This window comes from Trifolium pratense, linkage group LG1 (genome assembly GCF_020283565.1).
Source record: "Trifolium pratense cultivar HEN17-A07 linkage group LG1, ARS_RC_1.1, whole genome shotgun sequence".
Lineage (NCBI taxonomy): Eukaryota > Viridiplantae > Streptophyta > Magnoliopsida > Fabales > Fabaceae > Trifolium > Trifolium pratense.
In genome coordinates, this window is record NC_060059.1 from 53,399,769 (window position 1) to 53,543,947 (window position 144,179).

General features: G+C 36.0%; 6 protein-coding genes and 2 non-coding genes across 8 annotated transcripts; 7 read left to right on the forward strand and 1 right to left on the reverse strand.

Annotated features, from left to right (window-relative positions):
* Positions 1–12,199: 12,199 nt before the first annotated feature.
* On the forward strand, positions 12,200–16,006 carry LOC123898966 (probable L-type lectin-domain containing receptor kinase S.5). Its single transcript, XM_045950019.1, has one exon. It carries the CDS (start codon positions 12,321–12,323, stop codon positions 14,328–14,330), a length of 2,010 nt encoding a protein of 669 aa, XP_045805975.1. The 5' UTR covers positions 12,200–12,320; the 3' UTR covers positions 14,331–16,006.
* Positions 16,007–17,482: 1,476 nt separating this feature from the next.
* LOC123902591 (probable L-type lectin-domain containing receptor kinase S.5) lies at positions 17,483–19,731 on the forward strand. Its single transcript, XM_045952358.1, has one exon. It carries the CDS (start codon positions 17,551–17,553, stop codon positions 19,537–19,539), a length of 1,989 nt encoding a protein of 662 aa, XP_045808314.1. The 5' UTR covers positions 17,483–17,550; the 3' UTR covers positions 19,540–19,731.
* A 5,982-nt stretch (positions 19,732–25,713) lies between these two features.
* On the forward strand, positions 25,714–27,446 carry LOC123899398. Its single transcript, XM_045950855.1, has 2 exons — positions 25,714–27,052; positions 27,331–27,446. Exons 1-2 carry the CDS (start codon positions 26,023–26,025, stop codon positions 27,366–27,368), a joined length of 1,068 nt encoding a protein of 355 aa, XP_045806811.1. The 5' UTR covers positions 25,714–26,022; the 3' UTR covers positions 27,369–27,446.
* A 19,190-nt stretch (positions 27,447–46,636) lies between these two features.
* On the forward strand, positions 46,637–48,801 carry LOC123884519 (probable L-type lectin-domain containing receptor kinase S.5). The gene has a single exon (XM_045933632.1). The coding sequence runs from the start codon at positions 46,871–46,873 to the stop codon at positions 48,656–48,658; it is 1,788 nt and encodes a 595-aa protein (XP_045789588.1). The 5' UTR covers positions 46,637–46,870; the 3' UTR covers positions 48,659–48,801.
* A 2,811-nt stretch (positions 48,802–51,612) lies between these two features.
* On the forward strand, positions 51,613–54,059 carry LOC123924119 (probable L-type lectin-domain containing receptor kinase S.5). The gene has a single exon (XM_045976895.1). It carries the CDS (start codon positions 51,641–51,643, stop codon positions 53,657–53,659), a length of 2,019 nt encoding a protein of 672 aa, XP_045832851.1. The 5' UTR covers positions 51,613–51,640; the 3' UTR covers positions 53,660–54,059.
* A 2,370-nt stretch (positions 54,060–56,429) lies between these two features.
* LOC123903399 lies at positions 56,430–56,513 on the forward strand. Its single transcript, XR_006807975.1, has one exon. It is a non-coding gene; the product is annotated as a small nucleolar RNA Z161/Z228 (small nucleolar RNA).
* An 805-nt stretch (positions 56,514–57,318) lies between these two features.
* Positions 57,319–57,400, forward strand: LOC123903400. The gene has a single exon (XR_006807976.1). It is a non-coding gene; the product is annotated as a small nucleolar RNA Z161/Z228 (small nucleolar RNA).
* An 8,975-nt stretch (positions 57,401–66,375) lies between these two features.
* LOC123901874 lies at positions 66,376–72,033 on the reverse strand. The gene is made up of 6 exons (XM_045951721.1): positions 71,624–72,033; positions 71,311–71,403; positions 67,634–67,763; positions 67,018–67,324; positions 66,860–66,914; positions 66,376–66,729 (listed from the first exon to the last, which is right to left on the reverse strand). The coding sequence occupies exons 1-6, from the start codon at positions 71,741–71,743 to the stop codon at positions 66,655–66,657; spliced, it is 780 nt and encodes a 259-aa protein (XP_045807677.1). The 5' UTR covers positions 71,744–72,033; the 3' UTR covers positions 66,376–66,654.
* Positions 72,034–144,179: the final 72,146 nt, after the last annotated feature.

The following is a 144,179-nucleotide window of genomic DNA, read 5'->3' on the forward strand; positions in this document are numbered from 1 at the left end:
ACGTTAGCTTTAAACTACCATAGCTGTGTTGAATATATAAATTGATTTTGGGTTTGTTAGTTTTGGGCCTTAGGAATTTTAAGCCCAAATTTAGTAATAAGTAGTAAGTCTAAAGAATGTTCTAGAGATATGTAGAAATAAGTAGAAGTCATGGTAGAAAATGTATGTAGTAGTAGAGAGAAGTTTGTAGAACTCTCTCTTAGAAGTATGTAGAAGAGTCTCTAGGAGTATGTAGAACTCTCCCTTGAAGACTATAAATAGGGGAGAGGTAGTAATTTGTAAACCAAGCCAAAAATTACAAACACTCAATAATATAAGTAGCATTCCCTTTCAACAAGTTTCATATCCTCTCTCAAATACTTAAACATTTTCTCCACCTATTAAAGCTTCCTTCCAACAAAGTGGTATCAAGAGCTTGAAGGTCCTCCTAAAGATGGCGAATAATGGTGTTCCTCTCCAAGTCCCGATGCTCACAAAGAGCAACTAAGACAATTGGAGTTTGAGAATGGTGGCTCTCCTTGGCGCACACGACGTGTGGGAGATAGTCGAGAAAGGCCTTGTAATCTTGGAGAATGAAGGTACTCTATCTCAAACTCAAAAGGATAGTTTGAGAGACTCGAGAAAGAGAGACAAGAAGGTTCTCTGTCTAATCTATCAAGGATTAGATGAAGACACGTTCGAGAAGGTCTCGGGAGCAACGACGGCTAAAGAAGCATGGGAGAAACTTCGAACCTCTTACAAGGGAGCCGATCAAGTGAAGAAGGTACGTCTTCAAACACTAAGAGGAGAGTTTGAAGCTTTGTATATGAAAGAAGGTGAACTTATCTCTGATTACTTCTCAAGAGTTTTGACGGTTACTAATAATCTAAAAAGAAACGGAGAGAAGTATGATGATGTAAGAATCATGGAGAAAGTTCTTAGATCGGTAGATCCAAAGTTTGAGCATATTGTCACCGTCATCAAAGAGACAAAAGATTTAGAGGACATGACAATGGAGCAACTTCTTGGGTCGTTGTAAGCTTATGAGGAAAAGAAAAGAAGAAGGAAGATATCGAGGAGCAAGTACTCAAGACACGACTCGATTCACCTAGAGAGGAACATGGTCGGAGCAACCAAAGACGAGGTGGCGCTCGAGAACGTGGACGTGGTCGTGGATATGGAGGCGGACGAGGTTGAAGGCCTAATGATGACAACAAACAAAGAGGAGAAATCTCATCAAGAGGTCGTGGGAGAGGATCTCCAAAACGAACGTACGATAAGTCACGGGTTAAATGCTATAATTGTGAGAAGTTTGGGCATTATGCTTTCGAATGTAGAGCTCCTGAAAATCATAGAGTTGAAGAGAAGGCCAACTATGTTGAAGAAATAAGCCAAGAAGATGGAACATTATTGTTGGCGCACAAAGATAATGAAAGAGGTGGAGATAATCAATGGTACCTTGATAGCGGTGCAAACAACCATATGTGTGGGCGAAGAAGCATGTTCGTAGAGTTAGAGGAATCAGTGAACGGGGACGTGGCTTTCGGAGATGAATCAAAAGTGGCAGTGAAAGGTAAAGGAAACGTTCTCATCCGTTTGAAAAATGGGGATCATCAATTTATTTCCAATGTTTACTATGTGCCAAACATGAAGAGCAACATCTTGAGTCTAGGACAACTCTTAGAGAAAGGTTTTGACATTCAATTGAAGAATAATAATCTTTCTATAAGAGATCACTCAAACAAGTTCATTGCTAAGGTGCTAATGTCAAGAAATAGAATGTTCGTGCTCAACATACAAAATGATGTTGCGCAATGTCTCAAAATGTGCTACAAAGAAGAGTCATGGTTTTGGCATCTTCGATTTGGGCATCTCAATTTTGGAGGATTAGAGTTGCTCTCTAAGAAGGAAATGGTCAGAGGATTGCCTTACATCAACCACCCCAATCAAGTATGTGAAGGATGTTTACTTGGAAAGCAGTTCAAAATGAGCTACCCTAAGGAGTCAAGCTCAAGAGCACAAAAGACGTTGGAGCTCATACATACAGATGTGTGTGGTCCGATCAAGCCGAGATCACTCGGTAAGAGTAACTACTTCCTTCTCTTTATTGATGATTTTTCAAGAAAAACATGGGTGTACTTTTTGAAGGAGAAATCAGAAGTGTTTGAAAACTTCAAAAAGTTTAAAGCCCTGGTTGAGAAGGAAAGTGGCCTCGTGATTAAAGCAATAAGATCCGCCCCAAGAGGAGAGTTTACTTCAAACGAGTTCCTTAAGTATTGTGAAGACAATGACATTCGACGACAACTGACGGTACCAAGATCCCCCCAACAAAATGGAGTAGCAGAGAGAAAGAACAGGACAATCCTTGAGATGGCAAGGAGCATGCTAAAAAGCAAGAGACTACCAAAGGAATTGTATGCAGAAGCTGTTGCGTGTGCGGTTTATCTATCAAACCGTTCTCCGACAAGAAGCGTGTTGTGAAAAACACCACAAGAAGCCTGGAGTGGAAGAAAGCCTGGAATTTCCCATCTAAGAGTCTTTGGAAGCATAGCTCACGCTCATATACCGGACGAGAAAAGAAGCAAACTGGATGACAAAAGTGAAAAGTACATCTTCATTGGTTATGACGCCAACTCCAAAGGCTATAAGCTCTATAATCCTGATACGGAGAAGACTATCATTAGTCGAAATGTCATTTTCGATGAAGAAGGAGAGTGGGATTGGAAAATGAGTAATAAGGACTACAACTTCTTTCCACAATTTGAAGAACATGATGTGGAACCAGAGGAATCAAGAGAAGATCTTGCTACTCCGTCAGCTTCACCAACTCCGAGTTCTGAAGAAGGAGAAAGCTCAAGGAAAAAGACTCCTCACTTTAGAAGTTTGCAAGAGATTTACGAGGTAACCGAAAATCAAGACAATCAAGAAAATTAAAAGCAGCAAAAATATATTTTTTTTAGACAATTATCTGACACATGTCATATGAGTGTCTTATATTTATTGGACAATAATCCAAAGAGTGTTCGTTGAGTAAAGAAAAAATATTATATTTTTTTGGGCCGCTTTATAAGCTATCTAACACATGGGCCATTCCAAAAGATCTTCAAAAATAGTGGGTCTCAAAATAAATTATGGGATGGTAGTAGTATTTGTAAATCGGGATATAAAATATAAGTTTTTTTATTTATTTAATTTGCTAATTGTTAATTATTTATAAATTTTATTTTTTAGTTCAACTTCAATAGTGTCAATTTAGTTCAATTTCAATGTTGCGGAGTTGATAAAAAAAATAAAAAAAATCAGGTTCTAATTTTTTTTTTTTGGTTTCATTTTTCCTCTGTGTCCTAAATTACCTCGCAAGAATATAAAGTTTAAATCTAGATATCTTAAACTAGATATGAGAAACATAAGAAAAATAAAATATTTGTTACATTAACTAGAAATATTAGAAAGAAGACTCTTTTTAAGTAGGTAGAAAGTTGTTAATGATTAACTTAAAAGGTTTATTTAAGGTTTTGGGTTAAAGTGTGGTGTCTAACTCACTTGTAGAGTTGTTCTTGAGCCCAATGTGGATGATCCCTCGGCTGCCCCCTCGTGATGACCCAACAGTGGTATCAAAGCCGATGGTTCGACGAAGCGTTGAACTGACTCTTTGTATCGAAAGTCTTCTTGACAAAGGTGGTTAGACAGCGAATCCAGTGGAGCAGTGTGGCTTACGGCGGTACAAATGTATGATGTAGAAAGCTTCCGCTTGAGGGGGGAGCATATCCTAGAGTGAATGGACTCACACTTGAGGGGGAGATTGTTGTGGCAAGTGTGAGTTAAGTCTCACATTGCTTAGAAAAGTGGAGGTTGAACACTTTATAAGTGAGAAGACCCATAAAACCTAACACCTTAAAATTTTGGGTAAGAGTGTGGTGTTCAACTCACTTGTGAAGTTGTTCTTGAGCCCAATGTGGATGATCCCTCGACTACCCCCTCGTTATGACCCAACAAAAATATATCTCTATCAGATGTTATTTACAATAATAGCTATTTGTAATGTGTTCTATGCTATTTTAGAATTTAAATAAAAACTGACTCTTCAAATTTTTTGTATTTTGTTTAATTAGAAACCATTTTTAATAAACATGACTACAAATAATCAAAACCGACTCTACATATTTGTGTCATACAATTATCATATGAATATCGGACACGGACACACATAAACTTCACGACACGCCTAATCAAGGTGCCTCTGCATCATTTGGAAACGATAAGTTTCAAACAGACCAATATCACAATCATCATCATATACTAATGTCAGCATTTTCTTAATTTTGTTTTTCTGACCACAAAAAATATCGGCATTTTTTTCCTTGACCTTAACTGCACGTGGAATATTCTCACACGGACTAACATGCTAAATTCCAAAAACAAGCTTTGCCTGATTGATCAATTTTACACATAAAATAGAAAAAACCAAAGTATAGTCTTTAAAATTGTAAAAATTGTTAAATACCCTTTAAAATTTTGAAATGTCAATTTTAGGAAGGTATTTGAAATTTTGAAAATTTCAATGAAGTATTTGACGGTTTTAGCAATTTTAAAGGTTATTTGGCCGAAAATGAAAAATGTCGAGATTCCACCTTGTTTTAGTCTCTCGTCTCAACTTCTTTCCTGTTTTATTTAGAAAAAATTGACATTTTCTATGCAATTTCTCTTGTCTATATTTATCTCGCGCCCCTTATTCCTTTGTTCCAATCACGGTGTAAATGTGAGAATACTTGACTTGGGCATGCAGCAACATTAAAACTCTTATGGAGAATTTAATGCTCGTATGGATCCAACAAACCTCGAGAAATTAGTCTTTATAGTTGGGCATGTTGTGGAATACCTTAATCAAAAGCGTACAAAATATACCTTGAATAAAATAACATTACTAATTTAGTTGGGAAAACGATCAGAAATTTCTTACTAAAAATAAACATAATCTCCACACACACAAATAAAAAAAAATTAAATAAAATTGACAAGCGGATATGCTTCCGCTTGAGGGGGGAGCATATCCTAGAGTGGATGGACTCACACTTGAGGGGGAGATTGTTGTGGCAAGTGTGAGTTAAGTCTCACATTGCTTAGAAAAGTGGAGGTTGAACACTTTATAAGTGAGAAGACCCATAAAACCTAACACCTTAAAATTTTGGGTAAGAGTGTGGTGTTCAACTCACTTGTGAAGTTGTTCTTGAGCCCAATGTGGATGATCCCTCGACTGCCCCCTCGTTATGACCCAACAAAAATATATCTCTATCAGATGTTATTTACAATAATAGCTATTTGTAATGTGTTCTATGCTATTTTAGAATTTAAATAAAAACTGACTCTTCAAATTTTTTGTATTTTGTTTAATTAGAAACCATTTTTAATAAACATGACTACAAATAATCAAAACCGACTCTACATATTTGTGTCATACAATTATCATATGAATATCGGACACGGACACACATAAACTTCACGACACGCCTAATCAAGGTGCCTCTGCATCATTTGGAAACGATAAGTTTCAAACAGACCAATATCACAATCATCATATACTAAAGTCAGGATTTTTTTTTTTTCACTTTTCCTTAACTTGCTATTGCTGTTATTACTTTAATAAAAAAATTCAACAGCATCTCACATTATACAAATTTATTTTAAATTGAAAGAAATCCATGATACACAAAGAATAATGCATTGAGAATAAAATTTATTTATCTCAAATGTTATACCGATGTAATTTGATCTTTCCACTTTGATAAATCCTTAATTTCAAAATTTCATAAACCAATTACGACACAACAAAAAGATATTAAAAAAGTCAGGTTTTATGGCATCAATTATGACATTAATCTTCCAAGAGCATGTACACCAATTGTATTACAGTTCTAGCAATGAATCTTTGAAGTGAAAATTAAGATCTATATAAAATTTAAGACAATCCATACATCTTGACAATCTTCAATCAAATAAACTTTTGACAGAACTTTTGACAATGCAAAATGAAATCAGTGTTACAATGAAATTAAAAACAATAAAATATAAAATAACTAAAATGAAAATTTGTTATTTACCAAATAGCTGGAACTAATATCACTTGAAGTCAATTTTTTTATTCGAGAATGGGTAAAATCAACCAAAAATGCGTCACAATAAGTTTACGTACCAAAATCATCAACAAATTGTTCGCCATCGACCAACATCGTATCATATACAAATAAAGATCAAACAAAAAGTTATTAGCATGGAGTATAAAAACGGACAAAAGGTTATACATGAAATAATGACAAAATAAAAATTTACATATAATTTATATCAAATACTCTATAATATAAAAGGTCATATACTTCTTATAAAATAAAAAAGGTCATATCCTTGATATAAATCTATTTTAGGAAATAAAAAAGTGATTGCAAAACACACAAAGGAGAACACAATTTTTTATTATTATTATTTTTTACCAAAAAAAAAAGTCAGCATTTTTTTCCTTGACCTTAACTGCACGTGGAATATTCTCACACGGACTAACATGCTAAATTCCAAAAACAAGCTTTGCCTGATCGATCAGTTTTACACATAAAATAGAAAAAACAAAAGTATAGTCTTTAAAATTGTAAAAATTGTTAAATACCCTTTAAAATTTTGAAATGTCAATTTTAGGATGGTATTTGAAATTTTGACGGTTTTAGCAATTTCAATGGTTATTTGGCTGAGAATGAAAAATGTCGAAATTCCACCTTGTTTTAGGGGGTATATTGGATTGAGATTTCAAAGGATTTTAAAAGATTTTTTTATGATAAAAAAATCTTGTGGTATTCAATCAAGATTTTTACAAAAGTTAAATAAATCTTGTGGTATTCAATTAAGACAACTAAGATTTTTTTTTAAGTTAACAAAATCTGTTGGGCACAAGTTAATATGCATAAGGTCAATCTTATGTACGGTGCATAAGTTAATCACAACCATCCGATCATAGACATTTTGATGACACATGTTATCATCTCAAAATCCCAAACTAAGTAAGTAAGTTTCGAATTAAAAGTCAAACTAAGTAAGTTTCGAATTGATTCATGTTCCAAATCATGTCCTCAAGCTTTTCCAATCGTTTATTTTGCTTATTTCTCTCAAATAAGTGTTTTCAATTTTTTTAGGTTTTAAAGATTGAATCGTTTTTTAAAATATATACCTCCACTTTGAAATCTAAGCATGGATTCATGATCAGCGTTAAATTTTGAGTAAAATGGTATACCTACTCGTAATTTTCGGTTGAGATTTAGTGTTGTTGTTGTTGTGGTCGTGAAGATTTTTTGAAGCTTTCATGGCTTCCCTTCATGTTCTTCATGAGGAAGAAGAAGGTGGAGGTTGAAGACGATGACGTGGCGACGCGTCATTGGCTCCCTCCAATTTTAAGTCATGACCGTTAGATTATTTTAAAACTATCCAAAGGCTCAGATCTATTTTGATTTGTTAAATCCTAGCCATCGGATGGATCAGAAGGCCGACATCTGAGATATGTATCACGCGCCATGGACTGGCGCCGCACTGAATCGTTTCTTCCTTTCTACTTTTTTTTTTTGAAAATGGACTAGGCTTGGCCCTGGACTTCTGTATTTGTTTTCTGCACCCCCCTGACTTACGTTCTGCACCTCCTCTACTTGCTTAATTTTTATGTTTTTATTTTTAGCTTAATCAAATAAGTGCTTACTTGAACAAATGCTTTTATAAGCACTTGAGTCGAGGGAAACATGGCAAGAAGCATCTCTTATTGCTGAAATTTAAGGATTCAAAAAATCTATTTTACCCTCATAGTCAATATTAATGAATTAACATATTGAAACCATTTAACAAGACTAATGGTTTCAGTATATAACATTAGTCAATATTAATGGGTTAACAAAACTGAAACCGTTTAACAATACTAATAATTTCAGTGTATAACTTATTGAAACCATTTAACAAGATTAATGGTTTCAGTGTATAACATTAGTCGATATTAATGGGTTAACAAAACTGAAACCATTTAACAAGGCTAATGGTTTCAGTGTATAACTTGTTGAAACAATTTAACAAGACTAATGGTTTCAGTGTATAACATTAGTCAATATTAATGGGTTAACAAAACTGAAACCGTTTAACAATATTAATGAGTTAACAAAACGGAAACCATTTAAAAGACTAATGGTTTCAGTGTATAACTTATTGAAACCATTTAACAAGATTAATGGTTTCAGTGTATAACATTAGTCAATATTAATGGGTTAACAAAACTGAAACCATTTAATAGGACTATTGGTTTCAGTGTATAACTTATTGAAACTATTTAACAAGACTAATGGTTTCAGTGTATAACATTAGTCAATATTAATGGGTTAACAAAACTGAAACCGTTTAACAATATTAATGGGTTAACAAAACGGAAACCATTTAAAAGACTAATGATTTCAGTGTATAACATATTGAAACCATTTAACAAGACTATTTTTTTTCACCATTTTTGTGAAAAATTGAAAGTCATTCAAACACGATAAACCTTTAATTTCTTTCATCCAAAAGCTTCCAAACACCTCCAGAAATCGAAATATACCAAGAAACACGAAGAAAAATCAATAGAAAAGCAAACCCAAAGTTCAAAAATAGTTAAGAGAAAACTTATTTGGTTAGCTCGATTTAAAGGCAAACTAAGTAAGTTTCGAATTGATTCATGTTCCAAATCATGTCCTGAAGCTTTTCCAACCGTTTATTTTGCTTATTTTGGTTATATACTGAAACCATTAGTCTTGTTAATTGGTTTCAAGATGTTATACACAAAAACCATCTGTCTAGTTAAATGGTTTCATACTGTTATACACTGAAACCATTAGTCTAGTTAAAAGGTTTCATAGCGTTATACACTGAAACCATTATTCTAGTTAAATGGTTTCATAGCGTTATACACTGAAACCATTAGTCTTGTTATTTGATTTCAAGATGTTATACACTGAAACCATTATTTTAATTAAATGGTTTCATATGGGCATTAGTGCCAAGATGTTATACACTGAAACCATTGTTATTAAGTAAAACATCACATAACCATTTTACAAAACCATGCTACATAAAGCAAAAAATCATATAAAGCAATTAGGGTTAGTTTAGTTGAGAACAATTTGGATAGTATGCATGAGATATTGGATTCGATCATTTGTTTATTGTAAAGAAAAAAATCCATATATATATATATATATATATATATATATATATATATATATATATATATATATATATGTAATTAATGTATGAGATTTTATTTATATTGTGATTATGATTGATAAAACTTAAAATTAAATTGTATGTTTGACAAGTATGCTTTATATATACATGAACCATTGGTTATTATTTTGGGCTTCGAGGGGGTGTATGACGAAAATTAATTAAAAATGGATTCTTATAATATATACTTCAAAGGAACAAAAGTTATTATTTAATTGGAAACGGGGGGCGCGCTAGAAATTTGGGGGGGTGCGCTAGAAGTTTGGAGGAGGGAAAAAAATTGGGGGCGCGCTAGAAATCTGGGGGAGGAAAAAAAAATTGGGGGGCTCACAAGAAATCTAGGAGAAAAAGGAAAAAAAAAACTGAGGGGTGCGCTAAGCAAATGGGGGGCGCGCAAGTAATGTTGTAGTATATGGGGGCGCGCGAGTAATGAATTGCCTAATTTTGGGCTTAGGCTGGCTTTTGGTGTAGGAAGCAAATATGCTGGGTGTAGGAAGCAAGTTTATGCATGGTGGATAAATTTTAGCTTATGCACCATAACCACACTCAATCTGTTGGTATTCAATTAAGATTTCTTAGTCTTTTTAAAATGTCTGTTAGTATTCAAAAGTCTATAGATTTTGATGGATCTTGAAAGACTTTTTAATTAAAAATACACATAAAACATCAATCCGACTCAAACCCTTCAAACTTTTTATAATTTTTCAAGAATTTTTTTTTCTTACCACTTACCGGTAGACTACTATCAAGTTCATCGATTTTTGTGCATACTTGTATCGTTGATTGTTTATGCTGCTATATATGGTTAAACCTTGAGGTTATTATATGTCCACAGTCCACACAAATAAAAACTACGGGAACATGATTCAATCACTGGATAGCATATGATTGAAACGTTAATCATCACATCAACACGATTTTTGTTGTTGATCCATTTGTTTCTTTATTCAAATCTCGATTACTTATGCACAAAAACATGATGTTTTTCTTTTTTTTTCTTATCGTAAAAAATAAATATGATGTTGATTTTTCTTCAATTTTTTTTTAAAACGTTAATTTTTTTTTTCTTTTTTGTGTTATTATTATTAGAACCATTTTTATTTTCTTTATTTAAACATTATAATTTATTTATCATTTTTTTATTCACTTTTATAATTTTATTTGTTTATATTATGTCATTGATGTATTTTAAGGAAAGATGGATTGATTAATTATATTTTTAGAAGAAATTTGTATTGAATTTATTAAGTCATTTAAATCTTAAAAATTCATAAAGTTCTTTGAAATCTCAAAAGTCTATGTTATAAAATCTCACAGATTCTTGTATTAAAAATCTTGATTGTAAAAAGTCTTTCAAAAAAGACTTTTAAAATCTTACAAAATCAATATAATTTCACAAAGTCTTTTAAAATCTTCAAGATTTTTTTTACCAAATTAGTTTTTCGAAATCTCAATCCAATACACCCCCCTTAGTCTCTCGTCTCAACTTCTTTCTTGTTTTATTTAGAAAAAATTGACACTTTCTATACAATTTCTCTTGTCTATATTTATCTCGCGCCCCTTATTCCTTTGTTCCAATCATGGTGTAAATGTGAGAATACTTGACTTGGGCATGCGGCAACATTAAAACTCTTATGGAGAATTTAATGCTCGTTTGGATCCAACAAACCTCGAGAAATTAATCTTTATAATTGGGCATGTTGTGGAATACCTTAATCAAAGGCGTACAACATTGCTTAGTTGGGAAAATAATCAAAGGCACACACAAAAAAAATGAATATATAATTTATTGGCTTAAATAATCAGAAAGAAAAATGAATAATCAAAGGCACACACAAAGAAAAATAAATATATAACTTAGTTGGGAAAATAATCAGCAATTTTTTACTAAAAATAAACATAATCGCCACATACAAAAATAAAAAAACTAAATAAAATCAATTCAAAATAATAATTTATTGGCTTAAATCCAATTTTGGTCCCCTCTATTTTCATTTTTTTTATGTTTTGGTCCCCCGTTATAAAATCTCACAGATTCTTGTATTAAAAATCTTTGATTGTAAAAAGTCTTTCAAAAAAGACTTTTAAAATCTTACAAAATCAATATAATTTCACAAAGTCTTTTAAAATCTTCAAGATTTTTTTTACCAAATTAGTTTTTCGAAATCTCAATCCAATACACCCCCCTTAGTCTCTCGTCTCAACTTCTTTCTTGTTTTATTTAGAAAAAATTGACATTTTCTATGCAATTTCTCTTGTCTATATTTATCTCGCGCCCTTATTCCTTTGTTCCAATCACGGTGTAAATGTGAGAATACTTGACTTGGGCATGCAGCAACATTAAAACTCTTATGGAGAATTTAATGCTCGTATGGATCCAACAAACCTCGAGAAATTAGTCTTTATAGTTGGGCATGTTGTGGAATACCTTAATCAAAAGCGTACAAAATATACCTTGAATAAAATAACATTACTTTAGTTGGGAAAACGATCAGAAATTTCTTACTAAAAATAAACATAATCTCCACACACACAAATAAAAAAAAATTAAATAAAATCAACCCAAAATAATAATTTATTGGCTTAAATCCAATTTTGGTCCCCAGCTATTTTCATTTTTTTTATGTTTTGGTCCCCCGTTTTAAACACAAACTTTTTGGTCCCCTATTTTAATTTCTTCGAAAAGAGAGGAACTTGGTAATCCATAATTTGACTACGGATAACTAAAGTCTAACAAAAATTATTATTCTCACCGGAAAAATTTCAATTAGAGAATAACATCCCTCATCAATGACATAATAACAGAAAATAACATACTCTAGAAGAAGGATTTTTTCTTTTCTTTTATTTCTCCGAAAGGCATAAGAAATTTCCAAGAAAAATGAAAATACTATGAATTCAAACATTTTAAACAGGTATATAAATCCCTATCAAAAATAAAATAACTATATATAAATAATCCCATCCCAACCTACAGTATACTTTATAGAAACCATATTTTTATAACCTTGGTTTCAATTAAAGCCATTGTTGTCCAATATTTAATTCACCAGCTAATACAAACAACCATGAGGTTCATGTCTTTGCTAATTAAATATCAATTATTAGCAATCATATTCACTATCATATACCTTACAAAAGTTAGTTGCTTTTATTTTAATTTCCCAACCTTCCACACAAATGATGAATCCAAATTGTCACTAAGCAAAAACTCAAAAATATACTTAGATGCTATCCAAGTAACCCCAGATATTCGTGGTGAAATAAAGGATTATTCTGGCCGAGCTTTTTACAAAAAGCCATACACACTTTGGAACAAAAACAAAATTGCTTCTTTCAACACAACTTTTGTTCTCAACATAAGTCCTCAAACTTCCCCTGGTGGAGAAGGAATAGCTTTTATCTTAACAGCAGATACAACTCTCCCTGAAAATAGTTCAGGACAATGGCTTGGTATTGTAAATGCTTCCACCAATGGAACTTCTCGAGCCGCAATTCTTGCAGTTGAGTTTGATACACGACAGAGTTCAATTGAAGACGGACCTGACAACCATGTTGGAATCAATATAAACAGCATATCCTCCTTGAAACAAGTATCATTATCAAACACTAAGGTTAATCTTTCATCTAGTTCAGATGTATTTATAAAAATTGAATATTCTAATGATGTAATATCTGTTTTTGGTTCAATGACTGCAAATTCAAATGATTCTAGGGAGACACTTTTGGTATCTCCATCTCTTAATCTCTCTTCCTATTTTAAACAAGAGGTTTATGTCGGTTTCTCGGCTTCAACAAGCAATTACACAGAGCTAAATTGTGTAAAAGCATGGGAATTCAATGGTGTAGATATTGGTAGTAACAAAAATTACTTGTGGATTTTTATTATAATTCCAATAGTATTATTGATTATAATCATAGGTGGATTAGTCTTTTTCTTCCTTTATTTTAAAAGGAAAAAAAACATGGAAACTGAAGAAGATACATATGGAGGGATAGAGGATCAAATTCAACACTCATCTATGGCTCCAAAGAAATATAAACTAAAGGAATTGATGATAGCAACAAGTGATTTCAGCCGTCGGAACAAACTTGGCGAAGGTGGATTTGGAACGGTTTATAAGGGTATTCTTGAAAACAACAAAGAGATAGCTGTGAAGAGAGTCTCGGAGAACTCGCGCCAAGGAAAGCAAGAATTTATAGCAGAAGTTACAACGATTGGAAGCCTTCACCACAAAAACTTAGTGAAACTCGTTGGTTGGTGCTACGAAAGCAAAGAGCTTCTCCTCGTTTACGAGTTCATGCCAAATGGAAGCTTAGACAAATACCTATTTAACCAATCAAGTGAATTGGAATTTCAATATTCGAAAGTACTTGATTGGAAAACGAGGTATTGTGTGATTCGTGATGTCGCCCAAGCGTTGGATTATCTTCACAATGGATGTGAGAAAAGAGTACTTCATAGAGACGTCAAATCCAGCAACATAATGTTGGATTTAGACTACATTGCAAAATTGGGTGATTTTGGATTGGCGCGTACAATTCAAAAGAGAAATGAAACTCATCATTCAACAAAGGAAATTGCGGGGACGCCAGGTTATATGGCACCCGAAACTTTTTTAACCGGAAGAGCAACGGTTGAAACAGATGTGTATGCATTTGGTGTTCTTGTTTTAGAAGTTGTGTGTGGAAAAACACCCGGAAATGTGTATGCACAAGATGCTTATAAAAATAGTATTGTGTATTGGGTTTGGGAACTTTATGGAAACGGCGAAATTGTTAGTGTTGTCGATAAAAGGATAGATTATGAAGAAAATGAAGTTGAGAGGGCAAAATGGGAAGAAGAAGTTAAAATTGTGCTTGTTCTTGGGTTGGCTTGTTGTCATCCAAATCCAAATGAAAGGCCATCAATGAAAACTGTTTTAATGGTTCTAAATGGAGAAGCTTCTCCTCCAATTGTTCCAAATGAAAGACCTTCTTTTGTTTGGCCTGCTATGCCTTCATCTTTCAAACAAGGTGAAGATAGTTCTCTTATCAATGGAACTCTCACTCCATTTTCTCAACTTAGTGGAAGATAGAAAATTTGATATTTCTTGTGTTCGCCAAAACTTAGAATTAATGTTTCTTTCATTTTTTTTATATTAATTTTCTATATCATTGTGCACATATGTAATATAATTTGATGTATAAATGTATAATAAAGGATTCTTTTGGGTCATTGTGTATATGTAATATAATTTTATGTATAAATGTACAATAAAGGATTCTTTTGGGGATTAGAACTTTAGATGGATCAAGCAGTATGCATAAACATTGCTTTGGTTTTATCTGGTCGAAGCTTAACCAAACAGCGATATACTCTAATAGGTGGGACGGAGAGCCTCATGGCTTAAGTATCACTGAGCACTTTGATATACTCGGTGTGAGACTCAACATAAACTCTAATGTTTGTTTCCATGTGTAGAAAGTACTTTTTGAAGCTCTAGAAATGCATTTTATATTCTGGAAAAGATTTCATGAAAACATCCTCTGGACTGGACCTACATCATTTGGATGGAGTTAAAGTGTCACAATGCACATCATCATATGAGAATTTGAAACAATACTTTGTACCATCATCTAGATCAAATCAAGCACCGTCATTTTGATGTTCCTCTATTCAATACTATGTCGTCATTTGGACAAGAAAATTATCTTTACCTCAAACGATCCAAATAGTGCCAGCTGTAATAGTACAAGTTCAGAGACAATTTTGGACAACGGCTAAAATAGTACAAGTAGCGACAACATTCTCTGAATCACGAGTACAACGCTACAATGACATTATTCCTCAAACAACAACAAATGCAATGGTATGAAATTCATCTCTATCTATCGACGAGCATTTCAGCGAAGAAATAATACAATAAGAACGAGTACACAACAACTTCGAAAAATAATTGACTTCAAGTTTGCTACTTTGTTTCCAACACTTACCAAAGATCAGAAAACAAACACAAGTGTCTCATTTCACATCCTTTCATTAGAAAGTTAAACACTTGTAATTTGAGCTATATTGTTTCCACCATCTTTTGAGAATTATGTAAACACTAAACACCAAAACTTTTGATAACAATGAGCCTGCTGTTTGGCTAGGTCCAATGTATTTGCTGAAGAAATTTCTGTTGCACTACGGTGGTGTGTGATGCTTCAGTTTTGGGGCAATAGGTAAAGGACATTCTAGTCTTCTGTGTTTATGTTCTTTTGGCGATAGCTAGTGTTTTGATACGTAATTTGGGTTGGGTCCAAGTGGAAACCGCGGCTGTATGCTGTCTCCATGACAGTAGCAGTTTCTTACTGCATCATAAAAATAGTTACTTATGCTTCAGGTTTAGGTGCCCTGTGCTGCTGTTACAAGTTCCTGGTGTTGCGGCTGTATTTTGGAGTTTTGATGTAAGATAGTGGGTTAGTCTTGCTCTCTCTTGTACTCTTCCTGCTAGTGCAGCCATGTTGTAATTTATTACTCTAATTTTGAGAAATTTTCTCTCATACAAATTTCATTTTGATATAACCGAGACATTCAGTTCAAGTGGTTAATGAGCTCCTTCTATGACAGATCCTTCGGGACGGGAGAATCCGAGTTCATTCCTGGTGGAAACAATTCTTGGAGAAACTTCATTTACTTCGCGACTGAACTCTGCATTACCGAGACTTCCTTCTGCTGGGAACTTAATACAAAAAATTATTCATTTCTGATTTGTTTCATTCTTATTATTAGAATTTGAGAGGCCTATACTCAACCACAAAAGCTAGCTTGAGAGTTGAGGTTTGCACTACACTTATAAAAGCTATCTTTAGCCTATCTCTAGCCAATGTGAGACTTCTAACACACCCCCTCACGTCCAGAACTGAACAAGCTGGAACGTGAAATCAACAACGGGTGGCCCAAATATGGGAGATCTCCACAACAAACAACAAATGGATTTAGGATAGGCCTCTCAAATTCTAATACTTATCATGTTCATTTCGATATGTTTCTCTAACAGCAGAGTTTCACAGCAAAAACACAGACAGCAGCTCACCACCAAACCTCGGAACCGCAACGAAATTAAACCACACCGTCTCGCATTATTTGATGTACTGCGTAACCGAATATGACCGGTTATTCAACCGTGATCCCATAAATAAATATTAGAAGAGAAGATAAAATAAAATAATAAGGTATTTACATTTGAATGAATCATGGTTGACTTTCTTAGTAATATAATAATATATAATATAAGTTAGAAAGAGTCGTGGTTGAATTTTTTTACCAATAAGTTTTTTTTCTTTTTTTTTATACAATGTTATAGGAACTGAGCTTTCAGTGTCTTTTGGCGACAACTAATCTTCGTCGAAAACTAAAGATCGTGACAACTTTGTTATGGGTCCAAGTCTTAACTTTAGATTAATTCATTGTTAGTAACCTACCTTAGATTGTGGCATCATCAAAAGTCGCCTTAAATTATATATTTTCTTTTTGGTGTAAATCGGATATTCTTTGCGCATAACTGCAGAAAGTAATCTTTCGAATCTTGTGGGACCCAAACAGGATATCTCGCATCTAGTTATGAATATTGATGATGGTAGGATCATGAAGGTAGTGATAGGGGAAATGGAAGGGAGGGGAATTCACGACAATGAAAATATCAATGTATTGAACAACTTTTTATGTTGGACATTAATTTACTCTACTTCGAGGGTAGAGAAGCCTTCTAAAAAAAATAAAAACTAAAAGACTAATTTCTCTTCTTTTTTTTTCTTCTTTTCTCACCATCAGTATTCAGTCCACTAAACCGTTTAATCTGATTCGGGATTCGGTCGTTAATCTAACCATTATCTAATCTAATGCAACTTGGGTCTACATTGATTGATTCCACTTCCACTTGACATGTTCCACTTGCTTTATTACTTGTTTTCCTACTATAGCTCTACTGTCATGCATGTCAACTGTTCATATGCATGACAGCGCCTTATGATGTCATCCCAAGGCCTGGTTGGTAGTATACTATCATTGACTAGACTAATGTTCTTTAGGTTTTTTTATATCAGAAAATAACATCCTCTAGAGGAAGGATATTTTCTTTTATTTCTCCGAAAGGCATAAGAAATTTCCAAGAAAATGAGAATACTAGGAATTCAAACATTTTAAACAAGTATATAATATAAATCTCTGTCAAAAATAAAATAAGTATATAAAAATAAAATAAAAAAAGTATATAAATATCTTATAGAAACCACATTTTTACAACCTTCAATTAGAGCCATTGTTGTCCAATCATGAGGTTCATATCTTTGCTACTCAAATATCAATTATTAACACTCATTGTCACTTTCATAGCCATTACCAAAGTTAGCTCCTTGAATTTCAGTTTCCCAACCTTCCAACAAAAAGATGAAGCCAAATTGATACGAAGCAACAACACATATATACAACAAAGTGCCATCCAAGTAACCCCAGATTATAGTACAGTTTCAATGTCCAATTTAGCAGGACGTGCTTTATACAAAGATCCATTCAAAATTGCTTCATTCAACACCACTTTTGTTCTCAATATAACTCCTAAAACTACCCCTGGTGGAGAAGGCATAGCTTTTATCTTAGCTTCAGATCCAACTCTCCCTGAAAACAGTTCAGGACAATGGCTTGGTATTGTAAATGCTTCCACCAATGGAACTTCTCGAGCCGCAATTCTTGCAGTTGAGTTTGATACACGAAAGAGTTCAACCGAAGACGGACCTGACAACCATGTTGGAATCAACATAAATAGTATATCCTCAATCATACAAGCATCATTATCAGACACTAAGGTGAATCTTACATCTAGTACAAATGTATTTATAAGAGTTGAATATTCTAAAGATGTGATATCTGTTTTTGGTTCAATGACTGAAAATTCAAGTGATTCTATGGAGACACTTTTGGTATCTCCACCTCTTAATCTCTCTTCCTATTTTAAACAAGAGGTTTTTGTCGGTTTCTCTGCTTCAACAAGCAATTCCACAGAGCTAAACTGTTTGAGAGCATGGGAATTCAATAGTATAGATATTGGTAGTAATAAAAAAAATTACTTGTGGATTTGGATTATAATTCCATTGATCATAATCATAGGTGGATTAGTCTTTTTCTTCCTTTATTTTCAAAGGAAAAAAAACATGGAGCTTCAAGAAGATACATATCAAGGGATAGAGGATCAAATTCAACACTCATCTATGGCGCCAAAGAAATATCGACTAAAGGAATTGATGAAAGCGACAGGTGGATTCAGCCCTCAGAATAAACTTGGAGAAGGTGGATTTGGAATGGTTTATAAGGGTAGTCTTGAAAACAACAAAGAGATAGCTGTGAAGAGAGTCTCGAAAAACTCGCGTCAAGGAAAGCAAGAATTTATGGCAGAAGTTACAACAATTGGAAGCCTACACCACAAAAACTTGGTGAAACTCGTTGGTTGGTGCTACGAAAGCAAAGAGCTTCTCCTCGTTTACGAGTTCATGCCAAATGGAAGCTTAGACAAATACCTATTTAACCAATCAAGTGAATTAGAATTACAATATTCAAAAGTACTTGATTGGAAAACAAGAAATAACGTGATTCGTGATGTCGCCCAAGCACTGGATTATCTTCACAATGGATGTGAAAAAAGAGTACTTCATAGAGACATTAAAGCAAGCAACATAATTTTGGATTTAGATTACATTGCAAAATTGGGTGATTTTGGATTGGCGCGTACAATTCAAACGAGAAATGAAACTCATCATTCAACAAAGGAAATTGCTGGAACACCGGGTTATATGGCACCAGAAATATTTTTAACCGGAAGAGCAACGGTTGAAACAGATGTGTATGCATTTGGTGTTCTTATTTTGGAAGTTGTGTGTGGAAGAAGACCAGGAAATGTGTATGCACAAGATGATTATAATACAAGTATTGTGTATTGGGTTTGGGAGCTTTATGGAAAAGGCGAAATTGTTAGTGTTGTAGATAAAAGGATAAGTTATGAAGAGAATGAAGTCGAGCGGGTAAACTGGGAAGAAGTTGAAACTGTGCTTGTTCTTGGTTTGGCTTGTTGTCATCCAAATCCAAATGAAAGGCCATCAATGAAAACTGTTTTGATGGTTATAAATGGAGAAGTTTCTCCTCCAAATGTTCCAATGGAAAGACCTGTTTTTGTTTGGCCTGCGGCTATGCCTTCATGTTTGAAAGTTGGTGAAGATAGCTCTCTTATCAGTGGAACTCTCACTCCAATTACTCAACTTAGTGGTAGATAGAAAATTTGATATCATTTAGAGGGGTGTTGTCTAAAGTATGTATGGGTATTGGCATGTCTTATACTTTGATTATTGCTTATTATAATTAATAATGTTTTTCACTTTGAAGCACAAGTACTTATAAATTGGTGATGTACTCGTTTGTATTTGGTATTCGTGGTAATCTCATTGATAGATATATTGAGAAGCTCATTGTTTTTTCCAATTTTATTCTGGTTAGATATATTGAGAAGCTCTTTGATAGAGCTCAAATTAGGCTTCACCTGCAAAACATTAGAAAACCAATGCCATAATGTTCCTGGAAAATTACACTGAAAGAAAATATGGTTAACAACATATTCATAATGCTTTCCACATAAGCAACAACAAGATCCCATAAACATACCTTTAATTTTTTCCTCAAAATATCATCAGTAGGAAAGCAAATAGATTTACCGCAAGGAACCCTATTGAAGGAGATTGATATGCTAGTGTAAGAATATTTTAAATCAATCTTTCCAGATATAGAGTGATCCCAAACACTAGTGTCAGGAATAAAACTAGTTGAGATAGTCATGTTCTCGACGTCATCACACATGTGAGGAATGTTTTGTTGCATAATAATAGTAATAATTGGAAAATGCCATTTTTCATATCTGATATAATCAACCAAAGTGGAGTTGAACCTTGAAACAATAGAACCTATCAAGAACAAAAACATCGGATATACGATTATGGAGCCATTTATCTGACGAGAAGTTGATAGTTGTGAGTTGTGACATTACAATTTTCCAAATACTATTCTCTTGGATTTCCAACATCATATCTTAAACTAGGCCAAATAGAGGATTTTATGTAACTAGAAACAGATTTCTTGTTGATGAAGAATCTACTTCTAAGAACATGAGCACTTTGATTGTTAGTGGTTAAATGTTTTTCCTGAAGAAATTTCATAAAAGATCGCGTGCCTTTTGTATGAATGGTTATTGATTCTTCAGGTCTGTGATTCTTCAGTTTTGGTGCAATAGGTACAGGACATTCTAGTCTTCTGTGTTTATGTTCTTTGGGTGATAGCTAGTGTTTGATACGAAATATATGGATTTGGTCCAGGTCGAAACTGCGGCTGTATACTGTCTCGATGACAGTAGCAGTTTTTGACTGCATAAAAATAGTTCCTTACGCTTCAGGGTTAGGTGCCCTGTGCTGCTGTTACAAGTGCCTAGTGTTGCGCTTGCGGCTATGTTTTGGTGTTTTGATGTAAGGATAGTGGGTTAGTCTTGCTCTTGTACTCTTCCTGCTGGTGCAGTGATGTTGTAATTTATTACTCTAATTTTGAGAAATTTTTCTCTTATACAAATTTCATTTTGATTTGTTTCATTCCGATACAAATTTCATTCTGATATGTTTCATTTCTTATCATGTTCATTTTGATATTTTTCTCTAACAGCAGAGTTTCATAGCGGATTATTTGATGTGCTGCTGCTGCTACACCGACCGAATATGATCGGTTATACAACCGTGAATCTCCTCTGCCCCGACAAAACATTCACCTATAAAGCCTAACATCGAAGCAAAACAGACAGAGTAAAGAGCATCACACAAGATAGCTGATTAAATAATTGGAGCAAAACCAATAACGATATCAGCCCCAGGATTTTAAAAACTTGAATCTAAAACAGTGTAAGAAAGGTCCCATAAGTCCTAGCTCAACTGGCAAAAAATGCCGAAATTGTTAGGTCAAACGTCATGATCCGGGTTCGAAGCCGGAATCTCACAATTATGTGAGTTTATTTTCAGTGAATTTACCACTTCATCTAAGACCGAAAAAGAAAAAGAGAAAAAAAAAACGGTGTAAGAAATTTTTGGTCACACATGTAATATTTAATGTGTTAGGGTGATTATATTAATTAGTTAAATCTAAGTGATCTATTTAGTAAAAAGTTTGCGACTAAGGATATAATTGTCATGAAAATTATTGTGGAGAAAGCATAAGTATTATTTCTAATTTTATGATAGTTAAAATTAGGAATGGGAGTGTGCTCCTCTTGAGGTCTGGGGTTCGATTCTCTCTGGCGTCAATTTGGGTGAGCTAATTTAGCTTCTAAAAAAAAACTAGTATAACTTACCCGTGCTATCGCCCGGGTTAATGTTCTATGAAAAATATAGATCATTTTTTTTCACACATGAAAAATATGGATTATTAAAATTTTAATATTGTGATTTTTTTTAATTATTTGTAAAATTAATTTTATATTTAATGTAATAGTTTATTTAAATATGATAAAAGATCCAAATTTTGGAGATTTTAAGGAGAAATGTCATAATGGAGAGTGATACTCCACTCCCCGTTCCCAACTCACATGTTCATATATTTGTTCTTTTATTTTCATAAAAAAAATGTCATTATGCAAAAACTAATCTAACGGTTAATATATTTGTTCTTAATCGTCATCTCTCTCCTTTAGACATTTGTTTTCTTCAGGAGTATTTTATCTCATGTCCCAGTGTGAAAAAATTTGTAGAATTGTTTGTCATTTGTTTGACACAAAAAAAATTATATAATTTTTTTAAGCATATCTCATTTGTTAATGTGCAAATTTTAAAAAATGTATCTATTTGTTTTTATTTTTTATTTGTTTATTTTACAGTGATGTATGGAGAATAAAAATAAAGTAATACATGATATTATTACTTTTAATTCTTTTTTTATATATATAAAATCATTGTTACTTTCCCTACTTTCAATTGATATCGTATTTTTTATATAATAAAATCTACAAATGTATGTCTCACCCCGTGTAAGTTATTTTTTGCTTAATACCTCCATGTAGGTTATTTTTTTTTATCAATACCCCCGTATTTTAATATTTTGTTTGGTACAAATCACTTGTATTTTTTTTATTAGAAAAACCCGTTAAGGTAAACCATAATTAATAGAATAATAAAATGAAATAGAAAAATAATCTATGAAGTCAATTACTTCATTCCTTTTATATTTCAGACAATGACACATTTTTCTGTACTTGATAAGTATGATGTTTAAGAATAATTTTTTTTAAGCATATCAATTTCTCAATTCCACATTTTTCCAATTCATTCTATAGTATAGTCATTCGAGGAGTTTCTATTATTTTATCAGTGTATTTGTTAAATATCACATGAAAAATTAGACAAATAAAAAAATAATGAGTAAAAAAATAGAGTACAACATTTATTTATAAATAATAGTAAAAAAACATTTATAAGCATGATTTAAATCCAATAAAAAATAATATGAACAACAATTCTTTTTTAATAAGTAAACATATGATTAAAAAAAATGACAATAAAATATAAAAAATATAAATAAATACTTAAAACTCTAACATCAATTGATAATACTTAATCCTAATTTGAATAACAAACAATGTTGTTCTTCCGTATATGGACCCGCTGCATAAATTATTTTCATATTTTTTGTGCATGTATATAATGTAAAAATAATTTGTTGTAGAACTACTCATTTATGTTAAAGGTAATTTAGACAAATGCACTCAAATAATAATCCAGTTTTTTTTTACTAATCAAATAATAGGTGCCACCTATTACATAGATTAAGGAGAGGTTGCCACTTAGGAGAAAGATCATGAAAGAGAAACTTATAAACATATAAATAATAGATAATAGATATTATAGATACTTTCTGCGTCCCAAAATATAAGCAAAAATTGATCAACTAAAGTGGATAAAAGTGAAATTAAACATTTGAAACATTTAAAAATTAGTCAAAATTTCTTAGAAAAATGACCAATTTATCTAGACGATATATTTCACCATTCCAAATTATAAATTTTTTTCTCAACTTATAAAGAAAAAACCATTTTTTTAGTTAATATCTAAAGAAGACAACTATTTGAAATTGTACAATTATTTTAATTTTAATTTTTTTTTTTGAAAAATTATTTTCCTTTAATTAGAATTAGAATTATTTGAATCGATTTTTTTTTATTGAATTATTTTTGTATTAGAATTATTTGAATTGAATATTTCCTTTTTAAATAGAAAAATTAATGTCATGTATTTTTTCTGACGCAACTATAATGTCATCTATTAGAATATTAAGAATAAAAAAATATTGTTGAACATTTTTTAAATGAAGCAAAAATCTAAACATTGAATACTGTTCAAAATAATTTATAAGAATACAATATTTCTATATATATTTATAATTTAGCATTGATTATTAAAGGAAACTCTTAAATCTATATAAAAAAATGTAAAAGTTCTAGTTAAATGACACGTAGGCTGTGAAAGCGTCATTGAATGACATGTAGGATGATTTTTTGAGGAGTTTTGAGAGACCGCCACATATGAATTTTATCATGAGAGAGAAACTCTCAAATATATAAATAATAGATTAGAAATAATAATCATGAGTCATGATTCTTCATGAAAGACATGTTACTCTTATAAATAAAGGTTATGGTCTCCTATTTTAGACACAATTACATTACAAATTACAATTCTCTTTATCCCAATGAAATTATAATTGGAAGTTAATTTCATAAATTCAGACGTCATCAGGATTTCAATGATTCTTCAGATATGCTTCTGCATTCATCATCTTGAATTGACATGGATTTGTAGTGATACTTTAGTTTGTTAAACATGTTTCTTGTTAATATTAATTTGGTTTATATATATAAGAATTAGAAACATGTTAATTGTGAACAATTAATTTGGTTTTCAATTATATTCCAACAAACAGATCAACTGATATCATACATAAATATTAGAAAAATAATAAGGTTTTATATTTGAAAAGCCATGGTTGACTTTCTTGGTAATATACTTCAATAAAATTAAGGTAGTAATAATATATGAAATAAATTTGAAAGAATCGTGATAATATATAAAATAAGTTAGAAAGAGTCCTGGTTGAATTTTATTTTTTTACCAATATAAGTTTTCTTTTTATACAATCTTTTTTGAACAAGTCTTATTATACAATGTTACTTATATGAATAAGAATTGATTTTTTTACCGTTTTTAGTGATGACTAATATTCATTAAAGAATTTGTCAAAAAAAAATATATTCATTAAAGAATAAAGGAACTAAAGATCGTGACTGTTTGGTTAAGGGTTTAAATCTCTTATACCACTTCGACTAATTTATTGTTGGTAACCAAGCTCTTACCCTATGGGGATGCAGGGTGAGCGATGGCATCAGACCTCAAAATTTTGGGAGCCTCATCTCAAAATTTTGAAGTCCTATAATAATAATAATAATAATAATAATATATCATTAGTGTTTATAATTAATATCCTACGTACTTAATAGATTAATTTGGAGTACTATAATAATAGATATATATTACCAATTATCATAAAATATCATATGTTTAGGAATTAGGGTTCTAACTACTGACAACTTATTCACAACTTTAAGGTGAAAATTCAAATGATTTTGTGGAGTTCCTTTTAGGTATATTTATTTTTTTTTAGAAATGAACTCCATAAGTTTCTTCAATTTATAAGAAAATTCGAAAACTCAAATAATTGACTTCGATCTTCGCATGTACGCGACATGTAGAACAGTTGTTGTTCGATAACCGTCTAAAGTTATTCCCTCTCATCTTCTTTTGCTGTTCGAAGGAGGCAAGCGCACTAAAAACAAGTTTTTCCACTAGAAATTCAAATTGTGATAAGATTTGTTTTGACGAAAAATTGTGATAAGATGTGTACCGGAATGTTCATCTAATAATAAATAACCTTATACCACACTAGTAGAAGCAATCCAAGGTGAAGGTTTTATTACTACGAAAGAACGTAAGAAATTTCCAAGTAATAGAGGATGATTAAAATACAAAGAATTCAAACACTCTATACAAGTATATAAATCATTCCATCTCTACTTCACTAGCAAATATCTTATAGAAATCAGATTTGTTATGATATAGGAGTATTGTGATTCTCTTATTATTAGACTTTATATTGTAATTATGTTAGGATCAATTATCTTTTATGTGTAATTACTTTCTTTGTCTCTTTGTCTCAAATCCTATAATATAAATAGGAGCACTTGCTTGTACTTAAACAAAACACAAAAATATATACAAATGTCTTTTTATATTTTCCTGAGTTTCTACATTGTATCAGAGCTTAGATTTTGTTTGGCTCTTACCTTTTGCCAGTTTTCCTGAGTATTTTTTTTTTTTACTGCCGCCACTTCTAATCGGTGCTTCACTGATTTATTAAAGCACCACAAATCCTATTTTCGGTGATTATTTCTTTTCACTCCATCTTAATCTCTTAAAGCACTAGCTTGATCCCTTTTGTTATTTTGCCAACCAATCACCATACATCAACCTGATATCATCAAAAACAGTAAGCTTTTCACCAATTAATCTCCTCCCCTTCAAATAGTAAACGTGTTCCTTCACATACTATTTGAGTGAGATCTAATTCTCTACGGTTACCGATACTGCTCTAACAGTATTAATTTCGTTGAAGCCATAGTAATAATGGAGAAATCCGAGGTCACGGTCCCTATTACGGTTACTCTCAACGGCTCTAATTATGATCAATGGACTGAAGCGATGTGTGGATTCTTGAAAGGTCGGCGGCTCTGGCGATATGTGACGGGTGATAAAACGTGTCCCACAATCGCTGCTAATGAACAGGCTGAAGCCTTTGCTGACAGATTAGAGGAATGGGATAGCAAGAATCACCAGATCATTACTTGGTTTCGCAATACCTCAACTCCAGGTATCCATATGCAATTTGGACGATTTGAGACAGCCAAAGAGGTATGGGATCATTTAAAACAACGTTATACTATTTCTGATTTATCTCATCAGTATCAATTGTTGAAAGATCTTGGTAATTTGAAACAACAATCTGGTCAGCCTGTTTATGAGTTTTTAGCACAAATGGAAGCAATATGGAATCAATTAGCCTCGTGTGAGCCTTCTCTGAAAGATGCAACCGACCTAAAAACATATGAGAAGCATCGTAATCGTATTCGGCTAATTCAATTTTTGATGGCTCTCACTGATGATTATGAACCGGTGAGAGCATCTCTGCTGCATCAAAACCCTTTACCTACACTAGAGAATGCTCTTCCTTGTCTTAAGTCTGAAGAAACTAGATTGGGACTGCATCGTCCACAAAATGATCTTGCCTTCGCAGCTACCAATAAAACTACCAATTTTTGTCGTCATTGTCGCAAGCCTGGACATTCCTTCTCTGATTGCCCCAATGTGGAATGTCATAATTGCATGAAAAAGGGTCATATTGCTTCAAACTGTTGTCGATACTGCAAGACACCCGGACACTTGATTCAGAATTGTCCCACTCGCCCTCCGCGATCTGATCAAAAGAAGAATCAACAACGTCCCAACTTTTCGAAGCCTGCACTTGCAACTGCTGCTGCCAATAGTTCTGCAGAATCCTCCCGGTCTACCTTTTCTGTCACTGATCTTGAGTCTCTGCTTAGACAACTTCTTCCTTCTGGTAACGGTAATACTCCCGCCGCTCTTTCGACCACACCAGGTAATTCAAAATGGTATTTAGATTCTGCCTGTTGTAATCACATGACATCTACATCTCACTTATTTTCTTTCCTATATGAAAATACCACTACTCAATCTATTCACACTGCTGACGGATCCCTTATGCCTGTAACCCATAAAGGTTCTATCTCATTGTCCAATTTAAGCTTACCCGACACATATCTCATTCCTAAATTAAGTTTTAACCTTATCTCTGTTGGCCAATTATGTGATCTTGGTTATGAACTTACATTCTCTTCCTCCGGATGTCGTGTGCAGGATCCGCGGACGGGACAACTCATAGGGACTGGATGTAAGACCGGAAGGCTATTTGAGCTCACTAAACTGCATGTTCCTCAAGTGCCTAACATATGTGCCGCTTCCAAAGATTCTTCCTTTTGACTTTGGCACTGTCGTCTTGCTCATAGCTCTATTGGAAAAATGCGTCATCTTGTGTCTCAAGGTCATTTAGGATCTGTTGCAAATGAGTCTCTTGAATGTACTTCTTGTCAAACTGCTAAGCAACCTGCTTTATCATTTAATAAAAGTACCTCTATTTCAATTTCATCATTTGATCTTGTGCATTCTGATATATGGGGTCCTGCTCCCACCCCTTCAATGGGAGGTTCTCGGTATTTTGTGATATTTGTTGATGATTATTCTCGATTTACTTGGATATTCATGATGAAAAATCGGCATGAACTTCCTCAAATTTACATTAACTTTGCCAAAATGATTAAAACACAATTTTCTAAAACAATTAAGGTTTTTCGCCGAGATAATGCAATGGAATATCGTGATTCCAAACTCTTATCTTTTCTTCATGAGCAGGGTACTTTGTCTGAATTTTCATGTCCATATACATCTCAACAAAATGGTCGTGCCGAGAGAAAGCATCGTCACATTCTTGACTCAGTTCGTGCCATGCTTATCTCAGCCTCTTGTCCAGAACGTGCTTGGGGTGAAGCTGCTCTTACAGCTGTCCACATAATCAATCGTCTCCCTTCCTCTATCATCGGCAATGTCTCTCCCTTTGAACGTCTTTATCTCACTACACCAGACTATAACTCACTTAAGGTGTTTGGTTGTGCCTGTTTTGTCCTCCTTCAGCCCCATGAATATACTAAACTTGAGCCCCGTGCTCGTCTATGTTGTTTTCTTGGTTATGGGACTGAACACAAAGGTTATCGATGTTGGGACCCAATATCCCAACGCATTCGTACCTCTCGTCATGTTGTCTTTTGGGAACATATAATGTTCTCTTCCTTGTCGAAGTTTAAGTCAATCCCTTCTACTTCAACTCCTCTCTTTACTAACCCTGATGTCGATTATTTTCCTAGTGACACAATTGCAGGTTCTGAGACGCATGTAGGTTCATCTAGTGAGCTTCCGATGCCTTCCGATATTCCATCCACTTCTAGTGATGATGTTTCGTCTGTTGATCCTGAACCGCCCACTATTGAGCTTCCTCCACGGGTAAGAAATCCACCTCCATACCTTCGTGATAATTATCATTGTTATTCCACTATGCTTCACCATCATGAACCACAATCCTATAAGGAAGCATCTGCAGATCCTCATTGGCAGCAAGCTATGCAGGAAGAATTACACGCATTAGAGAAAACCCACACATGGGACCTTGTCGATCCTCCTTCTGATAAGACTCTTGTGGGATGCAAGTGGGTGTTGATGGATAAATTTCGCAAGTGCACGAAAACCACGTAGTAATAAAAATATCGATCCACAGGGATTGTGTGATCAAACTAGTCGAATCGTGTTCATAGACATTATACAGAAAATACACATAAATTGGGGGTATGTTGAGTAATGAATTGCTGGAAAATGTGCTTGATAATATGGAAAAGCGAGGTAGAATCATCGGAATCGCCTAGTCTATAGCTAACCGCATGCAACCTACAATGTCATAAGATCTACTCAAGTATTCACAACTAGATCGACAAATTAGTGAATCGCAATCTCTTGTCAAAATCCACTCTATTCGTTGTCGATACTCCCCCGATCTCTCGGGCGGAAGCTACCTACAACGAATGATATTAACGCGCGTCAATCGTTCGCTACACTCTATGCCTCAATCTCTCGACCGGAGACACTCGAGCGCTCAATACAATTCAGTTCAGACATTAAATCAATACTCTCGCACGTGACTTAACTCAAAATCATTACAACACTAATGAAGGATTGTAAAGCATTAGAAACAGACTTGAATTGAATGAATACTATAAAAAGAGTATGATCTTACACAATTGCAGGTTACATTCAGCTGAACTACATCCTAAACTATCCTAGATTCTACCTCCGAGGGAGTTTAGCTCCTCATCGTTCTTCGTACGCTTCCTCGCTTCATCGCCACGGCTTGTGAATCCATGATCTGATGCGCTTGGAGCTCTCCGCTGGAGTGTTGAATCACGATCTTCAAGTTCCAAACCAGAATGTAGTGAAAAGATGCAGAATTTTCCAACCCGAAAACAGAATTATGCAGAAAATATATATACAGAACGCAACCACGCCGCGCGCCAGATCCATCACGCCGCGCGTGGTTGCAAATCCATCAACTACGCCGCGCGTGGTAACAGAATCACGCGGCGCGTGATCAAGTCAGAGGCAATCTTCTTCTTCAATCAAGACGTCACGCCGCGCGTGGTCCAAAGCTACGCCGCGCGTGGGCAAGTCAGAGAGCAATCCAGTTCCTGCACAAAGGTTCACGCCGCGCGTGGTCAGTTATCACGCCGCGCGTGATCAGATTAAAAATCTTGGCTCCCTGTGAGCTCCATCACGCGGCGCGTGATGGGCTACGCCCCCAGCGTAGTGAAAATCCTCCATTTCCTGCAGTTTTTCCTGTTTTCTTGCAAATCAAGTAATCAAGCTAATGGTTAGATTTCTCTCATATTTATTGCTAAAAACCTACTAAAATGTATCTAATGTTGCTAAAATAGGCATGGATTAGAGAGTGTGACGATTTGTCATCACAACCCCAAACTTAAACCTTTCCTTGTCCTCAAGGAAACAACTTTTACCTCAAGCTTTTGTGTCAAGACCTTGGCATTTTCCTTAAATTCACCCGAATCATACATACGTGAGACTCACCTGATGATCAATGATCCTCCTGCAAACAATGCTCAATTGCACAACCGTTCCCGCAAGACATTTTCAAGTAATTCACACTTTTCGACCCAAGCTCTATGATTTCATCACACTACTCACATGCACTCTTCACTTTTTGGTAATTCACTCAAATCAACACATCAATGCAAGTCAACAATAATTTTGCAAGTAATCTAAGAATTCATTCGGTTCACTTTGTGCACACACATTAGAGGACTTTTAGGGTTATAACGTGGCTTGGCTAGGGTGGATGGTGACATTTTTGGATAAGTAGTAGAAAAACTTGGAGTTAGGTCCCCCTATTGTCAAACATTTCATAAACCACCTTTTTCCTTTTTGCGATATAGTGGACTAGAGAACTTTTTCAATCATCAAACAAAGTTTTGCAAACCTTTGAATTCAAGGCTAACACTTCTTTTTGTACTTCTTTTCTATTTTTCTTTCACATACATCTCTTTTTTTTTCCTTTGCCTTGCAAAATTTGAAATTTTTCTCAATTTTTCAAATCAAAACTTTTTGTAAGTTCTCTAGTACCCTCACCCCAAACTTTATTTATTGCTAATTCCAAAGAGCAACCCCAAACTTAGTAGTGAGCAATGCGCATCAACCACTAATTAGGTGCCTAACCTCCAAGAAAGTCATTCCTTTTTTTCAACAAAAATTTCTCAAGGTTTTGCAAAAATAACATTTTCTTTTTCAGCTCAAAATGGTCAAGCAAAGGATAATTATTCGTAAGGGTGGATAGAAAGGCTCAAAGGTACCAAGAAACATGCCTCGTGTGTGCTACAAAAGTACCAATCAAATAAAAAGACGACAAGCAAAATCGAGAGACAATACATGAGCGGATATCACACATAGAAAAAATGAGAGTGTTTGGCTCAATACCTCACGGTTGGGTCGAATCAAAGAACCGGTCAAAAAGTGTGCGTTCCCTTCCTTTGCCTCTTGATCACATGAGTGCAACAAGCTATTGCACTGCAAGTTTCACATATCACACACGGAGAAAATCAAGTAATTGATACTCAAGTGACTAGAAAGAACATGCCAAAATGTTGAAACAAACTCTAGAGGTAAAAATCATTCCACAATTAAACAAAGGAGGATTCAAATTCAAGTACAAAATAAAAATATCCAGCCAATATCCAAGCAACATCAAATATTATTACAAACCAAACAAATAAAAGACAATGAAGTAAAGATAGAGATAGAGTAGTAGAGTAGTAGCAGCAGCAGCAGCAGCACATCATGAAATACCGAGATAGATGGGTGGATCTGAGGCCTAAAACCAAACACCAGACTGTATACCTTAATACCTGCAAGAACCCTCATGAGATTGAATTAATGAAATGAAAGTTACTGGATTCACTTGCACTGATTTTAGGCTTCACATCGCACTTAAGGACTTAAGTGAAATTGATAGATCTGAAGCCTAAAACCAAGCAGATGAATCTGAACCTTGATGAATGGTGAGTCTTTTAGCTAGAACTTGAGGGTTTAAATAATCAGAACAGAGTCACCTGATCACGCCGCGCGTGATCTATTTCAAAATTTCTCTCTGGCCCCAAAATCCAACGGTCATGTTGACCAAATTCAAACGGTTAAGTTGACTTGATCACGCCGCGCGTAGTTCCCCTTACGCGGCGCGTGATAACTTTTGCAAAACCACTTTCCTCTCTGCCTTGGTTACGCGGCGCGTGAAAGATACCATGCCGCGCGGGATCACTAGTCAGAGAGCTCACTTATCCACTTCCATCATCACGCCGCGCGTAGGAGGCCTTCACGCCGCGCGTGATCTCTACTCCAGTGGCACCTCTTTCCTTTACTTACACGACGCCGCGCGTGACTACACCACGCCCCCAGCGTAGTACACTTCGTCAGCGCTCTGTTTCTGCTCTGTTTGCTGCTAAAAACTGCGTACCTACCTACATATTGCAAAACAAAACAACTAATCATTAGAAACCGTTGGGTTGCCTCCCAACCAGCGCTTGTTTAACGTCCCGATGCTTGACGTTCCATGCCCCTAAGGGTCACGGAGAAGAAGTGCCACCATGTGGCAAGTAGTGTGCATTCCAAGGTAACTTAAGAGCATGTTTAACAATATGATCATAAACCTGGATTTTAAAACATTGTGGGTCTCCATCATCACACTCCATCTTGTCAAAAACATTGAACGTGACCTGCTGATCATCGGTCCTTAGCATGAGTTCGCCCATCTCTACGTCGATTAGGGCACGGCTAGTTGCTAAAAAGGGTCTACCCAGTAACAAAGGTTCCCATTCCCTAGTTTCTTCTATGTCTAAGACCACAAAATCCGCGGGAAACACAAACCCAGCCACCTTAACCAACACATCATGGAGAATACCTTCCGGATGCACAACCGATCTATCCGCCAAAGAGAGACTCATCTTTGTCGGCTTTGCTACAGCTCCCGGTATCTTCTTCATCATCGATAACGGCATCAAATTAATGCTCGCACCCAAATCACACAAAGCTTTTTCAATGGTGAGCGTTCCAATAGAACAAGGAATTGTAAAGCTCCCCGGATCTTTCTTTTTCTGAGGTAGCTTCCGTTGAATGAGGGCGCTGCACTCTTCCGTCATACTTACCATTTCATCATCCAATGGTTTTCTTTTCTTTGTGAGCAGCTCCTTCAAAAACTTTGCATAACTCGGCATTTGCTCCAAAGCCTCAACTAAAGGTATAGCCATCTCAAGCTTATTCAACACCTTCATGAACTTCTTGAACTCCTTCTCCCGCTCAAGATTCTTCACTTTCTTTCTCCTAGGAAAAGGCATCCTAGCATATGGTGATTCGTCAACTCCTTTACCTTTCTCGACCTTCTTACTCTCTTTTTCTTTTATCTCCCTCTGTTTTTCAACTTCTTCTTTCTCATCCTCACTAATCTCAACTTCCTTAGACACATTTTCCTTTTCTACTTCTCCCTCATATCTCTCATTTTCAACCACAACTTCTTGCTTATTTTCAACTTCTCCCTCAATGACCTTCTTTTTCAAGGGTTTCTCCACAGCTGGCCTTTCCGGAATCTCCCTACTCCTCAACGTGATTCCATTGCAAGTTTCATTTTTCGGATTATCATGAGTGTTTCCACCGAAACCTCCTTGGTTTTGCAACATAGAAAACTGTCTTGACAGCTGACCCATTTGCACCTCAAGGTTCTTTATAGAAGCTTCATGATTCTTGTTAGAAGTTGCTTGACTCGATTTCATCGCTTCAAAGTTGCTTTGGGTCATGAGCATGAACTGATTTAGAGTCTCTTCCATCCTTGATGGAGGCCTTTGCTGCTGTTGCTGTGCACCTTGACTTTGCATACCATTTCCCCATCCGGACCCGTTGTTATTGTTGTTGTACGGCCTCCGAAAATTGGCCAAGTAGCGAGCCTCCTCTGAACCCTCCGGGAAGCATCCGCCATTAGGGTGGTCCTGCAAACAAAAATCACAGCGCACATTGTCAATTTTACCTATTGGAGAAGATTGAACTTGTGGATTGGACAGCAGCTTCATCATTGCTTCCATTTGGCTAGTCATGAGCTTTTGCTGTGCCAATAGAGCTGTTTGAGTATCCAATTCCAGCACTCCGCCTTTCTTTTTGGCTCCTCTATCATTAGTGGCTCTATACTCGTTTTGAGCCATGCTTTCCACCAATTCTCTTGCTTCAGTTTCGTCACGGTTCTTCAACGAACCACCGGCTGATGCGTCAAGTATCATTCGCGTTTGAGCCCTCAAACCTTGGGTAAACATTTGCATCTGATTGTGGCCATCGAAACCGTGATTCGGACACCTCTTAAGACAGACTTTGAACCTTTCCCAAGCATCATACAACGTCTCACCATCCGCTTGTTCGAAGTTGCTAATTTCAGCCCTTCTTTCTAGAAACTTATGAATAGGAAAGTAACGATCCAAGAACTTCCGCTCCAGCTGTCTCCAAGTCTCAATCGTTCCGGCTGGTATCGTGTCTAACCAATCTTTAGCACGGCCGGTGAGAGAATGCTTGAATAACCTAAGTCTTTTGTCCGATTCGCTCACCCCCGGTGTGTAACGACCCATTTTTCGTATTCGTATATTTTATTAAATGTTATTTTATTTATTAATTGGCTTTTATTATTTTAGTGAGCGGCGAATAATTATTTAGCCGAACGTAAGTTATTAGGCGCGAGAACCTTGTTTTGGGCTTAAAGGGGCGTGAGAGGCATGGGCCTAAGCCATTTGGGCTTGGTTCATGACATGAGAAGTAGTATAAGTAGCAAGTCAAACATATGAATAGTTTCACAATTCATTTCTTTGAGTTTGAGTGAGTAGAAACAAGATAGAGCAAGAGCTAGGGTTTTGGCTAAGAGAAAGCTTGAGCAAGAGAAGGCTTGGATCATCATCTTTGCTTAAGGTAAGAGATCAGAATTCATGATTCTTGAGTGACAAGGAGGGGGGAGATTGTCTATGTCTCCGTTCCCGAACTCTCCCACTCAATTTCTTTTAGACTTTGATTAAGCTTTTGTATGTGAGTCTGATGTTTTTCATCATCACTTTGTATGTGTTAATCACTAGTTTGATTCCATGATGAATATGTATGTGTTTGGATCATTTTTGAAAAGTTTGAGAAAGTTACTTAAAACTCAAGTAATTGCCATGATTTTGATTGTTAGAGGTATTTGGATGTTTGGAAGGGATGATTAATGTTCCTTGATACCATATATGTTTGAAATGGCTGTTTATATGAATTTATAACATGTTTGGATGAATTTTTGAGTTGATTTGAGGTTAAACCGCCTTAGAAACTCAAGAACAGATATTTTCTTTCTGGTGTAGTTCGCTAAGCGACCAGGAGTTCGCTGTAGCGAACAGGTTCGCTGGATCTCGCCGAAGCTCGCTATGAGCAGGTGATTCCCGGGTGAGGTTCGCGTAGGCTCGCTAAGCCTTCGCTCAGCGAATAGTTCGTTGAAGCTCGCCAATGCTCGCCATGAGCAGGTGACTTCCTGGTGTGGTTCGCCATGTCTCGCTAAGGCTTCGCTTAGCGAAGGCCTCTGTGACAGCAATTCTTGTTGATGTTTCTAAGTGTATTCAGGCACTTGTAACATGGTTTTAGAGTATCCTTACATGATTGTTGATACATGTTGATACTGTTAATGCTTATTGTTAATCGTTATATGATTGATAAACGTGTATGCAATAAGTTGTAGCTTAATGTGAGCAATGTTATGTTTTGGCATTAATTTGCAATGTTAAGTGAATGTGTTAGGATTGTGTTCCCGCATTCATAAAAGAGTAGCTTCGAGCTAGAGAAATATCATATTGATGATATGTGTAAACATACATGCATTCATGTATATATATGTTGAATTGGAAACTAGGGTTCCAATAGATTTAAATGGATTTTTGAGTCCATAAGGAAGCCGAGGATCGGATTAGATGAATCCATAAGATCTAGAGCTGCTATCCAGCAGGATATAAAACTGTTTAACTTATCCATGAGGGATATGAAGGTTTGGTAAGTTCCGAACAATCCGGCAAGATGTAAAACTGTTTAACTTATCCATGAGGGGTAAAAGGCAATTGGTACCACATGCATTAGTCGTGTCTAGGGATGACATGACATAGAATGATTGGCATTAGATACATTAGGGTAAATGCGCATATATTTGATAAATGGTATGTGACATTATCTGATTGAACTGTGCTAAACTTTATTAATTGATAACTGTTTGGTGCGATGTTTTGACGTGAGTTAGAATATGTATGATGTAGTTTGAAAGTGTAAGACCTTTCTTATACTCGTATGATATGCGGTTATGTTTTCTAACTCTCTGCTTTGTGTTATTTGCTGGACCTTTGGGGGTTCAGATATTCAGGCTGAGGATTGTGCCGACGTTTAGACTGCTGTTCTAGCGTGGTGTTGAAGTACCTTTTGGTGAGGAGACTTAGCATAGATTACTCCTCTTAGTACTAGCTTTTGACTAGAGTTTGTAAATAGTAAATGCTCTGGTAATGTAACATCGAGTCGGGGATTTCGCTTGGCTTTCATCGTATATCGGTGTTACCTTTTTGATATGCTAGTTCTTGTATAAGTGACATCCTTAGGGATGAATATGGCTTATGTACATATATATGTATATACATGCATGCTTGGTTTGATTGGAATCCGCTGTTGCTTTTCATGTTAAATTTCATGATGCTCTGTGTGTATGCATGTGTTTTAATTACCGCGTGGCACTCTGCCTTTACACTTGTTGAAAAGTTTTTAAAATTACGTTTTTAAGGGTAGTATGGGTTAGGGTGTTACAATAGTGGTATCAGAGCAGGTCGGTTCGTGTGAACCAATTAGGACTTTTCTTTTCCCCGTATGAGCATGTGTAGGGAACACTGTTAGTACTTTCTAACGTCTAGTTGTGATTCGTTCAGGAATCATGGCTGCTGCGAGAACGAATGCTCAGATTGCGGAGGCTTTGGCCGCACTCACCAACATTGTGGTTAGAGATCACCAACCTGGAAGAGAGGTAGAGATGAGGTTGGAACGGTTCATGAAGCAGAAACCGCCAACATTTACCGGAGGTTACAACCCGGATGGAGCTCACAAGTGGCTGGAGGAACTTGAAATAATCTTTGAAGCAATGGATTGTTCCGAGGAAGGGAAGACAACCCTTGGGACATATGTGTTGCGTGAGGAAGCGAACGTGTGGTGGAAGAACGCTAAGTTGAGGTTAGGACCCGGTGGTATGGCTATACCATGGGCAATGTTTAAAAGAGAATTTTTGGTTAAGTATTTTCCTGTGGATGTGAAGAATAAGAAAGTGGTGGAATTCATGGAGTTGAAACAGGGAAATATGACGGTAGCTGACTATGCCGTCAAGTTTGAGACTTTGTGTGCGTTTAGTCCGCATTACAACACTTTGGAAGCGGAGAACGACAAGTGTGTGAAGTTTGAAAGTGGTCTGCGTCCAGACATTAAGCATATGATTGGATTTTCACAGATAAGGGATTTTGCGACCCTTGTGAACAAGAGTAGGATTTGTGATGAAGATGGTAGAGCTAAGGTGAACTACTACAAAGCTGCGAATGACCGAAAAGGGAAAGGACAAGAGCGCGGGAAACCTTATGACAACCGCGGTAAGGGAAATACAAGTGGAAGTAGGAAACCGAATAATGGGAATTGTTACAAATGTGGAGAGAGGGGTCATATGTCGTATGATTGCCTGAAGAAATTGGACAAGTGTTTGAATTGTGGGAAGTTAGGCCACAAAACTGAAGTGTGTAGGACAAGAGTGTTTTGTTTCAACTGTGGTGAAGAGGGCCACAAGAGTATAATCTGCAAGAAGCCCAAGAAGGTGATGGGCAAGGTGTTTGCTTTGAGTGGAGAGGATGCTAGCCTTGAGGACAATCTCATTAGAGGTACGTGTTTCATCTATGACACTCCTTTAATTGCGATTATAGATACGGGAGCGACGCATTCTTTTATTTCTTTGGATTGTGTGAAGCGTCTTAGTATTCCTTTAACGGATATGATGGGTAGGATGGAAATAGAAACTCCTGCTAATGGTTCAGTGATTACCCGACAAGTATGTCGTAACTGCCCCGTAACCATTTTTGGTAGGCATTTTGGTATGGATTTAGTGTGTATTCCACTTAGTGGTATGGATGTAATTTTTGGTATGAATTGGTTAATCTTCAACCGGATTCATATCAACTGTCGTGAGAAGGCCGTTGTTTTTCCGAAGCCGGAGGAGAACTTGCATTTGATGAGCGGGAAGGAAGTATCAGAAGCGTTGAAAGAACATGCCGAGATGTTCATGATGTTTGCATCATTGAAACTCGAAGGAGGAGTTAAGATAGAAGAGTTACCGATCGTTTGTGAATTCCCAGATGTGTTTCCGGATGATATATCTGACGTGCCTCCGAAGCGAGAGGTAGAGTTTTCTATCGACCTAGTACCTGGAACTAGTCCGATATCGATGGCGCCGTATCGAATGTCAGCGTCAGAGTTGAATGAGTTGAAGAAGCAACTTGAAGAGCTGCTTGAGAAGAGGTTTGTTCGACCGAGTGTTTCGCCATGGGGAGCGCCGGTATTGCTTGTGAAGAAGAAAGATGGAAGTATGAGATTATGTATAGACTATCGTCAGTTGAACAAAGTGACGATCAAGAATAAATATCCACTCCCGAGGATAGATGATTTGATGGATCAACTAGTTGGAGCTTGTGTGTTTAGTAAGATAGATTTGAGATCTGGATACCATCAGATTAGAGTGAAGACGGAAGACATACCTAAGACTGCATTTAGGACGAGGTATGGGCACTACGAGTATTCAGTTATGCCGTTTGGTGTGACCAATGCACCTGGAGTTTTCATGGAGTATATGAACCGAATTTTCCATTCATTTTTGGATAGATTCGTGGTGGTGTTCATCGACGACATTTTGATTTACTCAAAATCCGAGGAAGAGCACGAAGAGCACTTGAGGATTGTTTTGCAAGTCTTGAAGGAGAAGAAGTTGTATGCCAAGTTGTCGAAGTGTGAATTTTGGATGAAAGAGGTGAGTTTCTTAGGGCATATAATTTCAAGTGGAGGAATCGCGGTAGATCCTGCGAAGGTTGACGCTGTGTCACAGTGGGGAACGCCGGAATCTGTTTCAGAGATTAGAAGTTTCCTTGGTTTAGCCGGTTATTATAGAAGATTCATCGAAGGTTTTTCGAAGTTGGCTTTGCCGTTAACCAAGTTGACGAGGAAAGATCAAGCGTTTGTTTGGGACGGTATTTGTGAGAAGAGCTTCCAAGAGCTCAAGAGAAGATTGACTACTGCACCCGTGTTGATTTTACCCGATGCCAAAGAGTCGTTCATCGTGTATTGCGATGCTTCGAAGTTAGGACTTGGCGGAGTGCTTATGCAAGGGGGTAATGTGGTAGCTTATGCTTCAAGGCAACTGAAGGTTCACGAGAGGAACTATCCGACGCATGATTTGGAGTTAGCCGCAGTGGTGTTTGCTTTGAAAGTGTGGAGACACTACTTGTATGGATCGAGGTTTGAAGTGTTTAGTGATCACAAGAGTCTGAGATACTTATTCGACCAGAGGGAGTTGAATATGAGGCAACGAAGATGGCTCGAATTCTTAAAGGACTACGATTTTGAATTGAGTTATCACCCCGGAAAAGCCAATGTGGTGGCCGATGCATTAAGTAGGAAAACTTTGCATATGTCATCATTGATGGTGAAAGAGTTAGAGTTGATTGAAGAATTCCGAGACTTGAGTCTTGTGTGCGAGGTTACTTCTACAAGTGTGAAGCTTGGAATGTTAAGATTGACGAATCCTTTTCTTGAAGATATTAAAGAACGTCAGAAATCGGATAAGAAATTGATGGAGAAGATGGTACTCATCAATGAAGGCAAAGAGACCAATATCAAGATTGACGAAGGTGGAGTCATGAGATTTCACGGAAGAGTTTGTGTACCGGATGTACCCGAATTAAAGAGAATGATCATGGAAGAAGGTCACAGAAGTGGTTTGAGTATTCATCCTGGAGTAACCAAGATGTATCAGGATTTGAGGAAGTTATTTTGGTGGCCGGGAATGAAGAGGCAAATTTCGGAATTTGTTTATTCATGCTTAACTTGTCAGAAATCGAAGATTGAGCATCAGAAGCCGTTTGGTTTGTTGCAACCAATGTTTATACCCGAATGGAAATGGGATAGCATTGCAATGGATTTTGTGGGAGGTTTACCGAAGACCAAGAAAAGTAACGAGGTGATTTGGGTAGTAGTAGATCGTCTGACGAAGTGTGCTCACTTCATTGCTATCAGGAAAGGTACTTTGGTGCCTAAGTTGGCCGAGATTTATGTAGAGCAGATTGTGAAGCTACATGGTATTCCAACAAGTATTATTTCGGATAGAGATCCGAGATTTACTTCCAGATTTTGGGAAAGCTTGCAAGAAGCTTTAGGAACGAAGTTGAGGTTGAGTTCAGCGTATCATCCTCAGACAGATGGTCAGTCGGAGAGGACGATACAATCCTTAGAGGATTTGTTGAGGGCGTGTGTTTTGGAGCAAAACGTGAGTTGGGATTCTTGTTTGCCGTTGGTAGAGTTTACATACAACAACAGTTACCATTCTAGTATCGGAATGGCACCGTTTAAGGCTTTGTATGGGAGAAGGTGTAGGACACCTCTGTGTTGGTATGAAACTGGAGAAGGTGCAATTCTTGGACCAGAGATTGTACAAGAAACAACAGAGAAGATTCAGATGATTCGTGAGAAGATGAAAGCGTCTCAGAGTCGCCAGAAGAGTTATCATGATAAGAGGAGGAAGGACATTGAATTCCAAGAGGGGGATCATGTATTCCTACGAGTTAAATCGACTACTGGAGTAGGACGTGCGTTGAAGTCAAGGAAGTTGACATCGAGGTTTATTGGACCGTTTGAGATTTTGAAGCGAGTTGGGAAGGTTGCGTATAGGATTGCATTACCGCCATCATTGGCGAATTTGCACGATGTTTTTCATGTATCACAGTTGCGCAAGTATGTGTCTGATCCGACACACGTGATTGAATCGGACGATGTTCAAGTGAGGGATGACTTGACCATTGAGACTGTACCCTTGAGGATAGAAGGAAGAGAAGTGAAGAGGTTGAGAAACAAAGAGATTGCATCCGTGAAAGTCGTGTGGGGAGGACCGGCTGGTGAGAATGCGACGTGGGAGTTGGAAAGCAAGATGAGAGATTCTTATCCCGATCTGTTTCTAGGTAATTTCGAGGGCGAAATTCTTTTAAGGGGGGTAGGATTGTAACGACCCATTTTTCGTATTCGTATATTTTATTAAATGTTATTTTATTTATTAATTGGCTTTTATTATTTTAGTGAGCGGCGAATAATTATTTAGCCGAACGTAAGTTATTAGGCGCGAGAACCTTGTTTTGGGCTTAAAGGGGCGTGAGAGGCATGGGCCTAAGCCATTTGGGCTTGGTTCATGACATGAGAAGTAGTATAAGTAGCAAGTCAAACATATGAATAGTTTCACAATTCATTTCTTTGAGTTTGAGTGAGTAGAAACAAGATAGAGCAAGAGCTAGGGTTTTGGCTAAGAGAAAGCTTGAGCAAGAGAAGGCTTGGATCATCATCTTTGCTTAAGGTAAGAGATCAGAATTCATGATTCTTGAGTGACAAGGAGGGGGGAGATTGTCTATGTCTCCGTTCCCGAACTCTCCCACTCAATTTCTTTTAGACTTTGATTAAGCTTTTGTATGTGAGTCTGATGTTTTTCATCATCACTTTGTATGTGTTAATCACTAGTTTGATTCCATGATGAATATGTATGTGTTTGGATCATTTTTGAAAAGTTTGAGAAAGTTACTTAAAACTCAAGTAATTGTCATGATTTTGATTGTTAGAGGTATTTGGATGTTTGGAAGGGATGATTAATGTTCCTTGATACCATATATGTTTGAAATGGCTGTTTATATGAATTTATAACATGTTTGGATGAATTTTTGAGTTGATTTGAGGTTAAACCGCCTTAGAAACTCAAGAACAGATATTTTCTTTCTGGTGTAGTTCGCTAAGCGACCAGGAGTTCGCTGTAGCGAACAGGTTCGCTGGATCTCGCCGAAGCTCGCTATGAGCAGGTGATTCCCGGGTGAGGTTCGCGTAGGCTCGCTAAGCCTTCGCTCAGCGAATAGTTCGTTGAAGCTCGCCAATGCTCGCCATGAGCAGGTGACTTCCTGGTGTGGTTCGCCATGTCTCGCTAAGGCTTCGCTTAGCGAAGGCCTCTGTGACAGCAATTCTTGTTGATGTTTCTAAGTGTATTCAGGCACTTGTAACATGGTTTTAGAGTATCCTTACATGATTGTTGATACATGTTGATACTGTTAATGCTTATTGTTAATCGTTATATGATTGATAAACGTGTATGCAATAAGTTGTAGCTTAATGTGAGCAATGTTATGTTTTGGCATTAATTTGCAATGTTAAGTGAATGTGTTAGGATTGTGTTCCCGCATTCATAAAAGAGTAGCTTCGAGCTAGAGAAATATCATATTGATGATATGTGTAAACATACATGCATTCATGTATATATATGTTGAATTGGAAACTAGGGTTCCAATAGATTTAAATGGATTTTTGAGTCCATAAGGAAGCCGAGGATCGGATTAGATGAATCCATAAGATCTAGAGCTGCTATCCAGCAGGATATAAAACTGTTTAACTTATCCATGAGGGATATGAAGGTTTGGTAAGTTCCGAACAATCCGGCAAGATGTAAAACTGTTTAACTTATCCATGAGGGGTAAAAGGCAATTGGTACCACATGCATTAGTCGTGTCTAGGGATGACATGACATAGAATGATTGGCATTAGATACATTAGGGTAAATGCGCATATATTTGATAAATGGTATGTGACATTATCTGATTGAACTGTGCTAAACTTTATTAATTGATAACTGTTTGGTGCGATGTTTTGACGTGAGTTAGAATATGTATGATGTAGTTTGAAAGTGTAAGACCTTTCTTATACTCGTATGATATGCGGTTATGTTTTCTAACTCTCTGCTTTGTGTTATTTGCTGGACCTTTGGGGGTTCAGATATTCAGGCTGAGGATTGTGCCGACGTTTAGACTGCTGTTCTAGCGTGGTGTTGAAGTACCTTTTGGTGAGGAGACTTAGCATAGATTACTCCTCTTAGTACTAGCTTTTGACTAGAGTTTGTAAATAGTAAATGCTCTGGTAATGTAACATCGAGTCGGGGATTTCGCTTGGCTTTCATCGTATATCGGTGTTACCTTTTTGATATGCTAGTTCTTGTATAAGTGACATCCTTAGGGATGAATATGGCTTATGTACATATATATGTATATACATGCATGCTTGGTTTGATTGGAATCCGCTGTTGCTTTTCATGTTAAATTTCATGATGCTCTGTGTGTATGCATGTGTTTTAATTACCGCGTGGCACTCTGCCTTTACACTTGTTGAAAAGTTTTTAAAATTACGTTTTTAAGGGTAGTATGGGTTAGGGTGTTACAACCCCGGTGGATCGGTATAGTCGCATGCTTCATAGAAGTGAGACAAGTGTAAATTCGGGCATTGAGCTTCCGATCCTGAATACGGATTCTCTTTTAAGGCGGAAAGGACCGTGTTCTTGATGTCGAATGAAACGGGATTCGCCGGCTGAAAGCCTTGGTTTGCCAACGCGTCATTGTCTCTCCTTCCATAATCACCAAGGGTACGCCTTGGCGGTTGAGGAACCGGTGGAACCTGTTCTTCCTCCATTGTTGCTGCAGTCCTTTCTTGACAGTCCGGTGTATCACCTAGCAAAACTGTTCCCCTTGAAGCTTGGGCTTCCCTTGTTGCTTTTCTAATTGCGCGAGCTGTCTTTTCAATCTCTGGATCAAATTGCAGCTCTTGAGGACCTGTTCTCCGCATGCACAATGAAACACACAAGTAGAACGCTCCGGGAGAAAAATATAAAACAGAAAATAATAAAGAAAACACAAAAAAATATGAACACTATTGCCTAGTTGAATCAATCACAATCCCCGGCAACGGCGCCAAAAACTTGATGGATAAATTTCGCAAGTGCACGAAAACCACGTAGTAATAAAAATATCGATCCACAGGGATTGTGTGATCAAACTAGTCGAATCGTGTTCATAGACATTATACAGAAAATACACATAAATTGGGGGTATGTTGAGTAATGAATTGCTGGAAAATGTGCTTGATAATATGGAAAAGCGAGGTAGAATCATCGGAATCGCCTAGTCTATAGCTAACCGCATGCAACCTACAATGTCATAAGATCTACTCAAGTATTCACAACTAGATCGACAAATTAGTGAATCGCAATCTCTTGTCAAAATCCACTCTATTCGTTGTCGATACTCCCCCGATCTCTCGGGCGGAAGCTACCTACAACGAATGATATTAACGCGCGTCAATCGTTCGCTACACTCTATGCCTCAATCTCTCGACCGGAGACACTCGAGCGCTCAATACAATTCAGTTCAGACATTAAATCAATACTCTCGCACGTGACTTAACTCAAAATCATTACAACACTAATGAAGGATTGTAAAGCATTAGAAACAGACTTGAATTGAATGAATACTATAAAAAGAGTATGATCTTACACAATTGCAGGTTACATTCAGCTGAACTACATCCTAAACTATCCTAGATTCTACCTCCGAGGGAGTTTAGCTCCTCATCGTTCTTCGTACGCTTCCTCGCTTCATCGCCACGGCTTGTGAATCCATGATCTGATGCGCTTGGAGCTCTCCGCTGGAGTGTTGAATCACGATCTTCAAGTTCCAAACCAGAATGTAGTGAAAAGATGCAGAATTTTCCAACCCGAAAACAGAATTATGCAGAAAATATATATACAGAACGCAACCACGCCGCGCGCCAGATCCATCACGCCGCGCGTGGTTGCAAATCCATCAACTACGCCGCGCGTGGTAACAGAATCACGCGGCGCGTGATCAAGTCAGAGGCAATCTTCTTCTTCAATCAAGACGTCACGCCGCGCGTGGTCCAAAGCTACGCCGCGCGTGGGCAAGTCAGAGAGCAATCCAGTTCCTGCACAAAGGTTCACGCCGCGCGTGGTCAGTTATCACGCCGCGCGTGATCAGAGTAAAAATCTTGGCTCCCTGTGAGCTCCATCACGCGGCGCGTGATGGGCTACGCCCCCAGCGTAGTGAAAATCCTCCATTTCCTGCAGTTTTTCCTGTTTTCTTGCAAATCAAGTAATCAAGCTAATGGTTAGATTTCTCTCATATTTATTGCTAAAAACCTACTAAAATGTATCTAATGTTGCTAAAATAGGCATGGATTAGAGAGTGTGACGATTTGTCATCAGGTGTATAAAATCAAGACTCTTTCTGACGGATCTATCGAGCGTTACAAAGCTCGTCTTGTGGCAAAAGGGTTCACTCAAGAGTATGGTATTGATTATGAGGAAACATTTGCCCCTGTTGCACGTATCACCTCTGTTCGAACCCTTCTTGCTATTGCTGCCACTCGCCAATGGAAACTCACTCAAATGGATGTTAAAAATGCCTTCCTCAATGGCGAGTTAGAAGAAGAGGTTTACATGCGTCCTCCCCCAGGATATATCTGTTAGGAAAACAAAGTATGTCGCCTTCGCAAGGCTCTCTATGGTCTCAAACAAGCACCTAGAGCTTGGTTTTCTAAATTTCACAAGACTATCACCCAATTGAATTTCTCCTCTAGTGCTCATGATTCTGCTCTTTTTACTCGGAAAACTGACAATGGCACTGTTGTATTGCTTGTTTATGTCGATGACATGATTATCACTGGTGATGACTCCATTGGAATTGAAGAGCTCAAGAAATTCTTGTGTCAACACTTTGAGATGAAGGATCTTGGACCATTAACTTATTTTCTGGGGCTTGAAGTATTATCTTCAAGTGATGGCTTGTTTCTGTCACAGGCTAAGTATGCTTCCGATCTCGTCTCTCGAGCATGTCTCACTGATTGTAAAATTGAACAGACTCCTCTCGAACCCAACATTCGATTTACTCCTCAAGATGGTACTTTACTTGCCGATGCCACTCTTTATCGGCAGCTCGTAGGTAGTCTGATATACCTCACAGTTACTCGGCCAGATATTTCATATGCTGTTCATCTTGTTAGCCAATTCATGGCTTCACCACGTTCCACACATTATGCTGCCGTCCTCCGGATTATTCGATATATCAAGGGTACCTTATTTTATGGTCTTCATTACTCAGCTACATCCTCTTTGATTCTTAACGCCTACTCTGATGCTGATTGGGCCGGTGATCCGAGTGATCGTCGTTCCACCACTGGTTTTTGTATTTTTCTTGGAGATTCTCTTATATCCTGGCGTAGCAAGAAACAAACTTTAACAGCCCGCTCTAGCACTGAATCTGAATATCGTGCTCTTGCTGACACTACTTCTGAGATATTGTGGCTTCGCTGGCTTCTTGCTGATTTAGAGACATCACAATCTTCACCAACTAATCTATATTGTGACAATCGCAGTGCCATTCAAATTGCTCACAATGATGTTTTCCATGAACGTACCAAACATATTGAAATTGATTGTCACTTCATTCGCCAACATCTTCTTCGTGGTGAACTTCATCTTATCTCCATTGGCACTCTTTACCAGCCGGCTGATTTGTTCACAAAACCTCATTCACCTGGTCGCTTCCGCACTTTAGTATCCAAACTCAAGTTGGTTAATGCTCCACCCACTTGAGTTTGAGGGGGAATGTTATGATATAGGAGTATTGTGATTCTCTTATTATTAGACTTTATATTGTAATTATGTTAGGATCAATTATCTTTTATGTGTAATTACTTTCTTTGTCTCTTTGTCTCAAATCCTATAATATAAATAGGAGCACTTGTTTGTACTTAAACAAAACACAAAAATATATACAAATGTCTTTTTATATTTTCCTGAGTTTCTACAAGATTATCTTGTTGGTGATTCAAATATCAATTACTTCACTAGAAAATAAACATCACGAGCTTCTTGTCTTTGATATTCAAATATCAATTATTATTCACTTTCATAGCCTTTATCAAAGTTAGTTGCTTGTATTTCAATTTCCCAACCTTTGAACAAAACGATGAAACCAAATTGTTACTCTATAGCTCATATATACAACTACAATCCATACGACTAACCCCAGAAAATAGTAAAGCTTCGATGTCGAATTTATCAGGACGTGCTTTATACAAAGATCCATTCAAATATGCTTCCTTCAACACCACTTTTGTTATCAATATAACTCCTGTAACTTCCCATGGTGGAGACGGCATAGCTTTTATCTTAGCTTCAGATCCAACTCTCCCTGCAAACAGTTATGGAAGTTGGCTTGGTATTGTAAATGCTGACACTAATGGAACTTCTCAAGCCGCAATTCTTGCAGTTGAGTTTGATACACGACAGAGTTCAACCGAAGACGGTCCTGACAACCATGTTGGAGTCAACATAAATAGCATCTCCTCTTTGATACAAGTATCATTGATAAACACTAAGGTGAATCTTTCATCTGGTAAAGATGTAACTATAAGAATTGAATATTCAAATGATGTAATATCTGTTTTTGGTTCAATGACTGAATATTCAAATGTTTCAATGGAGACCCTTTTGGTATCTCCACCGCTTAATCTCTCTACCTATTTTAGACAAGAGGTTTATGTTGGGTTCTCTGCTTCAACAGGAAATTACACAGAGCTAAACTATGTAAGAGCATGGGAATTCAACGGCTTAGATATTGGTAATAAAAAAATTCTCTGGTGGATTTGGATTATAATTCCATCGGTCATAATCATAGGTGGATTAGTCTTTTTCTTCCTTTATTTTCAAAGGAAAAAAAACATGGAGCTTCAAGAAGATACATATCAAGGAATAGAGGATCAAATTCAACACTCATCTATGGCTCCAAAGACGTATCAACTAAAGGAATTGATGAAAGCAACAGGTGGATTCAGCCCTCAGAATAAACTTGGCGAAGGTGGATTTGGAATGGTTTATAAGGGTATTCTTGGAAACAACAAAGAAATAGCTGTGAAGAGAGTCTCGAAAAACTCGCGTCAAGGAAAGCAAGAATTTATGGCAGAAGTTACAACAATTGGAAGCCTACACCACAAAAACTTGGTGAAACTCGTTGGTTGGTGCTACGAAAGCAAAGAGCTTCTCCTCGTTTACGAGTTCATGCCAAATGGAAGCTTAGAAAAATATCTATTTAACCAATCAAGTGAATTAGAATTACAATATTCAAAAGTACTTGATTGGAAAACAAGAAATAACGTGATTCGTGATGTCGCCCAAGCACTGGATTATCTTCACAATGGTTGTGAAAAAAGAGTACTTCATAGAGACATTAAAGCAAGCAACATAATTTTGGATTTAGAATACATTGCAAAATTGGGTGATTTCGGATTGGCGCGTACAATTCAAAAGAGAAATGAAACTCATCATTCAACAAAGGAAATTGCTGGAACACCGGGTTATATGGCACCAGAAATATTTTTAACCGGAAGAGCAACGGTTGAAACAGATGTGTATGCATTTGGTGTTCTTATTTTGGAAGTTGTGTGTGGAAAAAGACCAGGAAATGTGTATGCACAAGATGATTATAATACAAGTATTGTGTATTGGGTTTGGGAGCTTTATGGAAAAGGCGAAATTGTTAGTGTTGTAGATAAAAGGATAAGTTATGAAGAGAATGAAGTCGAGCGGGTAAACTGGGAAGAAGTTGAAACTGTGCTTGTTCTTGGTTTGGCTTGTTGTCATCCAAATCCAAATGAAAGGCCATCAATGAAAACTGTTTTGATGGTTATAAATGGAGAAGTTTCTCCTCCAAATGTTCCAATGGAAAGACCTGTTTTTGTTTGGCCTGCGGCTATGCCTTCATGTTTGAAACTTGGTGAAGATAGCTCTCTTATCAGTGGAACTCTCACTCCAATTACTCAACTTAGTGGTAGATAGAAAATTTGATATCATTTAGAGAGGTGTTGTCTAAGTATGTATGGGTATTTGCATGTCTTATGCTTTGATTATTGCTTATTATAATAATGTTTTTCACTTTGAAGCACTAGTACTTATAAAATGGTGATGTACTCGTTTGTATTCGGTATTTGTTGTAATCTCATTGATAGATATATTGAGAAGCTCATTGATAGAGCTCAAATTTTGCTTCACCTGCAAAGAAAATATGGTTAACAACAGATTCATAATGCTTGCGACACAAGCAACAATATTATGGAAAATTCTCCATATAAGCGATGACTTGGCAGGAGGGATGCGATGAAACCAAATAGATTTACACCAAATAATAATAATAATACTAATAATAATAATTAGAAAATGCCATTTTTCATCTCTGATAGAATCAACCAAAGTGGAGTTGAACCTTGAAACAATAGAACCTATCAAGATCAAAAACATCGGATATACGATTATGGAACCATTTATCTGACCAGAAGTTGATAGTTGTGACATCACAATTTTCCAACTACTATTTTCTTGGATTTTCAACATCATATTTCTTAAACTAGACCAAATAGAGGATTTTATATGTAACTAGAAACAGGTTTCTTGTTGATGAAGAATCTACTTCCAAGAACATAAGCACTTTGATTTTTGTTCATGGTTAAATGTATTTCCTGAAGAAATTTCATAAAAGAACTTGTGCCTCTTTATGAATGGTCATTGGATCCAACGAGCTGTTTGGCTAGGTGAAATGTATTTCCTGAAGAAATTTCTGGGGCACTACGTTCTGGTGTATGATGCTTCACTCCAAGGAATAGGTGCGGAACATTCTAGTCTTCTGTGTTTATGAACTTTTGGTGATCGCTAGTGTTTTGATACGTAATTTGGGTTGGGTCCAGGTGGAAACCACGGTTGTATACTGTCTCCATGACAGTAGCAGTTTTTTACTGCATAAAAATAGTTCCTTGTGCTTCAAGTTTAGGGGCCTGGTGCTGCTGTTACAAGTGCCTGGTGTTGCGACAATGTTTTTCCGTTAAGAAAAACATTTGGTTCATAACTCAACATTATTGAATGGCTAAAAATATTTATACTACTCTATACAATATAACTAAAATTTCATGATACAATACGGATTATTAAAACTTTCTAATTTTGGATTAATGCCAAAAGTAGAATATATGGCATTAATGTAACATATAACCTGCTAAAACTTTTTGGATTATTAAAATTTTCTAGTTAGCATTGTATTTGAGTGTTTGTAAATTTGTTAGTCTGTAACTCTATCATTTGAAGATGATTTACAGCACTAGATGGTATTTTCTTTTGTAAATGGAAAATGACTTTATTGCTTGTGTATTTGTTGCGAGTCTCACATTTGTTGCGAGATGGTTTAAAATATATCTTAGCTTATAAGTCGGTTTTGTACTGTTTGGTTAGGTCCAATACTCAATTCGATGGACCACTTGCTGGGAGCAGATATATTTTATTTTCAACTAAACAGCAAAGTATATCAATGCTACTAATTCGATTACAACACGTAACAGGAGCAGAGCCAAATGATACAAAGCCACTGCACTAGCAAGATGAGAGGAAAAAGCAGAACCAGTACACAACACAATGCAAAAAGAAGCAAAACAAACACACCACAGTCCACGTGCCTACTAGAAGCCGGCCAAAATTTCAACCGAAAACAGGCCCCTTCGCAACTAACAAACAATCACCGCACACAGAAACTCACTAAGCCCTAACACAGAACCAAAATACTAACGGCACAGACTTTCACAGCTAAAAACAGACAGCATCTCGCCACTAAACCTCAGAACCGCGGCAAAATTAAACCACACTGTCTCGGATTATTTGATGTACTGCTAAACCGAATATGACCGGTTATACAACCGTGAATCTTGTCTGCCCTGACAAAACAATCACCAATAAAGCCTAACATCAAAGCAAAACAGAGAAAGTAAACAGCATCACACTAGATATCTGATTAAATAATTGGCACAAAACCAAAACCATATCAGCCTCGGGTTTTAAAAAAAAAAACTTGAATCTACTATCCCAGTAAACTGATCAACTAAATAAATATTAGAAAAAATAATAATGTCTTTATATTTGAAAGAGTCATGGTTGACTATCTTACTAATACACTTCAATAAAATTAAGTTAGTAATATATAAAATGAATTAGAAAGAGTCTTGATGATATATAAAATAAGTTAGAAAGAGTCGTCGTTGAATTTTTTTACCAAAAAGTTTTGTTTATTTATACAGTTGTCTTATACAAGGTCATAGGAACTGATTTTCCACAGTTTCTTGTTTTATTAACCTTCTGGTTCTCGAGGAACCTTAATTCAGAGTTGGACAGCTATATAAGTAAAGTTTGACCAATAATTATTCCTACCAAAAATCGAACTCGGGTTTCCCGAATGATTCGTTCTAGGGGGAGCTCATTAACCAAATAGCGATGATTAATCTTCATTGAAGGACAAAGAATTAAAGATTGTGACAGCTTGGTTAAGGGTTCGAGTTCGAGTCTCTTACCACTTAAACTAATTCATTGTTGGTAATCTACCTTGTGGCATCATCAACCCTTGCCTTAATATATTTTTTGTTGGTCTAGTAGCCTAGTAGTGGCTAGAAATTTCATCTTAAAGGTGAATAAGTGGAGTGTCCGCGGTTCGAACTCCAGCTCCTGCATAATATATGCGATGTTTCTATCAACTGAGTTAGTTAAGCTCACGCAGGCTGCCTTAAATATATTTTATAAAATCAAATAAAAATTAGAAAGAGTCATGGTTGACATTTATATGATACGCCGCATCACATGGACATCAAAATATATACTCCAACTAAGAAATTTCCATGAAATAGTTTAAACATTTAAAAAACAATAAAAATCATTCCATCCATCCTATTCCTTACCCTACTATATATTTGTTCATCTTGTTTCACTACCAAATAAAACATCATAAACATCATGTCTTTGCTACTTAAATTTCAATTATTAGGAATCATATTCACTATCATAACCCTTACAAAAGTTAGTTGCTTGTATTTCACTTTCCCAACCTTTCACCAAAACGATGCAAACAAATTGTTACTCAATAATTCATATATACAACGAGATGCCATACAAGTAACCCCAGAAAATAGCAAAGCTTCGATGTCGAATTTATCAGGACGTGCTTTATACAAAGATCCTTTCGAACTTGCTTCCTTCAACACCACTTTTGTTCTCAATATAACTCCTGACACTTCCCCTGGTGGAGAAGGCATAGCTTTTATTTTAGCTTCAGAACCAACTCTCCCTGAAAACAGTTCAGGACAATGGCTTGGTATTGTAAATGCTTCCACTAATGGAACTTCTCAAGCCGCAATTCTTGCAGTTGAGTTTGATACACGACAGAGTTCAATCGAAGACGGTCCAAACAACCATGTTGGAATCAATATAAACAGCATATCCTCCTTGAAACAAGTATCATTATCAAATACTAAGGTTAATCTTTCATCTGGTTTAGATGTATTTATAAGAATTGAATATTCTAATGATGTAATATCTGTTTTTGGTTCAATGACTGCAAATTCAAATGATTCTATGGAGACCCTTTTGGTATCTCCACCTCTTAATCTCTCTTCCTATTTTAAACAAGAGGTTTATGTCGGTTTCTCGGCTTCAACAAGCAATTACACAGAGCTAAATTGTGTAAAAGCATGGGAATTCAATGGTGTAGATATTGGTAATAAAAAAAATCTTTGGTGGATTTGGATTATAATTCCATTGGTCATAATCATAGCTGGATTAGTCCTTTTCATGGTATATTTTCTAAGGAAAAAAAACACGGACATTCCAGAAGATACGTATCCGAGGATAGAGGATCAAATTCAACACTCATCTATGGCTCCAAAGAAATATCAACTAAAGGAATTGATGAAAGCAACTGGTGGATTCAGCCTTCAAAACAAACTTGGTGAAGGTGGATTTGGAATGGTTTATAAGGGTATTCTTGGAAACAACAAAGAGGTAGCTGTGAAGAGAGTCTCGAAGAACTCGCGTCAAGGAAAGCAAGAATTTATTGCAGAAGTTACAACAATTGGAAGCCTACACCACAAAAACTTAGTGAAACTCATTGGTTGGTGCTACGAAAGCAAAGAGCTTCTCCTTGTTTACGAGTTTATGCCTCGGGGAAGTTTAGATAAATACTTGTTTAACCAATCAAGTGAATTAGAAGTACAATATTCAAAAGTACTTGATTGGAAAACAAGAAATGGCGTGATTCGTGATGTCGCCCAAGCATTGGATTATCTTCACAATGGATGTGAGAAAAGAGTACTTCATAGAGACATTAAAGCAAGTAACATAATGTTAGATATTTTTTACAATGGAAAATTAGGTGATTTTGGATTAGCGCGTACAATTCAAAAGAGAAATGAAACTCATCACTCAACAAAGGAAATTGCGGGGACGCCAGGTTATATGGCACCGGAAACTTTTCTAACAGGAAGAGCGACGGTTGAAACAGATGTGTATGCATTTGGTGTACTTGTTTTGGAAGTTGTGTGCGGAAAAAGACCCGGGAATATGTATGCACAAGATGATTATAAAAATAGTATTGTGTATTGGGTTTGGGAGCTTTATGGAAAAGGCGAAATTATTAGCGCTGTGGATAAAAGGATAAGTTACGAAGAGAACGAGATTGAGAGGGTAAAATGGGAAGAAGAAGAAGAAGAAGAAGTTGATATTGAAAGGGTAAAATTGGAGGAAGAAATTGAAATTGTGCTTATTCTTGGGTTGGCTTGTTGTCATCCAAATCCAAATCAAAGGCCATCAATGAAAACTGTATTGATGGTTCTAAATGGTGAAGTTTCTCCTCCAAATGTTCCTTTGGAAAGACCTGCTTTTGTTTGGCCAGCTATGCCTTCATCTTTCAAAGAAGGTGAAGATAATTCTCTTATCAATGGAACTCTCACTCCATTCACTCAACTTAGTGGAAGATAGAAAATTAGAGATCACAAATATGTATATATGTGTCAGTGTTATGTCGGTCTCTGAGACTTATATGTTAATTTCTATATACATTTACGATTTGAAGTGTCAGTGTTATATAGTTAATTATATTATTTTGTTGGTTTCGCATAGGACTTTTTGTGTGTAAATTTTGCAAGTATGAATTGGTATGTTGCTTGAGTAAGTGATGGATCATTACCGTGTAAAATATGTTTCTTTTGGATTGTTGATGATGTGCATGATCTCTTTTATTATTTTTTGATAGAACATGATCTGTTTTATTATGGCACATTTGCTTCAACAGGAACTAAATTAAGTAATTTGCCAGAATATATGAAAATGACTTGTTCAATTCTTTGAAAAGAACAAGTAAAGGATTGAATGGAAGCAAAAGAAATCGATTTTATAATTATCATTATATTCTCTCTTTCTTTTTTTTGACAAAATTATCATTGCATTCTATCATGTGAGTTTGTCCAATGCTAATAAACCATATATTCTTCTTTAGAATAACAATTTGAAATATAATTATAGAGAAAATAGAATATAGAACCGAAAGTTATTCAGAAAAAAAAAGAGTGAAATTTGGGTTGAGTTTTGGTCAACTCCACAAAATAAGTACATCAAAGAGAGAAATATTACAAAATTGGGCTTTGGCATGAAGATTGAAGATAAAGTTGACATATTTATCGTCGTTAAATCAAAATCGGATGATCTAAATTTGACACTCAGTATCTTTCTATTTGAAAATATTAAAATATGCATTGAATGCGTCAAATATCGACCACTAGAAATCGGGGATGGATCTTCTCCCATGAAAAATTCACAGGAGGAGGTCCAGTGTGTGTATCCACCACACATACCTCTTTAAAAATTAAAATTCCATATATTTTAGAAAAAATCAAAGGCTATGATTTCACTATAAAATAATTTCAATGGAGAGAACTTCTTCCCCTAAAAATCGCATTTCAATTATATCTCACTTATATAAACATATTTTGAAACCATATCTCATCAAATATTTGAATCTCAACACAACTTTCTCACACTTAATATTAGATATATTTGACGTTTCATATCTATAAAAAAAAATTAAGGTCATTTTTCTCCAATAAATGTAATATAGAAAGAGTAATTTATAAAATTAAATATTAAGGTTAAAATATTTTAAAAAATTAATAATATATTATTTTCTAATTTATTGAGTTTTCTTTATGTATTAACCAAGGTTATCAAAACCGGACCGGCCGGTCGGACCGGTGGAACCGTGAACCGGTCATAAAAACGGTTCGGTTTTTAGCAAAAAACAGATAGGAAACCGACCGGCAAAAAAACGCGTGAACCTGGGTCGGACCGGGTCGAACCGGCCGGGCGGTTCAAGCGGTTTTACAGTTTTTGTTTTTTTTTTAAAAAAAGGGCAAAACGACGTCGTTTTAATTTATTTATTTTTTAAAAAAATCTGAAACAAAACAACGACGTCGTAGAATAGGAAAGGTTTTTGTTTTTCATCTATTTTTCATTTGGTTTGAATTATAAATTTTATTTTATTTTGACTTGTGATATTTTATCTTGTTAATGTGTGAAATTATGAAATATTGAGCAATTATTCATATATATTTATTTATATATTAATTAAAATATATATTTAATTAAAAACGGTTCGATCCCGATTGAACCCGATCCGACCAATTGAACCTTGAACCGGTGAGCTCGTCGGTTCGATGACCGGTCCGGTTCTGACAACCTTGGTATTAACCTTTCAATTTCTAGAAAAAGGGTCTGATAATTCAAAGTTTGGCTACAGATAAGTAAAATCTTACAAAAAAAATTATTTCTCCTATATATCAAACTTCCCTCAAACGATTCATTATTAATATGATTCATTAATCATTTGATAGGTTATTATCGAATTTTGGACTCGTCCCTCTATTTTGTGTGTGAATACTAGTTACAAAAATCCGTACAATGCACGGGTTCATGATAATTTTATGATAACAATCTTGTCATAATAATATCATGTATGAATATTTGTAATTTACTAAGCTAAATATAAGATAACATTTTAAAATTTCAAACCAACATGATATGAATGTTAGCAATAAAATGTTGGATCTAAATCATCTCCTACAGTTTGTGTCCAGCCTTCCCTCATTTTTTTTAATCCAACGATTATTAATTCATACAAGAAAAAAAAGAATAGTGCAGAAGAGAGAGAAAATGATGAATGAATGACTGAGATGAAGGTTGGACGAATAACATGAGAAAAAGGATTGGAGAGGATCAAGATCCGAAATGTTGCATACCATGTAAAAAAATGAAAATTCTTGATATTTATTTTATAATAATATCATTTTCTTTATTTTTTTCAAAAAATAAATATCATTTTCTTTATTATTTTAGTTTGAGATAATTTATTTTTGCTTTTGGTCAAAAATCTGAGCTAGAGCTAGTTTTCAATTTGAACTAAACTTCAAGGGGAAAGAAGAAGGTCCATAAATAAAATGGGCCAAAAATATTATTGGGCTTTGAAATAAAACTAAGGGTAAAATTGAGAATACACATAGCCAAACCCTAATCCCTCTCCTTTAAATAATTTCGTTCACTCCACATTCCTCTTCATCGTTCGCCCATCCACAAATTTCTTTCCTCATTTTTTTTTTCTTTTTCATATTTACCGATCCTTCGTTTTTTCATTATTTTGCTCATTATTTTGCTTAATTTTATTGTTAATTCTGTTAACCTTTTTTAATTCTATATATCAAAACCATATGATGAATCTGGATTTTCAACTCACGACGGTCGTCTGAGTTTCACTTGATGTATTGATCCTATTTTTCTGATGGTTCTTCTCTCTTATTTTCTTTTTTTCTTCCACTGTTAGATTTAGATTTAGAGCACTATTTTGCTTTGATTTTACTTTTTGTATTTTAGTGTGTTTCACGTTTCATTTTATTCAAATTTTCAAGAATTATTTTTTCAATTTATATCTAATAAAGTTTTTAGGAGTGAAATCGTGCTTGCCGTTTTAGTATTAGGGCTGTTTGTTTTAGATTTAAAAAAAAAAGATTTTTTTTGAAAAAAAATCATTTTTAAGACCATATTTTTTTTTGCAGAGATTTTGAAAAAAATATAAAGCTATTTGCAGATTAAAATCCATTTTGATAGTGTGGGATGATGAATGATTAAAAAAATGGATTTTGATAAAAAAAAATTTATTTTTAAGATAGTGTGGGATGTTGAATGATTAAAAAAATGGATTTTGATAAAATATTTTTTTTTAAGATAGTGTGGGCTGATTTAAAAAAATATATTTTGATAAAATCTATTAAAAATAGATTCTTATTTTGATGAAAAAATAATTTTTTTATTAAGATGATTTTTGAAAAAATCTGAAATAAACCCGACTAACATAAAAAAAAAAGTAGATTATTTTTTTGAAAACAATAAATTTTTTTGTTGAAAAATTTGAAACAAACATACCCTTAATATTTTAAATGATTGATGAAATAGTTTTCCTTGATTTTACTAAATCATTTTGTTTTATATTACCAATTTTTTCCCCAAATACCGAGTTTGAATTACAGGCTGATGTGAATTACAGCCTTCAAATAAATTAGTTGCTTTGGCTTCATTGAAATATATAAAAGGGAAAACCATATGATGAATTTGGATTTTCAACTCACGACGGTCGTCTGATTTTCACTTGATGTATGATCCTATTTTCTGATGGTTTTTCTCTCTAAATTATTTGTTGCAACAATATCACCATGATTTTCATGCTTAACTTGTCTCATTTTAGGCTTTGTGGACTTCTCCGGATGAGAACAAAATGTATGGGATCCATTCCATTAATGGTTTTGTTAAAACTGAACGGAAGTCAAACAACAATCCCTCAAACAACCATGCTTTAATTATTCATTGTCTTCATTACTTTCATTACCAAATCCACAATTTCATCACCGACCCATAAATGCATCACCCCCTTCACCACCAAATTTAGAAAAATAAAAAGACACCCCCTTCACCACCAAATTTAGAAAAATAAAAACACAACAAATCCCACAGTTCATCACCAAACCCCATCCATTCCCTTTCTTCAATTGGTAAAACAAATGATAATGAAGATGATGAACATTAACAGTTTTTGACAAAATTTAATGGAGAGGACTTGTTTGATAGATGGGGTTTGATAATGAAGATGATGAACATTAACAGTTTTTGACAAAATTTAATGGAGAGGACTTGTTTGATAGATGGAAGTATAGTTACGCGGCCAAAATGAACAATATATTATGGGACTAAAACGAAACCAATAATTAAGTTAAGGACCAAAAAACTAATTTAGCTTATATTTAAAAAACCAATTTTTTGTAGTGATGAACGGAGAAGTATGTTACGAACATGTCATCATTCCAATGGTTTGGTTCGTGCCTCTTTTGGGTCAAAAGAGGTTAGGACCCTCATTATCGTTATTTCAAAACCATCTATAAAGGACTCCAATTCTTTTAGGGGGAATGATGAATTGTTTTAGATACAAGGCTGTTAGAAAAAGTCCTCCAAGCGCCTCTATTCACTTTCAAGAGTATACCTCATAGTTGTCGTTTTGCTGAGCCAAGTTCTATAGGTGCTTAGGTTTGTTGCTTCTTCCTCAGTGCACTTTACAGGTGGTCAAGCCTCAGACTATACGGGATTGTAGGTCTGAGAATCGGAAGTCCTTGCAATGTCATGTCGGTGGATAGAATGCACGACCTGCTTACACAATAGAAGCTATATTGTTGCTAGGCTGCGTTGCAAAACTTAACAATATTTTCTTATATACAATAATATATAGACATATAGGGCCTAATTTTTAGGCCCAATTGTCCAATAAATTTGGGGCCTAAAGCCTTAGCCTTGGTGGCTTTAGGGTTGGGCCAGCTCTGGCAACAACATTACATCTTAAGCTGTTTGCCTACATGGAGAGAAGCAAATGGTGTCGCCAAACTAGTTGATAGTATGTTGGGCAATTATGGACGGGAGGGCCAAGGTTATGGAAAGATAACAGTGAGGAGGAAAAAAAAAAGAAGGGCGCTAACATCAACCAATGTCTTCGTAAGGTTGCAGATGGACATTTCACAGCGGCTGTGAAGGTGTTGGGATCATCTGGAGTAGCCCCGTATAATGGTTGGGTAATATGCACCCGTACAGGTCACCTCCCTCTGTGCCAACCATCATGTATTCTAATGTTCCTCTTGTGTTCGAAGTTGATACCATTTTAAAGTGCATTAAATCGTTCCCTAAAGGGACATTGTGTGCTAGATATGGGTTGAGGGCCCAACACTTATTAGATGCACCGTGCGGAGAAGGTTTGGCTGTGGCAAGATATCTTGTAGGTGCTACACTCTAGTGGTTAACTTATGGCTAGGCAAAATATGTCCAATGAGTTTGAGTTTGTAGCCTCCACACCTTTGACACATTATTAAAACCTAATGGTGGGATACGACCTATTGCATTAGTACTATTTGGAGGCTATGAAATGAGTCGGCAAAGATGTGGCTAAATACCTCAACGAATTTCAGTTTGGGGTCAGGATATCAGGTGGCGCAGAGTGTAAGATTTCGAATTTTTATCCAAGATATTTCTTAAAATTTACTTAGTTAGAAAATGTGCGACTATTTTTTTTCGTAAACTTTCACATTTTGTTGTCTATTTGAATGAGTGTCTTATTTAATTTTTCAACGGTGAATTTAAATAAAAAGGTTGAATGATTTTTCGTGAGAATTTTTGTAAATCTTATTTGAATCTTTTGCTATGTCTAGTTTCCGGGACGAAACTATATTTTTGATGGGTAGAATGTAAGACCCGGCAAGCAGCCCCTAGCACCTCCTTAATTGATTCATATTTCTCTCGTCTTTCTTGTGATCTATCTTTATGTGGGTTTGAGTTGACTAAGGAAGGAAAGCTATTAAGGTAAGGAGTTTTTCCCATACACTCATGCTATATAAGTTTGTGTTGTGAGATAATAGTAAAACATTTATCTATTGAGAGAGAAAATTAATTAAAATGAAACTAATAAAAAAGAAATTCTTATGAAAATAATATATCAGTATACATATAGATGTTTTGTGTTTACTATGCTTAGGCCCGGCCCAGAAGCACGGGCAACAAGCCATGTGGCAGCGGGCCTCCTAAATATGAAGGCCTAAATAAAATGTATAGGGTAGTAGTATTAGTAAAATTGAGGGCGCAAACATTAAAGTTGAGAAGGATCCTAATATGCTTGAGCATCCGCCCATAAGTTTTTTTCTCTTATTTGATCAAGATTTTGAGAATAATGTTAATAGAATGGCGGTTAATGCATGGAAATCCCTATCTAATGAAGTAAGTTCATGACTTTATTTTATTTTATTTTGAAAGGTTCATGACTTTATTATAACCCTGGAGTAGTATAAAGTTGATGTATAATTGAAATAGGATAAAATACATTATTTGGAAAAAGCAGCAATTACCATGATATAGGTAGGTCATTGTGAATTAGTATACGTTATTACCATAATTTTTTCTTTTTATTTAAGGTGTTAGAACAAAAAAGATGAAAAGTTTAGAATAATAATAATTAAGGTGTGTGGGTGACAAAGTAAGTACCTTGATAGCGTAATCGATTGCAGATGTGGTGAATAGTGTAGAGAACATATGTGTCATGATCAACTGCAAGAACTTTGAGCCCAGGCGGGAAGGATGGAATGTTGGTAGTGAAAAGGTTCATATTTTCTTGTTTTGCAATGAATTAATGAAAGAATTTGGGAAAAGAAAATAGAATAATGAATAAAAAATTGTAAGAAATATAGGAACGAGAGTGAAGACGGTAGAAACTAGAAAGAAAGAGTCTGAAAATCAATGAATAAAAAAATTGTGAAGAAACTTTACCAAATTGATTAATCGATTGTGTCTCTTTCTCTAACGGAACAACGATGTTGAATCAAATCAAAGCAATGAACGGCGAACGAACTTCAATTGATCATGCTCTAAGTTGGGTCAGAAGCATATGTATTTATAATAACTTCAACATCGTTGTTCCATTAGAGAGAGAGAGAGAAAGAGACACAATCAATTAATCAATTTGATAAAGTTTCTTCTTAATTTCGTTTCTTTATTTCTTTCTTTAATTTCATCCCTTCAATTACTTACACAATTTATTTATTCATTGATTTTTAGACTCTTTCTTTCTACTTTCTACCCTCTTCACTCTCATTCCTCTATTTCTTACAATCCATTATTCATTATTCTATTTCCTTCTCACAAATTAATTCTTTAATTCATTGCAAAACAATAAAATATGAACCTTTAAACTACTAACATTTCATCCTTCCCGGCTGGTCTCAAAGTTCTTGCAGTTGATCATGCCACAAATGTTCTCTACACTATTCACCACATCTGTAATAGATTACGCTATCAAGGTACTTACTTTGTCACTCACACGCCTTAATTATTATTATTCTAAACTTTTCATCTTTTTTGTTCTAACCCTTAATTACTATACACAGATTATGAGTTAGGAACTCTCACTATTATATGCAGAGATGTTGTATTTGACTGAACTTTCGTTTGTAAAAAAAGTGACTTTAGTAAAAAAAAGTCACTCTTTAAACATATGTTGATTTACTTAGGAATAAACGAAAATTCATTTGTCTCTGTTTGATGTTGATTTGCTTTAAACATGTTGCTTATATTTTCAGGCCATGAAGGAAAGGATGAGTGATCTTGCTCAAAGCTTAGGAATGTCACCTGGGTTTGGTGATGAGTTGAAGTGATGATAATGAAAAATGGAACCTCAATTATGGATTAGAAATCTTGTTTATACAGTGAAGATGGTGTTGCAAAAATGTTACTAATTCTTATTTCATTGTAACTACTGACAATCTAGCATGGTTTGGTGATGTTATAGACTCTTTTTGTCTCCTCTAGTAGTGGACCCCTTGTATTTGGGGACTTTTTTGTAAAACTATGAATACAAATTAGTAACATGCATGTTACAAGAAAAGATTACAGTTTTTCCAATGTACAAACACAAATTAGTAATACTTTTGCATGTTACAAGAAACATAAACCGGTAACAATGTTTTAATGTTACTAATGGTAAAACTCCAGTGTTACAAAAGATATAAATCGATAACGTTTATCAAATGTTACTAATGATACCGTAAAATGTTACTAAAACTTTTTAGTAATTAACATGGATTTTATGTAACACTTGATAAAATGTTACTAAATTGAAATTAAATAGTAACATTTTTCTTGATTTAGTAACATTTTTCAAATGTTACTGAATCTCATACTTGTTGTAGTGGCGGAATAAACGGTTTCTATTATATGAGAGTGTAAATTATTTGACATTTTCGGTGCATATTCCATTTTCTCTTTAATTTATGTATTATAATTTTTTAGCGGCCCCACCCCAAACAAAATTTTCAGTTCCGCCATTGTTCACAATATGTAATGAAATAAAGTAGCAACTAGCAAACACAACACAAACTGAACCGAAACATCATTAACAAACATCAAGACATATATAATGATCCACATATAGCAAGCACAAACTTATTTATTTATTTATTTAGTTTTATATGAAACAAGCGATGGATAGTTTCCACATGGTTTAAGCAACGAGTGAATGGGCAAAAAAGGTTTGGTTTGCATCCCCTCTAACCCTAAGCCTTAACCTTAACTATCTAACCGAGTTCTATGACTGGATTACATTCATGCTAAATAACACAGACAAAGATTGCATGGCAAAATTTTTGGCTATCATCTATGAGATATGGAATGCAAGAAATCTTCTAGTTTTTCAGGAAAAGGACTTACCTCCTCAAGAGATTAGCACCACTGCCTTCAAACGGCTTCATGAGTATCAATCCTATGGCGAAAAGCAGATCCTGGTCTAAATCCTTATGCCCAAGGATTGTAGTAACAACATTAGCTGAGTCCACCGCTTAGGGGCATCCTGAAAGCCAATGTGGATGCTCACCTAAGCAGTGATGGCCATTGGTTTTCAGGTATGATCTTGAGACGGTCGGATGGGGGCATCGTTGGAGCTGCAACCCGAGTTCATAAGGGTTCTATCGATGTGATAACGGGAGAAGCCTTAGGGTTGAATGATGTTGCTCTTGATTGGATTGAAAAATTAGACAAACATCGTGTGATATTGGAGATGGATTCTCAAATCATCGTGAAAGCAATCAAGGATAAAGTGGAGATTAGGAAGAATTGGGGATGGATGGTTCGGCGATGCATCAAGTTTCTAGACAACAACCCTAATGCTGATATTAGATGGGTGGTGCAAATCGGGTTGCCCATGAGATGGCCAAGTGGGCCCAATTTGAGCCCAATAATGATTGGAGCAATTGTGTACCCATGTGCATTTGGCTTTTTATCCAAAAAGATAAAGGTTTTGTAATTCCTGATTAATTCTTCAATATATATTTTTTCCTTCAAAAAATAAATAAATGAAACAAACGATGGTATTATACATATCGAACCTTAAACATAGTAAACACAAAACACCTATATGTATACTGATTATATTATTTTCATAAGATCTATATCTTCTTTATTAGTTTCTTTATAATTAATTTTCTCTCTCAATAGATAAAAGTTCTACTATCATCTCACAACACAATGTTATGTAACATGAGTGTATAGAGAGTAAGTCCTTACCTTCCACGCTTTTCTTCCTAGCTAGTGAAGACCGTAAAACCCATGACACAAGTAAGCAGTGGTAGAAAATACAAGGCTCACTACAAGAATATATTGATTTTCCGACATATTCAATATTCACTTACCGGCCGTTTTAGCCGCCGGAAAGTTTGTGGCCGTTCTAGCCGCCGCAAAATGAAGGAAAACGGTCGCAAAATTAAAATATGTTATTTCAATGCTTCCTGGCAACTTACCGGCGGCCTAAATCGCCGCAAAACACACACATCCGGTCTTGAAAATTGGTCCAGAACTTAGTGGCCGCTTTAATCTTAGACGAGGTATAAAAATAAATCTCGCATAGAGTTGTTTTTGAATGAATATATATGGTGGAAGATGAAAGTGAGGCGTGAGACTTGGAGTTTAGGTTGCCAATGAATCCTCAACCTTGATGGGTCTTATACGAGTAATTGTATGTATGAGAGATACAAATTCGACCTATAAATTTGTATGAGTTTATTTTATTAAAATAATATTATAATTATCTTGGTCAAAATCGACCTCTAAATTTGTATGAGTTTATAGGTCGAATTTGTATGGTGGTGGTGTGATGAGAGTTTCTCGACCTATAAACCTAGTAAATTCGAGTTTTCCCTATCAAAATCGGGATAATGCAGACGGGTATCCGCGGGTATGTATTATGTTGTCATGCCTAATTAAACTAGATGCTTGACCCGTGTTATTGCATATATCTTGTACATTAGAGATTTTGATATTATGTTTGTAATGAAATCATAAAAATACTCCCTCCGTTCTTTTTTAAATGTCATTTTTTACCATTGCGCACATGTTTATGCATAACTTTAATCACTAATACATTTAATTATCTATTATAAAATATTGTGAAAATTAGGCATGACAATATCTTATTTGTTAACATTTAGTTTTATATAATAAGAGATTATGATCAAATTTAGATTATGTAAATAGTGCACAGTGATTTAAAATTACACCTAAAAAGAAATTAATGGAGTAATTAATTGCAACACAAAAATTATATAAAAAACGTTTGAAGATTTCATAATTTAAAAGCAAATGAAATCATAGGTAAGTATTTAACATTTTAAAATACTTTTTTGTATACAATATTTAAAGTTGCATTGGTATCTTGATCTTTTCTACATTTTAATACTAAGTGGAAATAAAAGTGCATTATTTATAGAGGGGAAACCTATATGATTTCATATATATTATGGGGTATCACATGCAGTTGAACCGTTGGAGAGTGTACACATGGAAAAAGAAAAAATTTGCAATATGCTAATCACATAATGGTTTATGAATTTAGTTTTCCAAGAAATTTCAATAACGATTAATGCTCAGTTTGGGAAAGTCAATAAGCTAGCTTATAGCTTATAAGTTAAAAGCTTTATTTGGTAACAATTTTTAAAATTGTGCTTAAAGCTTATTTTATTAGCTTATAGCTTATTTTTCAAACGCTATTTCAAGTAGCTTATGAACTTATAACTTATAGCTTATCAGTTCCATATTTATCCCTATTATTTTAACTAAACCCTATTGTTACCCTCTATAATTTAATATTATTTAAAATAAAAAATAATTATATTAATTCTTAAAGCAACGAAAGGGTTTTTTTTTTTTTTTTTAAAGCTTATTTTTCTTTATATTTATAATTTAAAAAAGATATAATTTACCTATCTTTAATCTTTATAGGTTGCAAGATGATTTTATATTAGCACAACGTAAGTTAAATAAGTATAACGTTTTTTTCTTCTTTTGAGATCAAAATTAGTATAATGTTTTTGTTTTTTAAAAAAGAAATTAGTAATAATGTGTTTTTTTTGACAAAGAAATTAATTCATTGTTATAGCTTGCAGTTAAATTTTACAATAATATAATTTATACGTATTAAATATATTTATATATTTTACTGTAACGTTTACATTTAAAATAATTTCTTTCAAATAAAAAATATTTTTTAATAATAATAATAATATATAAATGACATATTGAATTGATAAATTTAAATTATTAAGGTCGAAATATCTTAAATATTAAATGATATGAATTTTATTGTAACTTGAGAATGCCCTTTAATGTAATTTTACATTATCAGTTAGTTAAACCGCTAATTTTACCAAACACTTCAATTAGCTTATCAGCTATAAACTATCAGCTATAAACTGTAAGTTATAAGCTAGCTTATCAGCTAACCGCTATTTTTACCAAAGGCATACCTTAATAACTAATAAGAATGATTAGGGTTTACCTTTAAAAGTTAAAATGTGAGTTCCAAAAAGATAATATGGTTTATAAGTAGGTGCTTCTATATTGCATGAATTTGTATATTTGTGATATTCTCAATCACGATGCTTCATTTAGATATTATCCATTTTTATTGTTGCCGAAAGATTTAAGTTGTGATCATGCCTAACTTAACAAAGATTGAAAATAAGAAATTTAAAAAAATGGAAATAAGACAAAAATTGGGGCCCACATTTTAGGAGGAAAATAGGGTTGGATTAGGGTTAATAAGACTTATCCGTCGAGTCTTGTGAGACCTAAATAGGTGATAAATTCTCATAAGAGTTTTATTGCTGCTACATACCAAAATCAGGAATTTGTTCAAAGATACAAATGTCATTTATTGACTGTTCAAAGATAAACATGTGAATCACCTGATCTAGTTTCTTGCAAAATGTGCATTTCCAAATTCATGGGTTAAATTCAAGGCAACAATAGGGTTATGCTACATGCAAATGGAAGGTTAAATTCAAGGCAACAATACAATTTCTGCCATGAAGCGGGGAATGCATGCCCATATACTTCCCGGTTCATGGGTTAGACAAAATATCCTGCAACTGCCGCAATGTTTTTGGCTATGTCTTTCGAGATATTGATAGAGATGAAGACTTTCGTCTTGTTAAGGCTTACCATCTAACTTGATGTTGGCAGAATTGCGAACTAACAGATTCAGAGAAATCAGCGGAATTTCAATGAAATAGTACACATGATCGAAGAATTTAAAATAAGGTTAGATAATAAATAGGGTGGTAGTAAATATCTCATTCCACCATCATGAGTACAAATTAAGAGCATGTTTATTACACCGCAAAATGAAATGGTGATGAACTAATAATAAATTTTTATGGTGAAGCAGTGTACATATTATTCCCAATAGTGTACATTAAAACTATTACAAACTACAATTTAATGAAATTAAGCTGTGTTAAATCAATCAGTATGCGCAAATGACTGTTGAGAGCTGGATATTTGTAGAAAAAACTTACTCATCCTTAATTTACAGCCAACTTATCACACAATGATTGATAAGCTGCACTGCAACGCTTGAACTTTTCTTCTGCTATAACCTATCAACAAACATGCACAATAATTAAAACTATTAGCAAGTTTTACAGCACTTCATAACCGCTTCATCTTAATGAAACAGAACAAGAACGAAAAAGGAACTAATCAGTGGGGTAAGGAGCTTGGTTGCACCTTAGAAGAGCCTTGATGGCGATCAGGATGCCATTTAAGGGCGCAAGTTCGGTACCTGATTTGGTGATATAGTTAAAATCCAGTTAAAATAGAAACAAGCAGCACTGGCTTCCAAAGTTTGTAACATTTTAGCAAACAAAAAGTGGAAAACAACTTACGCAATTTTCACATCTTCAAGTTTCAGAGGACCAGAAGCATTCAATCCAAGGGCTAATCTATCTGAGACTGAATTTGAACGCAAACATTCAGACTCCGACTCAGATTCCGAGCCATTTGAGGAGCCGTATCCTTTGTCACTTTGATGTCTCCACTTCCAAGATTTACCAAAATTAGAAAAGTTTCCTGACCTCTCCCATTGAGGATTTTCCTCATTTATAAATGACCAATAGAAGCCTCGACTCCCACCAAAGGCAGAACGCAAAATGTTTTCAACATCAATATCATCTTCACAAAATTCATGATTTCCTGAAAGAGATCAATTTTGTTGAAATTTAATATGTGAATTCAGAATATGCTCTATCGATATCCAGAATCTTCTTTGCAAAAAAAATAATAAACACAATGTAGTTGGTTTAAGAAAAATTATAATGCAACATTAAACAAAATCAGCTCCATCCATGATCACTACTAGTTAAATCCATCAACCCTGGCCCTACTTAAGTAGACATGAAAATTCCTGATAATATGCAGTTAGTAGATTTCCCGCAAAAAATCATACACAAACTCAAATTATGAGAATCAGTACTACAAGTTAAATTTTGCAAGCATCCATACTTCTATAACGATATTTTCCTTGATTGCCATTATTGTCCCTTCTAGTGTCCTTATGAGAATATTGTTTTTTAAACCACGAGGTGTCTCGGCTTGAAGATGGATCATCCTCATCAATACCTTCTTTCCAATTCTAAACCATGCAAGAAAATAACAAGCATAAGCAATTTGGAAAATCTAGATTTAACGCAGAATTAAAACCGCAAAGTAAAATCGTAAAAGTGAAATCATAACACGAATAATAAGAATATACAAAAATCATGAAACTCATGTACGCATATAACTTCATACATATGCATATATAATAGCACAAGTAACAGAAGAAAGCCTTGATCACACTTCAAATCAAATACTACTTAATTAAACTTAAATGTATAAGCACCAGTCAATAAATAAAGTCATACAAACTTAGAACTCAACTTCATAAGTCATAATCAAAACAACTAAAGCTAGTAAAAACACCAAGAAATGAACACCTAGTCCTCAAATTGAAAATCACAATCACTTACTTTTTTCCTTAATCCACTCATGGTGTGTTTGGTTCAGGGTAGATGGGGGGAGAGGAGGGAATATCAGTTCAATTTCTCTGCCCTTCATTTCATTGATGTTTTAAACAAACTACCACTGTTTAAATAGCTATTTCTTTCTTGCTTCTTTTTACATTAAACTAATTTCTCTTCAGTTAAATAGAAAAAAATTTGCAGGACGTGATGCAGAATTTTGAGAAAAGAGTGTTGGCTAAATAGTTGGTGATGTTCTAAGGCCTCTTGATAATCAAGGCAGTAATTTTAATTTTTCATGCATTCTATCTTCCTATATCAACATACACGCTTTTCTGTGTTTCTTTATTCAATATGATTGTGTAAGTGTATGTATCAAGTTTGATGGTTTGGGTGTTTGGTTGAATTTAGTTAAATTGAAGCCATGACTTTTTGAATCAGTGGAAATGGGATTGGATGCACACCTTTCTTGTTGTTTATTATTTATTAGCAATGACACAAAATTGAAGCCAAACAGACCCTCACCAATGGATCCCTCATTGATAGCAACATTTGAATTTGAAGCCATTTGGTCAGCAACAAAGACAGAACAAAACAGTCTCGTAAGTACATGTTATATGGTATAAAAGAGTGCCGGGATATTTGATATGTTGTGTGATAGAAACATGGATAAAGAGTTGGGCCCTGGCAGTGGGCCTAAAGCCTAAAGTTTGGAGAGTGTATACAAGGAAAAAGAAGAAGCATGACGTGTCTAATGGAGGGGAGGAACGCAGGTGTGTGCATGAGAAGCATGAGTCAGTGCTATATATGTGGCTAGAAGGAATGAGAAAGAATCATTGAGGAATTCTGTTATTGAGTGGGATCACTTTTAGTGATTTGGGGCACTTAGTGCTTTGGGGCTAGTAGACTCTCTACTAGTTTGTTATTTCCTTTATTCTGTTATCTTCTACCTTGTAATTGAAACTCCATTCATATCAATTGCAAGCTTTTCTTCCATTCTACTTCATTATTACTGTTTCATTCATTTTCATAATTCATAAACCCATCATTGTGACGCAGGTTCGTACCCGCAATTTCTCACTTTTCAACACTTCCTTTGGTCAGCAACACAAAACAGAAACAGAGAAAAACTTGGGGACACAACAATGGCTAAGGGCCGCAAGAGAAGCTTCAAGTCGCATGACGGCGAGACCCAAGAAAAAGCTGTGGCTGTGACTCTTGTGAGAGATAACTCGAGAGATTTGCAAACAAATGAGTTGAAGATAAATGCGTATACTTCTTAACCCTGAAACCCTATTATGTAAGGGTTACTTCTGAGCCATGCATGCTGAAACAGGTGGTTTCTACTATCCCTAGTGCAAAATAGGCCGTTTTTAACCAAATACATGCGCCGCAGGATAGAGCAAGATCGGAATTGGAACCAGAATTGCAGAAACGGAAAATAAAAATAAAAATAGCAGATCATATCATTCCATGAGTAAACACCACAATCACACCCGATTCTACCATAATCCAATTCTACGTGAACTATTGCCAAGGGAAAATAAAATCGTAAAGTTGTGCATTTCACAATAAAAAACGTGATTCTGACTACCATGATAAGCAATTTAGATACAATATCTTGAAATAAATAAACCAGGGAATAATGAAAGGAAGGGGAACTGTCTAGATCTATGAACATAAAAAAAATAAAAAAAATAAAAACTTTCCCATTAGATGAGGCTAGCTACATGGGTCAAAGGTGTTATAATGCCCTGTCCGATGACAAACTACTTACATGTAAATCTGATTTAATGGTTTGCCTTATAGTTGTTTTTATCAGTCTTCCTTTACCTCTAACTATTGAATTATCATTCATCCATTCTACCTGTGTAACCGGAGCTTCTATAGACAAATATCCATTGTAGACACTGTCATTTTTCCACCATAATGCTTTCATATCTACTATATCGTGTACTGTGTGTCCATTCATACATTGTAACATTCTTATATCTACCCAATTGAGTTAAACTTTTTGTTGACTCTCTTTGGCTCAACATTCTCTTGAATACAACATCACATGAGCCTTTATTGGAGAGAAGCATAAGCAAACAGTATCTAAATTGCCAACATTAGTAAGGCCTATGGATTTTATGAGAAACGCAGTGAAGAAAGTCTGACTTCTTATGTCACGAAGCATTTAGAATCGGAACAAGACCCAGTAAAAGGGGACAAAATGTTAAAGTCCAGATATCATATATGCATAAGTAGTTACAGTGGCAGACTTTAAGTCAACCAGGAACTTTGTTCTCAGTGGAAAAGTAGTCGTTGAGGAAGTATAACATAGAACAAATAAAGCACTAACTAAATCTTCAGAGAGGGAAAAGGTATTCTCTATTATTTCTTCAAACTACCATTATAAGTATTCTCTTGGAAGATAGTAACAAAAGAAAATGTCCAAATTAAAAAGCCTACCAATAATTAAATGTAATATTTAGCAGAATTTTTAAAACTCAAAACCCTCAAGAGTAACTGTCTAAGGCCCTGGATTGATTTCTCCATCCCCAAAACACCCCACAATTTACCTACTCCAGAATTAATTACATTATGGCACTGAACTGAAAGCTCATATATGGGGAGGAAGATGCACTAACTGATCTCAAACAGGATTTTATTATCTGAATTTGATGCTACACTGCTAAATTTAAAAAATAAACATTATTACACCATAATTACTCGTGTTTCCATAGTATCTGTATAAATCTTATTGTTTTGTTACCATATTATAGGTATGAAGTTTCCACCTCCATTTAGCAGTGTCTAATTTCCGTAGGGGAACCTTTGTGGCACACAAGGTGGGTTCTCTCCTCCCAACCGCATATGCAGGAGTTAGGGATCGAACCCCTGACCACCTGCTTAAGGGGCCCAAAACCCTTACCACATGGGCCAATGCATTGTTGGTATATCTTCTATAAATCTATAACTAAGCAAAAAGAGATACAGTTCCTAACTAAGACCATTTAACGGACACAACCCATTACACACCAAAAAACGAAACTTTATGTTTCTCCATTTTCTCATGATTATTGTATGTTGTTGAAAAACCAAAAGGCATAAAACATAACATGAGATAAAAATATATAGTTGTTCATGCATAATTGACTTCCATTGCAAAGACATGAAACTAAAAGCATGAATAACCTGAAACATGAATTCTGCATATTCATTAATATTTCGAAGCAACGATTGTTTCGACTGCATCTTTCTAAATCGTCTGGAGTAGTTGTTGTTTCTCTGCATTCAAAACAATTTGAGCATAAATTAACTCTTATCCACATCCACCAAAAAAAAAAAAATTATAATCACAATATGAAAAGATAAACACAAACAGTAGCATTAAATTAAATATATTGTGAATCAGAAAATGAAAAAACAATGCTTGCAAATTAAAAAAAAAAAATGAGAAAAATTGGGGATATGAAAATCCTTGAATTGAGAAGAGAAAGGAACTAACAGAATTCCAAAAACCGCGTCTTTTGCGTTCCAATGGAGGAGTAGAATGGAAGAATCTGAGAGTGGAAGAGAGACGATTAGGGTTTGAGTGGGTCAAAGTGGTTTTGAAGGCGCTATTCATTTTAATTTAATTTTTTGATTTTGTGAGAATCTGGAATTTGAGAAAGCGATAAATTTTGAAGTTGTAGCTAAGCAATAGGAGAATCACGGCCAAGAATGGAAGCCAAATTCCCCATTTCACTCGCCACCGTCAGAATGTCTCTATTCAACTTGTGCTTCGGAGAAAGTTTAGGGAAAACAAAATTTTCAAAAAAAAAAAAAAAAAAAAAAAGGAAGTGTAATAAATTTTAGGGTAAATAGGTTTTGAAAAATGCTAAAGTGCACGACGCGCTGTTGTCGTGCAACTTGCACGATTTGTTTCATTGTTACATTTGTTTAGTTTTCTATCATAATTTTAAGTAACTAGTATGACACCCGTGCCAAGCACGGGGTAAAAATTTACTTATTTTTTTTTATAACATAAATAAAATCTATGATGAATAAAATAACAAAAAACATATGATGAAAAACAATGGTTAATTTTTACAAAATCAAACAACTCATACAATTTCTTTTCGTGATATCCAAACTAATGGTCAATATTTAGGAAACCAAACTTATAATTTATTGACACCATTAACAAAAATATATCATCAAACGGTGAATCTCATTTGAAGTAATAACAGATTTGTGCTACATGGGCTCACACATCTCGATACACCTTCGCATAATATCAATGAAAGTTATTTTTATATCACTGTTGTTGGTTGTGTACACCACTTATACGTAATTCACCTTAAAACAATATAAATGCTTTCTTATCCAATAAAAAAAATGATTCAACATGAATAATAAATAAAACGATTGTCAACACTATTTGAAACTTCAACATAAATGTGCATATATTGAAGCGTGTTTCATAATAGTAATTTGTTATTAATAATAGTCTGAACTGCAAAAAACAAATGTAAAAAAAAAATGAAGTTAGAAAAAAGTACACAAATAATAATAGATGAAATTTAAGAAACAATAATAGTATATTATAATGTTAAGAACTAACCTGAAAAGTTTAGAAATCTCTATACGTTCTGAAAAACTTCCCGATACACAACATTTGTAGTCTCACTACAAATATTATTATCTTCATCCAAAATCAACAACTTCAATCCCTTTCTAGATGTAACACGCGAGATAAATGCCTACATGAGATAAAGATTGACCTTGACTTTTATTGATGGTCATTGCAAAACAAAGAGTTATTGGAAATTGTCTACGCTTAAATTTAAATGGTAGACCAGGATCACTTGGTGTAACACCCAAACCCATTATTTATATATTTCTACCTTTAGTAAAATCCTTCTTTATAATACGCGGCGGAAAATCAAAGTTTGTTATTATAAAAGTCATGGTTCGAGCATTACACTCTTCAATCAAAATAATACTAATGTAATTAATTAGTAAAAACAATGTTTATACAAAATAATCATTTATCAAAATGTATAGTTTTACAATTAAATATCGAAAGTCATAAAGACCCTATAGTCTAAATACAACCCTTTCCCGTGTCACAATCAGAGCAGAGCTTCACCGACGACTCGACATCGAATACCACAAAAACCTGTCAATCTGGACCCCCAACGGTCCAGCACATAACACATAAAAGAGAGTTAGACAACATACTCAAATATATACAAGTGTAAGTAAATGGTACTTAAACACTTCTTCATAAAAACATGCATAATCATACATTATACATATACATCACCATCATTCATGCATATTCATATATCATGCATATACTTCATTTGTCACATAATCAGTCATCCACAAAATACACCAAACATATAGTTTCACGTCGTCTCGGACAATACCAAAACATCCACAAATATCACATAACTCAGTTACAAATAGGAATATACATAAAGTTCCTAATGTAATCTAACACCACAAATACATTGTTCAGATTATGGTCATGACGGACCCTGCGTTGTTCATTTTATAGTCATGACGGACTCTGCTCCTCACATACGGATTAACAATCAACAATTACCAAGTATGTGTCAAACATCATTTATCATAAAATGCACACATAATCCCTAATGCAATCTAATGCTTCACATTCATGCTATGTCCTCTAGACACCTCTAATGCATGTGGTACCATCGTCTTTATCAGAGTATTTCACCTCCGATATCCGTCTTTATCAAACAAATATAGTTCGATATCCTTCTTTATTGGACAAGCCAATATCCCTAAATATTCATGATGCATGCACTCAAACTCATGAATATATTCATCAACAATTTTGGCATATAGCCCGTCAACAATAACGTGGAACACTATCCAACGTCCGTCTTTATTAAGATAATCAATACCTTAATATCCGTCTTTATTAGAATAACATAATTCTAATATCCTTCTTTATTAAGTTGATTAACACCTTAATATACTTCTTTTGACATTTAAACAAACATCATCAACACAATCATATTCCACAAATATAATCAACAACTATCGTCACAATACAATTAATCATGGTTATAAACACCTAATTGCATGTTAGAATACTCTAATCACATGTTACAAACCTTTAATTGCACTTAGAAACATCAACAAGTTCTAGTCTGTCATGGTGGCTTCAGCCAGAGAAAGCCAGAGAAACTAGCAGGAACCAGAGGCTTACTGGCTTCAGCCAGAGAAAGCCAGGCCTCGCTGCAAGGCTGGCCCAGCCAGCATGCCAGCCACAGGAGCTCTGATTTCGGGTTTGAGCATAAATCCACCCAAAAATCCCATTTTTGATGTTCCAAATCCCAAATAAGTTTGTTTTCAAGCATATAACATGTATATAAACATAAAAGGTCAGTTCATTTCACCGATCTACAACAAAACACATCAAAAAGTAGTGATTCTACACTTTTACTCAAAAACTCATAAATATCAATGTTCTTGCTCAAACATCAACAAATTCTCATTTTTATCCAATAAATTCGTTCATACATCATGATAAAAGCATGTTAAACATGTTATGAACCTTAGAATCGATTTCCATTAAGAAAATCCATTCACACTAAAACGAAAATGGGGTGGAGGAAGTTCGGGTGAGGAGAAATCGACATTCTCCCCTTCCTCGAGTCACCCACGAATATGAAATCTACTCTCTTACCTGGATTCGAAGAAAACACGACGAAGATCTCGAATCTCTAGCTTTCCCCTTGCCCTAGCTCCTCAAGCTCTCTCCTCCTCTCTACACTTCATGAACAAAAGAGAAAATAATGATATTTCTCTCCCATCCTTGGCCATATGGGCGCCCCCCACCATGAAGCAAGGCCCATTGGGCCGCAAGCCCAATTGGCTAGGCCCAATAACACGCTAACTCTCACTATTCGCTTAATAACTAAAGCTCTCGATAAATAACTTAAAGTTACTATCTTACTTAAAAACTACATCACCAAATAATTAAACACTTAAATAGTGAATAATAAATTTGGGTCGTTACAACTCTCCCTCACTTAAAAGATTTTCGCCCTCGAAAATTACGCTACTAAAACAACTCCGGATAACTCCTGTATCCGACCCTCCAACGAAACGCTCGAAACACTACACATTACTAAGTTTGACAAAATTAGTTTATCCCATCCAACACAATTTTTGTCCATTTATCAACAAGAGATCAAGGACGGCCAGTTCCTCAATTTGTCGATAGACAGTCAACAATCATGATATCGACATAAACCATTCCTATCAAACTGCTAAAACGTCCACTCCGCACGAAACATCCACAGACTCACATTCTATGACCTCACAACGTTACCCAAAAATAGGTACAACCAATCAAACTTACTCCGAAAGATACTTTCGTGGAATACTTCCACAACTCCATAATTCTCATAAATCTTTGATTCCCTCATGAATCACTTAACCGTGTTACATCACTTATTCATATTTGAATCTTATTCCAACTTATCACTCGATATTTTCAATTCCAACAATCACTTGATGACCAACATTCTCAAACTTCATTGACACATGTTAAAAACTACCGTCTCTAACCGTCAAATTCTTTTTCTCACATATCTTCAATCATTGAGTCGAATTCCAACACGACTATTCCGTTCCCAAGTAATCTCTCAACCAACATTTGCATTCCTTAACGCAACATTTTCCAATACCACTTCTCTTTAATCCCTTAGTAATTTGCTACTTCAAAATTAGACCACTGCCTAAAATTGGTTCACCAAACCATCATAACTTCTATCTCATTAGTTTCAAACGACATCTTCAATTCGCCCACAATCCATCTATCCATGTTCCCCATCATCTTGCATTGCAACAAGCATACTCTTCTCCTATGTTTCTTCACCCATCGGTTCTTATTCAATTCTAACCTCTACTAATCATCATCTCTCTATGGATAGCTATCTTTAAACTTCTTAGTACATTCGATACCAAAATCAAACTCTTGAATTTAATCCACAAGCTCCAAATGTTCGCCATACGATCTAACTCTATCCATTAAATTCTAATATAAGGTACAAGGTCTTCCAATATCAACTCTTTGTCTTAGTATTCTTACTAGCGACTCCTTGTCTACCCCCAACATGACATTTCTAGAAAATTTCCAAAAATTCTCGTCCAAAATACATCTTAAGTTTATTCACCAAATCACTACCGTCCCATCATCCATGATGAAACAATTTAAAATCCTTTACTTCATTGTCACCGATTGTGACCATACTACACCAACATCCACGATGCATCTAACCACACTAGTCTCTACCGACTCTTCCATTCCATGAATCCAAATTCCTTAGCAATTACTTACTCACTCTTAACTTGTGGGCACTACAAAATGCTCTCCGACACTTACCTTAGGCATCGCCTTCAACTCCTTACTATATGTGCTCAAACACAACATCTACTCACATGTGCGGTAATCCTTTTTCGCAAACTCCCACCTAACACAAGTCACTTCCACATGACCTCATATACTCATTCTCTGCACGTTCTTCAACAGCTAACTTTCTTATTTCCAATCATTCTAAGACGTTACTACTCACTTAGCTTCATCTCAACCTCCAAGACTCTACGTTCTCATTCAACATGTGACACCAATTGTCCGGTTATTATCCAAATCCAATTACTCTTTCTTCGACAAGCCTCTCACAAAATCTTTCGAATCGTTATCCTACTTCCATCTTCGAATAAACTCGATTATTCATACAATCCTTACTTCCAACGATTCAACAAGCATACCAATCATATTATGATATTTCTCAATTCCAATCTCATCTACTTTAAAACCTATTTCCTTTCCTCGATTAGTTAACACCAACGGTCCACTAATCTTAACATCTATTTCCCAAGTTCTCCAATCTTCTCAAGAATCTTAATCACTTCCCTTTCTACATATTCGACTCCTACTAATCGAATAGGTACTTCAACTTTGGTTCACAAAACACGCCTTCATACTTTTAGTGCAACACACGATCTCCAACCGTTCCGAATACTCTTCATCTCACTTAACCAATCTCACTAACGCCTCACGGCGAAACACTTGGTCCGACAACTCCTCTTCTAATAGTTTCTCACAACTTGTTGCTCCCATTCGTTCCACTTCGAACAACATCACCAACTCCCGAATATTCCGCTTCAAGAACATCTCTACTCATCCAATCTTCTCACGTTCGAAACATCTCGGAGGGATATAACCTTCTCCCCCACTTATCTCAAACTCACTCGTACTCTTCCACTAGAACTTCCGGTGCTCACACCTAACGGTTCTATCGTCTCTAAACATATTCTTCCTAAGAAGAAACTAGTATCGACATCGTTTACACGCATGTCGCATACAAGGGACAAAACCTAACCCACGATACCTAAACACTTACACAAAATCATGCAAGCATCCAAGTAACCTATACTTCCCTCACTTTTCAAAGTTAGGAAATCAAAACAACACAAGAAAATGAATATTGCATAGCAATAATTCATACTCACATTTATTCTAGTCCTAACAAACACAAGAAGACAAGAATTTCACATTCAATCAACTTAGGACAAGATTTCAACAAAAATAAAATTCTTGTCTGGCTCCCTCGCTTAGCAAAAGCTAGCGAGCTCCCGGCGAGACAAGTCAAAAACATTCACAAGATTTAGCAAGACTTAGCGAGACTCAGCGAGGTTCATTCTTCGCCTAGCGAGCACATCCAAAAATCTGGGTGCTCTGCTACGGTTTTGAACTTACGCTCACTAAACTCTCGTTTTCTTGACTCACTAATCCACAAAATCCAAAACATCAAGCATATAACATCATTATAGACTTGAAAGCATAATTAGAATCATGCATCAACAATCACGACATAGAATTATGAGATCTTCATGTTTTTACTCATAAAACGCATAGCAATTCAAATGCCTAGTAATCATCTAGCACATGTTATAAACAAACATGTAACAAACACATACCAGGACACATTAATATCCTACTCTTCTCACCATTTTAAAAATTTAATTTTCACTTACCCAAAAGAAAATAACTTTATATTTTCACCAAAATCTTCAAGAAATAATATTAGTTTTTAAAATTATTTCAAATCATTACCACATGCAGTTTTATATCATGCCGGATCATCACATGCAGTTTTATATCATGCCGGATTATCAACAATTTGCAATTAAGCATCAATCAACCAAGTTTAAACTACACAAAGGTTAAACTCTAAGCATATACAACTATTATAAACATAGAAGCATAGCACTCATACAATTACTCAACAAAAGAATGGATCAACTAATCCAATTCACACCACTCATAGTTCCTAAATGAACAATATAAGTGATTTCACAAAACAAACACAACAAAATTGTTAGACCAACACGACTGACACACAATACTCACTTGGTCTGACTGCACAGACCTGCTCTGATCGACACATAACCCACACAGTCCGAAGACAACGGGGCTCTGATACCAATTGTAACACCCAAACCCATTATTTATATATTTCTACCTTTAGTAAAATCCTTCTTTATAATACGCGGCGGAAAATCAAAGTTTGTTATTATAAAAGTCATGGTTCGAGCATTACACTCTTCAATCAAAATAATACTAATGTAATTAATTAGTAAAAACAATGTTTATACAAAATAATCATTTATCAAAATGTATAGTTTTACAATTAAATATCGAAAGTCATAAAGACCCTATAGTCTAAATACAACCCTTTCCCGTGTCACAATCAGAGCAGAGCTTCACCGACGACTCGACATCGAATACCACAAAAACCTGTCAATCTGGACCCCCAACGGTCCAGCACATAACACATAAAAGAGAGTTAGACAACATACTCAAATATATACAAGTGTAAGTAAATGGTACTTAAACACTTCTTCATAAAAACATGCATAATCATACATTATACATATACATCACCATCATTCATGCATATTCATATATCATGCATATACTTCATTTGTCACATAATCAGTCATCCACAAAATACACCAAACATATAGTTTCACGTCGTCTCGGACAATACCAAAACATCCACAAATATCACATAACTCAGTTACAAATAGGAATATACATAAAGTTCCTAATGTAATCTAACACCACAAATACATTGTTCAGATTATGGTCATGACGGACCCTGCGTTGTTCATTTTATAGTCATGACGGACTCTGCTCCTCACATACGGATTAACAATCAACAATTACCAAGTATGTGTCAAACATCATTTATCATAAAATGCACACATAATCCCTAATGCAATCTAATGCTTCACATTCATGCTATGTCCTCTAGACACCTCTAATGCATGTGGTACCATCGTCTTTATCAGAGTATTTCACCTCCGATATCCGTCTTTATCAAACAAATATAGTTCGATATCCTTCTTTATTGGACAAGCCAATATCCCTAAATATTCATGATGCATGCACTCAAACTCATGAATATATTCATCAACAATTTTGGCATATAGCCCGTCAACAATAACGTGGAACACTATCCAACGTCCGTCTTTATTAAGATAATCAATACCTTAATATCCGTCTTTATTAGAATAACATAATTCTAATATCCTTCTTTATTAAGTTGATTAACACCTTAATATACTTCTTTTGACATTTAAACAAACATCATCAACACAATCATATTCCACAAATATAATCAACAACTATCATCACAATACAATTAATCATGGTTATAAACACCTAATTGCATGTTAGAATACTCTAATCACATGTTACAAACCTTTAATTGCACTTAGAAACATCAACAAGTTCTAGTCTGTCATGGTGGCTTCAGCCAGAGAAAGCCAGAGAAACTAGCAGGAACCAGAGGCTTACTGGCTTCAGCCAGAGAAAGCCAGGCCTCGCTGCAAGGCTGGCCCAGCCAGCATGCCAGCCACAGGAGCTCTGATTTCGGGTTTGAGCATAAATCCACCCAAAAATCCCATTTTTGATGTTCCAAATCCCAAATAAGTTTGTTTTCAAGCATATAACATGTATATAAACATAAAAGGTCAGTTCATTTCACCGATCTACAACAAAACACATCAAAAAGTAGTGATTCTACACTTTTACTCAAAAACTCATAAATATCAATGTTCTTGCTCAAACATCAACAAATTCTCATTTTTATCCAATAAATTCGTTCATACATCATGATAAAAGCATGTTAAACATGTTATGAACCTTAGAATCGATTTCCATTAAGAAAATCCATTCACACTAAAACGAAAATGGGGTGGAGGAAGTTCGGGTGAGGAGAAATCGACATTCTCCCCTTCCTCGAGTCACCCACGAATATGAAATCTACTCTCTTACCTGGATTCGAAGAAAACACGACGAAGATCTCGAATCTCTAGCTTTCCCCTTGCCCTAGCTCCTCAAGCTCTCTCCTCCTCTCTACACTTCATGAACAAAAGAGAAAATAATGATATTTCTCTCCCATCCTTGGCCATATGGGCGCCCCCCACCATGAAGCAAGGCCCATTGGGCCGCAAGCCCAATTGGCTAGGCCCAATAACACGCTAACTCTCACTATTCGCTTAATAACTAAAGCTCTCGATAAATAACTTAAAGTTACTATCTTACTTAAAAACTACATCACCAAATAATTAAACACTTAAATAGTGAATAATAAATTTGGGTCGTTACACTTGGTAGCAAATTAAATCTAGGAATAAATATTTTATCACCCGCATTTTTTCCTATAATGACCGTAGCACTTATACTTTTCTTTCTTAGTTGGGTCACTGTTAACCTCGTACCATTACATAAACCATTTGCCTGATTAATGTTTCTCAGGAGCATAACAGGACATCCCACTTTTGGTTTCAATTTGTGATTAGGAATCCCCGAAACCTTGATATCATTCAAAAATTAATATACAATTATTATACAATTATTAAATTAGGAAATTAAATTATCAATAATGAATTGGTACTGGTGGTAAAAATCTTGATTTTTTAAGAATATGGTCAGGAGTTTAATTATTGGTTCATATAGTTGGGGTTGATTGTAAGTTTCACTATATATTGAACCTAAGTTCTTTGTTTTTAGTTACACTAGTTAGTCACACTTTAAGTTTATATTGTACTTTTTTATTAAAGTGTTGTGAGATGTAACTAGATATTTGCTTTGAAGAGTGGATGTACTGGGGGCCGAGGAAAAGTTGAGGGTAATCTATGTATTGTAACAATTTTCACATAATGATATTCTCTATTTGTTTGTTTTGACAAGGTCCGCGGTTTTTTCTCTGGTTTTTTCTCTATTTATATTTTTGTGTTGTGATTGTGTTCTTTTATTTTGTCTATGTCTGTTTTTTCCAACACATGCGTATAGAAAAAATCCGGTTAAGAGAGAGGAACCACCTTGTGTGCTCCACATGTTTCTCAATGGAGATTTGTCATCGCCAACCACGATAAAAATTTCATACCAGTATCATTGTAAAAAAAAATCATGAAATTAATACTATTAATCAATAAATTATTATATCCACATGCACTAATCTAATACTATTAATCAATAATATACCCATATGCACTTTGCCAAACAAGGTATTAATATACCTGCACGGCTGCACCAATTGTATATAAAATGACCAATAAATACCATGTCGTGCCGGTTCGTCGATTTGAGGTGTCGTGCTATATAGCACGGCTCATAGGTTTTTACCCCCTGCAAAATAGTCGAATTTTGTGTTACCCCCTGCAAAATAAAAAGTTTGGATTCCCCCCTCGCAAAATCAAGATTCTTTTAATTACCCCCCTCAATGGCCAACTAGATATGAAATCTTAATTTTTGATGATGTGGCAGCTTATGTGGCTTTTTATTTCAATCTTGTTTAATTTATTCAGTGACACATATATAAATATATTTCATATTTATTTTTAATTTTTTTTTTTAATAAAATTAATTCCCCTCTTTTATTGTATATATATTTCCAAAAAATAAATAAATAAATCAGATTATAATTTTACAATATTTTTTTTTAAAATAAATAAATATAATCTTAATTTTGTTTCTAGAATTTTTTTTCCAAAATATCTGCAACAACAGAAAGTATCTATAACAACAAACAACATTCCAGAATTTTTACACGAAGAACAAAATCTGAAGAACACAACAACATATTCATAAAAATAAATCCAGATTTTTTTCCTTAAACAAAACTTAGAACAAAACTCATATTCATCAACAACAACAACAACAAAACTGTAACGACCCAATTTTCATTTATGTGTTTTTATGCGTTAAAATGTTTTATTGACGTGGCATTTTAATTAAGTTAATAACTAGAGTTATTTATCGAGTACTTTAGTTATTAGGCGAGTAGTGAGAGTTAACGTGTTATTGGGCCAAGCCAATGGGCTTGAAGCCCAATGGGCCGAATAAGCTTGAGTGGGGCGGCCATATGGCCAAGTCCAAGAGGGAACATTTCATTATGTTCTTGTTCTTGAGGTTGGAGAGAGAAGAGAGCTCAAGTGGAGCTAGGGCAAAGGAAAGTGAGGAGATTCAAGATCATTCATCGAGTTTTCTTTGAATCCAGGTATGAGAGTAGTTTGCTTAATCGTGGGTGATCCGAGGAAGGGGAGAATGTCGATTTCTCCTCACCCGAACTTCCTCCACCCCATTTTCGTTTTAGATAGGAATGGATTTTCTTGATGAAATTCGTTCCTAAAGTTCTTGTTGTGTTTAACATACTTGTAACATGATTAATGAACGGAAATAATGGTTGAAAACGAGTTTTCTAATGGATTAAACTCAAGAACTTTATGTTCTTGAGAGTTTTGATGAAATGGTGTTAATCCTTACTTTTTCGATGATAACGATGTAGATCGGGAAAACTAACCGTCCTTTTATGCTTAAACATGTTTGTTACACTTGTATATGAACTCATTTGGGATTTATAACATAAAAATGGGATTTTTGGGTGATTTGAGATGGAAATCGCAAGGTTTGAACTGTCCTGACAGGAAGCCTTCGCCAGGCCTTCGCTCAGCGAACAAGTGGCGAATGGTTCGCCACGAGCTCGCTGCCGGTTCGCCATGCACCTGTAATACCCTGACCTAGTTCGCTACAGCGAACGGAGATTCGCTTAGCGAATAGTTCGCTACCTGTTCGCTACGGGTTCGCTTAGCGAACAGTACTGATTCTGCAATTTTTTTTGTAGATGTTTTACAGTGCTTGTATGCAATTGTAACTTGGTTTAATGATACTCTTGCATGATTGTTGATGCTTATATCGATTGTTAATCATGTATGAAGTTGTAAATGACGAATATTGAGGTTTTGTTAATCTTGATAATGACGTATGTTGGATAGTGTTCCACATAGTAAATGACGAGCTTTATGCTAAATAATTGTTGGTGAATTCATGAAAAACATATACATGCATTCATGAATTTTGTTGTTGTATATTGGATATTCCAATAAAGACGGATATCGGATTATATTTATCCGATAAAGACGAATATTAGAGGTGAGATACTCTAATAAAGACGAAACGGTACCACATGCATTAGATATGTCTAGGGTGACATTGCATGAAGTTGACGCATTAGAATGCATTAGGTTATGTGTACATTTATGTGATAAGTGATATGTGACACATACTTGGCTAATTGTGATGAATGATGATTGATGTTAGATATTCAATTTTATGTGTTTATATACTTATAATTGAATGGAAGCTTGTTGATGAACATGTATGAATGTATGATATATGCATGATTATTGAAGAAGTGTTTAAGTACTCTTCTACTTGCACTTATATTTTGATTTTGTGATCTAACTCTCATGCTTTGTGTTATGTGCTGGACCGTTGGGGGTTCAGATTCTCAGGTTGAGGATCCCGATCAGAGTTAGAGGCTGTTCGTGCTCGTGCTTAGTGTAGCGCTTTTTGGTGAGGAGTTTCGCCTAGACTACTCCTTTAGATATATTTGTATATCTCTTTTGATGGGTTGTATAGAATTGCTCTGATTAGGTTTTACCGGGTCGGGTTATTCGTTTGAATTGTATTAAGCCCGTGATGGCATATTGAACTTTGCTAATCCTATCTTTTGGGTTGTAAACATAATATCCTTTGTTGATATGGCCTAGAGCCTAGGGATATTGTGTGAACAATTATGATCATTGTATGATATACATTATGATAATTACTCGTTTTTAATTCCGCTGTGCTAGCATGATTTAATTATGCCGTGGTTTTGTTTTATTAACGCGTGACGCCTAAATTTTCTTAAGTGTTTTATTTATTTATATTTAATAAATATGCGTTAAGGGGTTTGGGTGTTTCAATCTTGTTTAATTTATTCAGTGACACATATATAAATATATTTCATATTTATTTTTAATTTTTTTTTTTAATAAAATTAATTCCCCTCTTTTATTGTATATATATTTCCAAAAAATAAATAAATAAATCAGATTATAATTTTACAATATTTTTTTTTAAAATAAATAAATATAATCTTAATTTTGTTTCTAGAATTTTTTTTCCAAAATATCTGCAACAACAGAAAGTATCTATAACAACAAACAACATTCCAGAATTTTTACACGAAGAACAAAATCTGAAGAACACAACAACATATTCATAAAAATAAATCCAGATTTTTTTCCTTAAACAAAACTTAGAACAAAACTCATATTCATCAACAACAACAACAACAAAACCCACCAGCAACATCATCATCAAACCCTAATCGATTTCGTTCCACAACCATCACCAATTCTATAAACCCGTGAAATTTTCACGGCAACACAAGATGTAGTTCACTTTCAATTTCAATTTTTACTTTCAATTTTCACCGTAAAAACCCCAGTATCAGTTGTAATTCACTTTCAATTTATAAGAATCCTTCTTTAAATTTTTGAAATCACGACAACACAAGATGGACAAAGAATAAAACGAGGGATGGTTGTCAACAGTGACGATGAGCTTGGATTTGATGAAGATGTGAGGGTTTCGATGAATGGTTAATAGAATTTGTTTTTTTGAGAAATTGAATGCAAAGGGAATCTGATGAAAATTGGAGGTTTCTGGGTTTTTGGTTTAAGTTTTAAGATGATGTTGTGAGGGAGATGAAGAAGGTAAAAGAAGACATATTTTCCACAGAGAGAAGGTTTCTGGATTTATGTTTTCTAATATGTTTTTTTTTTTATTTTTTTTATATATTTTCTTTTTCAGTAAAAAAAACTATAGAAAAAATATTTTTTTTATATTTTTTTTCTTTTAAAAGGATAAAAAGTGATAGAAAAGACATGTATGCTTGCCACATCATCAATAATGTCCAAGTTGGCCAACAAGGGGGGGGGAAAGACAAAGAATCTTCATATTACGAGGGGGGAATCCAAAATTTTTATTTTGCAGGAGGTAACGCAAAATTCGGCTATTTTGCAGGGGGGTAAAATCCTATTTACCCTAAATTTTATGTTAGACCCACCTAATAACATGAAGGTCTAAGTTAACAAGGTGTATCTTTTCGCTTTAGACCAAAACACTCTTTTTTACTGTTTTAATATAGTTTCAAGCAAGGGTAGTTTAGTAAAACTGATTTGATGTTTTAACATGAAGGTCTAAGTTAGCAAGGTGCACCTTTTCAAAGTTGAGTAACATGTTTTCTTATGTTTTCATTTTTTTATTTCCTACGTTGTTTATTTAGATTGCATATATTTATAATTAAGTGGGTGTAAATTAGCAAATGAATGCACCAACATTTAATAAAATTTACCTAACTGACCCTCAATTTTCTAGTGTAAAATAACTAAATGTCAATGTTTTCTTGTCCAAAGTGAAAAGGTGCACCTTGCGACATTCATGTTTTTAGGTGGGTCAAAGTTAGCAAATCATATATATATATATATATATAGAGGAGGGTTATATTGACTCCAAGAGTAACTTTAAGGAGTTACTCCACATCCCAACCCTTGATTTTGTTTAGATCTAATGGACTAAATTTAATTCTCAATAATAATCATAGACCGCATCTTCCCTAATTATTCTTCACAACATTATGATTCCCTCTTTGTCAAAATTAATACTTTCCTTTTCTTTTATTCTATCAATTAAGGAACAATGTTCCTAGATCAAAATCGCCAGGAAGTAGAAGAGAAAGGTTCTTGACATATTCTTCTGAAGTGGAAGAAATAGTCACAAGAAAGGGGGGGTTTGAATTGTGACCCTTTTAAAAATTAATCCTGCAATCTACTAAATTGATCTCAAGTGTATACTTGGATAAATGTTAGTGAATTAAAAATCAGACTGTTCTAAGAACAATCTCAGCTGCGTGAGAATTTCAAAGTAACTGTAAATGAAGTGTTTCGTGTGATGCGTGTTTACATAAAATAAAGAGTTAAAGGTTAGAGGGATTCACACACAGAGATTATACTGGTTCACCCAAATCCTGGGCTAGTCCAGTCCCCACGCCTGTGAGTTTTCACTATGATCTCGAGATACTACCGATCTCAAATACAAATCTTCTTTGATCTAAACCAAGATCAGAAACCTCCAATCCCTACAAGCTTGATCTATCTCAGCCTTACAGAGGTGTCACTCAATCAATAATTACGTATTGACTTGAGCCAATCTTCTTTTTACAAAGGGAAGTTGTTCTGGATCTAAGCTTATACAAAAACTCAAAACTAGTTTGAGAAGCTTATACAAAATACACTCAATACACTCAGTAATATTGTGATCCAATAGGTTGATAGAGAGCTGGAGTGTGAGTGGTAAAATTGAGAGACAAAGATATAACCACTTAAAAGTGAGTTATGTTGAAAAGTGGTCTCTTGAGAAATTTGCTTGTAGAAACTCAAAGGTTGTTTGAGAAGCAAATATGTTGGGTTTTTGAGATTGGCTAAAATTTTGCAAAAGCCAACCAGCCAGATGCTGGATCGCGATGCTGTAGCATCATCGTACAGCATCCTGATACTCTGTTTTGCGCAGAATTTCTTTTTCAAATCAAAGGAAGATTTAAGTCGTTTTTATATCCAAGCACGTGCGACTATTCAAGACGTGGCTTGTTCTACAAGTTTTCCTGAAGGCGGTTTGAGAATTATTATTGAAAACAAAAATATAACTTGTTATATTTTTGAAAATAATAATTTATGTTTTTTTTGTTTGGCCACACATGAAACAAAACAAATTATATTTCTGGAAATAATATAGGGTTGGCCGCAATTTTTACAGCTGTGTTTGTCTGAAGACCTAGCTTGCACATCAAGACAATTGAAGACTATAAATATGTGAAAGCCTCAAGCTATTCTACTCATGTATTCTAAACCGTGTTCTTTACAAAGTGTGAGTTTTTAGGGTTTAGAGTTTGTGTCTTTTGTCAGCCTTTCTTGTGTCAATCTGATGCAAGTTTAGGACTGTGTTTGTGTTGTTTATTGTAAGCTGCTCCTAAGCTTTGAAGCACGGAGTTAGTGTGTGTGATTCACTCATAAGCTTTTAAGCAAGAGTGTGGTCTAGTTTTTAGGAGAGTGTCTCCATCCTGATTATTATTATTGACAGCAACATGGTATGTGTTGTTAGAGGGAATTTGGGACGGGGTCTCATTATCTAAGAGGTTCTTAGGTAGGATTGCACGGGTAGTGTCTAGGTGATAAGTCAAGTACCGGGTGTTGGTCGAGGGCTTTGAACTAGAGCTATTATAGTGGATTCATTCCTGGATTGGTATCCCCCAGAGTAGGTGACGTTGCACTGAACTGGGTTAACAATTACCTGTCTTATTTATTATTCTGCAATTTTTTATTTATTTACTGTGTTCTGCGACTGTCTTGCTGCAACGTGTGCTATAGCATCTTGTGCAGCATTGTGTTCACTGCGTGCCAGATTTCAATTGGTATCAGAGCAGGCACCCTTTCTGGTTATAGGGTGAGCTCCAGGGAGAATGTCTGGCAACATGGAAAAAGAAGGAGGGCTTGTAAGCAGACCACCGCTTCTAGTTGGTGTCTCCAACTATGATTATTGGAAATCACGCATGATTGCTTTCCTAAAATCTATGGATAGCAAAACTTGGAAGGCTGTTCTGAAAGGATGGGACCCCCCTGTGGTCAAGGACAAGGATGGAAAGCCAACACTTGAACTAAAAGCTGAGGAGGACTGGTCTAAAGAAGAGGATGAGCTTGCTTTGGGAAACTCAAAAGCATTATATGCATTATACAATGGGGTAGACAAACACATCTTCAAACTGATCAAAAAATGTGTCTCAGCAAAGGAAGCTTGGAAGATTCTTGAAACTGTTCATGAAGGTACTCCTCAGGTAAAAATGTCTAAATTACAGATTCTTACTACTCAGTTTGAAAATTTACGCATGAAGGAGGAGGAAACAATTCAAGATTTTCATATGACTATTCTAGACTATGATAATCAATTTGATGCTTTGGGGGAGAAAATTCCCGAAGAAAAGTTAGTAAGAAAAATGCTTAGATCACTTCCAAAGAAATTTGATATGAAAGTCACAGCTATGGAAGAAGCCAAAAACATATCTCAGATGAAGCTGGATGAACTGGTTGGATCACTCCAAACTTATGAAAGTGTTGCAAATGGAAGAAGTGAAAAGAAAAATAAGAGCATTGCCTTCTCATCTAAAAATAATGAAGAAGAACTGGAGGATGAAGAAGAATCTAATGAAAGTATCTCTGAAGCTATGGAGTTGCTGGGAAAACAGTTCAACAAAGTTCTAAAACAAATGGACAAAAGACCCAGACCAAATTCTAAGAATGATGCTCCAGGCACTATGCGCAGCATTGTGAATCAAGGAAAACCTAAGAGTGATGAAAAGTTAAGCTTAAACAAGAATATTCAATGTCATGAATGCGAGGGATATGGTCACATCAGACCTGAATGTCCAACATATCAGAAAAGAACGAAGAAAGGACTAACTGTCAGTTGGTCTGATGATGATGACTCAGAAGATGATACAGCATCTGTGACTGCCAAACATATCTCAGTCTTAACAGGTACTATTACATCTGATACAGAATCTTGTGATGGAGAGGTAACCTACGAAGAACTTGCTGATTCTTACAAAGAACTCTGCCTCAAGAGTGGAAAAATATGCAGAGTCATTGAGAAACAAAAGGTAACCATCAATCAATTGAAGGCAGAAAAATTTGAAAATATATCAAAGATGGATGAGCTCCAGAAGAAGGCAAATTATCTATCCTCTGATCTTGATGAAGCTAAGGAAGTCATTGAAAAATTAAATGCTGACATTTGGCGTTTGAGAAAATTCTCTGACATGTTGTATAAAGATGATGATCATCTTGATAAACTTCATAAAGCTGATGGTCAACTAGAAGAAATCTTAGAGAAAAATGTTCTAAAGCCTAAACATATTGGGCTTAGTTATGAGAATGTCAACAAACACAAAGGTTACAGCTCAGATCTCACGTACATGCATCCAAAAGAAACTCATAAGCAGCATCCCTTGTCAAAGAACAAAAGAAAACATCACTCCTGGATATGTCAATACTGTGGTAGAAAAGGGCATATAAGACCTTTTTGTTACAAATTGTTTGGATACCCTAACAGGCATCATCAGCCTAAACCAGTTTCCACAACTGCCTCCACTCAACAAGAATGGAAACCTAAAGGTAAGAATGAGAAGACCAGTGATGGTACTCAACTTGAGAAGAAGATTACTGCTCTGGTTGCTCACACATCACTTAGAGCTTCATCAAGGGAAGACTGGTATTTCGATAGTGGTTGTTCAAGACACATGACCGGAATTGGAAAATTTCTTATTGATTTAAAGTCTTACTCAACTAGTTTTGTAACTTGTGGTAATGGTACTAAAGGAGAAATTGTTGGTATAGGGGAGCTCAACAGTAATAGCTTGCCTAAACTAAGCAATGTGTTGTTAGTAAAAGGATTGACTGCAAATTTAATAAGCATCAGTCAATTATGCAACCAAGGGATGAAGGTAAACTTCACCAAGTCTGAATGTTTGGTTACAAATGATGAGGGTGAAATTTTGATGAGGGGCGTCAGATCAAAAGACAACTGCTACTTATGGGTTTCCCAAGAAGAGGCAAATGTGTCGACATGCTTAATCACGAAAGAAGATGAAATAAAATTGTGGCACCAAAAACTTGGTCATCTCAACCTAAGAAGCATGAAGAAAGCTATACCTGAAGAAGCCATCAAGGGGTTGCCAAATCTCAAGATCGAAGAAGGAAGCATTTGTGGTGAATGTCAAATTGGAAAACAAACCAAGAAGCCACATCCAAAGCTGCAGCATCTTACCACTACCAGAGTTCTTGAGCTTCTACACATGGATTTGATGGAACCTATGCAAACTGAAAGCTTAGGAGGAAAAAGGTATGCCTATGTTGTTGTAAATGATTTCTCTAGATATACCTGGATAAATTTTATTGGAAAGAAATCAGAGACCTTTGACGTATTCAAAGATCTATGTATTCTACTTCAAAGAGAGAAAAACAATGTTGTGTTAAGGATCAGAAGTGATCATGGAAAGGAGTTTGAAAACTCTAGATTCTCTGACTTTTGTGCCTCTGAAGGCATCATCCATGAATTTTCATCTCTCATTACACCACAACAAAATGGTGTAGTAGAAAGAAAGAATAGAACTATACAAGAGTCTGCAAGAGTAATGTTACATGCAAAGAAACTCTCTCATGGTTTTTGGGCAGAAGCTATGAACACTGCTTGTCATATTCATAATCGTGTCACCTTGAGATTTGGAACTACATCTACTCTGTATGAATTGTGGAAAGGTAGAAAATCTACTGTTAAGTACTTTCATGTGTTTGGAAGTAAATGTTATATCTTGTCTGATAGAGAACCAAGAACTAAAATGGATCCTAAAAGTGATGAAGGCATATTCTTGGGATACTCAACAAATAGCAGAGCCTACAGAGTATATAACTACAGAACCAAAACCATGTTGAAATCTATAAATGTAGTAATAGATGATATTTCAAGTGAAGTTGTGAAAGATGATACAGAAGATGCTACAGCATCTATCCCAGGTAGTATAGATTCTGAAACTATTGAGGAATTCAAGAATGATACAGAGATTACTACACCTGAACCAATCTTTGCTACTTTAAAGAAAGGGTCATCCATTCGTACTCAAAAGAATCATCCTACAGATCTGATTATTGGTAATCCTAATCATGGAATTACTACTAGAAGGACACTTGACTTAGTTCCTAATGCTTGTTTTGTTTCTAAGTTTGAACCCAAAAATGTGATGGAAGCCCTCACTGATGAGTTTTGGATAAATGCTATGCAAGAAGAGCTAAATCAGTTCAAGAAGAATGAAGTTTGGGACTTAGTTCCTAGACCAGAAAATACTAATGTGATTGGTACCAAGTGGGTGTACAAGAACAAGTCTATGCTAGAGGGGTATTGTGATGTTGATTGGGCAGGTTGTGCAGATGATAGAAAAGGCACCTCAGGAGCTTGTTTCTTTTTAGGCAACAATCTTATATCCTGGTTCAGCAAGAAACAAAACTGTGTATCTTTATCTACAGCTGAAGCTGAGTACATAGCTGCTGGTAGTAGCTGCTCCCAGCTATTATGGATGAAACAAATGTTGCTGGAGTACAATGTGGTACAAGATGCTATGGCATTGTACTGTGACAATCTTAGTGCCATCAATATTTCAAAGAATCCTATCCAACATAGCAGGACGAAGCATATTGATATTAGGCACCACTTTATTAGAGACCTAGTTGAAGAAGGTATTGTGACTCTTGAGCATATTTCAACTGAAAAACAATTGGCTGATATTTTTACTAAGGCTCTAGATGCGGTCCAATTTGAAAAATTGCGAGGCAAACTTGGGATTTGCCTATCTGAAGTGTTATAGCAATTATTGCAAGTGTGGCGTGCAGTTTTCTCTTCAACTTATTTAGTAATGCACGCTATTATGGGTAATGTTGAAACATCTGAAGATTTGGTAATAATTTTGTGTCTGTTGATGATAAAGATGTTTCTTGTGGTGAGAAAGTATTTGTTAGTAGAAGTTATGTGGTGTTCTCCCCTGCTGTATTTAACAAATTCTAAGGAAGGAGATGAAAAAGAAGAAGATGTTACTATTGGTGATGATATTGACTTTATGTTGGAACATGTCAAGAAGAGTGTTCATGAGAAGGATGCTGCACATGATGCTACAACATCTGCAGCACAGGAAAATTTGGAGAACATAGTTGTACCTCAATCTCCAGATGATGTTATTATCCCTGATAAAGGGAAGTATTCTGATAGTAACACTGTTGTGATCTCTCAGTCTGATGAAAGTTTGAATACTTTGTCTATGCATGATGAATCTGCTAAGAAAGATAATAATGCAGATTCCAATGTTATTGATGTGGACAATCTCACCCTTACAGAGAGGACTCCTGCTCCTAGTACTAGGAGGTTAAGGAGCAATGCTGGTAAAGGTGTAGCTGTTTATAGTGTTCCTGTCAAGACTACCAAGGAAAAGAAAAATATATGGTCTTAAAAGACAGTGGAGTAAGGTTACTGGGTCCTCTGAGCCAAAGAAGAAGCTTTTTAAGAGGAAGACTATTTCCTCTAGTGATTCAGAGTTTGAGGAAGACCAACATGCTACAACATCTCCTGCATCATCCTCAAAGAAGTCTGTGAAGAAAAAGAGGATCCCTCAAGATGTATCCCCTGTACCCATTGACAACATTTCCTTTCATCATGTTGAAAATGTTGACAGGTGGAAATTTGTGATGAAAAGAAGGCTTGTTGTGGAGAGGAATTTAAGTGAAGATTTTTTACATTGCCAAAAGCTTGTTGATTTGATTAATGCAGCCGGATTGATGAAAACTGCAACTGGGCTCTAACTACTTATTCCAATACTCTGGCTACAGGTTTGGCTAGGTTTATATATGTTGTAGGGACCAGATCACCTTTTGCCTTTGGTTCTTATATTCTTGATGAAACTGTTCTGGATATTAAGTCATTTGTTGTGAAGATGCCTATAGCCTTCCCTACACTGATGTGTGATATTGTTTTGGCTCAACATCCTGACATCTGTTATGAGGCTGATAAGAGAGGTTGTGATTTGTCTTTTGATTTTAGACTGTTTGAAGGTACACATGCTGCAGACTGTGCTGCATCATCTGTCAATCAGTCATCTGATGTTTTGCCTAGGAAGCAAATAAATGTTGACCTCAAGGTTTTTTCCAATGTCCATCCTGGTGTTCTTAATGATATTGCAGGTGGTGATACTGAGGTAGAGGAGGAGGACTCTGACGCAAGTCCTTCTATATGACTTACTTATGCTTTATTTGCATATCCTTTTGGATTTTAATTTGTGGGCTACGCCCTGATGCTCTCTGGATTGTAACATGCATAATCCATGTCGTTTGGGTCCGATACTCCAGGTTATCTATGCCCTGATGGTTTGTATATGCACTTTATGAGTTCCTATGCTCTGATTCTCTCTGCACTCTATGTTCTCTATGATCTGATAACTCTGTGGAAATATGTATTTTGCTCCTACTATGTGATACTGACTTTATTTGTCAGAATTTATGGCTAAAAAGGGGGAGTAATATCTGTGTGCATGATGTGATGAAAAATGCTATAACATCTATTATAGCATGTTGTTGGTTTTATGTGATATGCATGTTTTGAGGGGGAGTGAATGTTTATGCATAAATTGAGGGGGAGTAGGTAGAATTTATTTTTCTACTACTTATGATATGCATGTCTGAAGTGTTCATATAGGAATTTATTTTTCCTATTCTATGTGGCATGGCTTAAATATGAAGGAGTTTATTTCTCATATCTTGAATCCACTATGTGAGAGTTTATTTCTCTCTGTCTGTACTTTGAGGCTAGATGTGTTATATTCCGCTGTTGCATGCCTCTGATGCTTACGTGCTAGCTATCCTTTCATCTGATGAACTTTTTACTTTCTTTCTTAGTTGTGTGCTTATGTTGACTCGAAGGAAAGCTTAAATAGCTTAGCATCGTTGTACTTTCTTTCCTAGTTGTGTGCTTATGTTGACTCGAAGGAAAGTTTAGACTGTATCTCTCTATGCACTGGCCTAAGGTTGTTTTAGCCAAAATTTGCCAAAGGGGGAGATTGTTGGGTTTTTGAGATTGGCTAAAATTTTGCAAAAGCCAACCAGCCAGATGCTGGATCGCGATGCTGTAGCATCATCGTACAGCATCCTGATACTCTGTTTTGCGCAGAATTTCTTTTTCAAATCAAAGGAAGATTTAAGTCGTTTTTATATCCAAGCACGTGCGACTATTCAAGACGTGGCTTGTTCTACAAGTTTTCCTGAAGGCGGTTTGAGAATTATTATTGAAAACAAAAATATAACTTGTTATATTTTTGAAAATAATAATTTATGTTTTTTTTGTTTGGCCACACATGAAACAAAACAAATTATATTTCTGGAAATAATATAGGGTTGGCCGCAATTTTTACAGCTGTGTTTGTCTGAAGACCTAGCTTGCACATCAAGACAATTGAAGACTATAAATATGTGAAAGCCTCAAGCTATTCTACTCATGTATTCTAAACCGTGTTCTTTACAAAGTGTGAGTTTTTAGGGTTTAGAGTTTGTGTCTTTTGTCAGCCTTTCTTGTGTCAATCTGATGCAAGTTTAGGACTGTGTTTGTGTTGTTTATTGTAAGCTGCTCCTAAGCTTTGAAGCACGGAGTTAGTGTGTGTGATTCACTCATAAGCTTTTAAGCAAGAGTGTGGTCTAGTTTTTAGGAGAGTGTCTCCATCCTGATTATTATTATTGACAGCAACATGGTATGTGTTGTTAGAGGGAATTTGGGACGGGGTCTCATTATCTAAGAGGTTCTTAGGTAGGATTGCACGGGTAGTGTCTAGGTGATAAGTCAAGTACCGGGTGTTGGTCGAGGGCTTTGAACTAGAGCTATTATAGTGGATTCATTCCTGGATTGGTATCCCCCAGAGTAGGTGACGTTGCACTGAACTGGGTTAACAATTACCTGTCTTATTTATTATTCTGCAATTTTTTATTTATTTACTGTGTTCTGCGACTGTCTTGCTGCAACGTGTGCTATAGCATCTTGTGCAGCATTGTGTTCACTGCGTGCCAGATTTCAAAATAGAAATACTCAATAAACTCAGAAGTATGATGTGAATGAAGAGCCTGAGTTTGAGTGATGAAAGAAGAGTTTTAGGACTTGTAGACAAAAACAAGTAATTGATGATTTGTAGCTTGGACTCTTGCTCTTTCTCTTGGATTTGCTTGCCTTTTATAGATGCTTGCTTGAGGTTGAAGCTTGGCCTTCAAGTATATCAGTTAGAGGGCAAAAAAGAGCTGTTACTCAATGCTCCACAAGCAGCAGACAACTTCTGCATATTTGACAGGTTCTCTGTTCAGTCTTGGAACAGTCTTGAACTTCATTTTGCTTTGATCCACAAGAGCCAAATATGTGTGAGCTGTAAGCAAGTACAAATGAGTTGTTTCCTGCATCCTTCCAATGTCAGAGGTCAAATATAGCCGTTTGGAACCTCAGTAAAAGGACTCATGACAGTTGGAGATGGTTTTGCAAAACTGTGTGCAGGAACGTTCTTGAATCAGTCTTGAACCAGTCTTGATTTCCATTTGGCTTTGATCCATAAGATCCAAATGTGTGTGAGCTGTTACCAAGTACATATGAGATGTTTCTTACTTCCTTCCACTGTCATGTATCAGATATAGCCGTTTGGATGCTCAGAAAAAGACTTATGACAGTTGGAAATGGTTTTGAAAAACTGTGTGCAGGATCAGTCTTGCATCAGTCTTGAAACAGTCTTGACTGCACCAGCCAATTGTGATGAACCTTCATCCTTCCTTCCTTGTGATGTGCAGCTGTTCAAATAGGCTTGAGGACACTTCAGAGATAGCATTAGCTTGGGAATAAACCAGCTGGAATAGTACAAGAGCATATGAGACAAAAAGTACTTCTATGACACCACTATTGAAGAATGTTCCCACATAGTCTTTTTGCAAGTACATCATAACTCATGGTTCACAATGTGTTGTTGCATTCTGATTGGTCTATGATATTTGATCAGGTATTTTTATTGGATGATCAATACCATAAAAGATCATGAAAGATCAAGCTTATAATTCATTGCATGAATTATGACTAGGAAAGGTATATGCTCATTTTCCATCAAAAGTGTTGATCCAAAAAGATATTATCTTCTGTAGAGATTTGATCCATATTTCCTTTGTAAAGTGCTTATTTGTTTTGTCCAAAGTTGACTTATAAAATCAGAAAGCACTTAATCCAAAATGTGCTTATATTCAAAAGTGCAGTCTGTCTGTTAAGAATGTTCTCAGATCATTCTTGAAACAGTATCTCAAGATTTTCTTAAAGAGGGATCTTCATGTTGCTGCAAAACTTTCCACAATTCCTCTTGATGTTTTGCACACATTGTTGCTTGTTCATTGAGTACTTTGAGATGCTTTTAGTGGAGGCGTGGGAGTACTCATCATGAGGATTATCATTTTCTAGCTTAGACAATGATTGAAACTTTTATGCCTTGTGGTGCATAAGCTCCTTTGTAAATTCATGGAAAATCATTCTTAGATCATTCTTGTCTTGAGAAGCTAAGATGAAACTTTGAGTAGGTTTTGAAGATCTTCAACATGTGCATAATTTCCATTGATGTTAATTGTAGTAGTAAATCCTCAAAGCATGTAACAAAACTCAATGTGAGTTTTGACATGATAACATCAAATATGTTCTTGTGTAGCTTGTGATGCAAGTATTTCCATCAACTATGATCTTCATATTCTTCCTTGAATCTTTAAGCTCATTGTGAACCTTGTGGTGATGAGGAAGACTATTAACCATGAAACTTGCTTTCTTGTTTGAATCTTCAAATGAAACTTCTTATGATTCAAACAACATCCTTTAAAAATCTTCATGAAGCTTGTGATGCTATTGTTATGATCATCTGATGCTACTCTGATTCTTTCATTGCTTGAGTATACAAAATGTACTTGTTGATGTGAGTGGCTTCTAGATTGTCCACTTTTGTCATTACCTATCTTTCAACAAAAACTCAAGTGCAAACATCAGTAGATCACCATTCATAAAACTTAACATTTATTCCATAAGGTTTGTTGTCATTAAAACACTAAAATGGATTTTGCCTCAACAATCTCCCCCTTTTTGATGATGACAAACCTTTTGAATAAATCTTATGTTTTATGGATGGAAATAATAACAAATGCAAGAATGTTCGTAGATATGCAATTAAGCTCCCCCTAAACACATGCAAGGGTTTAATTCTTATCATTCTAATTAAACTCCCCCTAAATACATGCAAGAGGTTAATTCATAACATTCTTCATTAATTAGTTTCATCTAACATTTCTCTCCCATCATATATATCTCTCCCCCTTTTGTCATCTATCAAAAAGTATTGGGGTTAATTTTAAATATGAAGTGCAATGATAGGATTCAAATTAAGAAACATTGCATACATAGAGCATGAAGTTGAGAAGTTCATTCATATATCAAACTTATCAAGTTTGCATTTAAACATTAAAGCACATAGCATGTATGATCATCAATAATCATTTTATTCAAATATTGCAATCACAACATGAATAATGGTTAAATCACATGTAAACATATTTGATTTTAAAAGATAATGTTATACATTCTCAATTTAAAAAAAGGATTTTGACCTCAAAGATATTGCAAGTTCTAAAGAAACAAAATTTCTCAAAATTTAGAAAAACTCCCCCTAAATCTTATGAGATGAATATTCTCTAAAAGTTTCAAAATAATTTGGGTAGAGGTAACTTTTTTCTTTTAAAACATAGTTAATATAGTTTAAAATTGTCCAAAAACTTTGAAATTAGAGAGAAAATAGCGCAAACGAAAAAACTTTGAAATCAGAGTAAATTGACAACATGTCAAAAATAGATTTCTCTCTTTTCCAAATATTTCTATGATGAAGATGTTTCCTTTTTATAGCAAAAAATTCAAGAGGATTTTATGTTAAAACATCTGATCAAAACACATAAGTTTAGAAAAAAGTCAAATATGAGTTTATGAACATAATGTGCAAGAACTATTATTCTTAGACCAAATTCTAATTTTATGGAGAGTAGACACACAAATTATTCTCATGAAGACCAATCATATGTTCTCTTGTTAAAATCCTTCAAATAATAAATCCAACAAAAAATGGATATTCATTTAAAACCTTTGAAGGATGATCTTTTACAAAATCTCAATTTTTGAGTAGCCATGTTCAAAAAGTTCTACTTAATCATCAATTAAGCAAACTATAGGCTAATCAAGAAGTGCAACAAAATTGGATTCATCCAAAGTTTTAAATTGAGAGCGGTGCACATATAAAAGACTTATAGAAAAAATGTGTTTTCATAAAAAAGTATACTATAAGCCGGACTTATGTAAGAACAAATATGACATATAATGGTTTATCAAAATTATGAGTTTTATGTCATTTTTCTTGTTCTAAAAGTTTTGGTCTATCATGAAGGATAATTAAGAGACTAACTCCAAAAATTATTCATTGATCATTAAGGATAATTTTTCATTAAGCACATAACATGACTTGTATTTTAAAAATATTTATCAACAATGTGATCATGAACTTTTTAAAATATTTATCACGAGATCATAAATTAAGACAAGTGTTAATTTAAAATAAAATTGTCGTTTGGTATATCAAAATAAAATTGATCATTGAAAAATGTGACTAAGACATATGGAGAAAATCTAACTTGATAAAATAACCCTTAACAAAAACTTTGATAGCAATATGAGTATAGTATTCTTGAAAATGTATTGCTTACAAAGCTGTAGAAAGATTATTTTGCATAGCAACAATGTTCATTCATTTAACACTTAGTATGATATTTTGAAAGAGATGATTTTACATTATATGAACAAAAATCATGAAAAAGTGTAAGAACAAAGAGTGCATTAAAGATGTGAATTAAGCATATGCACATACTAGTCATTAACAAGCAATGATATGCAATTTAAGCTTTTAAAGTCATATACTTGTATAGAGAAAATTTCACACTGAATTCTAGATTTCAAGATCATCAAATCAATCACATAATAACATTGCATAAATGTATTCAAGCTTAATATAATGCAAATGTTATAAGATCTAGAAGTTTGTGTACCTTATATAATGGATTCCCCACTTGAGATTCAATGATGAGAGCATCTCAATTGTTTGAAATTTCACCACATGCTCGTCATTGTAAATATAGAACACTTGGTTGACGGTTGAGGAGAATTTTTTATCTTTTAGAGCATTCTCCAATGTTGAGTAAATTCATCATCTCTCAAGTATCTTTTCACTTGTTGACTTGGCAGGAAGAACGTTCTGAGATTAATCTACTGGATCCAGCACAATATAAAGTAACTCATCCAAGTTGCTTTCTTTTTCAAAGTCCCATCTTTGAACGCTTAGGCCTAATGTTTGCTTTATCTCAAACTGGTGCAGCGGTTGTAGAGAATATGGAAACAGATATTCTAGGATTTTTGGGCTTGGTATTTTGAGCAATTTTTGTTTAGGAATTAAGAGCTAAAAATTGAATCAAAAGATCTTTGATAGTGATTCTCAAATGGGAAAAATAAAGAGTGGTCAAAAGGATAAGGTATGGTTGAAAAATCTCCAAGAACTCTTTGTAGAAGCTTTGTGATTGAGTGAGATCAACACCAATGTCTACACTTGAGTCAAAATGCAGTGATGCATCAAGGTCCACAAAGGGAATGGAATTAGACTAAAATCCAGTACCCTTAGTGAGAGATCATTTGCCTTTGGAAGTTGTTATCATAACAGCAAGAACGTTCTCAGATTGTACTCCTTGAAAAACCCAGCTTCAACAAATGTTTTGAAAAAGCTTTTGTTTCCAGGTTTGGCTTCAACATCAATTATCTCATGTAATGAATGTCCTTTATATTAAAGGTGGTGCTGGCATAAAGATCTTTTCCTTAAGATCAAATTTGTAGGTATGAAAAATCTCGGTGAAGATCATCCCATAAGGAAGAATAAATTTTTCAGCCTCTTCTTTTCTTTGCTTCATTTTCTTGGAAATACAGAATGTTGGAACATGTTGTGAAACACCTTGTATTCCATCTTGAGAGTTGATGAAAGAGATTTTTCCATTTAAGTACCATATGCATTGATGTCTCCATGATTAAATCATTTATTCACAATTTCAAAGCGGTGTACCAATACCATTGTTCATTCCAATGAAAAAGTTCTTATAATTGAGAGATATGATCTTATGATATTTTGTTATCATTCGTCGTCAACACTATTATCAATGTTTCTCTTATTATCAAAAATAATATGCATGCTTTTTCAAATATGAGTTTTGAGATTGCATATTCTATAATCTTTAAAGTAGAGAGTAAACAAAATATGCTTTTTATATTTTAAAACAATTTTCTCAATGTTTTCTTTACTATGTCAAGTATGGTAATGACATCAAAATTATAAATGCATGATATGATTAAATTTCTATATTTTCACATGGATTGGAGTTTTACTCAAGTAGAAACATGATGCAAAAACATATGCAATGTCTATGTTTCTTTCAAAAATATTTTTCAACACTTGATTAAAAATATTTCATTTAATCAATTTTTCTTTATAACAATTTTGTTTTTGCTGAAATTCTAAATCAAGAAAATCAAGTGAAATATCATTTTCTTCAAAGAATGTTTTGATATATAGTTTTTCATAATCTCCCCATGATCACTACTACTAAGAGATGATTTTTGAGTTTTTAAAGTTTGAACATTTTTCACAAAACTTTAAAAGCCTTAAAAGAAATTGTTCTTTTGCTTTAAAAATAAAGTCCAAGTTGAATAAATCATCAAGTAGTACAAAGTGAAAAGACTAGTAGTTTTGTAATGAACAAATAAATCAATATAAAGTAGTTCAAAAAGATTTTTGGTTAAAATTGTATTTTTCAAATGAAGACTACTCTTTACATAATAAATACAAGTTTCACAAACTTTATCATATTCAAAACCAATTTTTAACAAATATCTAACTAGATCAAAATTGAATAAATTTGCCAAAGTTTTCATACTTATTTGACAGGCCATTTTATGTCCAAAATATTTATCTTTTTCAAGGACATTAAAACATGATTTTGATTTAAAAATCATCTAAGTATCATAATCATGAGGATGAGGATGAAATAACTTTAATTCCAATTTTCCCAAAATTTAATGAAGTTATGTGTTAGACCTTTAACATATCAATCATCCTTAATTTATGCAAAATCATTTTACTTAATGATACATGTACCTTTGGTTTGATTTTTGTCGATGATTGCAACGGTTGTAGATTCACCATTCCTCCCTTTTTAAATGTGAGGAAATATTGTCTTTCTAAAGTCATATTCCTTGAGCATCAATTTTCCAAGCCTCAAAGCTTTTTCTTGATTGCTTAAAGACATTCCTGCAACACAAGTTAGTAATGATTTTGGAACCCATAGTGATTTGGGTCCTTGGAGGTTAGTGTTGTTCCTCTTATAAGATTTCTTCTTATGATAATAAGTTGATCTCTTATAGGAAGATTTGGAATAAAAATGTTTTTTCAGAACATTCTGAGACTGTTCTTGTTTCTGATGAGAATGTTCTTTTCTTTTGAATTTTTTCTTAAAACAAAAGGATTCAATATGACCATATTTGGAACAATATGAGCATTTGTATCTTTGTATTCTTTGATCATTATGAGGAACAAAACAATCCTCAAATGACTTTTGTTTTTGAAAAGTTCTACAACCTAAACTAGTTTTGTCAAAGATTATAACTTGTGATTCCTTAATGTTTTGAAAATTCTTTGTAGATTTTACAGAGCTTGTTATGACTTTTTCCAAATCTGAATTATTTTCTTTTAAAACAACATCCTTTTCATGAATTTTAGAACATTCTAAAAGATGATTAGTGGTTTGTTTATCATGGAGAATCTTTTGTTGCTCAAACATATTAAGATGAGAGTATTGCAATTCTTGAATAATTTTAAAATATTTATCATTCAAGATTTGTAATTTTCTCATTTTCTTTATTCATCTCAAATAGTGGATTTTCTAGTAAAGTACACTTTTGAGATAGAGAGTTTGAGTCATTTAGAAGACTATTAAATTCAACTTCCCTTTTAATACATAAAGAACAAGGTTTAGAATATGTTACCTCTTTATTTACCATTAGGCATGTGTTGCCTTTTTCTTCTATTTTTGAATCATCAAAGTCACATTTTGTTGTCATCATGAATTTCTTCTTGGAAGCGAGCTCTCTTTGCATTTTCTTGTTTTGAGAACATTTCGTTTTGGAATGTCCCTTCTTTTTGCACTTACGGCATGCACTTTGATTTGCAGGTTTTGACATCACTTCTTCCTGAATCTTTTTCTCTAACACTGTTAAGTGCTCAAACCTTAGAGCCAGAGCTCTGATGCCAATTGAAGTGGAAGAAATAGTCACAAGAAAGGGGGGGTTTGAATTGTGACTGTAACGACCCATTTTTCGTATTCGTATATTTTATTAAATGTTATTTTATTTACTAATTGGCTTTTATTATTTTAGTGAGCGACGAATAATTATTTAGCCGAACGTAAGTTATTAGGCGCGAGAACCTTGTTTTGGGCTTAAATGGGCGTGAGAGGCATGGGCCTAAGCCATTTGGGCTTGGTTCATGACACATGAGAAGTAGTATAAGTAGCAAGTCAAACTTATGAATAGTTTCACAATTCATTTCCTTGAGTTTTGAGTGAGTAGAGCAAGAGCAAACCATAGAACAAGAGCTAGGGTTTTGGCTAAAAGAAAGCTTGAGCAAGAGAAGGCTTGGATCATCATCTTTGCTTAAGGTAAGAGATTAGAATTCATGATTCTTGAGTGGTAAGGAGAGGGGAGATTGTCTATGTCTCCGTTCCCGAACTCTCCCACTCAATTTCTTTTAGATTTTGATTAAGCTTTTGTATGTGAGTATGATGTTCTTCATCATCACTTTGTATGTGTTAATCACTAGCTTGATTCCATGATAAATATGTATGTGTTGGGATCATTTTTGTTAAGTTTATGAAAGTTACTTAAAACTCAAGTAATTGCCATGATTTTGATTGTTAGAGGTATTTGGATGTTTGGAAGGGATGATTAATGTTCCTTGATACCATATATGTTTGAAATGGCTGTTTATATGAATTTATAACATGTTTAGATGAATTTTTGAGTTGATTTGAGGTTAAACCGCCTTAGATAACTCAAGAACAGATATTCTGTTCTGGTGTGGTTCGCTAAGCGACCAGTAGTTCGCTGTAGCGAACAGGTTCGCTGGAGCTCGCCAAAGCTCGCTATGAGCAGGTGATCCCCGGGTGTGGTTCGCGTAGGCTCGCTAAGCCTTCGCTCAGCGAATAGTTCGTTGAAGCTCGCCAATGCTCGCCATGAGTAGGTGACTTCCTGGTGAGGTTCGCTATGTCTCGCTAAGGCTTCGCTTAGCGAAGGCCTCTGTGACAGCAATTCTTGTTGATGTTTATAAGTGTGATTAGGCACTTGTAACATGGTTTAAGAGTATCCTTACATGATTGTTGATACATGTTGATACTGTTAATGCTTATTGCTAATCGTTATATGAATGATAAACGTGTATGCAGTAAGTTGTAGCTTAAAGTGAGCAATGTTATGTTTTGGCATTAATTTGCAATGTTAAGTGAATGTGTTAGGATTGTGTTCCCACATTCATAAAAGTGTAGCTTCGAGCTAGAGAATATCATATGGTTGATATGTGTATGCATACATGCATTCATGATTGTATGTGAACATTGGAAACTTGGGTTCCAATAACGAAAATGGATTATGTGTCCATAATGAAGCCGAGGATCGGATTAGATGAATCCATGAGTCCAGAGCTGCTATCCAACAGGATATAAAACTGTTTTGGCTTATCCAAGGGAGATAAGATGGTTCGGTAAGTTCCGACATATCCAGCATGATATAAAACTGTTCTTGGTCCACCGTTGGTGAGACATCTTGGTACCACATGCATTTAGTTATGTCTAGGGATGGCATGACAGTGAATTAATTGGCATTAGATACCTTAGGGTAAATGCGCATATATTTGATAAATGGTAAGTGACATTATTTGGTTGAATGGTGTTGAACCTTATTAATTGATAATTGTTTAGTGCGATGTTTTGATGTGAGTTAGAATATGTATGATGTAGTTCGAAAGTGTAAGGTCTTTCTTATGCTCGTATGATATGCGATTATGTTTTCTAACTCTCTGCTTTGTGTTATTTGCTGGACCTTTGGGGGTTCAGATATTCAGGCTGAGGATTGTGCTGACGTTTAGACTGCTGTTCTAGCGTGGTGTTGAAGTACCTTTTGGTGAGGAGACTTAGCATAGATTACTCCTCTTAGTACTAGCTTTTGACTAGGGTTTGTAAATAGTGAATGCTCTGGTAATGTAACATCGAGTCGGGGATTACGCTTGGATTTCATCGTATATCGGTGTTACCTTTTTGTTATGCTAGTTCTTGTATAAGTGACATCCTTAGGGATGAATATGGCTTATGTATATATATATGTATATATATATGCATGCTTGGTTTGATTGGAATCCGCTGTTGCTTTTCATGTTAAATTTCATGATGCTCTGTGTGTATGTATGTGTTTTAATTACCGCGTGGCACTCTGCCTTTACACTTGTTGAAAAGTTTTTAAAATTACGTTTTTAAGGGTAGTATGGGTTAGGGTGTTACAATAGTGGTATCAGAGCAGGTCGGTTCGTGTGAACCAATTAGGACTTTTCTTTTCCCCGTATGAGCATGTGTAGGGAACACTGTTAGTACTTTCTAACGTCTAGTTGTGATTCGTTCAGGAATCATGGCTGCTGCGAGAACGAATGCTCAGATTGCGGAGGCTTTGGCCGCACTTACCAACATTGTGGTTAGAGATCATCAACCTGGAAGAGAGGTAGAGATGAGGTTGGAAAGGTTCATGAAGCAGAAACCGCCAACGTTTACCGGAGGTTACAACCCGGATGGAGCTCACAAGTGGCTGGAGGAACTTGAAATAATTTTTGAAGCAATGGATTGTTCCGAGGAAGGGAAGACAACCCTTGGAACATATGTGTTGCGTGAGGAAGCAAATGTGTGGTGGAAGAACGCCAAGTTGAGGCTAGGACCCGGTGGTATGGCTATACCATGGGCAATGTTTAAAAGAGAATTTTTGGTTAAGTATTTTCCTGTGGATGTGAAGAATAAGAAGGTGGTGGAATTCATGGAGTTGAAACAGGGAAATATGACGGTAGCTGACTATGCCGTCAAGTTTGAGACTTTGTGTGCGTTTAGCCCGCATTACAACACTATGGAAGCGGAGAACGACAAGTGTGTGAAGTTTGAAAGTGGTCTACGTCCAGACATTAAGCATATGATTGGATTTTCACAGATAAGGGATTTTGCGACCCTTGTGAACAAAAGTAGGATTTGTGATGAAGATGGTAGAGCTAAGGTGAACTACTACAAGGCTGCGAATGACCGAAAAGGGAAAGGACAAGAGCGCGGAAAACCTTATGATAACCGCGGTAGGGGTAATACAAGTGGTGGTAAGAAGCCGGTGAATGGAAGTTGTTACAACTGTGGAGAAAGGGGTCATAGTCTTATGATTGCCCGAAGAAAGGGGATAGGTGTAAGAATTGTGGAAAGCTGGGCCACAAGACCGAAGTGTGTAGGACAAAAGTGGTGTGTTTCAATTGTGGTGAAGAAGGCCACAAGAGTCCGACTTGTAAGAAGCCCAAGAAGGTGATGGGCAAGGTGTTTGCTTTAAGTGGAGAGGATGCTAGCCTTGAGGACAATCTCATTAGAGGTACGTGTTTCATCTATGACACTCCTTTAATTGCGATTATAGATACGGGAGCGACGCATTCTTTTATTTCTTTGGATTGTGCGAAGCGTCTTAGTATTCCTTTAACGGATATGATGGGTAGGATGGAAATAGAAACTCCTGCGAATGGTTCAGTGATTACCCGACAAGTATGTCGTAACTGCCCCGTAACCATTTTTGGTAGGCATTTTGGTATGGATTTAGTGTGTATTCCACTTAGTGGTATGGATGTAATTTTTGGTATGAATTGGTTAATCTTCAACCGAATTCATATCAACTGTCGTGAGAAGGCCGTTGTTTTTCCGAAGCCGGAGGAGAACTTGCATTTGATGAGCGGGAAGGAAGTATCGGAAGCGTTGAAAGAACATGCCGAGATGTTCATGATGTTTGCATCATTGAAACTCGAAGGAGGAGTTAAGATAGAAGAGTTACCGATCGTTTGTGAATTCCCAGATGTGTTTCCGGATGATATATCTGACGTGCCTCCAAAGCGAGAGGTAGAGTTTTCTATCGACCTAGTACCTGGAACTAGTCCGATATCGATGGCGCCGTATCGAATGTCAGCGTCAGAGTTGAATGAATTGAAGAAGCAACTTGAAGAGCTGCTTGAGAAGAGGTTTGTTCGACCGAGTGTTTCGCCATGGGGAGCGCCAGTATTGCTTGTGAAGAAGAAAGATGGAAGCATGAGATTATGTATAGACTATCGTCAGTTGAACAAAGTGACGATCAAGAATAAATATCCACTTCCGAGGATAGATGATTTGATGGATCAACTAGTTGGAGCTTGCGTGTTTAGTAAGATCGATTTGAGATCTGGATACCATCAGATTAGAGTGAAGACGGAAGACATACCTAAGACTGCATTTAGGACGAGGTATGGGCACTACGAGTATTCAGTTATGCCGTTTGGTGTGACCAATGCACCTGGAGTTTTCATGGAGTATATGAACCGAATTTTCCATTCATTTTTGGATAGATTCGTGGTGGTGTTCATTGACGACATTTTGATTTACTCAAAATCCGAGGAAGAGCACGAAGAGCACTTGAGGATTGTTTTGCAAGTCTTGAAGGAGAAGAAGTTGTATGCCAAGTTGTCGAAGTGTGAGTTTTGGATGAAAGAGGTGAGTTTCCTAGGGCATATAATTTCAAGTGGAGGAATCGCGGTAGATCCTGCGAAGGTTGACGCTGTGTCACAGTGGGGAACGCCGGAATCTGTTTCAGAGATTAGAAGTTTCCTTGGTTTAGCCGGTTATTATAGAAGATTCATCGAAGGTTTTTCGAAGTTGGCTTTACCGTTAACCAAGTTGACGAGGAAAGATCAAGCGTTTGTTTGGGACGGTAATTGTGAGGAGAGCTTCCAAGAGCTCAAGAGAAGATTGACTACTGCACCCGTGTTGATTTTACCTGATGCCAAAGAGTCGTTCGTCGTGTATTGCGATGCTTCGAAGTTAGGACTTGGTGGAGTGCTTATGCAAGGGGGTAATGTGGTAGCATATGCTTCAAGACAACTGAAGGTTCACGAGAGGAACTATCCAACGCATGATTTGGAGTTAGCCGCCGTGGTGTTTACTTTGAAAGTGTGGAGACACTACTTGTATGGATCGAGGTTTGAAGTGTTTAGTGATCACAAGAGTCTGAAGTACTTATTCGACCAGAAGGAGTTGAATATGAGGCAACGTAGATGGCTCGAATTCTTAAAGGACTACGATTTTGATTTGAGTTATCACCCCGGAAAAGCCAATGTGGTGGCCGATGCATTAAGCAGGAAAACTTTGCATATGTCATCATTGATGGTGAAAGAGTTAGAGTTGATTGAAGAATTCCGAGACTTGAGTCTTGTGTGCGAAGTTACTTCTTCAAGTGTGAAGCTTGGAATGTTAAAGTTGATGAATCCTTTTCTCGAGGATATTAAAGAAGGTCAGAAATCGGATAAGAGATTGATGGAGAAGATGGTACTCATCAATGAAGGCAAGGAGACCAATATCAAGATTGACGAAAGTGGAGTCATGAGATTTCACGGAAGAGTTTGTGTACCGGATGTACCCGAAATGAAGAGAATGATCATGGAAGAAGGTCACAGAAGTGGTTTGAGTATTCATCCTGGAGTAACCAAGATGTATCAGGATTTGAGGAAGTTATTTTGGTGGCCGGGAATGAAGAGGCAAATTTCTGAATTTGTTTATTCATGCTTAACTTGTCAGAAATCGAAGATTGAGCATCAGAAGCCGTTTGGTTTGTTACAACCAATGTTTATACCCGAATGGAAATGGGATAGCATTGCAATGGATTTTGTGGGAGGTTTACCGAAGACCAAGAAAAGTAACGAGGTGATTTGGGTAGTAGTAGATCGTTTGACGAAGTGTGCTCACTTCATTGCTATCAGGAAAGGTACTTTGGTGCCTAAGTTGGCCGAGATTTATGTGGAGCAGATTGTGAAGCTACATGGTATTCCAACAAGTATTATTTCGGATAGAGATCCGAGATTTACTTCTAGATTTTGGGAAAGCTTGCAAGAAGCTTTAGGAACGAAGTTGAGGTTGAGTTCAGCGTATCATCCTCAGACAGATGGTCAGTCGGAGAGGACGATACAATCCTTAGAGGATTTGTTGAGAGCTTGTGTTTTGGAGCAAAACGTGAATTGGGATTCTTGTTTGCCGTTGGTAGAGTTTACATACAACAACAGTTACCATTCTAGTATTGGAATGGCACCGTTTGAGGCTTTGTATGGGAGAAGGTGTAGGACACCTCTGTGTTGGTATGAAACTGGAGAAGGTGCAATTCTTGGACCAGAGATTGTACAAGAAACCACAGAGAAGATTCGGATGATTCGTGAGAAGATGAAAGTGTCTCAGAGTCGACAGAAGAGTTATCATGATAAGAGGAGGAAGGACATTGAGTTCCAAGAAGGGGATCATGTATTCCTACGAGTTAAATCGACTACTGGAGTAGGACGTGCGTTGAAGTCAAGGAAGTTGACGTCGAGGTTTATTGGACCGTTTGAGATTTTGAAGCGAGTTGGGAAAGTTGCATATAGGATTGCATTGCCGCCATCATTGGCGAATTTGCACGATGTTTTTCATGTATCACAGTTGCGCAAGTATGTGTCTGATCCGACACACGTGATTGAATCGGACGATGTTCAAGTGAGGGATGACTTGACCATTGAGACTGTACCCTTGAGGATAGAAGGAAGAGAAGTGAAGAGGTTGAGAAACAAAGAGATTGCATCCGTGAAAGTCGTGTGGGGAGGACCGGCTGGTGAGAATGCGACGTGGGAGTTGGAAAGCAAGATGAGAGATTCTTATCCCGATCTGTTTCTAGGTAATTTCGAGGGCGAAATTCTTTTAAGGGGGGGTAGGATTGTAACGACCCATTTTTCGTATTCGTATATTTTATTAAATGTTATTTTATTTACTAATTGGCTTTTATTATTTTAGTGAGCGACGAATAATTATTTAGCCGAACGTAAGTTATTAGGCGCGAGAACCTTGTTTTGGGCTTAAATGGGCGTGAGAGGCATGGGCCTAAGCCATTTGGGCTTGGTTCATGACACATGAGAAGTAGTATAAGTAGCAAGTCAAACTTATGAATAGTTTCACAATTCATTTCCTTGAGTTTTGAGTGAGTAGAGCAAGAGCAAACCATAGAACAAGAGCTAGGGTTTTGGCTAAAAGAAAGCTTGAGCAAGAGAAGGCTTGGATCATCATCTTTGCTTAAGGTAAGAGATTAGAATTCATGATTCTTGAGTGGTAAGGAGAGGGGAGATTGTCTATGTCTCCGTTCCCGAACTCTCCCACTCAATTTCTTTTAGATTTTGATTAAGCTTTTGTATGTGAGTATGATGTTCTTCATCATCACTTTGTATGTGTTAATCACTAGCTTGATTCCATGATAAATATGTATGTGTTGGGATCATTTTTGTTAAGTTTATGAAAGTTACTTAAAACTCAAGTAATTGCCATGATTTTGATTGTTAGAGGTATTTGGATGTTTGGAAGGGATGATTAATGTTCCTTGATACCATATATGTTTGAAATGGCTGTTTATATGAATTTATAACATGTTTAGATGAATTTTTGAGTTGATTTGAGGTTAAACCGCCTTAGATAACTCAAGAACAGATATTCTGTTCTGGTGTGGTTCGCTAAGCGACCAGTAGTTCGCTGTAGCGAACAGGTTCGCTGGAGCTCGCCAAAGCTCGCTATGAGCAGGTGATCCCCGGGTGTGGTTCGCGTAGGCTCGCTAAGCCTTCGCTCAGCGAATAGTTCGTTGAAGCTCGCCAATGCTCGCCATGAGTAGGTGACTTCCTGGTGAGGTTCGCTATGTCTCGCTAAGGCTTCGCTTAGCGAAGGCCTCTGTGACAGCAATTCTTGTTGATGTTTATAAGTGTGATTAGGCACTTGTAACATGGTTTAAGAGTATCCTTACATGATTGTTGATACATGTTGATACTGTTAATGCTTATTGCTAATCGTTATATGAATGATAAACGTGTATGCAGTAAGTTGTAGCTTAAAGTGAGCAATGTTATGTTTTGGCATTAATTTGCAATGTTAAGTGAATGTGTTAGGATTGTGTTCCCACATTCATAAAAGTGTAGCTTCGAGCTAGAGAATATCATATGGTTGATATGTGTATGCATACATGCATTCATGATTGTATGTGAACATTGGAAACTTGGGTTCCAATAACGAAAATGGATTATGTGTCCATAATGAAGCCGAGGATCGGATTAGATGAATCCATGAGTCAAGAGCTGCTATCCAACAGGATATAAAACTGTTTTGGCTTATCCAAGGGAGATAAGATGGTTCGGTAAGTTCCGACATATCCAGCATGATATAAAACTGTTCTTGGTCCACCGTTGGTGAGACATCTTGGTACCACATGCATTTAGTTATGTCTAGGGATGGCATGACAGTGAATTAATTGGCATTAGATACCTTAGGGTAAATGCGCATATATTTGATAAATGGTAAGTGACATTATTTGGTTGAATGGTGTTGAACCTTATTAATTGATAATTGTTTAGTGCGATGTTTTGATGTGAGTTAGAATATGTATGATGTAGTTCGAAAGTGTAAGGTCTTTCTTATGCTCGTATGATATGCGATTATGTTTTCTAACTCTCTGCTTTGTGTTATTTGCTGGACCTTTGGGGGTTCAGATATTCAGGCTGAGGATTGTGCTGACGTTTAGACTGCTGTTCTAGCGTGGTGTTGAAGTACCTTTTGGTGAGGAGACTTAGCATAGATTACTCCTCTTAGTACTAGCTTTTGACTAGGGTTTGTAAATAGTGAATGCTCTGGTAATGTATCATCTCTCAAGTATCTTTTCACTTGTTGACTTGGCAGGAAGAACGTTCTGAGATTAATCTACTGGATCCAGCACAATATAAAGTAACTCATCCAAGTTGCTTTCTTTTTCAAAGTCCCATCTTTGAACGCTTAGGCCTAATGTTTGCTTTATCTCAAACTGGTGCAGCGGTTGTAGAGAATATGGAAACAGATATTCTAGGATTTTTGGGCTTGGTATTTTGAGCAATTTTTGTTTAGGAATTAAGAGCTAAAAATTGAATCAAAAGATCTTTGATAGTGATTCTCAAATGGGAAAAATAAAGAGTGGTCAAAAGGATAAGGTATGGTTGAAAAATCTCCAAGAACTCTTTGTAGAAGCTTTGTGATTGAGTGAGATCAACACCAATGTCTACACTTGAGTCAAAATGCAGTGATGCATCAAGGTCCACAAAGGGAATGGAATTAGACTAAAATCCAGTACCCTTAGTGAGAGATCATTTGCCTTTGGAAGTTGTTATCATAACAGCAAGAACGTTCTCAGATTGTACTCCTTGAAAAACCCAGCTTCAACAAATGTTTTGAAAAAGCTTTTGTTTCCAGGTTTGGCTTCAACATCAATTATCTCATGTAATGAATGTCCTTTATATTAAAGGTGGTGCTGGCATAAAGATCTTTTCCTTAAGATCAAATTTGTAGGTATGAAAAATCTCGGTGAAGATCATCCCATAAGGAAGAATAAATTTTTCAGCCTCTTCTTTTCTTTGCTTCATTTTCTTGGAAATACAGAATGTTGGAACATGTTGTGAAACACCTTGTATTCCATCTTGAGAGTTGATGAAAGAGATTTTTCCATTTAAGTACCATATGCATTGATGTCTCCATGATTAAATCATTTATTCACAATTTCAAAGCGGTGTACCAATACCATTGTTCATTCCAATGAAAAAGTTCTTATAATTGAGAGATATGATCTTATGATATTTTGTTATCATTCGTCGTCAACACTATTATCAATGTTTCTCTTATTATCAAAAATAATATGCATGCTTTTTCAAATATGAGTTTTGAGATTGCATATTCTATAATCTTTAAAGTAGAGAGTAAACAAAATATGCTTTTTATATTTTAAAACAATTTTCTCAATGTTTTCTTTACTATGTCAAGTATGGTAATGACATCAAAATTATAAATGCATGATATGATTAAATTTCTATATTTTCACATGGATTGGAGTTTTACTCAAGTAGAAACATGATGCAAAAACATATGCAATGTCTATGTTTCTTTCAAAAATATTTTTCAACACTTGATTAAAAATATTTCATTTAATCAATTTTTCTTTATAACAATTTTGTTTTTGCTGAAATTCTAAATCAAGAAAATCAAGTGAAATATCATTTTCTTCAAAGAATGTTTTGATATATAGTTTTTCATAATCTCCCCATGATCACTACTACTAAGAGATGATTTTTGAGTTTTTAAAGTTTGAACATTTTTCACAAAACTTTAAAAGCCTTAAAAGAAATTGTTCTTTTGCTTTAAAAATAAAGTCCAAGTTGAATAAATCATCAAGTAGTACAAAGTGAAAAGACTAGTAGTTTTGTAATGAACAAATAAATCAATATAAAGTAGTTCAAAAAGATTTTTGGTTAAAATTGTATTTTTCAAATGAAGACTACTCTTTACATAATAAATACAAGTTTCACAAACTTTATCATATTCAAAACCAATTTTTAACAAATATCTAACTAGATCAAAATTGAATAAATTTGCCAAAGTTTTCATACTTATTTGACAGGCCATTTTATGTCCAAAATATTTATCTTTTTCAAGGACATTAAAACATGATTTTGATTTAAAAATCATCTAAGTATCATAATCATGAGGATGAGGATGAAATAACTTTAATTCCAATTTTCCCAAAATTTAATGAAGTTATGTGTTAGACCTTTAACATATCAATCATCCTTAATTTATGCAAAATCATTTTACTTAATGATACATGTACCTTTGGTTTGATTTTTGTCGATGATTGCAACGGTTGTAGATTCACCATTCCTCCCTTTTTAAATGTGAGGAAATATTGTCTTTCTAAAGTCATATTCCTTGAGCATCAATTTTCCAAGCCTCAAAGCTTTTTCTTGATTGCTTAAAGACATTCCTGCAACACAAGTTAGTAATGATTTTGGAACCCATAGTGATTTGGGTCCTTGGAGGTTAGTGTTGTTCCTCTTATAAGATTTCTTCTTATGATAATAAGTTGATCTCTTATAGGAAGATTTGGAATAAAAATGTTTTTTCAGAACATTCTGAGACTGTTCTTGTTTCTGATGAGAATGTTCTTTTCTTTTGAACTTTTTCTTAAAACAAAAGGATTCAATATGACCATATTTGGAACAATATGAGCATTTGTATCTTTGTATTCTTTGATCATTATGAGGAACAAAACAATCCTCAAATGACTTTTGTTTTTGAAAAGTTCTACAACCTAAACTAGTTTTGTCAAAGATTATAACTTGTGATTCCTTAATGTTTTGAAAATTCTTTGTAGATTTTACAGAGCTTGTTATGACTTTTTCCAAATCTGAATTATTTTCTTTTAAAACAACATCCTTTTCATGAATTTTAGAACATTCTAAAAGATGATTAGTGGTTTGTTTATCATGGAGAATCTTTTGTTGCTCAAACATATTAAGATGAGAGTATTGCAATTCTTGAATAATTTTAAAATATTTATCATTCAAGATTTGTAATTTTCTCATTTTCTTTATTCATCTCAAATAGTGGATTTTCTAGTAAAGTACACTTTTGAGATAGAGAGTTTGAGTCATTTAGAAGACTATTAAATTCAACTTCCCTTTTAATACATAAAGAACAAGGTTTAGAATATGTTACCTCTTTATTTACCATTAGGCATGTGTTGCCTTTTTCTTCTATTTTTGAATCATCAAAGTCACATTTTGTTGTCATCATGAATTTCTTCTTGGAAGCGAGCTCTCTTTGCATTTTCTTGTTTTGAGAACATTTCGTTTTGGAATGTCCCTTCTTTTTGCACTTACGGCATGCACTTTGATTTGCAGGTTTTGACATCACTTCTTCCTGAATCTTTTTCTCTAACACTGTTAAGTGCTCAAACCTTAGAGCCAGAGCTCTGATGCCAATTGAAGTGGAAGAAATAGTCACAAGAAAGGGGGGGTTTGAATTGTGACTGTAACGACCCATTTTTCGTATTCGTATATTTTATTAAATGTTATTTTATTTACTAATTGGCTTTTATTATTTTAGTGAGCGACGAATAATTATTTAGCCGAACGTAAGTTATTAGGCGCGAGAACCTTGTTTTGGGCTTAAATGGGCGTGAGAGGCATGGGCCTAAGCCATTTGGGCTTGGTTCATGACACATGAGAAGTAGTATAAGTAGCAAGTCAAACTTATGAATAGTTTCACAATTCATTTCCTTGAGTTTTGAGTGAGTAGAGCAAGAGCAAACCATAGAACAAGAGCTAGGGTTTTGGCTAAAAGAAAGCTTGAGCAAGAGAAGGCTTGGATCATCATCTTTGCTTAAGGTAAGAGATTAGAATTCATGATTCTTGAGTGGTAAGGAGAGGGGAGATTGTCTATGTCTCCGTTCCCGAACTCTCCCACTCAATTTCTTTTAGATTTTGATTAAGCTTTTGTATGTGAGTATGATGTTCTTCATCATCACTTTGTATGTGTTAATCACTAGCTTGATTCCATGATAAATATGTATGTGTTGGGATCATTTTTGTTAAGTTTATGAAAGTTACTTAAAACTCAAGTAATTGCCATGATTTTGATTGTTAGAGGTATTTGGATGTTTGGAAGGGATGATTAATGTTCCTTGATACCATATATGTTTGAAATGGCTGTTTATATGAATTTATAACATGTTTAGATGAATTTTTGAGTTGATTTGAGGTTAAACCGCCTTAGATAACTCAAGAACAGATATTCTGTTCTGGTGTGGTTCGCTAAGCGACCAGTAGTTCGCTGTAGCGAACAGGTTCGCTGGAGCTCGCCAAAGCTCGCTATGAGCAGGTGATCCCCGGGTGTGGTTCGCGTAGGCTCGCTAAGCCTTCGCTCAGCGAATAGTTCGTTGAAGCTCGCCAATGCTCGCCATGAGTAGGTGACTTCCTGGTGAGGTTCGCTATGTCTCGCTAAGGCTTCGCTTAGCGAAGGCCTCTGTGACAGCAATTCTTGTTGATGTTTATAAGTGTGATTAGGCACTTGTAACATGGTTTAAGAGTATCCTTACATGATTGTTGATACATGTTGATACTGTTAATGCTTATTGCTAATCGTTATATGAATGATAAACGTGTATGCAGTAAGTTGTAGCTTAAAGTGAGCAATGTTATGTTTTGGCATTAATTTGCAATGTTAAGTGAATGTGTTAGGATTGTGTTCCCACATTCATAAAAGTGTAGCTTCGAGCTAGAGAATATCATATGGTTGATATGTGTATGCATACATGCATTCATGATTGTATGTGAACATTGGAAACTTGGGTTCCAATAACGAAAATGGATTATGTGTCCATAATGAAGCCGAGGATCGGATTAGATGAATCCATGAGTCCAGAGCTGCTATCCAACAGGATATAAAACTGTTTTGGCTTATCCAAGGGAGATAAGATGGTTCGGTAAGTTCCGACATATCCAGCATGATATAAAACTGTTCTTGGTCCACCGTTGGTGAGACATCTTGGTACCACATGCATTTAGTTATGTCTAGGGATGGCATGACAGTGAATTAATTGGCATTAGATACCTTAGGGTAAATGCGCATATATTTGATAAATGGTAAGTGACATTATTTGGTTGAATGGTGTTGAACCTTATTAATTGATAATTGTTTAGTGCGATGTTTTGATGTGAGTTAGAATATGTATGATGTAGTTCGAAAGTGTAAGGTCTTTCTTATGCTCGTATGATATGCGATTATGTTTTCTAACTCTCTGCTTTGTGTTATTTGCTGGACCTTTGGGGGTTCAGATATTCAGGCTGAGGATTGTGCTGACGTTTAGACTGCTGTTCTAGCGTGGTGTTGAAGTACCTTTTGGTGAGGAGACTTAGCATAGATTACTCCTCTTAGTACTAGCTTTTGACTAGGGTTTGTAAATAGTGAATGCTCTGGTAATGTAACATCGAGTCGGGGATTACGCTTGGATTTCATCGTATATCGGTGTTACCTTTTTGTTATGCTAGTTCTTGTATAAGTGACATCCTTAGGGATGAATATGGCTTATGTATATATATATGTATATATATATGCATGCTTGGTTTGATTGGAATCCGCTGTTGCTTTTCATGTTAAATTTCATGATGCTCTGTGTGTATGTATGTGTTTTAATTACCGCGTGGCACTCTGCCTTTACACTTGTTGAAAAGTTTTTAAAATTACGTTTTTAAGGGTAGTATGGGTTAGGGTGTTACAGTGACCCTTTTAAAAATTAATCCTGCAATCTACTAAATTGATCTCAAGTGTATACTTGGATAAATGTTAGTGAATTAAAAATCAGACTGTTCTAAGAACAATCTCAGCTGCGTGAGAATTTCAAAGTAACTGTAAATGAAGTGTTTCGTGTGATGCGTGTTTACATAAAATAAAGAGTTAAAGGTTAGAGAGATTCACACACAGAGATTATACTGGTTCACCCAAATCCTGGGCTAGTCCAGTCCCCACGCCTGTGAGTTTTCACTATGATCTCGAGATACTACCGATCTCAAATACAAATCTTCTTTGATCTAAACCAAGATCAGAAACCTCCAATCCCTACAAGCTTGATCTATCTCAGCCTTACAGAGGTGTCACTCAATCAATAATTACGTATTGACTTGAGCCAATCTTCTTTTTACAAAGGGAAGTTGTTCTGGATCTAAGCTTATACAAAAACTCAAAACTAGTTTGAGAAGCTTATACAAAATACACTCAATACACTCAGTAATATTGTGATCCAATAGGTTGATAGAGAGCTGGAGTGTGAGTGGTAAAATTGAGAGACAAAGATATAACCACTTAAAAGTGAGTTATGTTGAAAAGTGGTCTCTTGAGAAATTTGCTTGTAGAAACTCAAAGGTTGTTTGAGAAGCAAATAGAAACACTCAATAAACTCAGAAGTATGATGTGAATGAAGAGCCTGAGTTTGAGTGATGAAAGAAGAGTTTTAGGACTTGTAGACAAAAACAAGTAATTGATGATTTGTAGCTTGAACTCTTGATCTTTCTCTTGGATTTGCTTGCCTTTTATAGATGCTTGCTTGAGGTTGAAGCTTGGCCTTCAAGTATATCAGTTAGAGGGCAAAAAAGAGCTGTTACTCAATGCTCCACAAGCAGCAGACAACTTCTGCATATTTGACAGGTTCTCTGTTCAGTCTTGGAACAGTCTTGAACTTCATTTTGCTTTGATCCACAAGAGCCAAATATGTGTGAGCTGTAAGCAAGTACAAATGAGTTATTTCCTGCATCCTTCCAATGTCAGAGGTCAAATATAGCCGTTTGGAACCTCAGTAAAAGGACTCATGACAGTTGGAGATGGTTTTGCAAAACTGTGTGCAGGAACGTTCTTGAATCAGTCTTGAACCAGTCTTGATTTCCATTTGGCTTTGATCCATAAGATCCAAATGTGTGTGAGCTGTTACCAAGTACATATGAGATGTTTCTTACTTCCTTCCACTGTCATGTATCAGATATAGCCGTTTGGATGCTCAGAAAAAGACTTATGACAGTTGGAAATGGTTTTGAAAAACTGTGTGCAGGATCAGTCTTGAAACAGTCTTGACTGCACCAGCCAATTGTGATGAACCTTCATCCTTCCTTCCTTGTGATGTGCAGCTGTTCAAATAGGCTTGAGGACACTTCAGAGATAGCATTAGCTTGGGAATAAACCAGCTGGAATAGTACAAGAGCATATGAGACAAAAAGTACTTCTATGACACCACTATTGAAGAATGTTCCCACATAGTCTTTTTGCAAGTACATCATAACTCATGGTTCACAATGTGTTGTTGCATTCTGATTGGTCTATGATATTTGATCAGGTATTTTTATTGGATGATCAATACCATAAAAGATCATGAAAGATCAAGCTTATAATTCATTGCATGAATTATGACTAGGAAAGGTATATGCTCATTTTCCATCAAAAGTGTTGATCCAAAAAGATATTATCTTCTGTAGAGATTTGATCCATATTTCCTTTGTAAAGTGCTTATTTGTTTGTCCAAAGTTGACTTATAAAATCAGAAAGCACTTAATCCAAAATGTGCTTATATTCAAAAGTGCAGTCTGTCTGTTAAGAATGTTCTCAGATCATTCTTGAAACAGTATCTCAAGATTTTCTTAAAGAGGGATCTTCATGTTGCTGCAAAACTTTCCACAATTCCTCTTGATGTTTTGCACACATTGTTGCTTGTTCATTGAGTACTTTGAGATGCTTTTAGTGGAGGCGTGGGAGTACTCATCATGAGGATTATCATTTTCTAGCTTAGACAATGATTGAAACTTTTATGCCTTGTGGTGCATAAGCTCCTTTGTAAATTCATGGAAAATCATTCTTAGATCATTCTTGTCTTGAGAAGCTAAGATGAAACTTTGAGTAGGTTTTGAAGATCTTCAACATGTGCATAATTTCCATTGATGTTAATTGTAGTAGTAAATCCTCAAAGCATGTAACAAAACTCAATGTGAGTTTTGACATGATAACATCAAATATGTTCTTGTGTAGCTTGTGATGCAAGTATTTCCATCAACTATGATCTTCATATTCTTCCTTGAATCTTTAAGCTCATTGTGAACCTTGTGGTGATGAGGAAGACTATTAACCATGAAACTTGCTTTCTTGTTTGAATCTTCAAATGAAACTTCTTATGATTCAAACAACATCCTTTAAAAATCTTCATGAAGCTTGTGATGCTATTGTTATGATCATCTGATGCTACTCTGATTCTTTCATTGCTTGAGTATACAAAATGTACTTGTTGATGTGAGTGGCTTCTAGATTGTCCACTTTTGTCATTACCTATCTTTCAACAAAAACTCAAGTGCAAACATCAGTAGATCACCATTCATAAAACTTAACATTTATTCCATAAGGTTTGTTGTCATTAAAACACTAAAATGGATTTTGCCTCAACATCTTCTTTAGGGTTAGGTTTAACATATATAAGATTACAATTAATCTTAAGGAATGACACTTGACATTCTTGATAATGTTTACATGTCCCTATATAAAATCATCAACAAATTCAATCTGTTAAAAAAATCAACAAATTCAACTTGTTATAAAAATCAACAAATTCAACTTGTTATTTATAGAGAGATGTAATATTGTCACTTGACACATTCTTTTTGCTTTCATGGTTAAGAAATCATTCTTGCACAATACACATGAGATTCGAAAGAATATCTGGATATTGCTTTAAAACAAACGTATTTTTCTTTCGTGACACCTGACCATGCGAAATCATAATTTAATTTTCAAAGACTTCCAATGTTGTGGAACATTTGATTCTTTTATCTCGAAGGGGATTTGTTGTGCTCAGCGGCAAAGCACTGCCCAGGGAATTAAGAAGTTTCACGAAACAAGTTTCCATTTTGAGTGAGATTAATTTTTGGAAATAAGTTCAAGGGAAATTACCAAGTCATTAATTATCACGTGACACAATTAAAATATTTTTGTTTCCATACTTTAAACCATTGGATTGATTATATTGAATGGTTAGGATTTGGTGTCAAAGTTAACTTTGATACCTGGTGTCAACGGATCTTGACTCTTTTAACAATTATTAATTGTGGTATAAAAAATATGATTAAGGAAAGAATGAATATTGAGTATAATAAAAGGAAACTATAAAACTGTCAAAAAAAAAATTATAAATGTAATGAGAAATAATTGGGGAAGATGTTCATCATTATTAATGAGAATTAATTTTAGTCCATTAGATTTAAACAAAATCAAGGATGGGGATGAGGAGTAACTCTTTAAAGTTACTCTTGGAGTCAATATAACCCTCCTCATATATATATATATATATATATATATATATATATATATATATATATATATATATATATATATATATATATATATAGAGTCAGGATCCGTTGACACCAACTAGTTTGACACCAAATGTTACACCTCTCAATAACGTTTTAACCGATATAAATTTTATAAAATCCACCGTTGGATTGAAAGTTTACATCATATAGATCATTTGTGTAAAATTTCAGACAAATCCAAAATCATTTGATATGCTATTGAGACACATAAAGATTAACGGCATTTAAAAAAATACAAAAACCGTTAATTTTGATGTATCTCAAAAACATATCAAATGATTTTGGATTTATTTGAAATTTTACACAAATGATCTATATGATGTAAACTTTCAATCCAACGGTGGATTTTATAAAATTTATATCGGTTAAAACGTTATTGAGAGGTGTAACATTTGGTGTCAAACTAGTTGGTGTCAACGGATCCTGACTCATATATATATATATATATATATATATAAGCAAAAGTGCACTTTTCTTTTTAAATTCATTGAATAACTAATGTATCTGGTCTGTAGTTTTTCGGATACATTGTTTTTCAACGAATTTAAAAGGTGAATTTTTGCTTATATTTGTGGTCGCATGAAGTATTATGGATCAAAGATATCAATTATTCTATATATAAAAAAAATATTAGTTATTCAATCAACATAAAAAGTCATTGTTTCTTATAAAAAAGTCGGAGATAGTAAAATAAAAGGATTTATCAACCAAAAAAAATAAAAGGATTTAAATTGTATACACCCGAAGTTTTAAATATATATATATAGGAGTCGACGTTTAAACTTACACGTGTATCCAATCAAATCATGATAAATAAATATTTATATAGATATTTTATGAACAAACATATAAAAATGACACCGATGTAATTTAATTAGATGCATGTGTAAAATTAATTTACATTGTTAGTGCATAACAATTAAACTCAAAATAAAAATATTATTTCTTAGAAGTTTAATTACTTTTGAGTTCACTTGGGTTGGTCTAGTGGTGTTGGTTTAGGTAGGGTTGAGCAAAAGATCCATACCCGACCGAAACCCGAAAACCCGAGACATAATTGGGTGGTACGGGTAAGATTTTATCGGGTCGCAGGTATTAAATTCACTAAACTCAGTACTAAGTGGGTCTGTATGGTCGGACCCGGTTATGGAAAATCAAATCCACCGGTACCCAGACCCACCCGAACTCTATTATGTGATAAAGAGTGAGACAACTAATATAAACTTTTTTTCTGTTCTATGTCTGTCACAGACTCACAGTGTTGCAAACAGCTTTATGTCACTTTAATTTCCCTCTTACACATAGTCAAAAAAAAAAATCCTCTTAAACGTCTCTTCTTCTCTCCAAAATGTCAAAAACACACAAACCAATGACATTAGCTAAAGGATAATACTGTAATTAATTATGTTTCTTACAAACCGCACCCGACTAATCCGATGCAATACACAGTCGGAGATGGGTGAAATATATTGCTCTTCGGTTCTGTGTAGGTTTGAGATTTTCTATATATGCTCATTTGAAGGTCTCGGGTTCGATACCTGATCGTGTTGACCAGAATGATGCGACTTCGCCGGCGTTTGCGGTGGTTGAGAGCGTTGAGACCCCTGTTGAAGCGGAGGGGGGTTGTGTACCTGCAGGCACTCCGACGCTCAAGTCAGTTTGTGTTTGTGAAGGTTTTCTTAGCTAAATAATGCGTACCTTGCAAATGAAGTGGAGTCACATATATATAGCCCCCAGCGCTGGGCCAAGACCCTTGATGGCATTAATGGCCATCAAGTGGCTGCCGGAAAACGGCTTGGAGGCCTTGATGTGCAGTAAATGCTCATCATTCCGGTTTACGGCCGTTACGATACGTAAGAGTATCAGACCGTTGGAGAGTCGAACACGTCTCACGGGCTCTTCATGGCAGCTAGTTCGGGACGTTGCCTGTTCGACACTGTCACTGGCTCGAGCATCTGAGCTCGACCCAGAACAGGAGCCCCCCAAGTTATTATGCTCTTCTGATGAGGATAATGACTTGAAGCTTGAACGATTCATCTTGTGTTATTTAGATCTTTCGTTGTCGAACATAGTTATTCCGAAGTGGCCTGTCGTGTTCCATTCCCTTAAGGTTCTGTTATTCCCTTTGGTCAAAGTCAAGCTTTGGAAAGGAAAAGCGCTTTTTCCAAGGGGTCAACCCTAGGGAATGGTAGCCGCCTTTATGTTTATGGGCCGTTAAACACGATGCTGGGCCTTTTGGGGCGGCAAGTTTCCTATAAATAGCCACTTCTTCCTTCTTTGCTTCTCACACTGTGCTTTCCAATTTTGACGATGGATAGGAAGAATACCAAGAAGATGGCCGTCGAGAGTTTCAAGTCCCAGAGAGGGAAGAAGGTGGAGGTGTCCACGTCTAGGGTTACTCGTTCTAAGAAGGCAAAAGAGGCTAAGGTGGAGACTGTCATTCTTTCTTCAGATTCCTCAAACTCATCTGGTTCTGATGACACAGATGAGGATTATGCGGAGTTTCTGAAGACTTTTAAGTCTGAGGATTTCTACCCTATCCTCCCTTCCTCTGACGAAGGGGAGTCCCAGATGACGGTGGAATCCAAGAGGAAGCCAGCGGAGGTGTTGAAGATTGATTCGGATTCCGAGCATGAGGATTAGATGCTCGGGTCCTTTGTAATTTTCTTTCCGTTGTATTGGTTTCCTATTAATAAAGACCGTTTTTACTTTAAATATTTCGAGCACATTTATTTGCATTCATGCTTTATGTATGCTCTCAATTTAATAATGTCGTGGATTTTGCGAACGATTCCGAGCGGATTTTCGCTCGATTTTTTATTCGAGCATCCTTTCGATTTTGCGAGCATGTCGAGGAACATGGTGTTCTTAATCGGTTGTTGCGGCCTTCCCCGTATTTTTAGCAAAGAAATGCGGGGAATGGATTCCGAGGATCTTGCATTTCCTTTTTTGGTTGCGATTTTCTCGGGATGTGGTGTCTTGGATTTCGCGAGATTTGCGCGAGCAGACGAATATGACTTGAAAGGATGAGTCGCTTCGTTTCCTCTCGCCACGTGTAAAGACTATTTAAATAGCACTCGAGTGGCTATTAACTGAGATTTGAATCTCGAGGTCGTCGTGAACCGTTGGATTTTCGCGCCTTTTCGTTTCTCCTGAGATTGAATCTGGGCCACTTGATCGCGACTGATTCGGATCGTTGGATCGGTTCTGTGGTTCAGATGGAAGTGGCGCGGATTTTCCTTTACGGACGCGTTGGCCTATATATAGGAGGGAGGTTTTTTCATTTGAAACTTTTCAGTTTCCTACCTCTCCTACCAACTTCTTTGCTTCCATTCCTTCCGGCGATTTCCTACTTTCTTTTCTATTACACTTCAAGCGTCTTCTTCTCCTTCCCATTAATCACCAAGTAAGTGTTTTTATCCTTGTTAATCTTTGAAGATTTGGCTTTGGATTTTACTGTGATTGTGTAGATAGTTCGCGCGGTAGGGGGTTGTAGTGTATTTTTCATGTAGTTTGGGTAGTCTCTTTGAAGGTTGTATATGGTGATTAGCACCCTTTTCTCCCCAAAATAGGGGTTTTTCGCGGTTTTCAGGCGAGAAATCGCTGTTTTCACCAACTGACGGTTGGGTTTTGGCTTAGAACAGTGTCGAGCACCACATGCGTTTCGTGCTCGGTTATTTTATGAACTTAGTGCCCGGAGAGATTACTTTATCCCTTTCAGTTTTCGCGTAGTCTTTTGTTGAGATCCTCGCCCTTTCACTTGATTTGGCGGTGGAAGGGTGGATTTGAATGTCGAATTCATTTTTCCTTCCTCTGCTTTTTCAGGTTTTCTTTTAGATGGCTGAGGGATCTCAAAGTCAATTCGCGTTTATAGATCAACAGCCGTCCTCATTAATTCGTATCCGAGCCGACCTCTCATGGGTGGCGGATGAACCTCGAGAGACGGAGTCGGTTTATCAGAATTGCGAGAGTGACATCCCGGAGACGATGTGCACGGATATACAGACTCCTCCTACCGAAGATTTCGAGGTACGGATTCCTACTGCTCGTCACAGGATCTGCGGCAATTGGGCTTGGGGGACGATTCCCATGTACGAGATTGCTTTTAAGCATCTGGGAATTCGGTTGCCCTTTACGGATCTGGAGGTGTCCATCTTTCGTCATCTTCGCTTGGCCCCTTCTCAACTTCATCCGAACTTGATCGCTGTCGTTTCGCGATCAAAATAAGTTTTAATTAAGAAAAGTAGTAACAAGGTAGTTAACCTTGGTCGTCTCACAAGGACCTCTAATTTAATAATTAGTAAAAATAAGAACAATGAATAACACAATTAAATATGGAGTTTTGGGTTTGTTTAGATCGAAAGAGTATTAGAAATTCAATTGATAAAAAGACGATCAATCCATTGGTTTTAGGAAAACTTCGTTATGATTCTATCCTCGGTTCACATAAAATATTGTTTATATATTCATGCCTTGGTTGGTTTATAAGACCGATTATACAAGCGATAAACAGTTTATACGAATTCATTCAATTAAGCAAAGAATGTGTTCAACTAACCATGAGTAGTGAACAAGCGTCACTTAGAACACGGTTTGTATCATGACAGATTTCGACCAACCCTTTTTTGCTAAGCGCGAAAAAACCTATATCAATTCCTATTCGAACTAGTCATACAAGCGATGAATAAATCCAAAAAGTCTCACAATATATAACTCAAAATAGAGATTAAGCATCACTATATTCGAGTTTCATAAATAAATAAAGAGCATGAATTGATAAGAGAAGACAATAAATAAATAAACTGAATTACTATTAAGAATTGAACCTCAAGAAGTCATGAACGATGTTCCCGTATACCAATGGATCAACCTAGGGTTGCTAGTTCTCCATGAGAATGTAGCAGCCTTTCTTTTCTATTTTTTTGCGTGAAATCAGAATAATGAACCCTAGGCTGCGTTTTTTGGCTTTTATAATACATGGGAAACGGGCTCTAAAAGTATCGGGCCGAAAATTAGAAGTTTAACCCGAAATTACATTATTATCACTAAGTCTGGAACATAAATGTGAATAAACGACTCCTTTTAGCTCTGAACTGGATTTCGACATCAACATGAAAGTTGTAGCTCTTTATCTTAGCTTTCCAACACATCTTCCCGCGCCTCAATCCGATATCCGTAGCTCAAGTTATGGTCTGCGCAATGAGAAGGTGTCAATATGTCATTAAATACGAAAATTGGTCAAATAAATTCATTAAGGCTCAATTGTGACCAAAAACTTAGAAACATAATAAAAACTCGATATTATTGTAGAAAGACTACTAATATGCTAAATTATAATACTAGAAAATATGTGCCAAAATGCACTGATCAAATTCCCCCACACTTATTCTTTTGCTCTCCTGAGCAAAACTCTAGAACAAAGCATGCTACAATCATCACAAGCAATCAACAAATTCTAGGATTCAAGCTTCCAACCGTGGACTGTATTTCAAAGATTGACATAACTCTTGGATATCAGCTGTCAAAGATAACCCTGCGTGTGTGTACTGCCTATTACTTTTCAACCAGAGTCATGACATGATCTTTCTCGAAAATACACAGTCAGGATACTAAGCTACCTTTTCTTTCCTACAACTCAGAGTTTGAGTTTAGATTTCAGCTTGAGGGGAAGCTATTCTTTTCTTGTTCTCACAGGCTTTTTGATTTTTGTATGCAGGGATACCACTTAAGTTCATTTTAGTTATGCTTTAGGTGCTACTCTATCTTTTCACCTGACGGGATCTCACTTGTAATGAGTCCAACCTGTTACTCCGAATAGAGCACCCTACACAACATTTGTTCCTCCAGTTTTAGGCACGGGAACTCAACATATTCATTATTGTTCCTCCAGTTTCGGGCACAGGAACTTATTCTATTTTTATTTTTTTTAATTTTTTTTTATTGTATAGTATCCCATCATTTAATCTAGCCATGATCCTACAATCAAGTAATCCAGTTTTCCCCCAAACTTAGTCCTAATCATACCTCTTTATCATATTCTATACTTAGACAACTTAGCTGATGACTGTGTATTTTAAAGATTTATCATGCCACTACTAAGTTTGCAAGTTTTTCAGCAGTTGTGCATTAAGGTGCAAAGATCATCATATCAAGCATGAAAACGAGAATTTCCAAAAATTTCACCAATCCTACAGCTATATTGCTCTAGTCCTAAAACATGTAACTACTCATAAAAATTGCATGCATGCTAAATTTATTTATTTATTATTATTATATATTTTTTTAATTGACAGGAAAATAAAATAAATGAATGCCCCCCCCACACTTAAAACAGACATTGTCCGCAATGTATAACAATAAGCATAAAGAAAAGGAAGGAACACACCCGAGGGCTAAGGTGTAGCTTTCATGTCTGGTGGTTTTGGAGGAGGTCATTCCACACTACGAATACACGTAACAGGAAGAAGTAAGTGGCAAGTGGACTTGCCCTTTAGTAAAAAATCTGGTGGCTTAGGAGGAATAGCCAATGTATATGGTGGACCTGCAATAACAAAAGCATGAATATCAGAAAATCCATATTTAGCTTGTGAGTCAGATAAATTGGGTGGAAGAGATGCACAAATGATGAAGGATGGCTGCTTGTTGTGCGGCTTAATCAGAGGTTCCACCAACAATCTTTTTGCTATAGACAATGGTTGCTTCCGACTAAAATCCACACTTTTTGTGTTAACTTCAAGAGTTATTGAATTTGTTGGGATTTCTGCACAACTGGTTGCCGGAATCAAAATGTCTTCACCTAAAATAGCTGCATTGATCTCATGACAAATATTACAAACACCACATTCACAAGCAAAAATTTCAAAAGATTTATCTACTTCAAGAGAAGTATATAATTCATCTAAATCAGATTTCAATAAATTTTGTGGTGTAATCTCTTCCATGCATTCACTTGAATTTATGTTGCTTATTTTGTGTTCATCAACGGAAGCAAGTATTGTTTCAATGGGCTCACTTGGAGTTTCATCAAGACTTGTATCACATTGCATTACCTCTAATAGTGCAGCAGGTTGTACATCAACATGAGACATCTTGTCCTCTTGAATTCGATGGACGGTGGAGATTATTTGTTCAACTTGATCAGTTTGTACTTTCATAACTTGCATATGTTGAAGAAATTGCAAATGATCTTCAGCCATTCTCTTATTATTTTCAGCCATCTGCATTATCATTTCTTCCAAACTAGGTTGTGGTTCAACTACCAATGAATCAATTTGCTGAAACTGTGGATGTGACCAAATAGGCTGTTCTTCAAGATATGAATTTTGTTCTTGATAGTATTGTCCTTGAAAATTACCTACAAATTGGGTCTCACCACAAAGAGCAGTATCTAACAATATAGGACATGCATCACTAATATGAAAACTCGAAGAACAAATATTACACATCACAGTTGGAATATGATTTTGATAGCATGTTTGTTGTTTTCTTGCATCCAAGCAATTAATTATATAAGTCAACTGGTCCAATGAATCTTCCATTTTTTTTATAGGTTTTTTTTTTGTCTAAATGAAATGAAGAGAAAAATAAAAAATTGAGTCAAATAAAATCTAAAAAAAAATAAAAATACCACCTAAAATCTTTAAAAATCAAACAAATCTATATATAATTTTTTTGGATTTTTTTTAAATATATGGAAAATTCAAAAAAAATAAAAAGTGGTCTAAACGAAGGAATTTCGCAATTTCAGCCTGAATTTTCGTATCAAAGATACGAAAGTTTTGTTCCTTGATTTTTTTCGGATTTGTAGACCAAATTTCGGATCAATCCGAGATATGAACCGAAAATTAATTATTTTTCAGCTTCACTACAAAATTCAACGTCAGAACCTGAAACACAACTAAAACTCACAAAACAAAATTGTTAGTAATGTTAGTTAGTTCTCAATTTTACTAATCCTAATCAGAGATCCCCGGCAACGGCGCCAATTTGATCGCTGTCGTTTCGCGATCAAAATAAGTTTTAATTAAGAAAAGTAGTAACAAGGTAGTTAACCTTGGTCGTCTCACAAGGACCTCTAATTTAATAATTAGTAAAAATAAGAACAATGAATAACACAATTAAATATGGAGTTTTGGGTTTGTTTAGATCGAAAGAGTATTAGAAATTCAATTGATAAAAAGACGATCAATCCATTGGTTTTAGGAAAACTTCGTTATGATTCTATCCTCGGTTCACATAAAATATTGTTTATATATTCATGCCTTGGTTGGTTTATAAGACCGATTATACAAGCGATAAACAGTTTATACGAATTCATTCGATTAAGCAAAGAATGTGTTCAACTAACCATGAGTAGTGAACAAGCGTCACTTAGAACACGGTTTGTATCATGACAGATTTCGACCAACCCTTTTTTGCTAAGCGCGAAAAAACCTATATCAATTCCTATTCGAACTAGTCATACAAGCGATGAATAAATCCAAAAAGTCTCACAATATATAACTCAAAATAGAGATTAAGCATCACTATATTCGAGTTTCATAAATAAATAAAGAGCATGAATTGATAAGAGAAGACAATAAATAAATAAACTGAATTACTATTAAGAATTGAACCTCAAGAAGTCATGAACGATGTTCCCGTATACCAATGGATCAACCTAGGGTTGCTAGTTCTCCATGAGAATGTAGCAGCCTTTCTTTTCTATTTTTTTGCGTGAAATCAGAATAATGAACCCTAGGCTGCGTTTTTTGGCTTTTATAATACATGGGAAACGGGCTCTAAAAGTATCGGGCCGAAAATTAGAAGTTTAACCCGAAATTACATTATTATCACTAAGTCTGGAACATAAATGTGAATAAACGACTCCTTTTAGCTCTGAACTGGATTTCGACATCAACATGAAAGTTGTAGCTCTTTATCTTAGCTTTCCAACACATCTTCCCGCGCCTCAATCCGATATCCGTAGCTCAAGTTATGGTCTGCGCAATGAGAAGGTGTCAATATGTCATTAAATACGAAAATTGGTCAAATAAATTCATTAAGGCTCAATTGTGACCAAAAACTTAGAAACATAATAAAAACTCGATATTATTGTAGAAAGACTACTAATATGCTAAATTATAATACTAGAAAATATGTGCCAAAATGCACTGATCAAATTCCCCCACACTTATTCTTTTGCTCTCCTGAGCAAAACTCTAGAACAAAGCATGCTACAATCATCACAAGCAATCAACAAATTCTAGGATTCAAGCTTCCAACCGTGGACTGTATTTCAAAGATTGACATAACTCTTGGATATCAGCTGTCAAAGATAACCCTGCGTGTGTGTACTGCCTATTACTTTTCAACCAGAGTCATGACATGATCTTTCTCGAAAATACACAGTCAGGATACTAAGCTACCTTTTCTTTCCTACAACTCAGAGTTTGAGTTTAGATTTCAGCTTGAGGGGAAGCTATTCTTTTCTTGTTCTCACAGGCTTTTTGATTTTTGTATGCAGGGATACCACTTAAGTTCATTTTAGTTATGCTTTAGGTGCTACTCTATCTTTTCACCTGACGGGATCTCACTTGTAATGAGTCCAACCTGTTACTCCGAATAGAGCACCCTACACAACATTTGTTCCTCCAGTTTTAGGCACGGGAACTCAACATATTCATTATTGTTCCTCCAGTTTCGGGCACAGGAACTTATTCTATTTTTATTTTTTTTAATTTTTTTTTATTGTATAGTATCCCATCATTTAATCTAGCCATGATCCTACAATCAAGTAATCCAGTTTTCCCCCAAACTTAGTCCTAATCATACCTCTTTATCATATTCTATACTTAGACAACTTAGCTGATGACTGTGTATTTTAAAGATTTATCATGCCACTACTAAGTTTGCAAGTTTTTCAGCAGTTGTGCATTAAGGTGCAAAGATCATCATATCAAGCATGAAAACGAGAATTTCCAAAAATTTCACCAATCCTACAGCTATATTGCTCTAGTCCTAAAACATGTAACTACTCATAAAAATTGCATGCATGCTAAATTTATTTATTTATTATTATTATATATTTTTTTAATTGACAGGAAAATAAAATAAATGAATGCCCCCCCCACACTTAAAACAGACATTGTCCGCAATGTATAACAATAAGCATAAAGAAAAGGAAGGAACACACCCGAGGGCTAAGGTGTAGCTTTCATGTCTGGTGGTTTTGGAGGAGGTCGTTCCACACTACGAATACACGTAACAGGAAGAAGTAAGTGGCAAGTGGACTTGCCCTTTAGTAAAAAATCTGGTGGCTTAGGAGGAATAGCCAATGTATATGGTGGACCTGCAATAACAAAAGCATGAATATCAGAAAATCCATATTTAGCTTGTGAGTCAGATAAATTGGGTGGAAGAGATGCACAAATGATGAAGGATGGCTGCTTGTTGTGCGGCTTAATCAGAGGTTCCACCAACAATCTTTTTGCTATAGACAATGGTTGCTTCCGACTAAAATCCACACTTTTTGTGTTAACTTCAAGAGTTATTGAATTTGTTGGGATTTCTGCACAACTGGTTGCCGGAATCAAAATGTCTTCACCTAAAATAGCTGCATTGATCTCATGACAAATATTACAAACACCACATTCACAAGCAAAAATTTCAAAAGATTTATCTACTTCAAGAGAAGTATATAATTCATCTAAATCAGATTTCAATAAATTTTGTGGTGTAATCTCTTCCATGCATTCACTTGAATTTATGTTGCTTATTTTGTGTTCATCAACGGAAGCAAGTATTGTTTCAATGGGCTCACTTGGAGTTTCATCAAGACTTGTATCACATTGCATTACCTCTAATAGTGCAGCAGGTTGTACATCAACATGAGACATCTTGTCCTCTTGAATTCGATGGACGGTGGAGATTATTTGTTCAACTTGATCAGTTTGTACTTTCATAACTTGCATATGTTGAAGAAATTGCAAATGATCTTCAGCCATTCTCTTATTATTTTCAGCCATCTGCATTATCATTTCTTCCAAACTAGGTTGTGGTTCAACTACCAATGAATCAATTTGCTGAAACTGTGGATGTGACCAAATAGGCTGTTCTTCAAGATATGAATTTTGTTCTTGATAGTATTTGTAACACCCAAACCCATTATATATATATATCTACCTTTAGTAAAATCTTTTTCAAAATACGCAACGGAAAATCACATTTTTATTTATTGAATATCGGTTCGAGTATTACACTCCTCTATCAAAATAATACTAATGTAATTAATTAGTAAAAATAGTGTTTATACAAATCTTTGAATCAAATAATGTATTTATTAGCTATACAAAACAACCTAGACAATAGACTTTATATACAATATAAAACCCTTTCCCGTGTCACAATCAGAGCGGAGCTTCACCGACGACTCGACATCGAATACCACAAAAACCTGTCAATCTGGACCCCCAACGGTCCAGCACATAACACATAAAAGAGAGTTAGATAACATACTCAAAAATATACAAGTGTAAGTAAATGATACTTAAACACTTCATCACAAATCATACATAGTCTAACTCATGCATATACTTCATTAATCACATCAAATTAGGAGTTATAACCTAATTGTACTCATACTTCATTTATAAGCATCCATCATTAACTTCATTTAATTATAAGCTACACAAGTTATAATCAAATATCAAACATAATTCACAAGATATTGAAGCCAATTACATTTAAAATCATCGGACAATCAACACATACAACAAGTCTAACACACATAGACAATTATCACAAATTCCAAACATATGTGTCACATATCAAATATCAAATAATGTACACATATCCTAATGCAATCTAATGCCACAATCTTCATGCTATGTCCCCTAGACATATCTAATGCATGTGGTACCATCTTCTTTATTAGAGTATCTCACCTCTAATATCCTTCTTTATCGGATAAATATAATCCGATATCCTTCTTTATTGGAATATCCAATATCACATATATTCATGAATGCATGTATGTATTTCATGAATTCACTCACAATCTATAGCATTAAGCTCTTCATTTACTAATGTGGAACACTATCCAACATTACTTCTTTATTAAGATAACACTATACCTTAATATCCTTCTTTATTAGAATAACATACTCTAATATCCTTCTTTATTAAGTTGATTAACACCTTAATATACTTCTTTGACATTTAAACAAACATCATCAATAATCATCTTCCAAAACAAGATACACACACATAATCCAATTGCATACATCATCACAAAAGTATAAGATTAATTCATACTCCTAACACATATTCATGATCATCACAATCATATTTATTCTCTAAGATTACTCAATTAATCTCATACAATATGTTCATTATCCATATTATAATCATACATGTCTATTACAACAATTAACATACATAATATAACATGTTAGAACCCTCAAAGCCATTCAAATTCCAAAACAGCAAAGTGCTGTGCTGTCACGGTGGCTAAGCGAGCCTTAGCGAGCTATAGCGAGCTGTTCGCTAAGCGAAGGCTCAGCGAGCTTCAGCGAACCACACCAGTGGCTCACCTGCTCGTGGCGAGCTGCAGCGAGCTGTGGCGAGCTGTTCGCCACACGTTCGCTGAGCGAACACCTCCTGTCAGGACAGTTCAAAACTTGCGATTTCTACACCAAATCACCCAAAAATCCCATTTTTCATGTTATAAACCCCAAATGAGTTTGTATTCAAGTGCAACAAACATATCTAAACACAAAAGGACGGTTCATTTCACCGATCTACCATTTTTACTACGAAAAAGTAGAGATTTAACACTTTTACTCAAAACTCTCAAGAACACAAAGTTCTTGAGTTTAATCCTTTATAAATCTCGTTTTTAACCATTAGATTCGTTCATACATCATGATAAGAGCATGTTAAACATGTTATGAACCTTAGAATCGATTTCCATTAAGAAAATCCATCCAAACTAAAACGAAAATGGGGTGGAGGAAGTTCGGGTGAGGAGAAATCGACATTCTCCCCTTCCTCGAGTCACCCACGAATATGAAATCTACTCTCTTACCTGGATTCGAAGAAAACTCGAAGATTGCTCCTCGAATCTCCCCTCCAAGCTCTTGCCCTAGCCCTCCTCTTGCTCTCCCTTTCTCTCAAGAACACAAAAACATGAGAAATGATTTCTCTCTTCCCTCACTATGCCCTTATGGGCGCCCCTCACACACACAAGGCCCATTGGGCCTCAAGCCCAATTGGCTTGGCCCAATAACACGTTAACTCACTCTACTCGCTTAATAACTAAAGTACTCAATAAATAACTCTAGTTATTAACTTAATTAAAATGCCACGTTAAATAAAATATTTTAACTCATTAAAATTAATAATACGAAAATTGGGTCGTTACAGTATTGTCCTTGAAAATTACCTACAAATTGGGTCTCACCACAAAGAGCAGTATCTAACAATATAGGACATGCATCACTAATATGAAAACTCGAAGAACAAATATTACACATCACAGTTGGAATATGATTTTGATAGCATGTTTGTTGTTTTCTTGCATCCAAGCAATTAATTATATAAGTCAACTGGTCCAATGAATCTTCCATTTTTTTTATAGGTTTTTTTTTTGTCTAAATGAAATGAAGAGAAAAATAAAAAATTGAGTCAAATAAAATCTAAAAAAAAATAAAAATACCACCTAAAATCTTTAAAAATCAAACAAATCTATATATAATTTTTTTGGATTTTTTTTAAATATATGGAAAATTCAAAAAAAATAAAAAGTGGTCTAAACGAAGGAATTTCGCAATTTCAGCCTGAATTTTCGTATCAAACATACGAAAGTTTTGTTCCTTGATTTTTTTCGGATTTGTGGACCAAATTTCGGATCAATCCGAGATATGAACCGAAAATTAATTATTTTTCAGCTTCACTACAAAATTCAATGTCAGAACCTGAAACACAACTAAAACTCACAAAACAAAATTGTTAGTAATGTTAGTTAGTTCTCAATTTTACTAATCCTAATCAGAGATCCCCGGCAACGGCGCCAATTTGATCGCTGTCGTTTCGCGATCAAAATAAGTTTTAATTAAGAAAAGTAGTAACAAGGTAGTTAACCTTGGTCGTCTCACAAGGACCTCTAATTTAATAATTAGTAAAAATAAGAACAATGAATAACACAATTAAATATGGAGTTTTGGGTTTGTTTAGATCGAAAGAGTATTAGAAATTCAATTGATAAAAAGACGATCAATCCATTGGTTTTAGGAAAACTTCGTTATGATTCTATCCTCGGTTCACATAAAATATTGTTTATATATTCATGCCTTGGTTGGTTTATAAGACCGATTATACAAGCGATAAACAGTTTATACGAATTCATTCGATTAAGCAAAGAATGTGTTCAACTAACCATGAGTAGTGAACAAGCGTCACTTAGAACACGGTTTGTATCATGACAGATTTCGACCAACCCTTTTTTGCTAAGCGCGAAAAAACCTATATCAATTCCTATTCGAACTAGTCATACAAGCGATGAATAAATCCAAAAAGTCTCACAATATATAACTCAAAATAGAGATTAAGCATCACTATATTCGAGTTTCATAAATAAATAAAGAGCATGAATTGATAAGAGAAGACAATAAATAAATAAACTGAATTACTATTAAGAATTGAACCTCAAGAAGTCATGAACGATGTTCCCGTATACCAATGGATCAACCTAGGGTTGCTAGTTCTCCATGAGAATGTAGCAGCCTTTCTTTTCTATTTTTTTGCGTGAAATCAGAATAATGAACCCTAGGCTGCGTTTTTTGGCTTTTATAATACATGGGAAACGGGCTCTAAAAGTATCGGGCCGAAAATTAGAAGTTTAACCCGAAATTACATTATTATCACTAAGTCTGGAACATAAATGTGAATAAACGACTCCTTTTAGCTCTGAACTGGATTTCGACATCAACATGAAAGTTGTAGCTCTTTATCTTAGCTTTCCAACACATCTTCCCGCGCCTCAATCCGATATCCGTAGCTCAAGTTATGGTCTGCGCAATGAGAAGGTGTCAATATGTCATTAAATACGAAAATTGGTCAAATAAATTCATTAAGGCTCAATTGTGACCAAAAACTTAGAAACATAATAAAAACTCGATATTATTGTAGAAAGACTACTAATATGCTAAATTATAATACAAGAAAATATGTGCCAAAATGCACTGATCAGAACTCGTTGGCCTTTATCAAGGCTTTCGAAAGGACCGCCGAGTACTTGGGTCTGGGGCCCACTCTGCCTTTATTCTTTTATCATTTTGGCCTTCAGCGAAGTTGCCCTCGGGGTGAGCAGGCGAAGGGGAAGCTCGCGAAAGGAGCCCCGCTACCGGACACCAAGCATGGATGGGTTTCTTTGAGGCAACGGAAACGCCTCTTTGATATGTTCAACGAGTCGGTTCGGGGGTTCAAGTCCGTTTTCTATGGAGTCCGACCCATAACGACAAAAGGCTGGAATAACTTCGTTCGTAGGGGGAACCGAATTGACGAGCTGGGGCAAGAAGTGCTCGATGAACAGGGGCTTCCTATAGATGAAGATTTTGCTAGATTCCCGTTCTATTGGCGCAGGGATCATTACTCCATGTCGACCAAGGAGTTTGTGTTTACGCTGGGAGCGTTGTCGGCTGAGGAGAGAGCTGACTACAAGAAATTATTGGAGTTCGTGGAGGGCTTGCCTCCTTACCTTCTGAGTGACCCTGGGGGCGAGCCTTTGTTCGGGGTAGATGGTCGAAGGTTAACCTTCCCGAAGGTGATCGCTACGAAGGAGTTGCTCGCTTGCGACACTTCGGAAAAATTGACCGCTTTTTGGAGTATGCTCGTAGCTTTCTTTTATTTATTATTTTTTTTTACCAACTGTTTTCGCTTCTTTTATTTGCTCGCCCGCGTTTTGCTAACTGTTGCACTGATTTGTGTAGGTACAATGACCAGTGGATCCGCTGCTCTCCGCAAAGCTCGTGCTGCTAAGAACAAGAGGGAGGCGAGCAGTGCTGCTACAACTTCTTCTGCCCCTCAATCTCCCACAGCCTCTAATATGGATCGCTCGAAGAGGATGCGGCTGGAGGAGGAAACCTCTTCTCATCCAGAGCGTGAGGTAGTGGATCTTTCTGGTCAGGATGATCCTCCTCGTCCCGGTCCTCACAGGTTGTCTGCTGGTGTTCCTGTCGACGATTTCGTCCTTCCTCCAATCTATGCTCATGATAAACTGTTGACCGGAGAGACCAAAGTGAAGATTGATCCAGCAGATGAGGCCATCCTCTCGGATATGGGTCCTGAGGCTCTCCGGACTGAAATAGCCGCCCAATCCATGGCTCTGCTCAAATTAGTCGAGGTGGCGACTTTTTTGAATGGTCGGGAGTGCAAGTATTTGGAGGAAAGGGATGAAGCTCGCAAGGAGTTGCCTTTGTTGCAGCGGAGGCTGGCAGAATCCGAGGCCTCCTGCGAGGTGTACAGGGAGGAGCGCAGGACCCTCTCGACCAACCTCAAGGAAGCGGAGGATAGGCTCAAGATGGTGTCGGAGGAGAGAGATAGTGCTGTGCAAAAGGCTGATGAGCAGAAGATCTTGATAAGCGAGCTGGAAGGAAAGTTGGAGAGGCTCCAAGTTACTGGGGTCATTGAAGATCGGGAGAAGGAGCTCGACCGTCAGGGGGAGTATGCTTCCTCCTCTCGTGTTGTTTTGATCGCCAAGATCCAGGAGCTCGAGTCCAACATGGTCGCTGCTGCAGCTTTTAGTTTTACCAATGCAGTGGCTCAGCTCAGGGTTCTTAATCCCAGCTTGGTTGAGGAAGGTTTGGACGAGGAGAAGAAGGTGAGGGATGGAGCTATTGTCACCCCTCCTGATGATGAGGTGTAATTTTATTTTCTCCTTTTATCTGCTTTGTTTGGGCGTTTGCCCTTTTTGATGTATTTGACAATTATGGCCCTTCGGGGTCCTTAAATATCAGTACTTTAATTTATTCTCCTGCCTTTTCGCCTTTATCTCATATCTAGATTTAGGTTTTGCGTGGCGATGTTTTTAATTTCCTCTGAATGTCGAATCGATCGTTTGTAAGCTCAACGCTTTTAGGTTCGTGCTTTGATTATCTTTTCGTTGTGACGACCTGTATGCTAGATGCTTTTTGTTTGTGCTCGACCAATCTTGAGGTTTTTAACTTGGTAATTTTCCAAACATTCTATACGCCGAACTACTCGTTTCTTCGCGCTACTGTGTGCTCGGATGGTGGTCATCGTTGTGGTAGCTGGTACCATTTGATGCCGGGCTTAGAAGGTGTGGGGAACCATTCTAAGTGTTTGGAGATGTTTATCCAAACTAGTAACGAGGAGAGGGGCTGTTGTTAAGCTTTCCTCCTCGGGGTGTGAACATCCCATCGCGAGCTGGGGTTCTACCGGGCGTGTACTACGACGATGGTGTTCCGTGGTCTAGAACTATCCTCGTCAACATCATCGAGTTTCAAATGTCTCGACTTTGTTTTATATTTTAAGATTCATGCCCGTACCTAAGCACTCCTCCGTTGTATAGGCGTGCTTCTCATGGGTGAAGACACAGCCTTCGTCGAGGGATGGCTTTGAGCTTCCCTCAACTGTAGTATTGTTTGAGCTTTTCGGCATTCCAAGGTCGAGGAATTTCTTTTCCGTAAAGATCTTCCAAATAATAAGCGCCGTTTTCGGTTTTGGCTCGGACACGATAAGGTCCTTCCCAATTTGCCGCGAGTTTACCCTCGCGGGAATCCTTTTGGTTACGTCGGAGTACTAGTGTCCCAACGTCGAATTCTCGCTTGATTACCTTTTTATCGTGTCGTTTTGCTATTTTTTGTTTCAAAGTAGCTTCTTGGAGGGCTGCGCCGTCTCGGAGTTCCTCCAAGAGGTCGAGCTCCTCTCTGAGCATTTCATGGTTGTCTTCCCCTTCAAGGGGTACTTCCGTTCGGAAGGAGGATGCTCCGGTTTCTACTGGAATTACGGCCTCTGTTCCGTACGTCAGTCGGAAAGGCGTTTCTCCCGTTGTAGAATGTGGAGTGGTTCGGTAGGACCAGAGTACACTGTGCAGTTCTTCTGTCCATTTTCCCTTTGCTTCATCCAACCTCCTTTTGAGTCCTCGTAATATAACCCTGTTTGCAGCTTCGGCTTGGCCGTTCGTTTGAGGGTGTTCGACAGAGGTGAAGTGTTGGGTTGTACCTATCTTTGCCATAAACTCTCGCACTTTCTTGTCCGTGAACTGAGTCCCGTTATCTGTAACGACGACTTGAGGGATCCCAAATCTCGCAAGTATATTGCGTTTGAAGAATCGCAACACGTTGAATGTTGTGATGTGGGCGAGAGGCTCGGCTTCGATCCATTTCGTGAAGTAGTCGACAGCTACTATTAAGTATTTATTTTGTCCTGCTGCCGTTGGAAACGGTCCTAAGAGGTCCATCCCCCACCAAGAAAACGGCCACGGGGATGATAGCGTTTTTAGCTCGTTTGGAGGGGCCAAGTGCATATCCCCGTGACGTTGGCATTTGTCGCATTTTTTGACATGCTCTTTTGCGTCTGCTTGCATGGTAGGCCAATAGAATCCTGCTCGCAAGGCCTTTCTGGCTAAAGAGCGTCCACCGATGTGTTGACCGTTTATGCCTTCGTGGATCTCACTGAGGATCGAGGTTACCTCGCTTTCCTCGACACACCTCAGTAGAGGGATGGAAAATCCTCGGCGGTACATTTTAACCTTAGCTGCCTCCTTCTTGTCGAGTGGGAGGTTTCCTGTGTTCAAAAATTCGAACACGGGTGTCATCCAGCTGTCAGCGTTGATTTCGCATATCAGGAATACCTCGGTGGGTTTTACTATGCTCGGTTTGGATAGCGTTTCCTGAATAAGCGATTGATTTCCGCCTTTCTTTTTCTTAGTGCTCGCGAGCTTCGATAAGATATCTGCTCTTGCGTTATTCTCGCGAGGAACATGCTTGACTTCGGTTTGTTTGAATTTGGTTAATTTTTCTTTGATTAAGTTTAAGTATTCCGTGAGTCGCTCGTCTTTTGTTTGGTATTCCCCGGTTATTTGTGATGCGACGAGTTGTGAGTCCGTGAATATCTTAATTTCCTCGGCCTCCATATCCTGAGCCAACCTTAATCCTGCCAAGAAGGCTTCGTATTCGGCTTGGTTGTTTGTGGTTGGAAAGGCGAGTTCGAGTGAAACTTCTATGAGCACTCCTTCACCGCTTTCGAGTATGATACCTGCACCACTCCCTTGTGGATTCGAGGATCCATCTACGAAGATGGTCCATTTGTTTTTATCCGGGGTAGATGGCGTGGTCATTTCGACTATGAAGTCTGCTAGCACTTGGGCTTTTAGAGCCTTTCTGCTTTCGAAAAAGATTTCGAATTCGGACAACTCGAGCGACCATTTTAGCATTCGTCCTGTCATGTCTGGCCTCGCGAGGAGTTGTTTAATCGGTTGATCAGTTCGAACAACGATGGAGTGGGCTAAGAAATAGTGTCTTAGCTTCCTCGCGGCCATGACTACTGCTAAGGCCGTTTTTTTAATATGTAAATATCGGAGTTCCGGTCCTTGCAGAGCCTTACTCACGAAATAAATGGGTTTTTGCCCTTGCTCGGTTTCTCTTATGAGAACGGCATTGATGGCCTCCGATGCTACGGCGAGGTAAAGGTATAAGGTTTCCCCTTCGTTGGGTCGCGTTAGGACTGGGGGTTCGGATAATGCTCGTTTTAAGTGCTGTAGCGCATCCTCGCATTCCTTTGTCCATTCGAATGCAGATTCTTTTCGAAGTAATTTGAATAAAGGTAGCGCGTGTTGAGCGGATTTTGCGACAAAACGAGATAAGGCTGTGAGCATCCCATTTAATGATTGGATTGATTTCTTTGAGTCCGGCGTAGGGAATTCAAAGAACGCTCTGCATTTATCGGGGTTAGCTTCGATTCCTCTTTTGGTTAAGTAGAATCCGAGGAATTTCCCAGCTTTTACGCCGAACGTGCATTTTTCAGGATTGAATCTCATGTTATACTTTCTCGCTTGGTCGAATACTTTTTTCAGATGGGCTGTATGATCGACTTCCTCTTCGGATTTGATGATCATATCATCCATGTATACTTCGAGCATGTCACCGATTTCATTATTGAAGACTTTGTTCATCATCCTTTGGTATGTGGCGCCTGCGTTTTTAAGCCCGAAAGGCATTACGTTGTAATAATAATTACCTGATTCGGTCATAAATGCTGTTTTCTTTTTATCGATTTCAGCCATTTTTATTTGATTATAACCCGAGTACGCGTCCATAAACGATAGTATTTTAAATCCTGATGAATTATCTACTAATTTGTCTATGTTAGGTAAAGGGTAAGTGTCTTTAGGGCAAGCCCTATTAAGATCGGTATAATCAACACACATGCGCCATTTTCCATTCGATTTCTTAACAAGTACAACATTGGATAGCCATGTGGTATACCTAGCTTCCGAAATGAAATTTGCCTCGAGGAGGTCTTTTACAGCTTTTTCAGCAGCCTCCGCTTTTTCGGGAGACTGCTTCCTACGCCGCTGAACAACGGCACTAGCCCTAGGATCTAAAGTCAACTGGTGACAAGCGACCTCAGGGTCGATACCAGGCATCTCTGCAGCGCTCCAGGCGAACAGTTCAGCATTGTCCTTAAGGCAGGCGATCAGTTGCTTCTTGACCAAGTCGGGGAGCCCAGTTCCAATCTTGATCCCTTTGAGGGGGTCTTTGCCCAAGGGTACCAGCTTGAAATCTCCGTCCGGAATTGGGCGGTAGATTTTCTTTTCAGCCTCGGTGAGGTCCTTTTGCTTCTCTTCCTGATGCTCCTTTTTTGTGAGTCGAGCATCGATGTCGACGGAACCTCCAATAGTGTTTACCCCCGGATTTTTCTTTTCAGTTTTCTTGGGGGTTGCCACGGTGCTCAGATTTTTTGCCGCAGCCTCGAAGCATCTTCTCGCAGCAGCTATGTCGCCGTTGATGGTGGCGACCTGGCCGTCCGTTGTGTAGTATTTCAGCTTCAAGTGAACGGTGGACGACACAGCAAACAGCTCTGCCAAGGTAGTTCTGCCGATGATGCAGTTGTACAGCGAAGGACAGTCGACGACCATGAATTGTGTCCTCACGGATTTCATAGCCTTTTCCTCGCCGAAGGTGACGATGAGGTCCACATATCCCCAAGGCTTGGTAGTCGACCCGTTGAACCCCTGAAGGTCGGGTCCTACATAGGGAACCAAGTTTTTCTCCGACAGCTGTAAAGTTTTGAAAAGCCCGAGTACATTACGTCGCACGAGCTCCCCTGATCTACGAGGATGCGGTGGACGTCGAAGTTCGCCATGCGAGCCCTCACCAACAGTGGTATCTGATAGTTTGCCGAGCCCCCAGGAACTTCTGATTTGTAGAAGGCCAGCGGGTCGGAGTCTCCCTCAGGTTTGGAGACGGTGATGGGAGTCACTAAGCAAACGTTTTCCAGCTCCTCGAACTTTCTTTTTACCGATCCGAGGGTGATCTTGTTTAGCCCTCCCCCTGTTATAACCAGTGCTTTTGGGAAGTTTTCCCATGAGCCATTCAGGTGGGCGTTGAAATGCCTCATGAGCACTCCCTCGTCCGACCCCGGGGATGGGAGTGGAATTTCAGGTGCTGAGATGGCAAGTGCCTGAGGAACGATGCCTCTGTTTTCCTGTTCGGGAACATCAATGGCCATTGCGACCTCTTGAGGCTCCCGTTGTTGTTGTTGTCCTTGTTCGTCGTTCTGAACGTATCTTCGGGCATAGCCCTTTTGTATCAGAATCTCGATGGCGTCTTTTAAGTGGACACAGTCCTCAGTAACGTGTCCATGGCTTTTATGATAGCGACAAAATTTCGTCCTATCAGTATTTGCCTTCATGGGCTGCTGTCTTGGGAAGTGGATCCCAGCCTTTTTGAAGTCCGCAGCGGAGACTTCGGCGAAAATGCGATCTATTGACGCATTTAGTGGAGTGTATGTTGTGAACTTTCCTCGAGGAGGTTTGGAATCCTTAATCCTTTCCTCCTTTTGCTTTTCGTTACCTCATCGCGAGGTTCCAGCTTCATCTTTTTCGTGATTCCTGGTTTTTTCTTGACTTTTGGGCCTCCTTAGATCTATGGCCCTCTGTTTCTCCTCGTAGGCGATGTACTTCTTTGCCTTTTCGAAGAATGCATCCAACGTCTTCGGCTCTTCGATACCGACGGCCTTAGCAAAGTCGTTGTCCCGATGTAATCCCCTGTCGAGGAGATACAGCTTCATGCTTTCCTCGACTTTTACCTCTACGGCTGCTTTGTTGAACCGTTCGAGGTAGGACCTTAGAGGCTCGTTTTCGCCTTGAATAATGGCTTCGAGGGTTGCTTCAGTTTTTGGATGACGCCTCGAGGAGGTGAAGTGAGCCCGGAAGCGGGCGCATAGGTCCGACCAGGAGTCTACGGATCCTGGCGCCAAGCTCTTGTACCAAGCCATAGCGCCTTTCCTCAGAGTCGTGGGAAAGAGCTTACACTTGATAGAGCCTCGTACATTTCTGTACTCGAGGAGAGCTTCAAGATTTTCGATGTGCTCGTCCGGATCTGTTGAGCCATCGTAGGTATCCATTGCCGGTGGTTTCTCGAGTCCGACCGGTAGGGGGAGTTCTCGGATCCTTCGGGAGAGGGGGCCTTGGTGGCTGTCCCTTTCTTCCGGGGATCGGTTCCTTTGGCGGCGAGGAGGGTTGTCCCTTCTAGGGGAATGTCTCCTCGGTGGGGTGGAGTTTCGAGATATTGCCTCGTTTCTCCTTGGGCTCGACCTCCTCTCGCTTCTACGTGAAGGTGTGAAAACACAAGAAGGGGGGGTTGAATTGTGTTTTAGCTAAGTTAAAACTTTTTCAAGTTCTTAACTCAACTACGTTAGCAGCGGATAAATAACACAAATAATAACAAGATAGAGAGAGAGAGATCACACAAGCAATTTATACTGGTTCCTCTCACAAAACGAGAGTAGTCCAGTCCCCTTGCACTTCCAAGGGAGTTCACTATAATCACACAAGATTACACCTGCTCAAGCACACAAGCAAGAGACTTCTCAACAATGCTCAAGCACACAAGCTTAAGACTTCACACTTAAGCACACAAGCTTAAGTTTCACACTTAAGCACACAAGCTTAAGTTTCCTCAAGTAAATAGTAAAGTATATAAAAATATACAAATGCTCTTAGATGAACCTAAGGAGAGCAAATACAAATAGTACAGAGTATTTGGCTAAAGTGCAAAAAAACACTTGACAGAGGTTCAGAGCTTGTATATCACAAAGTTCAGAGTTTGTTCAGCGCACGTTCAAATCTTGATAATTATATATATGTTGTAGCTGAATCTTCTAGTATATATACCACTAGAAAAGAGTCGTTGCAAAAAGAACCGTTGGAGTTGATAATCTTTTGTCTTCAAGCAGTCTGTCTTGATGCAGTTTGGTTGTATCCAAAACTAAGAAAGAGTTTCAGATACTTTGACTGCTGCAGAGTGGACTTTCCTTATTCAGCTAACAAAACTGAAGACCCACGTTCTCAAGTTAGGACAGACAAAACAGAGGTAGCTGAACTGATCAGGCTTGAAAGGTCCTTTTCTCCATTGGTAGAAGAGTTGACTGGTGAAGGGAATCTTCACAGCTTTCAAAGAGATCTTCAGAGGTTGATGAAGCTTGTAGACAGACAGGAAGTTCTGAAGTCTTCATCCTCTGAATGTTGTAACTTCTGAA

Excerpts from the sequence above, each read along its gene's own strand:
- LOC123901874 (XM_045951721.1), bottom strand. The coding sequence starts at position 71,743 with ATGAATAGCGCCTTCAAAACCACTTTGACCCACTCAAACCCTAATCGT. Across the intron at positions 67,325-67,633 it reads AGGAAAATATCGTTATAGAA|GAAATCATGAATTTTGTGAA; the intron begins GTATGGATGCTT and ends GATCTCTTTCAG. Across the intron at positions 66,730-66,859 it reads GCCATCAAGGCTCTTCTAAG|GTTATAGCAGAAGAAAAGTT; the intron begins GTGCAACCAAGC and ends GTTTGTTGATAG.
- LOC123899398 (XM_045950855.1), top strand. The coding sequence starts at position 26,023 with ATGGAGAAATCCGAGGTCACGGTCCCTATTACGGTTACTCTCAACGGC. Across the intron at positions 27,053-27,330 it reads CGCTCTTTCGACCACACCAG|GATCCGCGGACGGGACAACT; the intron begins GTAATTCAAAAT and ends TGTCGTGTGCAG.
- LOC123902591 (XM_045952358.1), top strand. The coding sequence starts at position 17,551 with ATGAGGTTCATATCTTTGCTACTCAAATATCAATTATTAACACTCATT.
- LOC123924119 (XM_045976895.1), top strand. The coding sequence starts at position 51,641 with ATGTCTTTGCTACTTAAATTTCAATTATTAGGAATCATATTCACTATC.
- LOC123884519 (XM_045933632.1), top strand. The coding sequence starts at position 46,871 with ATGTCGAATTTATCAGGACGTGCTTTATACAAAGATCCATTCAAATAT.
- LOC123898966 (XM_045950019.1), top strand. The coding sequence starts at position 12,321 with ATGAGGTTCATGTCTTTGCTAATTAAATATCAATTATTAGCAATCATA.